Raw genomic sequence first — 144,179 nt, forward strand, 5'->3', positions numbered from 1 at the left:
CCAGATGAATTATTCTGTGGATCATTCCTAAAGGGTCTCTATCTCTAGCGTGTGCTGAATAATAAATTTGTAAAATGTAAGTTGTTAATTTGAGTTGTTATCAGGGAACATCTAAATTGGAGATGGCTACTTACATTTACATGAGCATTTACATAATAGAGGAATTTTAAAGGTTGTAGATATTTCTAGGCTAAAGAAATAATTTATTAATACAGGCATATCTTAGAGATATTGTGGGTTCAGTTCTAGACCACCACAATAAAGCAAATATCCCCATAAAATGTGTTGCACATTTTTAAATTCCAGGTACATATAAAAGTTATGTGTATACTATACTGTAGTCTATTAAGTGTGCAATAGCATATATAAATAAAAATGCGTATACTTTAATTAAAAAGTACTTTATTGATAAAAAAAAAGCTGAGCCTTTAGTGAGTCATAATCTTTTCACTGGTGGAGGGTTTTGCCTCGATGTTGATGGCCGCTGACTGATCAGGGTGGTGGTTGCTGAAGGCTGGGGTGGCTGTGACAACTTTTTGAAATTAGACAATGATGAAGTTTGCCACATCAATTGATTCTTCTTTTCACTAAAACATTTAGAGGGTATTGTAGGGTTAGTAATTAGCCTACAATATTGTTTTGTCTCAGGGAATAGGGAGGCCCCAGGAAATGGAGAGATGGGTGAATGGCCCATCAGTGGAGCAGTCAAATAATACACATTTTGCGATTAATTTCACTGTCTTATATGGGTGCTGTTCGTGGTGCAAAAATTACAATAATAACATCAAAGATCACTGATCACAGATCACCATAACAAATAAAATAATAATAAAAAAGTTTGAAATATTTCAATAATTACCAACATGTGACACAGACAGAAAGTGAGCAAGTGTTGGAAAAATTGGTGCTGATGGGCTGGCAGGACACAGGGTTACCACAAACCTTCAGTGGTAAAAATGCAATATCCGTGAAGAACAATAAAACAAAGCACAATGAAATGAGGTATTTTTAAGGTATCTGCACAAGAAAGACAATTGGAGAGGAAGTGAATTGAGGGGCTGGTGGTGCTATTCTGGTGCAAGTTTAGGTCAATCTTTCCTGGAAATGATATGTTTCTGAGTGTATCATAGTTACTAGAATATGTTCACAATGTAACATTTGACTCCTAGGTTCCAGGAGTAACATAAAAGAATACAGAAAAAAGGCTATGATCTTTAAATCAACATGCTCTCAAGAATGTTTATTGGTTTATGGCACCTTATATGCTATGGAAGTTAGTCCAGTGTAGGAGGGACTCAGCAAGAAAAAAATGTCCAGAGATATGTTTAAAACTACCAAGTTATAAAAACTTGCCCAAGTTTTTCCCAATTCTATTACTTTTCCATCACCTTATATAAGTGCAATGTTTATGAGTACTTAGGATATTTAGCCTTGTGCTTTACAGGAAAAGATAACCTACGCTTTAAATATCACATGGGTGGTTCTTATCAGGGGAAGATTCTGAGATGTTGGGAATAAAATAATTATTTGACAAATAAAAGAAACAAGAGAAAGAAACTACTCAAAGTGAAATAAAGCAAGTAAAATAAACACATCTTGGGGCTGCCGGTGAGCTCAGTTGGTTAGAGCACGGTGCTCTTAACAACAAGGTGGCTGGTTCGATCCCCACATGGGCCACTGTGAGCTGCACCCTCCACAACTAGATTGAAACAACTATTTGACTTGGCGCTGATGGGTCTGGAAAAACACACTTAAATAAATAAAAGTTAAAAAATATATATTATAAAACAAAAACAAACAAAAAACCCAAATGCATCTTTATTTACAGGGATCGTATCTAGAGAAGTTAAAAGAAATTGGGTGGTAAACTTTTCAGGCGGCACACATATCTGACTTTATTTAACATTTTAAACCTCTCAGAGATTACAAATATTATATATCAAAAGAACTATTGCTCAAATTACCGTTAAGAACTTGATTCTTCTCAGTTTGTGAAATGGTATACGACCTTTTATTGCATTTTAATTATGTATGGCTTAATCATAGAAAGCTAATGATTTATAATACTTATTCTCTACCAGATAATGTTTGAAGTATTTTAGGTATATGAACTTTATTAACATTAAAAACAATCTTAGGAAGACAGAATTCAAACCCAGGCAGGATAGCTTGAGTCTGGACAGCTAATGAGCATTCCTTCTGCCTTACTAGCAGTGGTATGTATAGGTCTTACCAGTCCAAGTGAATTATAAACACTTTGACCACTGATTAGCATAATGGGGCTTGATTTTAAGACACTAATATCTATGCAGTTTCTCACCAACTAAATATTTTGCTTCAAAATTCTTAAGGATGACTTGGCTTTATGCAATAATAAGGTTGGGCTGGGGCAAATGAAGAACACAAAGGTTTTAACAGTCTTCAGAGAAGTACTGGTCCTGCTCTGATTTCCTGTTTCTTCCTCATTTAGCATTTTTATTTGTTTTTTCTGTAGATCCTCCTCCTACTTTCCAAATTCATTGGGAGAAATATTTTCACTCAATGTAAAAATTGGAAGTTTATGTTTAATCATTCAATTAATGGTTAATTGTTAGTTTTACATATATATGAAATGGACACCTTCAAAGGGGCTCCAGGAATTGTACTGAATTTGCCTGTCAACTGTGAGGGAGATCGATTAACATCACAATCAGAGACTTGAGTGTACTCAGAAAATATGAGGGATTTTTACCAAAGCTTTTTAAATAAAATATAATAGCTAGCTAATTTTTAAAGTTTACCCTGCCGTGTGAATGAATGATGTGGGCACACTTAAAGAATAAAGTATTAAATGAAGAAATTTGGAGAGATTTTTGTAAAGTCAACCACTATATTTTCAAGGTCTCTTTTCAGTTTTCCATGAAGCATTCTGATTGAAATAATTTTCTTCAATATTTTATGTACCCAACATTAACAGCAAATAATAGTTAACACTTGGAAACACGCTTCCCCAGAAAATATTTGGAAGAATCATGTGCAGTGTCTAGGCAAGGTGGCCACACACTAACACACCTACACGTTTGTCTGGCTACTGCATTGAGAATTCCATCAAACATTTTATTCCACATCGCTGATGTGTCACTGGTTTTCTCTGAGGTTGTAGGACACCATGAGACATTAGTCAAAAGGAACTTGATCTCCAGCCCAGCTCTTTACTTGCCCTGATGCTTCAACCCTCTCTGCTGCCACTTATGTGGGAATGAGATTTGGATTGAAGAAACATTTGCCAGGGAAAGTTACTAATTTATGCCCAGAGAGGGGGAAAATGCTGGCAATTGCACTTCACGAGCCACTGAAAATCAGAAGAAATATTTGTATAAATAGCCATATTAATCTAGAACCAAGGTGTCTGTTTGCCACTCCAGCTTTAGATGGGCACCTTTGTGGCCCTGCCAGGAACAATCGCCTATATCAACTCTGTTCTCTCCTCTTGAGGGGTCTGGCTGCCATTGAGCATTTTTATATCCCTGCTAGCTCACTAGTACCTGGAACTCACAAAGGCCATGTGTAGCGGCCCATTTGCCCTGGAGTTGTGTACTATGGGAACCTTTCTGTGTTCTACCATGTTCTTTACAAAAGGAGAATGCCTCACCCCTTTTTTATGTTGCACTCTGTTAAACAGGTACATGCTAGTGTGCTTTTCTGATCCAAAATCTCCCAGTCACTTATGAAAAAGATATTTTATGTTTTTCTTTCTTGCAGCATTCCTTCTAAAAGGAAGTAGGATAAACTTATGCCCAAGAGGTTTTATTGCATGAGTCCTGAGATACTTTTTATTTTTTCATCATAATATATTCTTTCTTAGAAGATTTCCAGTCCTTTTAGTGTCAAATCGATATAGTTGAGATTATCCACAAATGCAGTCACTGTTTCTGAGGTTGCTGTCTCAAATGATTTATCAATGCTTTGCAGTTTACAATAATCATCCACTGTTGCTTTACTCCAAATGATGTAACTTACGTGTGTGCAACTTTAGTGTGCTGTAATTGGGAATGATAGCAGACATTCTCTGATTTTGCCGGTGGATTAACTGTTGTAATTTGTATGGAGACGGTGCTAGGTAACTTTTTAACATTGGAGATATTGTAACAGTGTTTTCTAAGAGTTCATATAAAGAAAAGAAGACCAGAACAATTACAACATCAACTCCAGTATAGCTGAGACTCCACTGAAAAAGAAGGCCAAAAAACCTGTTATTTTAATGACAGATGGAAGGACATATATAACTGGGTTAGGCAGATAAAAACAGAACATTTGTGATTGGGCAAGTTGCCCATGGGAAGGGTGAAAGCACACGTGGAGACTGAATCTCACAAGTCCTGGATGAGACAGGAAAATACATCTAAATAAATAAAAAATGTTTTGTCTCCCCCAAAGACACCAATACTCAGTTGAAAATAGAGGCTCCTGAACTAACTTGGGAATACCCCAGGATTGAACATGCATGATTCTATCGTTCCCTTCGTTACTCTATGAAACTTAGTGAAATTACATTTTCTGGTTAGGAAGTTGCAACTAAAATGCTCTGTGGGAGAAAAAAAGGGGGAAATTTTGATCATAGTTATGTTAGTCCCTTACACGATAAAGTTAATTCTGTCAGATTCTTACTAGCTAGTTTCCTTAATGTTGGGAATCTCATGACCATGTTTTCACATGCACATGAGGGCATATGTATTGTGTGCCAAATTGAAAATATTTTCTCTCTTAAAGGGTTAAACCCATTCACATTTATTTTTAGGATTGATTGGTTTAGTTTCAGGTGCAACATAATTTATAATTATGTGTCTTTTGTTACATTTTCCATGTTTCTTTATAAAATGTGCATTCTCTGTCCTTTTATTAAAAAATGGATATTTAACAAAGTTGAATAGTTTATTCTAGGGGCAACCATGGTACTTATATCTCCTTTGATGACTTTGGTTTCCTGTTGTTTTGTTTTTTAATTTAAACTTTTACTCTCTGCTTTGTTCTCCTCCTTCTCCTCCTCCTCCTCCTCCTTTATTAACTATCAGTTGCATATACCACAATGAATTTTTTGTGTTTTTCTCTTTTCCTCTCCTTTCTTCCCCCATTTTTTAGTTGTATTATTTCTGTTACACAAATATATAACATGAAGGTAGTCAAAAGGTACAAACTTCCAGTTGTAAAAGAAGTCCTGGGTGACTATAAATAATACTGTATTGTATATTTGAATGTTGCTAAAGGAATAAATCATAAAAGTTCTCATAAGAATGAAAAATACTTATAACTGTGTGGTGATGGTTGTTTCCTAGACTTATTGTGGTGGTCATTTTTGCAATATATACATACACCCAATCATTATGTTGCACACTGGCAACTAATATAATGTTACATGTCAATTATATATCATTAAAATGCATATATAACATTTATACAGTAATCTTCCCCTCATCTCTACCTTTATGGGTATATTTGTACATAAAAAAAAAATGCTTGCTATCTAGAAAATTTCAGTCATAATTTGGTTGGAGGAAGCTCATACTTACATTTTTTAAAAATCCATTTTGGTGTTTTAGTTTTTGCTTGGCTTTTCATATTTTCAAATGGTTGTTTCAATATTTTTAATTCTGTTAGGTGTGTAGATTTATAGATTTCTTTGGGTTGATGATGTGAGTTTGTGTGTGTGTGTGAGTGCGTGTGCGTGCAGAGGGGATTCCTCAGTTAAGTTATATGCAAATTTTTTACTGATTTTCTGCAATAGCTCTCTGTGGACTGTACTTTTCTTGTATTCATTTTGAATGATATCCCAGTATTTTACAAGGTTCTTATTTTAATGGCACTATTTACTGTTAGGTTAGCAAAGAACTGGTAATTTAGCAGTATTTGTTTGTTTTTATATTTGTGGTAGATAAGAGGTTGAGTGTCTTGTCTTGCAGAACCCTACATTTTTTTCACTTTTTTTCCCCTCTTTCATCACCTAATTGCCAGAGCGCACTTCTCCCTCCATCCCTTTTTTTGTTCCTTCTCTTCCGCAGAAGTTTGGAATACTGTTTTATTTTTAACTATGCTCCCCACCCCCACAAGTCTTGAACAAGACAGGGAAATACATCTAAATAAATCAAAACTATTTTGTCCTCCCCAAAAGCCACCAATACTTAGTTGAAAATAGTGGTCACTGAATTAGCTTGGGAATACCCTACTAATGAATGTGCATTATCCTATTGTTCCCTGGATTATTCCATGAAACTCAGTAAAGTTACATTTGCTGATTAAGAAGCTTACCCCATTAAATAATTTACCCCTTTAAGTTGGACGCCTGAAATGGAGTTTATCTCTAAATCCTGCACCTGTCTCTTTATGGTGTTTGCCTCCTTAAGAGCATGTACTTTGAAATTCCTTCCCTGCAGTTTGTTGTGTGATCTGCTTTTTCCTTTTTCCCTCTAGTATCTTTAAATTTAGTGTAGATTTCATCTTTCATGTGGATGCTTCAACTTACCCTCAGGCTCCTTAACTAGTGTTTCTCCTCTGTATGTCTTGTGATTTTTTTTCTGCCTTTGCTTGCCGCAGAGCTCTGAGGGGCATGGGGATGGGTGGGAACATACAGTACTGATAGTCCCATGGCTTTTCTCTTTTTATTTACATCAATTTTTCATTCTCTGTCTTCAAGTATTGTTGAGGGTGTGATTTCTCATAGATTCATAAGTGACAGTGCCATTAATCCTGAGCTCTGGGAAGAGATTCAGGGTGATTTTTCCTTTTCTTACTAAAGAGTCTCTATTGACTGTAGCTACCCCAAAACTGTTTTTTTAAATCTGTGTTTATAATTTCCTGGGCAATGCAAATCCCTTATAACTTTCGTAAGCACCTATGCGTGTGTTTCCAGCCAATTCAATTTTGCTTTTTGGTCCCCTTGTCCCTCCCTCCACCCAGTGGCAGCCCTAAAGATGTGGGTGTGAGAATTACTGTCTTACTCTGGTTTCGTGAGCCTTCATTCACTTTACGCAAGGGAGAACTTTCATAGGTCTTCGTTGCTCAAAGCCATTTAAAATTTAATCTCTTTTGCTGTGTCTGAAGATATTTAGCTTTTCCAAGTTCTTCGAATCTTGAATTTGTTTAATTTATTTATTTTTAAAATTTTTGTTTGCTGAACGATCCGTTCTTTTTTGTGTAGCTCATCTCTTTCTATACATCGTTAGACTCAGCCAGTATCAGCAAGTGCACACCAGTGCTGGGATTTAAAAATCCCTTTTGCTAGGTTTCTGAACTCACTGGCCATGTAATGGGCCTCCTATATCATGGCAACAATAGTTTTGCTAAATGTTTTGTGGCTGCATAACATGGATCACCACGTTTCTGTTCTTCTTTATTTCCTTATAACTCTATAAGCCGCGGTTCAGCAAATTACTGCCTGTGGGCCAAATCTGGCCTTTGACCTGTTTTTAGTAAAAAAAAAAAAAGATGTGGTATTGAAACAAAGCCATAGTTTTTCATTTTGTACTATCTGTGGCTGAGTATATGATTGTTGAATAGTTTCAACAGAGACCATCTAGTTCTCAAAGCCTAAAATATTTATAAACTGGTCCTTGGCAGAACAAGTTTACGGACTGTTGCCACATATGTTAACTGTGTTTTTGTTATAGAAGAAAATAAAATCATCTCAAATTACAGATGAATAACATTTCACAGTACAGATTTCTGGATTATTTGGAGTGAGCAAAGCATTCTACTCTGATAAACTGAAATTTCGTAGGTTTGATATCATGAAAGTAAATTTTTACTAAGGTGAAGTCCACTGTTATTTCAATTCCTGGGCAGTTCTTCCTCAAATGGTGACTTTGGAATACAAACTTTCTTAATCATGTGACTGACATTTTGGAGCTTTTCACTGTTGGTCACACAGAAGAGAAGAAAGGGAAGAGGACATAATGGATAATTACTCGTCTTGGCATGGAAAATTCACCCTCTACTCTCTCTCATATTTTATTGGACAGCATAGTCACTTGACTAATCTTATTGCAAGAGAGGCTAGGAAATGAGTTCACAGATATATTCCATAATGATTCTCTAGATTTCTTTAATACACAGATGTCCAGGACAACTCTTTTACCTCTCCGCTTTTAGTTTTCAATTTGTTTATGACCACAGAGGAGTCCCCATACTTATGCTGAGATGAGCCTTGCTTTTGAATATTTATTTGTATGGTGGTTTTAACATAGGTTCATAAATTCCCTTTCTTTTAAGTGGTAGAGCTTAATTCCCATCTACATGTTTGCTAGCTGTTGTGTATTATTCTATCTCCACTATTTGGACACTGCCTGACATGTAACAGATGTTTCTTGTTGAATAGAAAACAGCAGACTTTTGCATAATTTATTGGAAAAGCATACTGGCGCAAGAATAAATTGATAAATACTGTATTCAAAGTGAGTTTCAAATAGTTGCTGATGCAAAACTAAGAAAATTCTGCAAATAGTGATAGATGACCAGAAACAAAGAAAATATAAAAATTTAAAATGTAAGGAAATTTAAAATGTAAGGAAAATTGTCATGAAGAGAAGAAGATTAGATGAACCTGGACAAACAGGCATCCAGAAGCAAGAGAAAAATGTATGGTTCCTTATTAATGCTGAATAAAGAATTTCACCAGACTCCTAGAGAGAAACTAAATATTGACATCAGAGCACATTCATAATTTGTTGCATATATTAAAAATTTAATTTAATTGTCTTCTTTATAAAACTCCAAGTAGAAAACATAAGCGTTTTTTATGTTATTTTGCGTTAAGCATAAAGCAACATTTGTAATGTGGGTGAGGTGGTGTGTAATTGAGATCAGAGCTATTTTATATAAAGTGCTCAGGAAAGGCTTCTCTAATAAAAGTACTTTCAAGTTGAGTTCAACAGGAAGTGAGGGACTGAGTCTTGTGGATACCAGAAAAAGTATGTTCCAGGCAGAGGGAAGAACAAGTGTGAAGGTCTTGAGATAGGAGCATGTTTGTCATGTGTGAGGAATAGCAAGGCATCCAAAGTAATGGATGGAGTAACCATAATAAATTAGGTCAGAAGGATAGCAACGGTTATTCCTTGTTATTATGGTAAAAAAATCTGTTTAATTCTCAGTGAGATACAAAATTTTAAAAAAATGCAGTGTTTTCAGCAAAGCAGGGAAAATATTTAGCTTGTATTTTAAAAACACATTTGGGCAGTTCTGTGAAGGCTATAAGAAGTCTTTAGAATGTTGTTGCAATAGTCCATGTAATGGATGACAATTTCTTCTACTAAGGAGGTAGTAATGCAGCAGGAAAGTGGTTGTCAGATTCTTATGTGTTATCTTATAATTAAAATGTGCATGATGATATTGCATCTTTATCTAAAACACAGAGTTCATAGGTAATCCTAAACAGTAAATACATGTGGAAGGAATGAATACATAAATGAATGACTTAAAGAATGAATAGGTGAAATGCCACATATTTTATTCTTGTTGCAACCATTAATATTATTGCTATGTTCTAAGCCAGCTCCAAGTAAAATAAATTTATCTGCATTTCTCAATTCTGCATTGTTTTTCCAACCCTGTTCAGTGTTTTCTGCATAAAGGTCACAATGCACTTGTAAGGAAGTAAGCTGCATAAGCCTTACTGAATTTTACATAAACAATTCTTCATTACTTCACTAGATCTGGTAAGCAAAGTCAAGTGCTCTATCTCATGTGAGACTATTGCAAGAACACTGTAATATGAATCACAGAAGAGGTTTCCCTTTCTGCATTGGCTCATAGAAAACTCTTGGAGAATCCCTTGAAATCATTCTAGAAACAAGACAGAGTATAAATCAATAAGTAAAAACTTAATAATTATGACCACTCACTTAAAAGACTAACTTTTATGCAATGAGAGTAAACCCTATTTAAACACAATTATGTTTCACTATTGTAGCCAGCTCCAATCCTGGGAAAAGTTTTCTTTTTGTATCTGTTAAAGGTATTAATTTACATAATTCTCATTACTGCTGATGGTGCTGAGTATTGTACACAGGTTATAATTTGCACTGATTCAATATCCTTTTAAATGTTTTAAAAACAATTATTTAAAACCACTATGAGGTCAAAACATATGTAAAATTTTAGGTGCAAAATAGTAGAATACTAGCAATTTTATATATTTCAACCTAATGTTTCTCTCTGTTCTGGTGATAGAATCATGTATTGTGGTTCCATGTATACTGAAATTTGAGACATGTTTCAAGGAGAGAGCAATTTTAAGGCGTAACTGTTTTATGGTCTTGCCTGTCTTTCATTCTACCCTTCAGGGACCATATTTCATGGAGCTCAGTTAGAGTTGCAATAATCCTGAGACTTTAATTAATCTATAGCCAGGCAGAGAAAAACTGAGGAATTAGCATTATATTAATTATATCTCCTTAATTTTTATTGACTTGCATGTACACTGGGATTAATTTTCTGTTGGGCAGGACTGACATTGTCTTGATTTATGATGTAGCAGTGCTCTTGGTAAGGAAAATGTTAAGTTAAGGTATCCATATTAAACTATTGTAACAGTAAAAAAAATATTCTCAACCAAAATCGAAACACTTATTGCATAAAACAATTTATTATTTTTTCCTGGAACATTTTGTTGTAGTGTTTAGCAAGATCATTTTTGTCTAGAGCTAATCATGGTATTCTTTCAAATTTTGTTAGTTGAAAGTTCCTTAGATTATGTACATTTCTATTTGGTAAGTAGACTCCATAAGTCATAAAATAAACAGAAAACAAAACAAATGCCAAATATGTAACAACTGCTAAAGTGTAATGAGAAAACTGTTATAAAAAAAACAAAAACAAAGAACTGTTATAGACATCAGAGAGTATGGATTTATGTTCTATGTTTTACGTTTTACATAACTTTTTATGATTGGTCTCTGTTTAACATTTCACATAATAGAAATTATTTATTTCACAAAGTATTAACAGAGATTATGAAATATCATGATAGATTTTTTCTTTTTGATTTTCAAAGTGAAAGATCAAGTAGAATATTTAAATAAACAAATGTTCAACTGTATTTAAGACATTTTGCTTGATGTTGTGGGGGGTGGAAAGAAATATCTGCCCTCAAAGAAATTATAATAAAATTTGAAAGACAGGACCAAAGTACAGAAGTAAAAACATAAAAAAAAAATAAAGTATTTTTTTTAGGATTAGAGAGCATATCATATACAAGTTGTAGCAGTTAATGAAATTGTTTTTCCAAATTATAACATCATTAAAACTCAGCAATGGTGGGAGTTTACTTTAGGTATGTGGTTAGATGTGACAGGGAAGTTATAAATCATGACAAAGGATTATATTTGCCACACATTTGTCACTTCCCAGTCCTAAAGATTTGAATTCGAAGGCTTGACAAAGCATGGGGACAATTTTAGAAAAAGCTATGCATGGTTTTAAGAAAAGCACCCGCTATATTCATATTAGTATTTTTACAGTGCCTGCAGAATCTAATAAAATTGGGCTTATCTTGTTATCTATACTTCTATCACAGACAGGAAAGAATATGGCAGGGGAATGATTTGAAGATTTTCCACATACTTATCAATCTTGAAAATTGAGGTATAAAAACATCTAAATTTATGTTGGTCTTTTGTTCATTAGTGCCAACTAAATCTGCATTTAATTTAAATGATAATTGGTCTACTCTTCATCAGCATTAATTTTAAATTTTACTTTCATAGCTAATTCTCATGGTTAAGGTTTCCTGTTTGTTTCTTCATCAGCAGCACACTGATCTATTAAATGTTTTTCCTTCCTTCTCTGATGAATAGGATGTAAACCTGAAACTTTTAATTATAGTTTGTCTTTATTTTGCTATGATTTCATGCCAAATATAGATGTAAATATATAAAAAAAAATCTCTTGAAGCAGATGCCTAATATAGACTGGGTTGGTACATGAGACACTTTCAATCAGATTATAATAGTTTCTACTAACACAGACCTCTGCAAAAGCTAAAAACATTATACGAATTTGATGGCAGTGGAATTTAAACAGTAAAGCCTGTGCAATTGATTCCCACTGCCCCAGAATAAGAAAGGTCATGATTAGAATGCTATACAGATTCAATCAGCTAGAGGAGGTCCCTTTGTCTCCAATCTAAGTACCCTCCTACTGGTGGCTAAGAAAGGTCATTTCAAGTTTTACCACTCAAGTCTTGCCTCAACAAGTAGTATTATATTTAAGCACTCTTTCATGAGATTCCCACAGAAATTAATGTGTAAAATGTATATATGAGTACACACTTCTTTGGAAAGTTTAAGCTTATGAGACATTGAAAGACAATACAATATAATAATGGTACTTTTCCAAAAAGTCTTTGCACATTTCTGTCCCTTTTGCTAGACTCCTTGACTAAAATTTCCAATACATCTTTGTGACTAAATTATACATGTGATGAATTGCTATAAGCAGATGCTCCCTTTGAGACTTGAAAGTCCAAAATGAAAATAGTGTGTGCCGCGCATGAAGGAGTATTATACCTCTGTAGCAGACATCCTGGAATCTCTTCAGTGATTTTAAAAATGTCCAGCAACAGGTAGTAGAAGTAGAATTCTGTTGAATTATGAATAGTCAGAAGGATGTGTATTTAAGACAAGTTTGCTAGTTACTTGTCATATTAGAGTCTTAGCCAGGTTTCCTAGTCTTCATTCTCACTTCTCCATACATTCTCTGAAAGTAAGTGGACCAATGAACTTCATCATGGCAGAATTATTGCCAGCCAGCACAACATCACTTCTCTCATGATATGGACCGGAAAAAAAAAAAAATCACTAAATCGATTATGAACACTCACTATTGTACCTCATAAAGGCTAGTTATGCAAAATATAACTATGTTTTATAATATGTTTTTTATTTTATATATTTAAAAATAGTTTACTAAAAGATTTCTAGAAAAAAACGGTGTAAAACAGATTAAAAAAATACTTAATCTCAGAAATAATCCAAAAATGTAGGAGTGATTTCACTATGGCTTCTTAGTGAAGTAGTTTCAGCAAATATAAATTAGTTAAGAGAACCGTACCATATGGATCATGGAGCTCTGTAACTTAGATTGAAGATAGGGGCAGGGTGATGAAAGGGACATAAAGACAATTTTAAGAAAACAATGAAAAATAGGAAATAAAATCTCAGAAAATCATACTAGCACCCCTAAATTTGAAAGTTTGAGGGCTAGAGATATAGAAGAACAGTGTGAAACATGGGCTTCGCAGATGTAGCCTATTTCACTGTTGTGAAGTAGAAAGTTCAAAGACTGTAATAAAAATAACTACGAGGCCATAACTAATACTCTGTGACCTGGCTCCCCAGTGTGCATTGGGGGGTCAGGGACAGGGCAAGTCACAGGAAAATGGAGAGCCCACTACTAGGAAACACTTTTAGTTTATAGTTTTACAGTCAGAATGTTCTCTATCTGTAGTGGAAAAAAAAAGTGCAGAAAAACCAACATGTTTGAATATTTATGATCAGTGCCCTTTAAAAATGGAAATGTTATGTCAATATATGAGAGAATATTATAGAAAAATACTGATTTAATAGGAAAAAATTATAGGAAAGTCTAGAAATATCTATGCTATATACGTGCTGAATAGATAACACAAAACCAGATAGGGAAATACGGCATTTTGAGAAATGGGTTTAAGGAACAAAAATAAATATATAAAGAAACAATAGTCCTTTCCCACAAATGCCTAAAGTTTCTGCTGCTTCTCTAAATATATCAAGAGGCTAAGTGGCTGAACGGAACTGTCACCAAGACACACATGAATTTGTCTGCGGAGTAGCCTAGGGCCTATGTTTTATCTAGAGTAGAATGGATTTCTAAATTTTGTTACTATTATTCCAACTCACCACCTACTTCCCTGTGAATCTAGATGAGATCAATAAAAAGAGAATAATCACAGAAGATTAATTTTTTTCTGAGAGAAATGGAGACTTGGGAGAATACAACTGTGGATTTGCCTTGCATTAGGAAACTGATATGAATTTTGAGTGCACACAATTACTCAACCAACTAAAACATCTCCAGCCAAGAGGAGTGAGCCCTTGTATCGTAGTTATAATTAAAAATTAATAAACAAGGTATTTTACTTCTGGGAAGATGAAAGAGATGTTCTCTTCCTTATTATTCTAACTAATTACAACTAAAAACCCTGGACATTATATGTAAAACAAACACAAAAGGACTGAAAGGTGGAAAGAAGTCAGACAAGCCAGGAATGTCAGAGTCCAAGAAACAACATGGTTAGAACATGGATCAGTGGAGGCCTAGCTGGAGCCAAGCCTCCCACCAACCACAGAGACAGATTGCAATTGCACTCCTAGGGATGGCTCTCCTGGGTATTTATCCCAGTGAAATAAAAACTTATGTTGACACAAAAACATGTGCACAATTGTTTATAGCCACTCTGTGATAGCCTAAAAACTGGAAACAATCCTAATGTCCTTCAGTGGTAGAGTGGTTAAACAAATTACGGTATATCTATTCTTACCATGAAATACTAAAAAATAAAAAGGAACAAACTAATGATAAATGAAACAATCTGGATAAATCTCTAGAGAATTATGCTGAGGTGGGTGGGTGGGAGAATCCTAAAAGGTTATAGACAGTATGGCTTCATTTATATAATGTTCTTGAAATGACAAAATCAGAAATCTAAAACGTTTTAATGGTTGCCAGGGGTTAAGAAGGGGCTGAGGGTGGAAGGGAAGTGTCTGTGGCTATAAAAGACAACATAAGAGCTCTTTGTGGTGATGGAAGTGCTCTGTATTTTGACTATCAATGTCAATATCCTGGTTGTGATTATTTAACACATATGTCTAAAGATGAGTGAGGTCTAAAGATGAGAAGAGGGACCTTACAGTTCAGGAAAGAACCTGAGATTTAACAATTAAAATCAGAGAGATACTCTGACAGTAAGAATCTAAGATACATTAAGTAATTAAGTTGAATCACAACTTAATTGCTGTCCTGGCAAGTGGATCCTCAAATTATGGGAATAGAATATTAATGGGAAAAATATATACAGCTGAAGTAAACATTAGTGGCATGCCATATGAAGTCTGTTTTTTTTTGTGTGTGTGTTTTTTCTCCCATCTCAAAGTGTGGTCCTTAGTCCAGCAGCATTGGCATTTTCAGGGATGCTCTTGGGAATGAGGAAATTCAGAACTCTCCTGAAATCTGATGATTTATGTATCCAGAGTCTGAGAAACACTGGTCTAATTATTAATAATTCAGCTTTAGGGTTAGATCTGGGGGGTTCATGTTCTAGACCCAAATGATGTCAAGAAAAAGAAGAATGTGATTATGAGTAAAGCACTGAGAGCTTGATTGTTTGAAAGGGCTTCTTTCTGTTCCTTCTGTTCAATTTAATGTAAGTAATACATATCATGTAATTGTGCATCCACATTTTCTACTATTCTACTGTTCAATATCACTTTAGATGATGGGTTCTCCCAGCAGGGAAACTAGAATAAACTTCCAGCATCTATCAGGCTGTCAGTACACAGCATTGTCACAGAATTATCCATATTAGAATATACTCTGAATTTTTTGAACATCAAAAAAAGGACAGATATCATGAATATTTCAGCAAAAAACAACAAAAAAATAATTTTATTTAAAAGAGGATAAATAAGACTATCTTCAGTCTTCTCGAAAGAAACAATTGGTTAGGGAGGTTATAAAAGTTAGAGCAGGAACTAGATGATCAACTTGCATACCATATACATATTTTGCTCCTGCCCCAATGTGTTACAGACGCTATGTTTCCTTCTGATGATTAGGGTAAATTACTCCTGCCCAAATGGTGATACCTTATCTTGACTTCTTGTCTTATATGAGATCAAAGTGATCCGGCATCAAGCAAAGCTAAAAATTTAATGTAATTTAGTGATTTTCCTTCTGGGAATAAGAGACACAATTTTTTTCAAGGGAGTCATAGGGAATGATTATAAGCAGGACAGTCCCACTTCCACACTTTGATTGTCAGAATCATGTGTTCTATCTATTGAGAGTACCATATAGGTAGAATAATAGTTTTTGATTTGAATTATAGATTAGATCCTAGTGGATGGTGAATCAAGATGGATAGCGAAGATCATAGGCAATATATCTAACTTAAATATAGCATCAAGCCAGCAGCTTATGGTGATACAATATGTACCATTGTATCCCTTGATCTGTGGCACTTCTTTTCCTTTAAATTGCATGCCATATATTTCATTTATGCAGCATGCCAAGTTTCTGGACAAAAGACTCTGTATATCCTGGGACAGAGGTACTGTGCTCTATATTCAGGAATGTTGAACCCACACCCAGAATATTAATTGAGTCAAGAAGAATCACTGCTCCTTCCACCAGAGAAGAGGTCCCATGTAATAAACGACCATCCTCAAAGGATGGTACCCCGTTATGGGGGCTTTGTGCTTGGCAAGTTTAGCTGTTATCATTAGCAGTAGTTAGATCAGCCATGGCAGATAGGAGCCTACACTGTCCCTTATTTGCTACATCTAAGGTTTTTACAATATAATTAAAAAACTCAAGGAATTGACATTGATATAAGGTGTCTGTGTAGTTTATTTATATAACTTGATTACATGTGTAGATCCCTGAAACCACCACTGCCATCAAAATACAGAATTATTCTATTATCACAATAATATTCCTCATGCTGCCTCTTTATAGTCAGATACACCATTCCTAACCCTTGTGAGCACTAATATGTTCTCCATCTCTATACTTTCATCATTTAAAAAATATTTTATAAATAGAACCATATAGTATGTAACCTTTTGATTCTTTTTATATAATAAGATATAACAAATAAGAGATGCTGGGTGAAGGTAACATGGAACGTTTCTGTACTGTCTTTGCAATTTCCTGTTACTCTAAATTGTTTCAAAATACAGATATAATAAAATATGCATATTAAAGTTTTGATAGTAAGAATACATTTTATTTTTGAAAAAATGAATAAGCTTACTCTCTGAAGATTTTTCATTGTCATTTTAACTAAGTAAGTTTCTTGTCAGGCATATTTGGAAAGAGAGATCAAATAGAAGTTTTTGAAACTAAACTATAATAAAAGAATAAACGGAAAGGAGGTCAAGATTTTTTTCTTAATTGATTTCCAAAAACCGGTAGATAAGAATGGTCAACTAAAAAATAGAATGGGGCTATAAAACAAACAAACAAACAAAATGTTTAAAATGCTCCACCCTTGGTCCTAAGGAACAAAAAATAAATATGTACTAATGCGTATAGGCTCTTTGTGGATTTTTCTATTTTGTATGAAAGATATATACAGTCTATATTGGTAAAATACAGTCAATAAGTACAACATATAACATTTAAGTTACAGAAAACCCATATTTATTCAAAAACTGAATGATGACCTTCCAAATAATTCTGTTCAATCATTTTATAAATATGTTAATGATATCAATTTAATTAGGTGTGATCTCCCTTGGTGGATTTTTTTAAAGCCAGAAAGTCAAAGGACTGGGAAACCAGGCTCTACTGTTGTAAAATAAACAAACAAACAAACACAAAGATGCTCTGCTATGTATGTAAATAATTTATTTTTACATTTGCTTTGTTTGAATTTTCAGAAGTTTTTCCAGAGTTTATTTGTTTGGATGTTTGTTTAAGTCCTTGTATGTTTTGTGCAAACAGTGGCAAATGGCCAAGCAGTGTTGATCCTTAGAGAAAAGTTGTAGAGACATGAATAGTAGCAGCAGGTGTATAGATGCCCTGTTGCCTATTACAATATGAGGCAGTATCTAGAAATTCGGTTGGGCTTTGAGGCAGGATTCCTAATATTTGAATTCTGGTTCTTTTAATTTGCATCATAATGAAAACCTCAATCTATTACTTTAAAACAGAATTTCTAGTACTTTTTTTCTGCCATCTAATGGATCAACTTATATATCTTCTTAGGTACCATTCATTATTTTTATGTCATTTGCTGTCAGTTTTACTTCCTATCTATTTATTCATTTAGATAACAACAGCAACAAAAATCTGACATGATGCTCATTTTTAAAATTTTGAAATTAAAAAAATAAATCACTTTTTCTATAGACATGTGATACTGTTAGTGAAGACAGAAAGAATAGGGCTATGGAGAAAGAGGGTGGAGGAAAGAAAGGAGAATGTGAGGGAAGATAATGGAAGGAGGAGATGAGATCATTTTAAGAAAAGGTGCAGCTACCAGACTGGCCAGAACTAAATTTTGGTGACTCAGGATGCCATCTTGCCCCTGAAGGTGAACTTTAGCTAACTGTAATAATGGATTATAACACTATTAGCATTGCAGGCAGGGAAAAATATACACCCCCTGTGTCATAACAGTTTCGACAAGGGTCAAATACAAACAAGGGACAGGAACGAATGGTCAGTGAGGATCTGCCTGGGAATGCCTATATTGCCACCCCTAAGACTTGAATATTTCATGCCCTCATTCTAATAAAATCGTAAGCCTTTTTCATCTTCTGGGCAGTTGTCCTTCTCTGGGCCTGCCTGGTCTCACACCATTTTGAGAGTGTACTATTTCCTTCCCCTGCCCCCCCAATAAATCCACTGCTTTCTTGAATTCTTTCCTGTGACAATATCAAGAACCTGTTTTTTGGCAACAATACAGCTTCACGTATTATTAACCGATAGAAAAAAATAAACATGTAAAATGTTTGGACATTTAGGTCAATTTTATACTCAAATTGAAATAATATTTACTGAGCAAATAACAAAGAGATTGACACTGTATTAAGCACTCCACCCTTATTACTAGCATCTGATTTCACATATGAAGAAACTGAGACAGAGAGGAGAAATAATTTCTAAATATGTTATACATAAGACAAACAGAAGCTTAGCCTTTTTCCATTTTCTTAATTCCTGAAATGTATTTGATTGCATGTTTAAGTAAACTTCTAATTTCTGTACTATACACGACACAATTATACTGTCGCAATGAGACTGATTTGTGATGGCAGTTTATGGAAATCAGACTAATTACTTTATATTTAAACCACCGGATGGAGAGAATTGGAAAAGGAAATATACATTTTTGTTTTCTGACATGTGATTTAGTTACAAAAGGCATCTGATAGAAAAATATCTATATTTATCTATATCTCTACATCTCTATCTGAATATCGATGTGAATATGTATGGGGTCTAGAATTAGTTATGTACCTATTTTCGAATAAACTTATAAATTACTCTTATTTAGGATTGGTCAATTAAAGAATCATCAGGAGTTATCCTCTTTCAGCTCTTAGACTACATAACAGTTGCTTTAATATCACATTCAAAGACACCCTTCAGGTCTTCTTGCATTTCATTTCCTCTCTCACTGTCTTCTACCTCCACCCTCCCTTACCCTCTGGTAACCACTAAATTGTTGTCTGTGTTTATGAGGTTTTTTTCGTTTGTTTGTTTGTTTGTCTTGTTCATTTGTTGCTTTCAGTTTTATATTCCACATATGAGTGAAATGATAAAACTGAATATTCTCAACTTTCTGTCTGATTTATTTCGCTTAACATGATAATCTCAAGATCCATCCATTTGTTGCAAATGGCAGTATTTCATCTTAAGGCTGAGTAATATTCCATTGTGTGTGTGAGATATATATATATATATATATATATATATATATATATATATATATATATACACACACACACACACACACACACACACACACACACACACATATATTTCATCTTCTTTATCCAATCATCTATTGAAGGACACTTTGGTTGTTTCCATGTCTTGGCTGTGAATAATGCTGCAATGAACATAGGGGTACATTTGTCTTTATGGATAAAGATTTTCAGATTTTTTGGGTAGAAACCCAGAAGAGGGATTGCTGAGAGGGTGGTGAACACACAATGCAATATATAGATTACATATTATAGATTTGTACATTTGAAACATTTAATTTTACTAACCAATTTCACCCCAATAAATTTAATAAAAAATTTAAAAAATACCATACGAAAAAGGAATTAAAGGAGAAAATGATAACTAAAGGAGAAAATGAAAATTATAAAGAGAGATTATCATACCTCTTTAAATAAATGCTAGAACAATAAGTTAAAAAAACCAAGGATATAGGAACTTTGATAAAGATATATAAACTTAGCATAATTGATGTATAGAACAGGCTCTCATCTCCACCCTATCCTGCCAAATTGCAAACCATTCATTCTTTTCAAGTGTATATGGCATATTTATGCAACATGCTGTACCAAAAAGGATTCTCAAAGAATTATACAGATTATACAGATAATCATACAGATTTTATCTCTAGTCACTTTGAAATTAAGATAGAAATAAGAAATAAAAGATAACTAAAATATCTCTATATTTGGAAATTAAACAATATACTTCTATGTAATCAATGTGTGAAAGAAATTTAAAAGGCAAAAGTAGCAAATACAATCTTGAAGGAGAAGAACAAAATGGAAGGCCTTATTCTAATGAATATCGGGAATTATCGTACCACAGTATTTAAACAATGTGCTTTTAGTACAGGGATATACAAGACCAATATAGAGTGTCCTGGTAGGCCTCCATAAATAGGGACACTGGATTTATGTCTAAAAGGGGCATAGTGGATAAATAGGAAAAGAGCGGTTAAAAAATTGTGGAGTATCAACTGGATATCTATATGGGACAAAAATGAAACTTGACTCCCTTTCCCTATACTCAAAAATCAAGTTCAGGTAAGCTATGAACATGAAAGATAAAACAGCAGTCTTTAGAACATAAGAAAGGAGAATAAATTTATGAACTTTGTGCAAGGAAATATTTTTTAAAACTGATTTAAAAAGATCTAACTATAAAGAAAAAGTTGAAAAATTAAAATTAAGGGCAAGGGGCAAGAAAACAGTCCTTTTTTTTTTTTTTTTTCCTAAAGACATAAAATATCCAGAAGAATACAGGAAAAAGAAAAAAAAAAAGGATAAAAATGGTTGCTTCTTAGGAGTATTACTGTAGTTTTAACTTATATCATCTATGCTCATAATACTTATGAATGCTTTACCTGCTTAATTACACTATTTTTAAATTTAAGAATGAATTTCCAAAGTACTCTAGCTCCTCCTATACTACATTGCTTCTGGGATGACTTAATAAAAGTTTTCTATGAGAAAGTATATATTTATACTTGACCATTTTTTCTCATGAGTTCTTAACGTATGCTCATTAAAATATAAATGAAAAACAAAGTCTCAGAATATATATTATGGATAATTTCAACCATAATTCTGTAGGAAAAAATAAAATTAAATATATCACAAATTAATGATTACATTTTTATTATAGACATTTATACTTTTGATGCTTTTATTATATAAAGCAAACCTGGGTTTAATTTTATATTTTATAAAATGAAGTCCTTAGTTTCTACAAAGATAAAGAAAATAAAACTGTATTTGACTTATTTTCAGAACTTTTATTCTGTCATATGCAAGTTAGGTCCTGTGGACAGAATATTTAGCTTTCTGTACTTGTATGTAGATTAGTTTAACAGGTAAACAAAATGAGTAAACTATGGTTGAATTTTAAATTGTTATTTGCATATTTTGTCTAATAGATCACATATAATCAAGATAATCTAACAATTAGGTGGAGTTTGTCTTTAAGGGTTTGATTTGGTAGAATAAATACATTCATAGATTTTGTATTTTCTGGCATTTTTTGGTCATTGCTGCTTAAGCAGTGGTATTTTCAGTGATAGTGTTTAGGAAGACCCAATAAATTTAAGACCTGTAATAAAGTGAAAACAATGCTCTTTTCCTGAACATTTAGGATTTTGCTATATGCTGTCATAAAAATTTCTATCATTAAGGCAGTATTTTTTTATCACTTTGGTATTAGCACAGTATATATGTATAAATATGTATAAATATACACCAAACTCTCTCTCTCTCTCTCTCTCTCTCTCTCTCTCTCTCTCTCTCTCTCTCTCTCTCTCTCTCTCTCTCTCGTTAATCGTAATATATATTACAAAAGCCTGAAGGAAAGGCTGCCTGCCACTTGGGTTCAGAGCTGTCATTCATCTATTCAATCTTCAGAAGTGTCTTGGCTTTCTTTGTTCCGCAAGAGGCTTACTGGAACCATAGCACACTCTGTCAAACTACAGGCAAATCCTTTATCAGTACATCCTTTTGAAACCATCATTGAACTGCATGGACCTAAGGAGTGATAAGCATTAATAATATCCTGTTCCTTTTATCCCTCTGCCTTTCAGCTTTATTGGCAGATTCTTTATCTAAACTTAGCTTTTACAGTCCAGACAAATGCAATTCTCCATCCCTTCAAAAGTGGTGCTTAACCTAGCTTGTATAGATGTGTAAGATTTTTTTCTACCTATTTATTTTCTAAAATAATCAATACTTTCTTTTTAAATACCTTGGGCTTCACTTGGAAAGTTTCAGTATCATGGATCACAACACATCTGAAATGAAACACATCATAAAAAAATGGCTGTTTTACCCTTATCCCTCCATAAATTGCTGAATGAGTTTCTAAGGTGTCCATTCTAATTCACTGTTACATGTGTCTGTTTTGTGTAAAGATACACAGACACACTCATTTATAGGCTTAGTAATGTCAAGTACAAAGTGAATTGCCTTAATTGTCTGTGAATGATAGTTAATGATTGAAACAGATGAGAAATGTGTCTTGAGTCTTTGGTTTTCACATGAGAATTTCAAAATTTTAACTGCATTGTCATCAGTATTTTTACATTTTCTATATCTTGAAAAATATGTACACTTTTTCAAAACTACAATATGCAAACCATTTTATATAATTAAAAACAAGTGAGGTATATCATTTTATTTTGCATATACATGAAACAATAAAGGCTTGGTTTGACAAGAGTGTGGGATTTTTTTTGGTTTTCATTTTTTAGTTTAAATTGTTAAGATGTACAAATAATACTAGAAACACTTTATAAACGTATTTCCCCATTCCTATCAGATATTTTTTATGTCAAAAATGAAAGAATTATACATAATTATGAAACTAGATGAATTAATTATATTACCATTATGTCACAGCAATAAGTCATAACCACAAGACTATCTAAGAAATCTATCATTCCCAAATTCTTATTTATAGCTTTCCTTGAAATCTGGCTAAGGATTAGACATGAGACATTAAACATTTCTATTTTTGATAATCTATAACAGGTATTTACATTAAAAACAAAACAAAAATTGCCAGTGATGTACAGACTTTTAAAAACATAGCTAATTTTATCTGTCCTGTATCTTTATTTGCTTCCTTTAGCATATACATGCTTAGAAAGATGCTTCTTTTGAAACTATCTTTGTCTAAGATTGTGTGTATACAAGTTTTGCAAAAGCATGGATAGACTGTTAAGAGATAAATAACCCTGACAGAGTGAATAGTTCTTTTCTGAACTCTTTCTTCTACTTGTTCTGGATTCCCACAATTGATCATGTAAAACAACATTTTCACCAACATCCTTGATAGCTTTGTATTTCTTTCCTTCAGCCATACCTTCTAAGCAAAACTCCAACAAAGCAATGCTTAATATTAAGCTATTTTGCTTCTAAAAAAGTGTAAGACTACACTTTCTTTTTTATTGAGGTATAATTATCATATTAAATTAGTTTCAGGTATACAACATAATAATTCGATACTTGTATATATTGTGAAATTATCACCACAACAATTCTAGTTAACATCCAACAGTACACTTTCTAAAGGTATCAGTCAGCTTTATAAACACAAACCACTATCAATTCATGGCCTACACCTTCATGAATATGATTAGCTCTTTCCAATCATTTTCTTGACCTTTTTTTAGGTATGTGTGTGTTACCTGCCATTGAGGGGGCTCCGGCTTCTGGTGGCTCTATGAATGACTGATAACCACAATGTCCTGTTTTCAACAGCCCTGCTCAGATCCTGTAGACTTATGCTGATGGCTTCCTTACGGAGTCAATCCACTTCACACTTGGTCTTCCTCTTTTCCCGCTGTGCTCCCTTTTACCACGATTTTCAGTATACTCTTTCCACCTTCTTGTTTTCTCTTGGTAGACAATGTGCTTCCTTGTTGGTCATTCAACAATCCTAATCTAGGTTTGAATTTCCCTTTTATTTCTTCAGTCTTCTAGTAGAAATTTCTCGTTTTCTCCGTTTCTCTTTACATTGACTATTATAATACTTCTCTTTATCTCTACATGATAGTTGTTGAAAAACTGCATTCAGTATTCTGACCCTGCTTTTATCACCTTTTACCTTGGCCTCTCACCTGTCATTCATAATTTTTAGTGTTCTGTCATCCATCTCTGTTTTTCTTCCCTTTTTACTTCTGGCATTGTTTGTTTGTTTGCATTCTTTCCTAATAATATTTCTAGGTTAGTCCACAGTTCTTCTGGTTCTCAGTTAAGCTTAATAGTGAAAATCTGATTTTTATGTGGACTTCAAATCCATCAGGGATGTTGTCTATATAATATTTTGGCACTCTGCAATGCAATTTTTAGTGCTCTTCAGCTTTACTCTAATGTTTGACATTAACATTTCATGGTCCATATCACAATCTACTCCTGGTCTTGTTTTAGTACAGCTTCTCCATCTTCTGTATCCAATTACATAGTCTACTTGATTTCTACATTAGCCGTCTAGTGATGTTCATGTATACATTCATCTGTTTGGTTGTTTGAAGTATGTGTTTGTGAAGGACACGTTTTTTCCTTCACAGAAATCCACAAGCCATTCTCCTGCTTCATCTCTGACCCCTAGTACAAATGTTCTTGTAACATTTGATTGTGCTTTATTTCCGACTTTTGCATTCCAATCACCTGTAATTATCATCATGTCTTGTTTTGGTGCATGATCAATGTCTTCTTGAATACTTGTATTAAAGCTTTCAATTTTATCATCTTCAGCCTCTGTTCTTGGAGCATAGACTTGAATGATGGTTATGTTAATAGGTTTTTCTAGAAGTCTGATTGATATTATTCAGTCTGACTGTTATCAGAGAGCAGGCCCTTCTCGGTGCGGTATCCAGGTTCTTGGGGCCTCGAGCAAAGAATTGAATGAGACACAGTAATACAGTGGTGAAAGAGCAATTTATTAGAACTGAAAATATACTCCAAAGAGATAGAAACAGGCCGGAGCAGAAGGGAATGGCTCAAAGGCCTCGACTAATGAGGCCTTGGTAGTTTTTATCCCTTTTTTCTACAATGGGTCATTCTTTTCTAATTGTGGGGCTATTTGATTGACACCCATGATTGACAAGAGGCTATTACCTCATCTTTTTAGACTGCACACGTTCCTTCCCAGAATTCAGTCTGTTATAATGATATTAATGAACCTCTGGGCATATGTATGATATTACATATACTGATGGTATAATGAGGCTGAGATGAAGGTCGTTGTAGTCTTTAGTGCACATGTTTGAGTGACCGGTCTAATCTAGTTAGGTATTTTGTATCTTTTAGCTTTCTTCTAATGGCTAATGGTTAAGATAAACAAGGGAAAGTTTGGATGAGAGGGGAGGTCTTTTGGGCAGTTATTTCCTGTAGGCTATATTGGACGTGCAGGAATGTTACCTGACATACCCAGGCATATTGGAGACCCAATTCCTGTCTCTAACGGCCTGCCCTATGTCCCCCTTGAGAGACATGATCCCCATAAATCTCTATGCAAAGCTTAGGGACAGGAGGTCTCTTCTTCTGTATCTGCTTCCTGCTGAATGTGGCCACTGTCCTCACCTATTGGGGATTCACAGGACTCTCGCCCTATCTGATCTTAGATGCGGGGAAGGGGTCTTGAGATCTGCCTGGAGGACCATGTTGACCTCTGCGTTCGGAATGTAATGGAAGTCTTGGTGGGGCATCACTTGTATCCCCATGGCCCCTAGATGAAGAGAGACAGATTTTAGTTAATAGAGTTAAACGTGTTGGCCCAAGAAGCAGGACTCAGAGCCATTGACATAAGTTGACTGTGTGATGGAAAATCTGTTCAGCTGCATGGAACCTGTGGCCTTTCTTCTGGTTTAACCAGTCATTTAATTATTATTCACCCAGTAGCTAGGCCTGCAAAGAATGCTGGGTCACAATGACTATAACCAACAAGCACAAATCACAAGCTTTAGGGTAATTATCCAAAGCAGGGGGTAGGAGATTTCTAAGATTCAAGCTAAAAACAATCTATTGTTTAAAATTAGAAAACTGATTTGAAAAATCAGGGGCTAGGGAGCTAAGAAACTAGGGAAAACTAGGGACTTAACGTTTTTATAGTGAGAGGTCCTTTCATTTGGCCTGTATCATGAGCTTGCATAGTAACTGCCTGTGCTATATAGTGCCTCAATATTAAAGCTACTCCATTTCTTCTGAGTTTATCATTTCCAGAGTAAAATACTTTGTAGTTGCCTCACTGGAAATGTCCCACTCCAGTTCATTTTAGTTCACTAACACCTAGTACTGCAATGTCTAGACATTCCAATTCTTGCTTTACATTTTCTAGTTTACCTTGGATCAGGCTTCTCACATTCCATGTTCCGACTGTATGTGTTGTGCAGCATCATACTTCCCTTTCACTTTTGTACACATCAGCTGCCACAATTCCTTCCAGCTTTGTTCTAATTAGCAACGATGCATTTATCCATATTCTCTGCTATTTCTATAACTGTTTGAGTGCTTTCTGACCTGGGAGTCTCAACTTTCAGCATAATCTCATACTTCCTTTGGGACCATCTCATTACAGGGTTTTCAAGGTAAGCCAAAAAAAAAAAAAAAAAAAAAAAAAAGGAGAGAGAGAGAGAATGCAGCAGTGGTTTACCATTGCCTTCTGCTGCGCAGTGTGTGGGTCCAAACTACATGTGCTCTGATCTGTGGTGTTGCAATCACAGCCATGCCTATGAAATGTAAGTGCTCCTGTAGGTACTTTTACACTTATCTATAGATCATACTGCTTCTTTCTCTGTCTACAAAGCTTTACTCCTTTCATCAAAGTCACCATTCGCCCTCACTCTCAGCAAATTTTCTTGCTTCCTAGTTTACTGAGAAAATTGAGAAAACCCATCATTCCTCTGAGCTTCCAGCCCTCCGGCAAATATATATGTAACCTTATCTGTCTTAGTTTCCTTTTTTTTCTAGTCTGGATGAGGGAGCATCCTTTATCCTGACCAAGGACAAATACTGCAATTAAGCTTTCAACCAAATTCCTTCCTAGCAGTCTTTCTCTTTTTCACCTTCACCGGGCCTCTTAGTTTCTTCTATATTAAAATATTCTCCCTTTAGCCTTTGTGCTGGTTTCTCTTGTCATGCAATCTCTCTTGCCCTCATTCAATTTGAACTTCTCAAAATGTAGTGTGTACTTATTGTCTGCTTCCTTACTTTCCATTTATGTACAGCCCACTAAAATCTGACTTTTGACCTCAGCACTTTACTATAAGTGCTCTTGATTAGGCCTCTTCTTGTTTTCCTTCCTAGTTTACTGACCTCTCTGGGAGTATTTAACAGAGTTAATTACTCTCAATGGACACTTTCTAGCTCCTTATTTTAATTAAAAATATATTTATATTTAAATTTTAATGATGTAATTTTCACTCATTTCAGGTGTATAGCTTGATGAATTTTAATAATTATAAATCCTTAACCATCACCGCAATGAAGATATAGATTCATTCCATCACCCTTGAAAGTTCAGTCTCCTTTGCATTCCATGCACTTTACAGATCCTGGTCCCAGACATCTACTGAGAGCTCTTCTGTCACTATAGTTTTGCCCTTTCTATAATTTCATATAAATGGGATCAAACGCTATGAAATATTTTGCATTGACTTCTTTTACTTAGTGTAATGTTTTTTGAGATTCACTATGCTGTGGATATATTAGTAATTCATTGCTGAGTAGAATTGTACAGTATGAATAGCAAATTTTGTTTATCCATTCAGCATTTTGTTGTTTCTAGTTTATTGATTATTGTGAATAATGCTGCTATAAATATTCTCCTACAAGTTTGTGTGAACATATGTTTTCATTTATCTTCGGTAAATATTTAGAAGTGAGATTGCTGGATCATATGGTGTACATATTTGAGGGTTCCATTTGCTCTGCATCAGGATTTCTCAACAGCATCACTACTGACATTTTGGGCAGAATAATTCTTTGTTCTGGGGAATTTCCTATTCATTTTAGATGTTTAATTGAATCCATTGCCTCTACCTGTACTCTATGCTAGTAGCATAACTCCCCCACCCCCCAATTCCGATAACCAAAACTATCTCCAGATATTGCCAAGTGTTCCCTGGGGACAAAACTCACCTCCAGTTGAGAACCCCTGCTCTACATTCTTACTAACAGTTGAAGTTATCAGCCGTTTAACTTCTAAAATATTTTACTGTGTATGTAGTAGTATCTCATTATGATGTTAATTTTTATTTCCCTAATGATTTATGTGGCAATAAACAAACACCACCCAAATGAGGAGAAGCAAAGCTTATTTATTGAGGGATTTCTATAGCAAGGGAGTAAGGTACCATTACTTGCATTTGGCAGAGATTCAAGAGCAGGGAATCTCTTTTTATTTCTCTAAGAATCTTTTGAAGAGCAGATGATTTTAATTTTAATGTAGTCCAATATTTAAATGTAAAAGGTTTGAGTGTAAAAGCTTTATAGTGAAAAAGAGGGAGGGTTTCAATTTCCTGATTGTTGCCGTGGGGAAGCTGAAGATGGGCTATTTAGCTGGGCATCTATACAATTGGCTAGGAGGGCATATCTGGCTTTCATTGGTTGGTCCTCAGTTGGAAATAGAGGCAAAACTTAGGGAAGCTGACAGTTATTGATTAAATCCTGACCCTTTTGGGCTGATTGCTACAGAAATTGTGGTTTGACTTCCTGGACCAGTTGCTGCAGATAGTGGGTCAGAGTTCTATTTCTATATCTGGTTTGGTGGCTATCTGTTAGTATACCCAGTCTCTCAGTAGTGATAGTAAACATTTTTTAATGTGATTTATTGGCTATTCATATGTCACTTTTATTGGTAAAATAACTAAAACAATTTGCCTATGCTTTTTAAGGAGGTTATTTGTCCTCTTTATCATTGAGTTGCAAGAGTTGATTAGATATTCTAGAAAAAAAGTTATTTATAAAACATGTATTTTGTAAATATTTTCTCTTGAGCTTGCCTTTTCATTTCTTTAAGAATCTTTTGAAGAGCAGATGATTTTAATTTTAATGTAGTCCAATATTTACATTTTTAAAAATTTTACATTTTATGTATTTTACATCTTGTATTTTAGAAACATTTGCCTAACAAATGTCACAAAATATTCTAATATTTATTTTAAAATTTAATAGCATTTACTCTTATGTTTAGGTCAATAATCCATTAAAATTAACTTTTATATATGGTGTGATATAAGAATCAAAGTTCATTTTTTCTCTACATATGTTATAGCATTATTTGTTGTAAAGGCTATTATTAAAATCAATTGAAAATGTGTGAGTTTATTTCTGAGCTTTCCAAACTATCTTCATCTATCTTTATATCAACACCACTCTGTCTTGATTACTGTAGCTGAATAGCACTTCTTGAAATCTGGTAGTTTAAATCTTTCACATTTGTTCTTTTTTTTCTTCCATGTTGTTCTAGCTATTATTCATCCTTTGCATTTCAATTTTAATTTTAGAATAAGTTTATCAATTTATTTTTTAAAAACCTAGGATTTTGATTGGGATTGTATAGAACGAAGATCAATTTAGGGTGGTTATTAGTTTAAGTCTTGAGAAAGAGAGGCCAAAAGAGGATTAAACATACAAGGAATTTATTAGGAGATGAGCTTATAAGAGAAATGGGGAGGGTGCCAGGAGAGGTTGGGAGAGCCATCAAATCATGATGCAAGTATGATGCCAAAGGAAGTAGAAGAGAAGGAAGAAAGAAAATGTGAATGGAAGCATCTTAGACTTTTGTGTGGTTTTAAGGAAAATTTGTAAGGCATTTGTGAGGTTGTTGAGTCTAAGTAACTCATAAGAACGTTCTGGATCTACCCAGGATAGTCTGGCCTTAGTTTCTCTACTGTGCTTAGTCATTAACTGTGAATAATCCACAGGAGGCATGGCATGGGTACAAATACAGTGATGGATCTTAGAGCACACACTATGGCCCTAGATCAATGATGATCTGTAAAGTTGGATCCTCATGGCTACCCCAGAAAGAACTGCCATCCTAACAATGTAGAGTCTTTCAATCTATAAACATAGTGTATCACTGTATTAGATTTAAATTCTCCCCCATGATCTTTTGTAGTTTTCAGTTTATAAGTTTTGTGTAATTTTTATTACATTTATTTACTAATATATTGTGAATGTAATTCTAATTGTTTATTGTTAACACATTTGATTTTTGCAACAATTAGTACATTTAACTTTTGATACAATTGATTTTTACATTTTCTCTCATATCTTACAACCTTGCTGAAATTATTATTTTCTTATTTTTATAGATTCTATAGACTTCTACCTATAGGATTATGTTACATGCCAACAAAGCTATTCTTAATTCTCACTTTCAAATTCTTATACTTTTAAACTTTTTTTTTTGTATTATTGAATTGACTAGCATTTCCAGTACAATAGGTAGATTATTGAGCAGGTTAACACTATGAACACTGTGGTTACATTCTGCTGGGAACACTGGAGCCAGTATACAGTCTATGTCAGAATTATCTTAATTGAGAGGCAAGGATCTAGTGTATTTTATGCAGTGATTGTCCATTACTGATTGAGAGCTATTTCTGGGACTTGAACTGTTTGCCCCCTGCAGCTAGAAAAACAAAGTGCTCAGACAGACAGAAATATAGATATTCACTTTAAGCTGTTTTGGTGTTAAAAGATGAATGTTCTTAACTGTGTAGATGGGATGTCCACCGAACTTGCTGCACTCAGACTCAAATATAGGCCACTGCTTTTATAAAGGCTCCAAATTACCTCATTCAATATAGAGGAGAATTCCCAAGGCTATTTAAGATGAGAATTCCATAATAATATGGTTCCTGCTCACTGACTATGATCTCTAAGTGATGAATGCTCTTTTACTGACATCTGGAGAAATGCATGGTGGAGGGGAACACCAGCATCCTTGAAGAGTGTGCCTGTTGCTCATCTCTGTAGTCAGAGTACACTAAGGAAGATTTTGCAGCTTCAATGTCTTGCTGGCTTCCATGGTAAAGAAAGGAAACTCATGGTTGTGGAAGCCTAGAACTGCATTTAACTATTAAAGGCAGAGTGTGTTCCTATTACCATCAAGGCCAGAGTGATAATCAGAAAGGTCTGACCCTCAGGTAAACTGGTGGCTGATAAATGAGCATAGAATTCTGAGACTTAAATATATTTAAATCTTAATTTGATAGACAGAATCTTGACATAAGCTACCAAATAAATGGAAGGAAGGGAAGGGAAAGGGAAAGGGAAAGGGAAAGGGAAAGGGAAAGGGAAAGGGAAAGGAAAGGAAAGGGAGACAGCCATGGCTTCTCATCCAATTTCCAGATTTAATACCATTCATGAACCCTTGCATGAACAGGAAGGTGAGTGCTCTTGACAAAGTTTATCCCAAGTAAGTAATAGCAATATTCTTCCTAGGATTTCCAAATTAACCCTTTGGCCATTTATCATTACTGTTTATAAGGGAAGAGGGAAAACATAGAGCCCGAGAGTTAGAAGCTTTGAGGAAAGAATAATTTCTAGAGCTACAGAAAATACCCATAGATCACTATTCATACTGATGGTCATAGTCATGTGATTAATAAAAACTCATCCAAATCTGCTCACGGCAGGCCCTTCACATATCAGCTATTTTTCCAGTTTCTGACTAAAGATTGGGAAGAGATGAACTCAGAACTTTTGGCAGAATCTCTGTCTTGAATCCCTGAGCCTCTTATAGTAGGATGGGTCACGAGGAAGACCTTAGAGTTCATTTCTCCTACCAAAAGAGGAAACCAAAGATCTAAGGAGCACAAGTGGAAAAGGACCCATAGTAGTAATTTTGAAGTCCAAGGGATGGTGTGGTACCACCAACAGCATGCTAGCTAGAATGATCCTGTGATAACGTTGGGCTATGTTCTCAACTTTAATTTTTTTTAAATGTATTCAATTTTTAATGAGACAGGTCCTCCAAATTCCCATGGCTTCGTGAGGGCACCAATATTATTCCAATTTATTAATTTTCTTCTTAAATTGCAACCAAGAATTCAGACTTGAACGCATCCTATTAATCACTGATTACTAATAATTCTTGTATCTAAGTAGGTCTCAACTGTGGTCCTACTCCTTCTAGATATCTAGAATCACTTTCACTGTTTAGGATTTTATGGTCTTTCTGTTGGACTACTGCAATAGACTCCTAAATGACCTTTCTGCAATTAACCTGTTCCTCCAAAATTGATCTTCAACACTATTTCAGTGATCTACCAGAAAAGCAAAAATAATAATACATTTTCATTTTAAAATTCCTCAATGAATTCGTGTTTTCCAAAACGTGTTTTAAAGAACTTAGCCCTAACAAACTGAGCGTGCTTTATAGTCTATCCCTTTTTAATACCAATGTCATATAATTATGTATTACAGTCCTGAAGAAAAGAAACCCATTTAATAAAAAGAATCTTAAAGCTTACTTGCTTGAAGATTCTTTTCATGCAATATCTATTCCATGGAACTAGTATAGACATAAATTTTTAGAAATGTTGACTTGCATACTAAAGATTATGCTTCTTCATCAGAAATTCAACAGCTTCCATGCCATGATACCTGTCTTTATTTCCAGCTTTATTTTATTCCATTTCACAGTGTTTACTAAGTCACAGGGAATTTATCCTACATTAAAATATACATCCATTCATTTTGAATGTAAATGAAAGAAATATATACATTCTTTCATTTAACATGAATAATTTATTGGCAATCCTGGTGGGAGAGACATAATTATAAATTTAGAGACATGGATTTGAAACTTAACTGGATTAAACAACAAGCAAATTTATTATTTCACTAACAAGAATTTCTGGGACTTCATAAATCATTACTTAAATTACTTAAGTTGCTTAGTGGCTTCACCAAAACACTGATTCTTTCTAGTTTTCACTCTACTAGTCCAAGGATGTTTGCATGATCATTGGCCCTTATCTCTTCATAGATGAAAAAAAAAAGATGCTATAATTACAGACATCACACCAAGACAATGTTCAAAACGAGACAAGATCACCTCTTTGTGAATGCCACTCTTAAGGGTGAGGAAGTCTTCTGTGGTCTTAGAGGACAAACCTCATTGGCAAGAATTGGAAAATGTTGCTTCCTTCAAACTGAATTTCCATATACTCCACACCCAGTTTCCCCTGCTGTTAAGCTCTTACACAAGTGACATATGCTTGGCACAAATAATGAACTAGTATCGATACATTATCATTAGTTTATATCCAATGTGCTGGTTTGGAGGCATACTGGTCAGATAATTTGTAAAATTTCCCTCAACTGAAAATCTTCTGATGTTTTAATCATCCTTAGACTAGGATTTTATGGGGTTTTGGAAGGAATAATTTAGAGGTGAAATATAGTTCTCGTCACATTATATGAAAAATACATGTTATCAACACAACTTATCACTATGGATGTTTAGCTGGGTCATGCGGTTGAGGTAGTGTTTGTCCGGTTACTACAATGTAAAATACACTTTTTCCCCTTTCCACACTGTACTGCTTGAAGAAAGGTCACGATGTGCAGTCCAGTTTTAAGGATTGGGGAATTAGAACCTTTGAGGGAACTATAATATATCTATATACATTAACTGGAATTCTCCTGCTCAGAATATTCATTTATATTACCTAACTATATATCATCTAGCTGTGTATCTATTTACCTTCAGTATAGACTAAGGAATATTTATTTTATTTTGCTGCTAAATTTTCATCTTTGACCATTGACAGCTATATCAGTTGGCTCCTATGTCCCTTTGTCGTACAAGGTCACACAATTAAGTTCGCAAACCCATCCTAGAAAAAGTACTACGTACCTCATTGCAGAATATCACTATGGTCATCTTTAAAGTACTCCCCTTGGGAAGCTATGCACCAACGCCAGTGCATAGTCCACCCTTCATAGCAGTTTCAGAACTCTTTTTTCTGCAATGGCCATCAGAGCCATTAGGTTGGTGCAAAAGTAATTGCGGTTTAAAAGGTTAAAAATAAATGCAAAACCCACAATAAATTTTGCACCAACCTAATCATATCTCATTATGGATTTTGTTTGCATTTCTATGATGATTAGTGATGTCGAAGACCTGTACATGTACCTGTAGGCCACCAGTATGCCTTTCCTGTTGTCATATTACACTTGATGTCCTGAATGTCATCAAAATGCCTTCCTTTCAATATTTCCTTTATCTTCAGGTAAACAGCTGCCCCTGCAAGCCAGCTGTAGAGCTGTGTGCCTCAGCAGCCCTGGGTGCCCCTGCTGGGATCAGCTGCAAAAAGCTCTGGGCAGGGTGGGTTGGGACAGGCTGCTGGTGTGCCTGCGTCTTTGTTCTTCTCTGAGCAATGGCCACTGATAGACCACAGCTGCCTCACCCCTGGATCTCCTCCCTCGTCACGGGAATTAACTGCAGCATGTGTCTGCCGCTCAGGAACTCTCTCCAATTCTCAGGGCTGTCGATATTCTGTTTTTCAATTCTACACTGCTACAGTTTCTCCTGGGGCCCACTGCCATCACTGGGAGGCTGCAGAGGAAATGAGCTCTGGGAGGGTGGGGGGAGGCAGCCAGGTTCCATGGCTTTGTTTTCTGCCTGGCAGTGAGGGCTTAGGCCACAGCTGTCACTTCTGTATTTGGTCCTTACTCGAGATCCTGTTTTTATTTTGCAGAAGCATACCCAGAAGTGTGTTTGATGGATCATAGGGTAGTATTGTTTTTAATTTTTTGAGAAAACTCCATACTGGTTTACATGTTGGCAGTACCAATTTACATTCCCAAAACAGTGGGCAACGGTTCCGTGTCCTTGAAAGCCTCACCAACACGTGTCTGTCCTTTTGATAATAGCCATTCTAATAGGTGTGAAGTATTAGGTTGGTGCAAAAGTAATTGCGATTTAAAAGGTTAAAAATATGTGCAAAACTGCAATAACTTTTGCACCAACCTAATAGCTCATTATGGTTTTCGTTTGCATTTCTCTGATGATTAATGATGTCAAGCACCTGTGCATCTACCTGTAGGCCACCTGTATGCCTTTACACGCCACAGAAAGCCAACAACTCTTTGTTATTGCAAGTTCATCCTAAGTTCAACAAAACCGATTATCGTATTCCAGGGCATTATTTTGCATACAGGTATCACTGTTGATTTCTAGAGTTACACTTTTAACTCATAAGCATAAATGAATTAAAAACATTTATGTAGATACGGAGTTAGTACTACCCACATATAATGCACACCCTTATTTTTCCCTCACAAATTTGGGCAAAAGAAGTGTGCATGCTACATGGCAAAATACAGTATATAAAATCATATAATCTGCAAACAGAGACACTTATTTCTTTCTTTCCAATTTGGATGGCTTTGATTTTCTTTCTTTCTGTTCTTTTTAATTTCTTGCCTAATTGCTCTGGTAAGACTTTCAGTACTATGTTGTATAGGAGTGGAGAGTAGGCACTCTGGTCTTGTTCCTGATCTTAGAAAGTTTTCAATCTTACACTACACTGAGTGTTTGCTGTGAATTTTGTGTATATGGCCTTTGTTATGTTGAGGTATATTCCTTCTGTACCCAATTTGTTCAGTGTTTTTATTACGAAAGTATGTTGAATATTGCCAAATGCTTTTTCTGAATCTATTGACACGGTCATATATTTACCCTTCATTTTATTAATGTGGGTATTACATTTAGCAATTTGCATACGTTTGACCATCCTTGCATGCCAGGGAAAATTCCCTCTTGATCACAAAGTGTATGATCCTTTTAATGTACTGTTGAATTCAGTTTGCTAGAATTTTGTTGAGACTTTTAAAATCTCTGTTCATCTATGCGATATTTGATCCATAATTTTCTTTTCTTATAGTATCCCAATCTGGCTCTGGTATCAGGGTAATGCTGGCTTCATAAAATTAGTTTGGGAGTGTTCTGCCCTCTTCTATTTTTAGAAAGAATTTAAGAATAATTGACATTAATTCATTTTTAGATGTTTGATAGAATTCACCAGTAAAACCAACTGGTGCTGAGGTTCTCTATATTGGGAAGTTTTTGATTCATGTTTTAATCCCCTCACTCATTTTATTGATCAGTTCAGATTTTCCATTTCTTCATGATTCAATCTTGGTAAATTATATGTGTCTAGGAATTTATTGATTTCTCTTTAGATTATCCAATTTGTTGGCCTATAATTGTTCATAGGAGCATCTAGTCCTTGTACTTCTGTGTTATTAGTTATAATGTCTCCTCTTTCATTTCTGATTTGTCTCTTCTCTTTTTTTCTTAGTCTAGCTAAGGGTTTGTTAACTTTTTTTTTTATCTTTTAAAGAACAGCTTTTGTTATCATTGATCTTTTCTGTTGTCTTTTTAGTTGCTATTTATTTGAGCTCTAACCTTTGTCATATTCTTCCTTCTGTTATCTTTGGACTTCGGTTGTTCATTTTCTAGTTCCTTGAGGTGTAAATTTAGGTTATTTGAGATCTTTTGTTTCTCTTAATGTAGGCATTAACTTTCCTCTTAGAACTGCTTTTGTTGCAGCACATATGTTTTTATATGTCTGCATTTTCATTTGTTTCAAAATACATTTTGAATTCTTTTTATTTCTTCTTTGATCCATTAGTTGTTCGGGGGCATATTGTTTAATTTCCACACATTTGTGAATCTTTCTGTTTTCTTCCTTTGATTTTGAGACAGGTTAGTTAGTATGACATTAGACAGTTAGAAATTCCTTGGTAGACTAAGCAAAAATGGAACAAAAACAGAACACAGGGCAACCGTACCAGGACAAATATATCATCAATCACACTCAGGGACAAATGGGTTTGTTTCAGTGGTCTCCCCCCAGGCTGATCAGTAGAGAGAGTCTGGGAAACATTGTATCCATAGGCACCCACATCCCAACATCCCCCTCCCAGATAAAACGGTATATAAGCGCCAGCTTTTTGCCTTAGTTAGCTGGGCATCCCAGCTTCCGGTACCCCCTCCCGCTCGGGAGCTGCAGCTCTTTGCTTGCTATAATAAACTATCTTCCTTGTGCAACTTTGTGCCTCTCCCTGGTCAGTGTATCCATTCTTTGGCTCCACAAGACTATGAACCCCGGCACTCACTAAGCAACAATCTTACATCAATTTCTACTTTCCCCCCACTATGGTCAGAAAAAGTACTTCATATGATTTCAGTCTTCCTACATTATCCAAGATTTGGTTTGTGACTTATGATATACACTGAAAGATGTTCTGTGCGTGCTTGAGAAGAATGTGTATGCTGTTGCTGTTGAGGGGAATTTGATGTATATGTCTGTTAGTCATATTTGGTGTAGGTTATAGTTTATGTCCAGTGTTTCCTTACTAATTTTCCATCGGGATGATATATCCATTATTGATATCAGGGAATTCAAGTCCCTTATGATTATCCCATTCTTATGTTTCTCCCTTCTGATGCATTATATTACTATTTGCTTACTATAGTATTTATGTGCTCCAATATTGGGTGAACATTTAGGATTGTGTAATCCTATTTTGAATGTATCCCTTAATTTGCAAAATGGCCTTCTTTGTCTCCTGTTATGATTTTTGACTTAGTCTATTTTTCCTCCTATAAATATAGCTATTCCTGCTCTCTTGTGGTGTCCATTTGTATGGAATATCTTTCTTCTTGTGATTTCCATTTGCGTGGAATATCTTTCTCCTTATATTAAGTTTTAGCCTGTGTGTCTCCTTAAAGCTAAATCACTATGGTAGGCAGAATATACTTGCGTCTTTATTTCTTCTTTTTTAATCCATATAAGCACTCTGTCTTTGGATTGGAGAATATAGTCCTTTTACATTTAAAGTAATTATTGATAGGTAAAGACTTACTAATGCCATCTTATTGTTTTCTGGTTGGAGCCCTGCCAAGGAAGTTGCCTTGGGCCATGGGATGTGCCTGGGGCCCTGGAGCAACCTAGGGCCATACAGGTCAATTGGTGCTCTAGCAGGCTGGCTCTGGGGTCTGCTGTGAAGTTTGGCATTCACTTTACCTTCTTTTTCCAATGGAAAGGGTGTCTGTATCTCTGCGATGGGCTGCCTAGAATTGAGGAAAGATTGATTGGGGAAAGATGAATCCACTGTTCCCACCATACTCTCTGTATTGTTTTGTTTTGTTTTTCTGTGCGTCACCCAGGTGTTGTAATTCCTCACCTGGATCTTTGTTTCTTGTGAAGGCATTTTTGTGTGCAGGATAGTTGTTCAAATTGATGTTTTCGGCGCGGGGCCGGGGGGGCGGGGGTTGAGCAAAAGAAATTGCTATGCCACCATTTGCTTATTCATTTTAAGTTTAATATAAATGTACTTATTTCGTAGCTAACTAGTTATCTTTTATGTGTTATTAGACTATACTAAACAAGTTTCACTTAAACGTTTTTGTATATTTTTGTATGAATGAGTCATTTAGTGACTACTACTCACAATTGAGTCACTACCCCTTGCATTGAATTTTTAAGTTTATTTTGAGCGAATTTTTTTACTTATGTTTTTTGCCATTTTGATTTACATTTCAGAGAAATTCTGAGGAGTATCTAAAATGGATAATTTAAAACCGTAGTGATATTCAGCAATGAGGTATGTAGCACTTTTTCTAGGATGAATTTGCGAACTTAATTGGTCAACCTCATACATCATCTATATATTGCATTGTGTAGGAAGACATTTTTCGGTTTCTTACAAAACTAAACACATTGTTACCATATGCTCCATCAATCATCCTCTTAGGTTTTCAACTCCTTTTGATAAATACCAATATCCCCATAAAAACCTGTGCAGAAATATTTTTAGCAGCTTTGTTTATATTTGCCAAAACTTGAAATCACCCACGATGTCTTTCAGTAGGTGAATGAATAAATGAAATGTGATACATCCAGATAATAGAATTCTATTTAGTGCAAAAAAAATAAGTACTATAAAGACATGGAGGAAACTTAAATACAGATTATTATGTGAGAGAAGCCAATCTGAAAAGGCTATATCATGAATGGTTCTAGGTATGTGACATCGTGGAAAAGAAAAATCTTTGGAAATAGTAGAAGTGTTTGCCTGGGATTAGTAGGGAGGGAGGGGTGAATAGGTCAAGCAGAAGAGAATTTTTAAGGCAGTGAAACCCCTTTATATGGTGTGATAATGGTGAATACATGTCATTACAAATTTTTAAAAATTTACAATAGCATGAATGAATTCTAATATAAACTACAGACCTTGGATATAATGATGTGTCAATATCGGTTCATCAATTATACCAAAGCACTTTGGTGCGAGGTCTTGATATGCTTTGCACAAGTGGAGGTTTGAGTATATAGGTAATCTCTGTACCTTCAGCTCAATTTTCCTGTGAATCCAAAAGTGCTCTAAAAATTAAAGTTGTTAGAAAAAAAAACAAACAATAAATCAGAGCACCTGAAAGGATGGATTTGTCACTTACATTGAGAAAATTGAACAGGTTTGGTATGGAACTCTAGCATTCTACTTAGTATCAGGGCATTTGAGGACGGAGCAAACTATTGTCACTGAAATAAAGTTGCCAAAATAGACAACTTTAATAATTGCCAAGTTACAACTGAAAGTCCCTAACAGGGTAAATAACCAAGTACATTTACATGACAAACATTACAGAATTGTTTCTTTGTATTATGTTTTCATAAATTATATTATAACATAATGACAGACAAAATTTCATAAGCAATCATATTTAAAAACAGATAATATAATCATCTATAATTATTCCTAATATGTGTTAGCATTGAAATGGATAAATGTTATCGAACTGAGTGAAATAATGTAACTTAATGTAATATAGACTTAATCATTAGTTTCTTTTACTATTTATCAAAATGTTCAGAAAACACACACACGCACCAGATCTGACAATTATATTTGCGAACTCATCCTAGAAAAAGTGCTACATACCTCATTTCTGAATATCACTATGGTCACCTTTGAAGTACTTCCCTTGGGAAGATATGCACCAATGCCAGTGCCTAGTCCACCCTTCAAAGCAATTTTAGGACTCTTTTTTCTGGAATGGCCATAAGGGCTATTGTTGTATTACCCTTGATGTCCTGAATGTCATCAAAATGTTTTCCTTTTAATATTTCCTTTATCTTCGTGTAAAGAAAGAAGTCACTTGTGGCCAGGTCAGGTGAGTAGGTAGGGTGTTCCAATAGTTGTTTGTTTAATGGCTAAAAACTCCCTCATGTGAATTGGTGCATTGTCGTGGTGCAAGAGCGCCTTCGGGACCATTTTTGCACACACCCTTCTCATGCCAAGATTCTCAATTAAGATTTTCCTGACTGTTCCTCTATTAATGTTCACTTAGTCTTCTATGCTTCTTACAGTCAGTCGATGATTTTGACAAACAACTTGAAGAAGTTTTGCATTGTTTTTATCAGTTCTGCTCATTACTGGCCGCCCTGACCTCTCATCATCCATGATGCATTCTCTCCCCTTAGAAAAACATTTAACCCAGTTGTAGAGTGCCGTTATCTTCATGGCACTATCCCTATGAACTTGGACTAACACGTCCCTGATTTCACTGACACTCTTGCCAAGTTTAACAAGAAATGTCATTTGTCCGTTTCTCTAACTCAAGCTCAGACATTCTTGTAACGGCAGACAAAAATAGGCCACAACAATAATGAACACTATTCAGCAAGACACCGCCACACATCGACAGGAACACAGCTGTGAAGCACTGATATACCAGGTTATGAAACCTTACTGAGCTGTTTGTACAGTGCTGCCAATGTAAGTGAATGATGGCAAGTTCACAAACTTAATTATCAGACCTCAGATAGTCCAAGAAAACAGACCCCTGTGTAATTGGAACATCTATGAATTCCCACTATCATGCAAAAAAATTTAAATCTGGTAATTTATGTTACACAATTCAAACTCTGCATTGAGTTGGTTTTGTGCATTGAGTCCCCTCCATTGACCTCTGCATGGCAGAATGTGAATATGAGTGGGAATAGTATTTTTATTTCCTGTCTTTAAAAAAATGTAGTTCTACTCTAGTAGTATGCATTATTCTGATTTTGAAAAGAGATTAACCTCACAGTTCTGGAGCTGTTAGTCCATTGGGTGATAACTGGATTTCTTGTAAAAAGCACCATAAAGTTTTATAAGATGTGATCACAAACACGTAATGTAACAATTGAGACTCAGGCTTAAACACAGATTTGATGATTTTAAGAACTACGTCAATATACCGTGGGTGCCAAAAAAATGGTGCTCAATATACACCGATAACAGAAGATGAATACTCATACAAGTCATATTTCACGTCTGTAGTTACAAGAGGTGCTCAAAGTAGTTGCCATAAGCATAATTTTAATACAGGTTTTACCTTTCTTAAAATGTGTATACATTTTTTTGGCATCCACTGTATACTACTTTTAAAAGAAAATGCTTAGGAGTCATTGAAAAATATTTTTTTTAATTGAGCTACATAAACACACTTATTATATTATTATATTTGTTTGCATTAGAAATATATTCTTGTAGTTACATTTCTTATTCATTGGAAATCCTGAAGAACAAAGTATTGTATGTATATAGCAATCTCTCTAAAGAGCCAATGCATATTCAATTCATTCATATGAACATCTCTCATGGACTCCACTTATGTGAGTTACATTTTGGTTTAAGTACTATTTACCAATTGCCATTTGGGAAATTATAATTTCAAATTATAGTAATTGAATATTTGAAAACTAATTACTAATGGTGGGTTTAAGTAGCTGACTTTAAGCAACACATATTGGTGCCAATTCTTAGTACTTGGATCCAAATTACTGGGGTTACTATATTTGATCAGATGGTTTAAATAATAATCCATTTTAGACACTCCTCAGAATTTCTCTAAAATGTAAATCAAAATGGCAAAAAACATAAGTAAAAAAATTCGCCCAAAATAAACTTAAAAATTCAATGCAAGGGGTAGTGACTCAATTGTGAGTAGTAGTCACTAAATAACTCATTCATATAAAAATATACAAAAACGTTTAAGTGAAACTTGTTTAGTATGGTCTAATAACACATAAAAGATAACTAGTTAGTTATGAAATAAGTACATTTATATTAAACTTAAAATGAATAAGCAAATGGTGGCATAGCAATTTCTTTTGCTCAACCCCCGCCCCCCCGGCCCCGCGCCGAAAACATCAATTTGAACAACTATCCTGCACACAAAAATGCCTTCACAAGAAACAAAGATCCAGGTGAGGAATTACAACACCTGGGTGACGCACAGAAAAACAAAACAAACAAAACAATACAGAGAGTATGGTGGGAACAGTGGATTCATCTTTCCCCAATCAACCTTTCCTCAATTCTAGGCAGCCCATCGCAGAGATACAGACACCCTTTCCATTGGAAAAAGAAGGTAAAGTGAATGCCAAACTTCACAGCAGACCCCAGAGCCAGCCTGCTAGAGCACCAATTGACCTGTATGGCCCTAGGTTGCTCCAGGGGCCCAGGCACATCCCATGGCCCAAGGCAACTTCCTTGGCAGGGCTCCAACCAGAAAACAATAAGATGGCATTAGTAAGTCTTTACCTATCAATAATTACTTTAAATGTAAAAGGACTATATTCTCCAATCCAAAGACAGAGTGCTTAAATGGATTAAAAAAAGAAGAAATAAAGACGCAAGTATATTCTGCCTACCATAGTGATTTAGCTTTAAGGAGAAACACAGGCTAAAACTTAATATAAGGAGAAAGATATTCCATGCAAATGGAAACCACAAGAAGAAAGATATTCCATACAAATGGACACCACAAGAGAGCAGGAATAGCTATATTTATAGGAGGAAAAATAGACTAAGTCAAAAATCATAACAGGAGACAAAGAAGGCCATTTTGCAAATTAAGGGATACATTCAAAATAGGATTTCACAATCCTAAATGTTCACCCAATATTGGAGCACATAAATACTATAGTAAGCAAATAGTAATATAATGCATCAGAAGGGAGAAACATAAGAATGGGATAATCATAAGGGACTTGAATTCCCTGATATCAATAATGGATATATCATCCCGATGGAAAATTAGTAAGGAAACACTGGACATGAACTATAACCTACACCAAATATGACTAGCAGACATCTACATCAAATTCCCCTCAACAGCATCAGCATACACATTCTTCTCAAGCACGCACAGAACATCTTTCAGTGTATATCATAAGTCACAAAACAAATCTTGGATAATGTACGAAGATTGAAATCATATGAAGTATTTTTTCTGACCATAGTGTGGGGGGGGGGAAGTAGAAATTGATGTAAGATTGTTGCTTAGTGAGTGCCGGGGTTCAGAGTCTTGTGGAGCCAAAGAATGGATACACTGACCAGGGAGAGGCACAAAGTTGCACAAGGAAGATAGTTTATTATAGCAAGCAAAGAGCTGCAGCTCCCGAGCGGGAGGGGGTACCGGAAGCTGGGATGCCCAGCTAACTAAGGCAAAAAGCTGGCGCTTATATACCGTTTTATCTGGGAGGGGGATGTTGGGATGTGGGTGCCTATGGATACAATGTTTCCCAGACTCTCTCTACTGATCAGCCTGGGGGGAGACCACTGAAACAAACCCATTTGTCCCTGAGTGTGATTGATGATATATTTGTCCTGGTACGGTTGCCCTGTGTTCTGTTTTTGTTCCATTTTTGCTTAGTCTACCAAGGAATTTCTAACTGTCTAATGTCATACTAACTAACCTGTCTCAAAATCAAAGGAAGAAAACAGAAAGATTCACAAATGTGTGGAAATTAAACAATATGCCCCCGAACAACTAATGGATCAAAGAAGAAATAAAAAGAATTCAAAATGTATTTTGAAACAAATGAAAATGCAGACATATAAAAACATATGTGCTGCAACAAAAGCAGTTCTAAGAGGAAAGTTAATGCCTACATTAAGAGAAACAAAAGATCTCAAATAACCTAAATTTACACCTCAAGGAACTAGAAAATGAACAACCGAAGTCCAAAGATAACAGAAGGAAGAATATGACAAAGGTTAGAGCTCAAATAAATAGCAACTAAAAAGACAACAGAAAAGATCAATGATAACAAAAGCTGTTCTTTAAAAGATAAAAAAAAAAGTTAACAAACCCTTAGCTAGACTAAGAAAAAAAGAGAAGAGACAAATCAGAAATGAAAGAGGAGACATTATAACTAATAACACAGAAGTACAAGGACTAGATGCTCCTATGAACAATTATAGGCCAACAAATTGGATAATCTAAAGAGAAATCAATAAATTCCTAGACACATATAATTTACCAAGACTGAATCATGAAGAAATGGAAAATCTGAACTGATCAATAAAATGAGTAAGGGGATTAAAACAGGAATCAAAAACTTTCCAATATAGAGAACCCCAGCACCAGCTGGTTTTACTGGTGAATTCTATCAAACATCTAAAAATGAATTAATGTCAATTATTCTTAAATTCTTCCTAAAAATAGAAGAGGGCAGAACACTCCCAAACTAATTTTATGAAGCCAGCATTACCCTGATACCAGAGCCAGATTGGGATACTACAAGAAAAGAAAATTATGGATCAAATATCGCATAGATGAACAGAGATTTTAAAACTCTCAACAAAATACTAGCAAACTGAATTCAACAGTACATTAAAAGGATCATACACTGTGATCAAGAGGGAATTTTCCCTGGCATGCAAGGATGGTCAAACGTATGCAAATTGCTAAATGTAATACTCACATTAATAAAATAAAGGGTAAATATATGACCGTGTCAATAGATTCAGAAAAAGCATTTGGCAATATTCAACATACTTTCGTAATAAAAACACTGAACAAATTGGGTACAGAAGGAATATACCTCAACATAACAAAGGCCATATACACAAAATTCACAGCAAACACTCAGTGTAGTGTAAGATTGAAAACTTTCTAAGATCAGGAACAAGACCAGAGTGCCTACTCTCCACTCCTATACAACATAGTACTGAAAGTCTTACCAGAGCAATTAGGCAAGAAATTAAAAAGAACAGAAAGAAAGAAAATCAAAGCCATCCAAATTGGAAAGAAAGAAATAAGTGTCTCTGTTTGCAGATTATATGATTTTATATACTGTATTTTGCCATGTAGCATGCACACTTCTTTTGCCCAAATTTGTGAGCGAAAAATAAGGGTGTGCATTATATGTGGGTAGTACTAACTCTGTATCTACATAAACGTGTTTAATTCATTTATGCTTATGAGTTAATAGTGTAACTCTAGAAATCAACAATGATACCTGTATGCAAAATAATGCCCTGGAATACGATAATCGGTTTTGTTGAATTTAGGATGAACTTGCAATAACAAAGAGTTGTTGGCTTTCTGTGGCGTGTAAAGGCATACAGGTGGCCTACAGGTAGATGCACAGGTGCTTGACATCATTAATCATCAGAGAAATGCAAACGAAAACCATAATGAGCTATTAGGTTGGTGCAAAAGTTATTGCAGTTTTGCACATATTTTTAACCTTTTAAATCGCAATTACTTTTGCACCAACCTAATACTTCACACCTATTAGAATGGCTATTATCAAAAGGACAGAAACGTGTTGGTGAGGCTTTCAAGGACATGGAACCGTTGCCCACTGTTTTGGGAATGTAAATTGGTACTGCCAACATGTAAACCAGTATGGAGTTTTCTCAAAAAATTAAAAACAATACTACCCTATGATCCATCAAACACACTTCTGGGTATGCTTCTGCAAAATAAAAACAGGATCTCGAGTAAGAACAAATACAGAAGTGACAGCTGTGGCCTAAGCCCTCACTGCCAGGCAGAAAACAAAGCCATGGAACCTGGCTGCCTCCCCCCACCCTCCCAGAGTTCATTTCCTCTGCAGCCTCCCAGTGATAGCAGTGGGCCCCAGGAGAAACTGTAGCAGTGTAGAATTGAAAAACAGAATATCGACAGCCCTGAGAACTGGAGAGAGTTCCTGAGCGGCAGACACATGCTGCAGTTAATTCCCGTGACGAGGGAGGAGATCCAGGGGTGAGGCAGCTGTGGTCTATCAGTGGTCATTGCTCAGAGAACAACAAATACGCAGGCACACCAGCAGCCTGTCCCAACCCACCCTGCCCAGAGCTTTTTGCAGCTGATCCCAGCAGGGGCACCTAGGGCTGCTGAGGCACACAGCTCTACTTCTGGCTGCTGGGGTAGCACTGGGATTGCAGGGGCTCAGAACCCCATCCCCACAGCATCCTCCCACAGGGTGGTACCCTGAGAGTGAGGCAACCTGGTCACAGAGGATATTCCTACCTTATCAGGAAATCTTCCACCATGAGAAGCTGGAACAGGGCAAGATAAAATAAAATGCCTCAGCACTATCCACTGGAAAATGAAAGAAAGACCTCTTCATATCAACCTACTGCAGAATTAATAACTGTAGATGCTCAGGATGAGAAATAATCCACTAATTACCATGAATAACCAGGGTAACAAGGCACTACAGGGAAAAAAAAAAAAAAAAGAAAAGAAAAAGCTCCAGAAAATAAATTTAAAGGCATGGAAATATGTGACTTAAATCACAGAGAATTCAAGATTGCAGTTCTGAAAAAACTCAATGAGATGCAAGAAAACTTAGATAGGAAGTTTAATGAACTCAGAAATGAAATCCATGAATGAAATGAATACCTTACCAAAGAGATTGAAATTTTTATAGAGAACCAAATAGAAATTCTGGAGATGAAGAACTCTATAAAAGAAATGAAGAATGAATCAGCCAGCTTAGGAAATAGAGTTGACCAGATGGAGGAAAGAATTAGCGATATCAAAGATAGAAATCTGGAAATGACACAGATGGAAGAAGAGAGTCTTGAGAGTTAAAATAAATGACAAAACTCTACAAGAATTATCTGACTGCATCAGAATTGCAATAAAAGAATAGTGGTTATACCATAAGAAGGACACAGCCTATTAAAATAAATAGTCCCAAACTTATGGAAAGAATTAGATCCTTGAATTGAGAAAGCAAACACAACATCCAATTATCCCCTTACAGTAGAAAATCTTCCTTCTGGTTTATTTCACCTCAGTCATGTCCTAATTCATAGGAATCAATGAGAATGAATGCATCCAACTTTTAAAATAAATTACCAGTTATTTTATTTGAGCATATTGCTGATTTGAACAAAACTGTGGTTCTTTACTAAAGAAAACTAAGGTAATTAGTTACATCCCTAGAAACCATTCTTCTCTTTAATTCTTAAAATATTTTGGATATTTTAATTTTTATCAAAAGAGACTTTGGAATTTTATGATAGCAAATAATTTTACTTTCCTCAATAAACTATTTTCTGCATTTGTTCACTTATATCAAAGGACTATAAAAATAACTGAGTAACTCTTGTGACTAAACAAATATTTCTGTGATTAAACAAATATTTCTGAAATATGTAAGTTTTAATCGACTATATAAATATTTTCTCTTCTGTGTCAAATAATTTTATAAGAAAAAATTTAGCAAAGTAGTGTCATTGCTAATGTACCTTATTCTATATTCTCTTTGACGATACTTAGCTGAGCGCAAAGCAGTGTAATTATATTCCAAAACTGAAATACAGTGCACTCATTTTTCTTAAAATTACCCTGGAATTACTCATTTAAGAAGCCCATAATTGCTTCGTCAATGTAATATTAGATATGCTGAATAATTTAATTTGAATACATTTATGGATGATACCACTTAGGGAAACTATTGAGTGTATATATACAAGTCATTCAAAATGTTACCAGTAAATTTTAGGCATGAAATGTTTTAGAAAATTTTAATATTTATCACAACTATATTTACACTATGATTTTTAATATAACAAATATTTAAGTGGCTAGATCTCTGGAACAGAAAATAATTGTGATTTATTCCTAGGTCCTTGACTCAATCTATTTTACAAGGATGTTAGCGATAAAATGATAAAAGATATGTAATGATAGTTGATACTTTGTAGTAAAGATAATTTCTATAAAAGTTTGGTATAGTTTTTCTTTGCAATTTTTCTCATTCATAAAGTGATATAAATTATTGCTGTATAAATATTAAGAAAATAAACTTTCCATGTTCATACAACATTCTCTTGAACATTGGTTGCAAAATATTTGAACATTTTTTTATCAACTACCATACATTTGATAATCATGATTTTTACTGAAATACTTATTTTTATTATTTGCGCATATCTTCATTTCTACATTGCTCTTTTTTCCCTCCTAAAATGTTTAAGTGCTCTAGTAGTATATTCAGTAGTATATTTAGGTACTTAAATGGGTGTCTCCATTCATATTATTTTTCTATCATATTGTTAGCTTTAACTATTATGTTTACTTTTCTCAAAAAGTAATAATGCCCTTAGAGAGAATTTAGCAAATGGAGAAAAGCATGGAGAGCAGATTCATGTTTTTAATACTTCTCTGAGTTATCACCCTTAACATGTTAATGTTTTCATTTCCCCTTGCTTATAAATATATATGTACATATAACTAAAATTTTACTGAACACTCATTATTTTCCTAAATTTTTTTCGGAAACATCACAAGTTCTATAAGAGTTCCATGATATCCTATTACTAAATTTTTATTCACCCATTTATTCATTAAACAACTTTGAGTGCCTACAAAATATCAAGAAATATATTCATGACAACTTGGAGTACTGAAGAGAATAGGTCAGACTCTGATACTCATGCAGCTTATTCCAGTGGCAGGAGAGAGGTAATATTAAATATATCAATCTGATAATTTCAAATAGTGGTAACAGCAATAAAGATAAGGAAGATCAATAATATGATAGTAACTGAAATGCAATGGCTCTGTGATAGTAATGTTATCATGTTCAAAGAACAAGAATATCAATTTGGCTGGAACTTAATCAGGTTTGATGCAATGCATTTAGTTGGGGCATTACTTTGAATTTGCAAGTTTTTGCTTCTGGTTTTAAAATTTTGACTCTCAAGTGGAAATAGGGCTCATCAGCTAAGATGATCTTTGCATGTTTGAATACATAAAATAGAAATTCAGACACATGGTATTAACTTAGTCCTTATTACTGGATATGTAGTTTATTACCAATTTTACATTAAATAATACTGAATTTCCTTAGACTTAAATCATTATCTGAGTTTCTGCTTTCTTAAGGTAGAGTTCTATGATGAGAATTACTAGATCAAAGTTTATAAACTTTTGACTATCCTGACACTTACCTTCAAATTGCTCTTTGTGTTCACTTACATTTCCATAGCAATGTGAAAAGAGCTCAACTCACTGACCTGGAACCATTTTATTTTTAGTATGCTGTCTTGTTAAGTAGGTAACATAAAATTGGACCAGAATTTATTATTTCATGGTCATTAAATCTACAACAATCTAAAGACACCATTAACGATATGGATATAAACATGTATATTTCCAAGTGAAGCATAACATAAACATATGCTTATTAAATATTTGCTGAGTGGATGAAACATTATTTTAAAAGGGAACATGACAGAAGAAGAAATTTATGGATAAAACACCTCTTATTTTTCTCTAATCCTTGAATCAAGTATAAACCATTCAGAAATCCTGAAAGAAATAACTCTCAGGTATTTTAATTGCACAGGCCTGTGAATATTCATTCCTATTGAAAATTAAGGGAGAAATGAATTCCTCTTCATCCACATCACAATTAATTATATGCAAATTGCTTTAAAGTAATATTGGATCTTATAGTCTGATAGGGTACTGAGCATTATTCATAAATTTGAAAAGATCACATTCTGTAATTTTGAGACACCCTTTTAACCTTGACTAACTCAAAAATTACAAAGAACTGAGCAGGTTGTATGTGCTCAGAAGTATGCCCGGAGCAAAGGAAAACATGTATAGAATGCTTTTGGTTGCTTTGTATAAAAGTATTTCAGAAAAAGGATTTAGAATTACAATGAGCACATCATTTATGTTTGTAATGAGAAAGGGCATTTTCCAATTGAGTTAGGTGGAAAAGGAAAGTTTCTAACACTGAAAGTTCTTTCAAAATTAAAATATCAACATTCAAGTACGTGGACACAAGTAAATTGACAATAACATCGTTTCTTTTCAATAATTAATAGAAAAAGTACATAATAGGTGTCAGATTGGGAATTATCCATCACTTCTTTTCTTTTAAATATCAGGAGCAGAGGAAAATAAAATAACTGACATTTAAAAAAAATCTGAATTAACAATCTGTTTTTCACTCTTTGTACTTTAAAGGTCTATAAGCCATCAACAAAATAACATATCCACTTGTCATTACCTGTTGTGTTGGTACACAAATGAAGAGATACGTTCTTTAAAAAAATGGTCTTTCTTGGATGATGGGCCAGATTTGAGAAGTATGGAGAGTTGGTAGCAGAAAGACAGTTATAGATTAGTTTCTTACCTAGTTGTACTGAATGTTGTTTATTGTGGCATATTTTACTATGGAATTCAGACAGGAGGATAAACTCTTCTACCTCTTTCCAACAGGTGATCAATCTACTTTTTTCTCTCTTCAGATATCTATATAGTTTTGGATATTTTGCCATATCCCATTTATTATAACCATGTACCTCTTTCACCTTTGTAGTGAATCTGCTAAGTTCCAAGATGCTCACTAGAATAAAAAATAAAATAAGAAGACTAAGCCAACAGAGGACAAATGTACCACATTCAACATGTGGCATATCTGAGGCTGGATCTGGAAGCACCTGGACTTGGGTCCTGAGAGTCACATTAAAGACTTCATATCTCTGGAACACTAGTGATTAAATAAACACTGTGAGATTATGCCTTAATTAGGGAAATAATAAGGGATTCAATAAATAGATTAATGGATAAAGTTGCATTAAAATAAGTAATAATTAAGAAAGAAGATTAGGTTTCCAAATGGAGTGAGGGTTATTTAGAGGAACATCTTTAGAAAGGAATATTTGAAACGAAGAACAGATTTTTGAGCTCGTGGTAATAGTGAAAAACCTCCATTTCAAAATGTTATTATTCAGCTTCTGTGATTAAAATGCATCAGTAAAACATCTGTATACCTATTGTGTTTTTACTTTCAGATTTTAAAAATGTACATGAGAAAAAATATACAAACAAAATGACTAGTTTCAAAGTGCTACATTCCAAAACGAACCACAGTAAGTTTCACTGAAAAATTCTACCAAACATTCAAAAGCAGATGATTCTAATACCACTTAAATTGCTACAAATTTTAAAAAAAGAAAAAAAAAATCTTCAGAGCATTTTTGTGAATGAAGATATTGATGTTATACCCAATCAGAATTGCATAAAAAAGAAAAGTACAGACCAGTATCACTTAATCATGAGTAAAATATTATTAGAAGAATCTAGAAGCACACTAAAACAATATATAGTGGTCAAGTAGAATTTGTTCCAGAAATTCAGTGTAGTATAACCATTAATATAATTCAGATAACAGAAATAAAAACTTTTAAAGAGTCTACTATTTGTTAAACAAATACTTGACTTTTATCAAGTCTACTATTTGATAAAATCTACATACCTCAACTGCAAATATATGATATATTTGGAAAGAATAGAGCAATTCCCATTAAAATAAGGAAAAGATCCAGTACCATATAATTTAGGATTCAATTATCGTTATTGGAAACAGTAAGAAAAATTCTTTTGAGGAATAAGAATTGGAAAATAATAAAACACTTTTAAATTTTCTGATTATATGATAGTGTGTCTGAAAAATTTAAGAGAAATTAAAAAATAAATTATGAACAGTGAAAACCAATACAAACATTTAAATAAGCTACCAAGTTCTTAAAACTTAGAAAATTCAAAATACTGCATCTAATCAAACAATAATCGCAAAGAATATCTTGTGTAAAAATGGTAAAAGATAATACCAGGATTTAAATGGGTAAAACCTAAAGAGGGAAAACAAAAATAGTACTTCAGAAAAACACAAAAGTAGTTTTGAGAAGTTGGAAAGAAACTCCATTTTCTTGACTATAACAATCAAACATCATAAAGACAGTACCCACAGCTTAGAAATTTAATATGGTCCTAATAAAATCACCAGTAGACTTTCACTGGATGTAAAAAGGTTCATTACAAAAGTAATACGGAAAAAATAACAAACATGACTAGACAAAGAAACCCTGAAAAAGAACATCAACCAGGCAGAGAACAATTGGCTCTATTAGATGTTAAAGTAAAAAGCCTCTCTCATATAAACAATGTGCTATTTGTACATGAATAGTCAGAAAGACCAGTGGCATCAAAGAATAAAATTGGACCCAAGTACATATAGAAGTATAGTAAAATATATGACAAATTAAAAATAGGTTTTGGTTAATATTTTGAAGATAATTCAATAGTCATTTTTTTTTTAAAAAAAAAAGCTAAAATTAAACCTGTATGTCATAACTTTCACTAGGATAAAATCCAAATGGATCAGAGATATAAATATTTAAAAAGAAATCACAGAATATCAAAAGAAAACATTTATTATAATGTTGAAGTTGGAAAGCCTGTGTAATAATGTCTCAAAATTCAGAAGCAATAAAAGATGAAACACACACACCAATACACCACCCAAAGTAAAACCAGAAGTTATGTAAAGCTTTTTATCATAAAGTTTAATTTCTGTTATCCTTCCTCACTTATCTGTACATCTATCTATCTATCTATCTATCTATCTATCTATCTATCTATCTAGCTATCTAGCTATCTAGCTATCTAGCTATCTAGCTATCTAGCTATCTAGCTATCTAGCTATCTAGCTATCTAGCTATCTAGCTATCTATCATGTATCATCTAATCTATTTTAATTCTTTTAAAAAAGCAAACTCTGATAAAAAGATAGAAAATAATGAAAATACAGCTAACAAAAATATAGGGTAAATTGTCCTTAAATTTAGGAAAAATACTCACACTCACTCATAATAAAAGAAATTCAAATTAAAACCCACATATAAAAAATTTCTCACTTTTTAGACCAACTAAAATCTAAACAAAGAAACAAAAAGAGGACAACACACTACTAGCTTTGCACACTTGTTGGTGGAAAAAGCCATTGTCAAAGTTTACTGGTACGCAAACAAAATCATACAAAATTTATTGGGGTAACTGACAACAATGCAAAACACTAGATAGATTTTTCTCTTCAATTTAGCAAATCCACTTCTAAGAATCCAACATAAATACAGTCCTTGGCAAATAAGGGGAGATACCACTGTTATCCATTGTAGCACTGGTTAAAGTAAAAATTTAAAACAAGGGAAATGCCCAAATTAAGGGATTGTTTAAATAAAATAAATATAGATTGTGGGACATTTTATAAGATACCTGGCTTGGTATCAACTAGTACTCAATGTTATGAAAGTAAAGAATTTGGGTGCTCTTCTAGATTAACTGAAAAGACCTAATGACAAAATTAAAGGATTCATTTTTAAAAGGAATGATTAATGGGATATGTTCTTATTTTCATGGCATAGTTCTGCAATACTTAGATGTAAACTCTCATGTCTTCAGGTCATTTTGAAATTGTATTTATACATATGTATACACACATATAAATAGATACATAAATGCCCACATACATGTATACATCTCTCTCTCTCTCTCTCTCTCTCTCTCTCTCTCTCTCTCTCTCTCTCTCTCTCTCTGTAGGTAGAGAGAGGGGGGAAACAAATGCAACAAAATATTAATTACTGTTTATCTCAGTAGGGCTTGTGGTGTTCATTGTATTATTCATTCATGTTGCGTGTCTTATTGGATATTTGTATAGAAAATGGTTTAAAACGATAAAACAAAGTATACTCAGGTCTATTTCTTGAATAGACTATGTGTTGCTCAAACATGTTATATAATTCAACATAACTCAGTTTGCCCTATTAATTTTATGTGCAAAATCTCAATAGGAAGTGCTATTCAATTTGAAAAGCTAAATAATTGCTTGCACAATAAATTATGGTGCTTGAATAAATGAAAAAATTGCTTAAGGAATGCTTATATTAGAAACAATCTCCATTTTGATATAGTTCCTTTGAGATATTTATTTACTCTGAATTTAATTTGAACATCTTAAACTGGGAAAACCTGTGATACGGATAATAAATTTCCTCTAGAATAATGATTACTTTTCCTCTAGGACTACCTGGTGAATTAAGGCTTGAGAAATAGTTCTACTAGATACATTTCCGGGCAAAAAGATAATGATATTCATATTTTAAATGTACATTTAATATCTCTCCTATTCAGATATTGTAGTTTTAATATTTTCAAGTTCCCAGAACATGATTATTTGTTGATTAGAAACAAAAAAGTGAGGAGAGAATAGGGATCAGTGGGATTGGAAATGTTAAATATAAGTCTGTTAGCAATAGTGACGTTCTGAGAGGAAGAAAGTAGAAAATATAAAATGATAAATACAATAACTAAATAGGCATTAGTCTACAGTCATATAATATAGAGGTAAGTAGTCCCATGGATGTAAAAGTCCTCCAAGAAAAATACCTTTACTTTAAAAGTATTAACCAGAAATATAATGAATGCGGAAATTATACACTCTGAATTACAAACATTAGCATAGAACACTGGGAGAGGGGAGGAAACCAATATGTTCTAGAAATCATTTAAAAACTGGTATTTGGCTCAAGGAGCAGTCTGTGAATGAAATTACAATTAAATAGAATAAATCTAAGAAAATAAAAGAACACAGAGGTGTCTAAATTAATTTCTCTAATACCTTTAAATATCTTGTCATTATATTAAGGGCCTGGCATCAAATAACTCTTTCTTTTCAGATTATTTCCTTGATTGCTTACATTACGAGGAACTATGCCCAAATGCCTTCATGGTGACACAGATTGATAGCATCTGGAAGTTAGAAAGTATCTAGATGTTCACTTATTCCACCCACTGTCAAAATCATCTATTTCCTTAAACAAAACAAAACAAAACAAAAAACCACTTCAAAAAGGTGATTATGACACACATATTTCTAATGTTTAATATTCACATCATGAAAATTCATTTTTATTTCCAATTAAATTTCTCATTCTGCTGCTTGTCTCCTAGGCTTACTATTTTAAAACTAGTGTTTTCTACACTTCCTTTTATAGTCTCCCTCATTCTTCCCTTACAGAAAATTAATTAAAAACAAAAAAAACATTGACAACTAAAATTGCTGGGTAAATTATTGGTAGACATGTCCGGAAAAACATCAGAGAAAAAAAGACAAACAGCTAATGCATATTGGAAATATTTTTCTTTAAAATCATGAAAGAAACACTAATTAAAATATCAATATTCATGCATTTTTGGTAATCAAAGCAGAAAAAAATTTAAGGAAAGCATGCGACATTGACAAAATACAGTGATGTAGGCCTTTCTATAACCAGGTGGAAAAGGAAAATTAATGCAACATTTTTGAAGGGTGATACGTATAATGCCCACATTCACTGACTTGGTAATTCTAGTTCTAGGAGATTTGTCTAGGGAATATGAATTAAGGATAATATCTAAATTTTTTATAATTTGAAGTTTAATCCAGGGTGATATATGAGTGTAAGATTTGGAAATCAAAAAAAATTCAGAAATAAGCCATTGGATATATTTTGACATATTCTAAGATAGAAAATTATTTAGTCAATATATAAGCATTAGAAGCATTTTCAATGAAAGAGCAAATGAAGACAGCTAAGAAAAGTGATTCCATATTCATGGAAAAATACTGGGGGATATTAAAAAAAATGAATGTAATTATATCTGGATAATGGGATCCAGGTTAATGTTAGATTTTCTTATTTATGCTTTAACATATTTTTTATTATTTTCTACATAAAAATACCTCTGTGGCTTTTAAAAGCACTAATTAAAGACATAAAGAAATCATGTGTTTAAACATAGGCAGAACATTCCATCAACAGCAGCGGAATTCCCACTCTCCTCCAGTACAGGAACATTCTCCAGGTTAGAACATATGGTAGGTTATAAAAAGTCTTGCCAAATTTAAGAAGACTGAAATCATACCAAGTATATTTTCTAACCACAACAGGATGAAACTGGAAATCAATAATGGGAGAAAGTTTGAAAATTTCACAAATATATGGAAATTAAGCAATACACTACTGAATAATCATTGGATCAAAGAATAAATCAAGACATATTGAGACAAATAAAAATTAAAACAAACAAACAAATGTAAAAACATATGGAATGCAGCAAAAGCAGTTCTAACAGGAAAGTTAAACTCCTATATAAAAATAAAGAGAGAGAGAAATAAATCACCTAACATTATACCTGAAGGAACTAGAAAAATAATAACAAAGTCAGTTAGCAGAAGGAAAGACATGACAAAGATTAGAAGCAGGTCAGAAAAACAATAGAAAAGATCAACAAACCAAAAGCTGAATTTTGAAAAGATAAACTAAATTGCAAATATTTAGCTATACTAAGAAAAAAAGGACTCAAATAAATAAAATCAGAAATGAAAATAGACATTACAACTGATACCACAGAAGTACAAAGGATCATACAAGACTACTATGACTAATCATAGGCCAACCAATTATGTAAGCTAGGAGAAATAGGTAAGTTCCTAGAAACATACAACCAACCAAGACTGAATCATGAAGAAAATTCCAATGACAGTTTCCACAGAAATAGGAAAAAAATCCTAAAATTGCTATGAAACCACAAAAGACCCTGCATACCCAAAGCAATCCTGAGAACAAAACTGGAAGCATCACACTTCTTGATTTCAAACTATAATATAGAACTATAATAATCAAAACAGTATGACACTGGCATAAAAATAGACCAGTGGAACAGCAATGAAAGCCCAGAAACAAACTCTCACATATATAATTCACTAATATTTGACAAGTGAGCAAGTGTACTCAATGGGAAAAGGAAAGTCTCTTTAACAAATTTTGTAAACCTGGATAACTATATGCAGAACAATCCATTTGTACCCCTATCTTACACCACTGCAAAAATTAACTCCAAATGGATTAAAGACTTAAGCCTAAGGCCTGAAACTATGAAACTCCAAGAATAAAACATAGGGAAGATGCTCCTTGACACTGGCAATAACTTTTTCGATATAACATCAAAAGCACAACCCAACTAAAACAAAAATTAATAAGTGTGACTACATCTAATTAAAAAGGTTCTACCAGCAAAAGAAACAACCAAATGAAAAGAGAACCTACAGAAACTATCAAACATTCTGCCCAGCTTTTCAGATGCTTCTCTGGATTCATCAAATGCTCTATAGCAGTGGTTCTCAACTGGACACAATTTTGCTGCACCCCCTCCTGGTGTGAGAGACATTTTGCAATGTCTGGAGACATTCTGGATTGTCACAGCTGTCATCGTGCTACTTGCATTTAGTGGGTAGAGACTAAGGACGCTGCTAAACATCTTATAATACGCAGGCGACTTCCCCTCAAAAATTACATGATACAAAATACCTTTAGTGCTATGGTTCATAAGGGACTAACCTTTTCAGAGGAAATGCAGCATTGTGTATAATACGTGTATATTTGGACATTTCTTTTCTGTAGGATCATAACCCTTTCAACCTTTCTTATTTCAATATTTACAAGAACACTTCTTTTTTTTACTTGAAATTTTGTACAGATTTTCAAGTATTTTCGGGGAAGAGTTATTTTAAATCAAGCTAATTTGCCATGGCTGGAAGAAGAAAAAATCACAAATTCAGTTTAGTGTTCTGTATTTCTCCACAATTTTTTTGCAAAATGGGAGTAGAAAATCATGGAATGGACAATAGGTTAATCCACAGTTAGGCTTATTAGAGAGTAAGGAATAATTTATGTAAGAAAGTGTCTATGATGCTAGAGGGTGTAGTGCTGATCAAGCTGACTTTGTACAGTAAGGAAAATCATTTATTATAATCAAAACGACAGTCCTCGGTTTTAGTAAAAAAGTGAGGCTTGAGACCTGAGATAACTTTGAAGGTGAAATAAGGTTTTATGTTTCCACATTTTAGGTTTAGATGCAAATTCACAATGTTATTTTACAGCACAGATTTGTTTTTAATGACAACAGTGTCTAGCTTACAAAGTAGAACTTATCTCTCAGTAATGGTGGATACTAATTTAAAGCCTATGAGGGAGGTTTTAAGTGCTAAGACACAAGAAATGCAATTTATTTTTTATTGGTACTCAAATTTAAATTTAGTAATTTTGCGTTCTTTTCAAAAGAACACCATTAGCAATTAGTTGCTCAGGGATACTAACATGATAATTTAGTTTATCTGTATCTCACATGGATTCACCACTCCAAGAAAGGTTAAAGGGTTAGTGCCAATTCCACTTCTCCCACGATGGCTCTTCCTATTTAAGGACAGAATACTGAGACTTGAAAGCCCAGGAATAAAAAAGACCCTCAAGTGTTGGGGTGCATAAGAATTCAGTCTAAAAAATGGATTAAGGGATATAAATGGTAAGTATCAGACATAGCTGATGTATTCTGAGATCCACTGATGAGACATAAAGATAAAAATATGATCACTACAGATATGAACATATCTAATACACAGATCTTTAAGAAAAGCTTTAAGAAAGCAATGCATAGTGAAAAAAATACATTAAATAAGCCAACATTATCTATGAAAAAGTTTATTCAAAATTGCAGTTTGAATCAAATGGAAAACTCTTTTATAAACATTTGCCATCTACTTAATTTTGGGGGGTAAATAAGGAAAAAATTATTATAGCTACCACTTGTCTTAGTGTTAATATTAATAAATAGGTAGGGTACAATTCTTCCTTTTAATGTTCTCTCATATTAAGTAAAGATGACAAATTTGAGAGCAAAGATAAAACTTTCTAAAACCTAAAAAAACACTGTTTTTTTGGTGGTACAAAATAGCAAAGCTTGAATTGCTTTTTCTTTAAATCACTTTAGAAAGTTAATAGGGAAGCTGACATTATAAGTATGGATGGGTATATTATTTATGCATCAACATTGAGGGAAGTCATTCAAATCAATCTGACCAAAACAGGAAATTCTTACCAACTGGTGATCCAAAATCTGCCTCTAGGTCAACTTACAGTTCTATGTCATTTATCACACTGTTTAATTACTTATTACTCAGTATGGCAGTATAATTTGCTTTTTTCCCCCTGATAGTGTCTTTTTAACAATGTAGTGTCTTATATAATTAATTGACTAATTATATAAAATTAGGTATATTGACATAATAGACTGCTATTCAACATTAAATACAATGTTTATGCAAGACATTTAATGATATGAGTTAATATTCAGGACATGTTTTTTAAGTGAAAAATGTTAAACACCAAATAGAAATCGCTGAGATTTATAGTGCATATTTTATTGTACTGAGTATTTTCATTACATATGAGGTGTGACAATTAAGTTTGCAAACTTATCCTAGAAAAAGTGCTACATATCTCGTTGCTGAATATGACTATGGTCACCTTCGAAGTACCCCACCTTGGGAAGCTAAGTTATGTACCTATGCCAGCGCCTAGCCCACCCTTCAAACTAATTTTGGAACTCTTTTTCTGGAATGGCCATCAGAGCTGTCATCATATTACCCTTGATATCTTGAATGTTATCAAAATGACTTCCGTCAATATTTCCTTTATCTTCAGGTAAAGAAAGTAGTCACTGGGGGCCAGATCAGGTAAGTAGGGAGGGTGTTCCAATACAGTTATTGTTGACTGGCTAAAAACTCCCTCATAGTGTTCTGTGAACTGGTGGTGCATTGTCGTGATGCAAGACCCAAGAACTGGTGGCAAAAAGTTCAGGTCGTTTTCGCCTAACTTTTTCACGCAGCCTTTTCAGCACTTCCAAATAGCAAACTTGGTTAACTGTTTTCCAGTTGGTACAAATTCATAATGAATAATCCCTCTGATATCAAAAAAGGTTAGCACCATCATTTTGACTCTTGATTTGAACTGACAAAACTTGTTTATTCATGGAGAAATGGCTGACTTCCACTGTGCCCTGTGATGCTTTGTTTCAAGGTCATATTGGTGCACCCATGTTTCATCACCAGTGATAATACGGCCAAAAACATCATCTTGCCTCTCCAAAAGATCTTTGACTTTCCTTTTCTTTTGTTCATCAGTGAGCTCCTCTGGGACCATTTTTGCACACACCTTTCTCATGCCAAGATTTTCAATTAAGATTTTCCTCTTTCTCTATTGATGTTTACTTGCTCTGCTATGTTTCTCACAGTCAGCCGATGATATGATGCACAATTCGATGAATTTTTGCAGTGTTTTTGCCAATTCTGCTCATTACTGGCTGCCCTGACCTCTCTTCATCAGTGACGTGTTCTCTCCCCTCAGAAAAACGTTTACTCCATTTGTACACTGCCATTTTCTTCATGGTATTACCCCCATAAATTTGGACAAACATGTTCCTGATTTCACTTCCACTCTTGCCAAGTTTAACAAAAAATTTAATGTTTGTTTGTTGCTCTAATTCAAGCTCAAATATTCTTGTAATGACACACAAAAATATGCAACAACAATAATGAGGGCCACTCAGCAAGACACTGCCACATGTCAACATGAACACAGCTTGAGACACTGATATACCAAGGTTATGAAACCTTACTGAGCTGTTGTACAGTGCTACCGTGTGAGTGCATGATGGCAAGTTCGTAAACTTAGTTGTCAGAACTCATACATTGATTTATTAAATGTTCATCTATAAATTTCTCTACCAACATTTTTATAGGGATTATTTCCAAAGTAATAGTGCAGGTGACTTTTAATTTCTGGCCTGTGATTTCCTTTTTAAAATGTTTCTACTAGATTAGAGTTGTCTTTAACATTAAGAGACTTGACTGGGGTTGGGTGAGGAGTATAATTAATGTACCTTTTATTAGCAATTCTAGTTAAAATATATTCAGAAGGGAGTTTAAAACAAAGGCTAACATGAATTGCTTAACTTCTCTCTTTCACTTCTACTCATATACGTCTCTCCTATTTATGTAGATGTCCAAATGTAAGGAATAAGCTATGAGTCGAACTTCTGCTGTTATTGATGAACTAAGGTGAGAGTAAAAACAAAAGACCCGCCCCCAATCTAGGGTAACACTCCGTATCAAAACTGCTGTCACTAAAAGTAGCCTCTCATTCTTTTTTTCAGCCTTTCCTTCAGTGATTGAGTGATGGCTGTAGCTCAACTCCTGTAAATGTATTTTTCTCATACCCTTGCAGTTAATTTTATCCAAAGAGAGCAATGTTCTCTATATTAAGCAAACAAATCAACGTAAAAGATAGGGATACCAAGCTATTTTCTATATTTATCTGAAAACAATTCAAATATTATGATCATTTGCTCAATTAAGTAAGGTACCAAAGGGGATGAGAAACCTCAATAAGAACAAGAAACGTATTGAGCCAGGCGTAGTGTTCAGTGCTGTGCTACAAAGCTGACCGCAGTGGTTTGTGCTTCCTGAAGCTCATGCATCTGACAGTTTTTTGTTTGCATAATGTCCAGCCTGGTACAAATAGATGTGAGGTGGTTGTCCTCCCTCTTATCGATGAAGCCTCCACTGCCCTTGCTCTGTTTCAGGTCTGCCTGTCCTGTCCTCATTCTGAACACTCACTGGCTCTGCACGCCTTGCTTTCATAACAAATACCAATGACAACCACAACTATCAGAAGAAAGTGGACTGTCGGAATTCTGTTCTTTGTACAGCTGCAAGTGTGACAACGGGTGTTTCTGGTGTACACTGCTACCAATGATTGAGCGCATTTTCAACATTCAATTTTGAAGGTAAAGGATCCAAAAACTTCTTAGTGGGGCGTAGCAGTTTTAAAATGTCAGGTTTCTTTAAGCTACCCATGACGGTTGGCTATCTGGTATGTAGAGATAGAGCCCAGACGCATATACCTACGTTAAACACACATAACTGCCTGACTTCATGGAAATGAAGCATAATGAAATGCTTGCCTAATCTTTTATTACTATTTCTTTTGTGTGAGTATTTCAATAGGAGTAGACAGTATACCAGCAGTTATATATTTTCCATTTGAATACCGGTGTGCTAAATTTAAAACCTTTTTATTTAGCAAGAGAGATTTCTTGGCCTAATTTGTTCAGCAAGGATATTTCCCACTTGATTTCCCTATCTGAATAGGAAGAGCCCATTGTTGAGGGAAATGGATGTTAATTAATCATTCTACCCAGCTTTTTATTATGTAGCTCAATTTTATTTGAAAAGCATAATTGGGGTTGAGGTAGGGGGAAGAGAGAACATTGAAAACAAAGCTTATTCTTCATGACAATATTGAAAACTTATGTGAACTTTCTGAAGGTTTTAGCGTGTTTTCTACTGGTAACATTTTATGGTTGATTAAAGCTGTCAGAACAACACTCAATTAAATGCAGTCATTTAGCAAAATCGAGAAGTATGAGTATGTGCAGTGAGACAGCACTCAGCACTGCTATAGAAGGCGAGAGTGCTAATTATTTTAGTCCTCACTGAAGTTTGGCAATGCGTTCTATGTTTATGTGTCAATATTCAATGAATATATGCAGTTGCTTGTGTTAGGAAGTATTTGGTGGAGGCTTCCACGGCTTGTGGGTTGAATTCTCCCAACAGTATTTGTCCAATCAAGGCAAGAGGTAATTCTATCAATTTGGTTTTAATAATGTAAATATCATATTAGAGCCTTATTGTAACTTTTAACTGGCAGACAAAGAATCCAGGATAAAGGGGGAATTCATTCTTTCTACTAATTCCTAAATTACAAAAATTCCAATAATTTAATATAAATAATGATAAATACTTCCTGTCAAATCAATTCCACTGAAGTTCCCGCATCATTCTAAACTTATTTATAACTATTAGTAAACACACACACATATTTCTTTTCTTGAAAACCGTGGGTCTCCATTGTTTTCCATGGCATCTTATTCAAGGTTGTGTCTGCACTGAAATCCTCACAAATCAATTCAAATACTTAAAGGGCTGTCATATAGTAGGTATTGTTCTTATAATGGATGGAACCTAGTACTTGAATTAGCACACTGCAATGTAGCAGGTGCTCCATATATGTTTGTTTAAAATTAGGGAAAGTATGTTAATGCTACAGAACAATGGAATTTATATCTATTATGCAAGGAAATAGGACTATCTAAAAATAAAATAGATTGCCCCTAGGGAACAGAGTGTCTCTTGGAAATTTTCAGTCAATTACAGCTCAATGCCTTTATGAAATATCAAATAGATTACTGATGATTTCCAAAGTCTCCTCCATTACTGAGAAGTTCTAAACACACACATTAAATAATTATTTATAAAATTATCTAAATTTACCACATCAATTTACTTGTTTTCCCTAGCATTCTTAAAGGTCAATCAGAATATATTTCCTACCCCCCATCCTCTCTCTCTTACTTATCTTTTTCTTTAACAGTGTCTGTAAACGTCTGTGCCTCCTTGACAAAATTCCACAGGATGTTTAGACATATGCTTGCCATATATTTTAAGGATTTAATGATATTGTCAAGTCACAATAGTCAAACTTTTAAAATGGCTGTTTTTCATTATAATTTCAAGCTTAGATACACAGAATACAAATTAGTGTCTAAAATTTGAATAACTGGCAAGTGACTTTTTTCAAATTTTTGGTTCACTTTGTACCTCTAGAACCTGCTGTCATGCTCTGGTCTCAATGCTGGCCATATCACATAAGACTTCACATATCTGTCTCCCAGAGACTATCTCCTGAACCTGTGGTCTGATGGCTCTCTGCAGTAGATCTTGCAACTATAATTAATGGCTAATTGTAACATTATGAATAAATAAAAACCTGTTCATGTCAAATAATAAATGAATAAGTGATAGAAATTAAAACACCACCATTTTACCATCCCCACTCTAATAATAGATTTAGGAAAGGATTTTCAAAAAAACCTTGTGGGAAATGCAAGATTTGCACAGTGCTAAAGTATACCACAGACAGATTACTTATGTTTTGCCCAGGGAAAATTTTGTCTTTACAATGAAGAAAGCTGGCAGTGATTATCTTAATCATCGTAGCATCACTTAAAGAGCGACACCTGACATTACTCTCCATGTGATACAATAATACGCAATAATACACAAAAGCATCTAAAATTATTCTTATCCCAAAATGTTTAATCTAACGAAACCTCTAAAAATATATTTATGATTAAGGAAATACAGGGGGTAAAGGAATAGTTAAAGCATTCCATGAGAAAACAATTAGCCAAATCCAGAGTGTGGAGCATTGTTAAAAATGCTTTTCAAAAAGGCGTTGTCAGAATAAGCTCCTATCAGAAGCCCTTTCCTCAGATATAAACAATAAAATCTGGATAAAATACCAAAATTAACAACGTGAATCTAGATACTGAACAAAGACATGCAGATTTTGGAGGGAAGGCAAAACTTGAAAAATGGACCAGCTTGTGGTGTAATACCCATTTGTATAGATTGGAACTGAGGGTAAACTGTGATTTATGATGGTGTTGGATAGCAGAAGTTATGTATGAAGTTCCACTGTGCTTCAGCACAACAAATTGGAGAAGACTTTATGGTGCTCACAGCCACCACCAAGTAGGGGGATTAGGAATCTTGGAAATGAGAAGACCAAAGAAGGGAGCCCTGTGTTCTATGTTTAATGAGTGCCAAAGTCTCTTCCTGCCTTCTGAACCATGTACATGATTCATATGGTTTTTTTTGAATGTTTATAGCAGCTTTAGTCGCAGTAGCCCCAAACAAGAAATAACCTAAATTCCCATCAACAGGAAAATGAACTAAAAAAAATGATGCATTCATTCAATAAAATATTACTCAGCAATTAAAAAGTAATAAACTACTGATACATGCACCATCATGGATAAACCTCAAAATCATTATTTTTCGGAAAATCAAGTATGAAATATACTTATTGTATAATTCCATTTATATGGAATTCTAGAGAATTCAAACTTATCTATAGTGACAAAAAGCAGACCAGTGGTTGTCTGGATCTGGGTGCAGAGGGAGGGATAGAATGCTGAATAATGAGGGAAATATTTTGACGATGATGGAAATATTCTGTATTTTGATTATGGCTTTATTTCCACATATTTATTTGTCCTAACACAATGATTTGTATACTTAAAATAGATGCAGTTTATTATACTTTGATTTAAAAATAAAAGTAAATATAATTAGCTTAACTTAAAAAATACAGAGGCACATTTAATTCTGGTCTAAGCAATGTTTCGTTATGCTTCACAAAACCTGAATTAATATAAGACCCTGATTTTTTTTCCCCCAGTTAACACAAGTTAGGCATTTAACTCATTGTTGACTATAAGAGTGAAGGAATAGGTATAGTTATTTTGTTTTCTTAACCAAGTGGGTTGAAGTCAGCTCTCTCTTTCTTTCTCTGTGTATGTGTCCTAAACTATGGAGAAGGAGACTCTTTAAACACTCCTGCTTTTAAATCACTTATAGTATTAAAATGTTTCAGTACTCTTAGGAGGAATACCTGATAAGCAATATATGTTTTGTTTAAGTCTGTAAATTCTGTTGTTTTAAAACTTTTTTGACAAGTCACAAATTTTATTTTTATTAAAAGAAGTCATTGTCATGGAAACATAATTTACTGGGGAAAAGAACTGTTCTATGTTAAAATAGACTAAATGGGCATAAAAACAAATATAAACATTGATACAAATGTTTTCTTAAAACATATGGGGGAAATTTGAACATACATTGTATGTTAGCTGATTTTCTTAAGGCTGATAATTATACTGTGGTTATGGAAAAAAAAAGACCTAATTCTTAAAAATTGCGAGCTGAAGTACTATAGGTAGATATCACCTTATTATAATTTATTTTCAAATAGTTCCAGTGGGAGATGGAGATAAATATTCAAACATTTTGACTATAATTAAATTTTTTAATGGTATGTTTGCTCTTTTTTAAACTTCTATATATTTGGATATTTTCTTAACAAAATATTGAAAAATACAGAAATTATCTTCTTTACTATGCAAACAAATGAAAGATCATTAACTAAAGAAACAGACTCACCAAGTTAAAATTGACTCAGTTAAGACTGACTTTTCACTGACTAAGTAAATTAATTTTTCTAGAACCAATAATTATTTTGTAACTAGAATTAGTTATAGTGAGGCATGAAAAAACAAACAAACAAAATGGTTGAAATATTATGATTCAACATGAATACAGTATGATTTTACTGCTAAAATCATCAACCAGAATATTTTTATGTGTATACAAGTTCAAAGTTTTGAAAAATATAAACAGAAACAAAGAAAATTATATTTATTACCTTCTCACAATTTTATTCAGCTATAAACGTGGATAATCCATAGATGACTATAAATCTATCATAAGGATATATTGAGAATTTTATTTCCAAATCACTGACTTTTTAAAAAGGGAAGATTAGGAACAAGTCTGACAAACATGAACCCCAAAATCTCTAAAAAAAAATATTGTCACATAACATCATAATTGCTTGGTTGTGTCTAACAAGTCTTCTAAAGATAATGGTTTGAAAATAAAATTGTTGTAAGAATATTTTCTAAATATATTTCTTAAATGGCCACAACAAATCTCTCCCATACTCCATTCCTACCATCAAGAAGTGAGGTCTATGTTTCCTCCTGAATCTGAGCAAGATTGTGAGCACTGTAGACACAATGCTATATGCCCTTTCAGACTAGGTCAGAAGAGTTGATACAGCTTCTCTCTGGCTATCTTGGAACTTTTGCTCTTTGAAATTTGTCACCATTTTATAAAGAAGCCCAAGGAAAATCCTGCTTGGAAAGGAACAGCACACTTGACCCACTGATCTCACTGAATTCCTAGCTGAGAGCCAGCACCAACTTGGCAGCTATGTCAGTGAGTCATCTTAAGTGTAAATCCTATCATCATGGCAGCATGAGAAGATCTCCTGGTCTATCCCCTTAAAGTTACAACAAGTTGGACAACTATAATTCAATAAAGAATTCATTGCACAACACAAAACCGTCTGAGAGACCACACATTGAAACATCTGAATGTGGGCATATGGGAGCAACCAGGGGAGGCAGGACAGAGGGAAGAACAAAGACAGGAGCTGAAAGTGTAGTCTGGCACTCACTGAGGCCCCAGCAGATGTGGTAGTAGAAGGGGGTCGGAATGCAACCCTGACTGGGTAGGCTGGATGGCAGAAGCACCAATCTGGCCTAAGTGGCCAGTACACATTGAGACTGAACCAACGGTCAGGAGCAGAGAAGAGGTGCAAAGGGGGTGGTGGAGCACACACCATCACCAGGAAAATAAAACTACAGATGTGGAAATCTGCACTATCCCCCATCCTTCCATTGCCCACTCAGCAATACAGACCTCACTTGGCAGAACATGAAAGCAGTAGAAGCAACATTACAGTCCAAGTGGTCTGTATTCATTGCAGTTAAATCCAGTGTGTGTGTGTGGGGGGGGGGGGGGGGGGGTGAAGCCGTAGATGTCTGAAGCAGCTTTCCTGTCCATCTGACCCCAACTCATCCCAACCCATGGTGGTGGAACCTAGTAAAGACAGCTGTGACATGTCAGACAGTATGGCTGGCAGCAACTGGTTGCAGGAGTGCAGCACCTGAAACACACAGGCCAGATGCCCCATTGCCCATCATACCCCACTACAGAGGAAGTGCTCTGAGACCAAGGTGACTTGGACATAAAAAGGATGCCCACTTCCTAGGTGAATATGGGGCATTTTCCATGGCTGAGGCAACACTGACCCAAAGAGATCCCAGAAGTCCCAGTAATGCAAGTGAGAGAAAACAAAAACTTGCATCACAGCATCATCTACTGGAAAGCAAAAGAAAGACCTCTACTTAACCTCCTGAACAGTTAAAAGAAACGAGTACTTAAAAGAAAAAAAAATAATAAAAAGAAAAAAAGAAAGATTTTATTCCCTTAAATGCCCAGGCAGAGAAATAATCCATCAAGTACCAAGAATACCCAAGGTAACAAGGTAGCTCAGAGAGAAAATGAAAAAGCTCCAGAAAATAAACTTTAAAACATGGAAGACTGTGATTTAAATCACAGAGAATTCCGGATTGCAGTTCCAAAAATACTCAGATACAAGTAAACTCAGAAATGCAGTTCAGTGAGCTCAGGAATAAAATCAGTGAACAAAAGGAGTACTTTATCACAGAGATTGAAGCTACTAAAACAAACAAACAAGAATTATGGAGCTGGAGAACTCACTAAATGAGGTGAAGAATGAATTAGAGAGCTTAGAAAACAGAGAAGACAAGTTGGGGGAAAAATAGTGATATTGAAGCTAGAAATCTAGAAATTACTGAGGTGAAAGAAGCGAGAGAATTGAGAGAAAAAAAATCCTGAGAAAACTACAAAAATTATTGAATTTCATTAAAAAGAACACTGTAAGAATAAAGGGTATACCAGAAGGAGAAGAGAGGGGAAAAAGAAACATAGAGCTATTCAAGGGATAATCCACGAAACTTCCCACACGTATGGAAAGAGCTGGACCCCTGAACCCAAGAAGCAAACAGAACACTCAATCATCAAAATGCAAAAGACCTTCTCCAAGGCACATTATATTAAAGCTGTCAAAAGTTAATGACAAAGAAATAATTCTCAAAGAAGTCAGGGAAAAGAAGACAATAAACTATAAAGGAAACACCATTAGATTATCATCATATTTTTAAGCAGAAACCCTACAAGCTAGGAAAGAGTGGAATCACATATTCAAAATATGGAAAGAGAGAAATCACCAGCCAAAAATAATATATCCAGCTGTTATTCTTTAGATATGGAGAAATAAAGGTTTTTCCAACAAAAATACAATTATAGGAGGGGACATAAATACCAGATTGACAGCTGTGAATAGATCATCCAAACAGAAAGTCAGTAAGAAAATATTGGCTTTAAATGATACAGTAAGCCAAATGCGATAATCAATATTTACAGAGCTTTACATTCCCAAATGACAGAATGTACAGTTTTTTAAAGTACACATGGAACATTCTCAAGGATAGACCATATGTTGGGGCACAAAACTAGTCTCAATTAGTTTAAGAAGATTGTAATCATGCCAAGAATGTTTTCTGATCACCGTGATATGAAACTACAAAAAGAAATCTGGAAAAAACACAAATATGTGGAGATTAAACAAAATGCTACTGAAGAGCTATTGGTTCAACAAGAAAAAAAAAGAGATAAAAAATATACATAGAAACAAATGAAATTGACAATACGACATCAAATTTGGGGGGATACAGCAAAAACCATACTAAAAATGAAGTTTGTTGCATTACAGACCTACTTCAAAAATCAAGAAATGTCTCAAATAAACCATCTTACATTTCAACTTAAAGAACTAGAAAAAGAACAAATGAAGCTCAAAGTTAGTAGGAGCAAGGACATAATAAAAATTAGAGCAGAATCAAATGAAGTAGTGAACAGAAAACATTATTGAAACTAAGACCTGGTTCTTTGAAAAGTTAAATAAAATTAACAAATCACTGACTAAACTAAGGAAAAAAACACACAGAAAAGACTCAGACAAAATCAGAAATGACAGAAGAGAAGTTACAATGGACACCACAGAAATACAAAAGTTTGTACAAGAATACAAACTTTGAAAGGCTATATGCCACCAAATTCAATAACCCGGAAGAAATGGACAAATTCTTAAAATACATAACCTTTATAAACTGAATCATGAAGAATTCGAAAAACTATTTGGTTGGTACAAAAGTGATTGTGGTTTTTGCAGTTATTTTTAACAATTACTTTTGCACCAACCTAATAAATAGAACTATCAACAGGAAAGAAATTGAAACAGTCATCACAAACCTCCCAAAAGACAAAAGTCTGGGATAAAATGGCTTCACTAGTGAATTCTACCAAACATTCAAAGAAGATTTAATACCTATCTTAAACTCTTCCAAAAACCTGGAAAAGAAGCATTATTTCCTAACTCATTGAGGCCAACATTACCCTGATACCAAAACTTGGCGAGGTCAACACACAAAAAATAAAATTTTAGATCAATTTCTCTGAGGAATAGAGATGCAATAATCACAAATGAAATGCTAGCAAATCAAATACAGCAATACAATAAAAAGATAATACATTATGATCAAGTGGGGCTCCTGCCAGGGATGCAAGTATAGTTTAGCATATGCAAATCAATGTGATTCACCACATTAACAAAATAATGAATAAACATCATTTAATTATATGAGTAGATGGCAGAAAAGGCATTTGACAAGATACAACATCCATTTATGATTAACCCACTCAATAAAATGGGTATAGAAGAAAAGTACCTCAGCATAATCAAGTCCACATATGACAAACCTGCAGCTAATATCATACTAACAGGTGAAAATAACTAGCTGGTTTTCCTCTAAGATAAGGAATAAGACAAGGATGCCCAGTCTCACCACTGTTATTTAACATAGTACTGGAAGTCCTAGCCAGAGCAATCAGGCAAGAGAAAATACATAAATAAACAAAAGGCGTCCAAATTGGGAATGAAGAAGTAAAATTGTGACTTTTTGCAGATATGATTCTATATGTACAAAACCTTAAAGACTCCACCAAAAGACTATTAGAAACAATAAAAAAATCAGTAAAGTTGCAGGATATAAAATCAATGTACAAAAATCTATTGTGTTCTTATATATTAATAATAAAATATCAGAAAAAGAAATGAAGAAAACAATTCCACTTACAATATCAACAACAAAAATAAAATAACTAGAAATAAACTTAACACAAGAAGTGAAAGGGCCTATACACAAAAATCTACAAGACATTTTTGAAAGAAATTGAAGAAGAGACCAAGAAATGGAAAGATATTCCACATTCATGGATAGGAAGAATTAACATAGTTAAAATGGCCATATTACCTTAAACAGTATACAGATTTAATGCAATCCCCATCAAAATACCAATGACATTTTTCAAAGAAATAAAACAAAAAAGCATTAAATTTGTATGGAGCCACAAAAAACCCCGAAGAGCCAAAGCAATTTTTAGAAAAAAGAACAAAGCTGGAGGTATCATACTCCCGGATTTCAAATTATACTACAAAGCTACAATAATCAAAGCAGTATGGTGTTGGCAGAAAAACAGAAATACTGACCAATATAACAGAACTGAGAGCCCAGAAATAAACCCATACATATATGGGCAACTAATTTTTGACAAAGGAGCCAAAAAACACAGTGAAGAAAAAAAAGCCTCTTCTGTAAATGATGCTGGGAGAATTGGAAAACCAAATGCAAAAGAATGAAACTGGACTGCTGTCTGTTACCATACACCAAAATTAACTCAAAATGGATTAAAGACTTACGTATAAGACCTGAAACAATAAACTACAAAGAAGAAAGCACAGGTACTATAGCTGTCAACCTTGGTCTCAGAGAGGATTTTGTGAACTTGACCCCAAAGGCAAGGGAAATAAAAGCAAAAATGAATGTATTGGACTGCATTAAGCTAAAAAGCTTCTGCACAGCAAAAGTATCCATCAACAAAACAAAAAGAAACCTGACTGAATGGGAGAAGATATTTGCAAACAATATATCTGATAAGGGGCTAATATCCAAAATATAGAAAGAACTCGTACAACTTAATAACAACAACAACAAATCTGTTAAAAAAATGGACAGGGGACCTGTACAGACACTTTTAACAGAAGACATACAACTGGCCAACAGGTATATGAAAAAAATGCTTAACTTCACTAGTTATTGGAGAAATGCATATCAAAACCACAATGAGATAGAACCTCAGACTTGTTAGAATGGCTGTTATCAATAAGACAAGAAATAAAAAGTGTTGGAGAGGAGAAAAAGGAACCCTTATATACTGCTCGTGGGATGTAAATTGATACAGCCACTGTGGAAAACAGTATGGAGGTTCCTCAAAAAATTATGAATAGAATTTCTGTATAACCCAGCAATACCTCTTTTGGGTATCTACCTCCAAAATTTGAAAACATACATCTGTAAAGATATATGTATCCCTGTGTTCATTGCAGCATTATTCATGGAGGCCAAGACATGGAAATAACCAAAGTGTCCTTCGATAGATGATTGGATAAAGAAGATGTGGTATATATATAATGGAATACTACCGAGCCATAAGAAAGAATGAAATATTGCCATTTGCAACAACAAGGATGGAACTTGAGATTGTCATGCTATGAGAAATAGGTCAGATGGAAAAGAATATATGATTTCACTCATTTGTTGCATATAAAACAGAAAGCAACAAACAAAACAACGCGAAGTCATAGACACAGAAAACAGTATGGTTGTTACCAGAGGGGATGTGAGGAAGGAGAATGAAGCAGCTAAAGAAAGTCAAATACGTGATAATGGAAGGAGACTAGACTTGGTTAGGTGAGTACACAATGCAATATACAGAGGGTGCCAAAAAAATGTATACACATTTTAAGAAAAGAAAAAAACTGTATTAAAATTGTAATACTCAATATATACCAATAACAAAAGATGAATACAAGTCATGTGTATAAATTTTTTTGGCACTCCCAGTATAGATGATGTGTTATAGAATTGTACACTGGAAACTTATATAATGTTATTGACCTATATCACCCCAATAAATTTAATTTAAAAAGTATAAATCCTCCAATTCCCATGTGAGCCACCTCACCTGATCCTGCTAAGCAGAGACAATCTATCACATCACAACCTGACCAAATTGCAGACTAGTGAGAAAAATAAATGAATATTGTTTTAAGTTTCTAAGTTTTCAGGTTTGTAATGCAACGATAGATACTGGTCTTATTGTCAACAAAGAATTTAATCAAATATTAATTAGAACAAAAAGTATCTTCACAAACACCACTGTTCTTATAGATACATCTTATTATGGAATGCCATGAATAATGCCATTTTCTCTTCTTGGAAGATGGCATCAGATCTGGCAATTTCTATTACTCATGATATGCACATTTATATATGTAGGGTAATTTGTGTTATAAAGAGCCTTCTATGAAAGGTTCATGAAATCCTGTACTTGCAAACTATGAAACAGTCATTTGCTCATAAGTGGTCAAAGGGGGAACATTCTGTGACTCTGAGAGAGACTATTTAGAAGTTTAAATTAGGTAAAGTGTAGGAAAGCTCTTCCTGACTCCAAGGAGTTATCCACATAGAATTGTCTACTAAAATTATTGGTATATTGCTCTATCAATCCTAATTTTTATTCTGCCCTTTTAAAAGTCTGGGTTAAAAGAATTGGTTTGAAGAGTCTAAATCAATTAGGTCCAAACTGGAGCAGTCTTGGGTTGTTTACAAGCAAGTGCAAAGGTTTTGCTTCTTTATTTTAGGGGAAATTACCCGTTTTAAACCTTTATATGCTACCTTGGCTATATACTGAAAATAAAAAGCTTGGGGTTCAAAGGGCACTCTGAATTCTGCTGTGCTCAATTTAATCCAGCCTTCAGAATTCCAAACAACTTTATTGTGTCTTAAAAAACATGTACAATTATGGGATAATATTTTTATGTATTTCAGTAACACTCTCTTTCATTGTATTTCATTTCCCAAAACAACTATAAAAGAGCTAGCTTCATAGTAAAACACTGGCTTCTAAAAATGCATCTTATGTTATAGAAAATACACATAATTCATAAATTTTCCAAATGGAAAGGAAAAAAAAAGAACATCATTAAGTTGCATGAGAAGATAATGAATACTATAAATATTTAAATATTTTTGAAGATACTTGATTGCTACCCTAGCTAGGTGATTTTTTGTTCCCACTGGGAAATTGCAGGATGTTTTGTTACTTATTTAGCATATTTCAGGAATATTGGATACTGTATATACGACTATTTTAATAGATAGTTTCACTCTTTTTTCTGCGTTGATGTTTACACAGCAGAATTATCAGAAACGGGCATGCTTCAGATGACAATGAATATTTACAAAGCAATAAAATATGCAACTCTGCAGTTTACTCTACATTTTTCAAATGCGTATCTGAAAGGCATTTGTTATTTGATGACCTGAATTTCGTAAGATATAAGTAAGCTGAAACTGACAATCTGATAAATTTGGCAGGAGCTGAACAATCCATTTACTCATTCATTCATTCACTCTTTCATATACTCATTAATTCAGGCATAACATAGTTTATTCTATCTTCTCTGTGCCAGGCAGTAAATGAGGTACAGAGGCTATAGAAGGTGCCTGTGATTACACTTTGCCTCAAGGAGCTTGCGATATTGAGGGGAAGACAGATGTGACTACTTTAGGAGGTGTTAGGCCATTTGTTTGTGTGGGCCTGGCTGCAATCAAGCGTCAGCAGGTATTCTCTTCATTAATCGACTGGCTTTCCTGTCCCCAAAATATGTTGGTCTCAGCCCAGGGAGGGTTCTTATCTCATAAGTTTATAATTATCTCTTTACACGATCATGATGTTTTCAATTTTTATAAAACACAATTCTGTGGCTTTAGATGTTAAGGTACCTGATCTTTGTTATTAGCCATACATGTTTGTATAACAGCTTTGACTTACTCTTAATGAGATTTTTCTTAAACTAGTAAATCCCTTTAACTGTTTTCCCCTTACTCCTGTCTATTATATCTGTCTATCCATTTATCTATCTACAAAATGCATATATACACTTATTTTCCTCATATTTAAATATTTTAAGTGCATGTAACTTTTTGTGGGAGTAGAAGATCCTGTGTTTAACCTCAGCCATAACAAGATAATTTATACTTTGTATTCACTTCACAGGGAATCTTTTAAAATCTTGAGATATATTTATTTTAATCTTGTACATTGCCTTTGGCCCTAAACATAATCTTCTTGGGAAAGTTAATAGTATTACATGTAAAACATACAGACTATTAATTGGTAATGTTTTAGTTGCATGTGGAAATGAACTCACCCATAATGGCTAAAGCTAAAGGATATTTATTGACTCACATAACTGGAAAAAATCCAGGGATGGGATTGGTTTCAAATGAAGTTTGATTCAAGGTCTAAATGATGTTATCTCTCTTTTCTTTTTTGTGCTAAAGTGGAGGTGAGGAGTGGAACTTGGTGATTATTTTATATTAATGAAGGCTTACTCCTGGAGCTAAGTGGACTTGTCCCTTCCCAAACTATAAGGATTGCGAGTGGGAGACAGGTCGTTCTCTTTTATCAGGAAAAGTGTGATTGTTAGATACTGGTAGGAAAAATGACACCTCATAATTTTGTACCAATTTGGCAGCTTTCTCCACTTGTTTTTCTCATATGTCAGTGGAATAACAGGCCAAATTAATAGAACAATAAATTCAACCCTATGTGGGGAGCCATGGTTAAAGCTAATTGCAAGCCTTAATGGCTCTGCTAATGCATAACCGGTTTGTGCTCCTGAGGCATTGTCTTTGCCTGCACCTGGAGGGTGCTTACGAACTGCTAAGGTATGAAGTGGGAACAACCAGTTTCAAGACATAGTGATGCTAATCAGGATAATTGATGGATTCTGTCATGGGACAATCGTTTTGGGGAGTTTCAGTGATTAAGTAAGTTTCTGTGAAAAAGTTAAAAAATCAACTGTTAATGATGTAATGCATTTTTGTGATTGTGAGCTTATACGTACTCAAAAGGTATAAATTCAGCAGAGAAAATAAACCTGGTGCTTCAGGACCACTGAAGACCGGCCGCATTAGCATATGTGTGAGTGCCTTTTTTCATTCCCACTCCCCTTGTCAGGAACTGTTCGACTCGTGGCGGCTGGCTCGCCACAACCCTAACTATGGATGAATGCAACTACTAAAATAGTCATCTTTTTGTTGTGTTTCTAGAAACATTCAATCCATATACAAATAAATCCATGGGTGGAAATCATGATTTTTAAAATGCATTGTCTGTTACGTTGGTCAAGCCTTCAGGTCACTTCGCAAGATGGACTAGTATTGAAGGGAGTAAAAATAATTAATTTAAGAATAGATACCAAATATAATGTTTTCACTGGTTTAAATCCTAGAATAAACATTTAGGATCTTTTCATGATATTCTTTAGAGGGAGGTAAACAGAGTGTCTCACCTATGCATGAAAATCTCTTACAGGTCAATTATCCTCCCACATATATCTGAGTCAATTGATGCCTTTTCTGTCCGAGAAAAATGCCAAAAGGCAAAAAAAAACGTAGTCTTTTCCTTCTATCTTGTCTCGTTACAAAAGTTAAAGAATACTTGCTTAAGGTAAAAGTTGTTAGTTAGGTCATTTTTCTATTATAGAAAAGTAGATCCTATGACTTTCTTTTGCAATAAGTATTAGAATTGCATTCTAAGGTCCTTTGAGAGCAATGATCGCTAATGTTTTCTGAATTTGCCAAGCTCCAGGAAATCTTATGGGTACTGAAAAATATTAGAGAGTTTTCCAATCCTAGAGATATAACTGTGTCAGATAGTATGTAATCATAAAATTCATAAAGTTCCAAAAGTAATTTAACCTCCATCAAATTGTTTTGGGACTTTCACTTACTTACTTATTAAGCACCTAGAGAAACTGGTTCTCTGTTAGGTACTTGAGGTAGAGAGGTCTATGTTTTCATGGAGCTTATGAGCTATGGAAAGACAATAGTAAACAGGTCATTTTAGAGAAAAAAATGCTATGTAGAAAGTAAAATATGGTGATGTTACAGGGAGTAACTGGGTAGGAAATACTAATTTATAGTAGGTGTTCATGAAATGCTTCTCCTAGCAGGTGACATCTGAGTTGGGATTTGAATAATGAAAAGTAGCCAACCATGTATAATCTGAGAATTAAATATCCCAGGATATATTTCACTGTAAATAAATATCACGCCCAGGAACATGGCCATATAAAGACACAGTTTAGACTTCCACTCAGTCATTAACACTGTACACGAAGAAAATTTTTTCTACTTCTAACAGGCTGTTTTAAATAATGTTAGTATAATAAAATGACTTAAATGAACACCAGTGTGGGAAAGCTGATGATGTTTATGGTCAAAAGTAGAGGATCAGTTCCTTAGCTATTTTTGTGATACACATTTATTATTGCAAACTCTGATCCAGGTTTCTAATAAGGTTAAGCTGATATGTCTCGATCAGTCTCGCCCAGTTTCTAAACAGCAAATTCTCTCTCAAATGCCTATACCACTTTAACAGCTTTCTCTATTTCAGATATTCTGAAAAACTTTAGCTGTTTTAATAACTTTCAGGGACCTTGAGATATATAATCTAGACTGGTTTAAAACAAATGCATTTCCCCTTTAATTTACTCTGTCAGTATTAATTTCACTAAGCCTGACTCTACATATAATGGAAGAGATGACTTGGCTGATAAATTTAAGAGCAAACAAGGATGTCAGCATATTCCAATAGCAAAGTCCAGATAATTCTCATCAATCCACTCAAAATGAATTTTTGGAACATTAAGAGATATGCTGGCATTTGCCTTTGTGGTAATATGTCTGGGCAATCAGTGATTTGATTACTCTTTCTTAATATGCTAAAATCCTCCAAAAACCCAAAATATTGAAGTGGAAAAAGTCAGGGAAGTAGCATACTTCAAACATCAATTAGATGCAGTCATATACAAACAGGGAAAATATTTTTGGAAACATTTTCTCTTGAAAATTGTTGTATAGAAAGTATCAAGAAAAGGTTTTATATTAAACCATAAAGCTAATAATACATGTAAGTTAGGAAATGATGTAACTGCCTCTGATATGACAATTTTATTTTATTATATAGTCACAGGATGTGGAGTACAGCATAAGGAATAGTCAGTGGAATGGTAAAAGCTATATACGATGTCAGAGGGGGGGTAGTAGATTAGGAGAGGGGGGTTATCACTTTGCGAGCGGTATAAATGTCTATTAAATTATTTTGTACACCTGAAACTAATAATAAATAAATAAGTAAACAAATAAATAAATAAATAAATATAAAAATAATTTTTAAAAATGATACGACAATTTTAATTCTTTTCATTTCATTCAGTTCTCAAAATATCCTGATTAGCCTCATTTTACAGAGGAAACTAAGATTCAAAAGCTACATAAAGTTATTGTGGTTGGTTGACTAATCTTTGGGCAGATCCAAATATAATCAAGTCCTAACTCATGTAGGAATTGTAAAAGACAAGGAAACAAACTGTCCTTTGGAAACTCTAGAGGAGTGCAGTCCTGCTGACACCTTGATTTGGGCCCAATGACACTGATTTCAGACTTCAGATCTTAAGAGACTGTGTGTTCTTCTAAGCCACATTTGTGGTCATTTGTTGGAGCAGCCATAGGAAACTAATACAGTCATAATATTAAATATGTTGAATCTCAGATTAGAACCAGTCTGTCCCCCTCATTTTCTTTCCAGTATACCACCTTGTTGCTTTCTAGAAGAGACTTTATAGTAGCAAATTTACAGCAATTGACTGGGTAAATTCTTCATTTGAATCTATAATTTCATGAGAATTTGTAGATCTGACAAATGCATCAACTTTAAAATATTGGCTCCTTTCCCTAATTACTTATACATAATATTTTTGAAAAATGGAACCCAAGCCTTGACAAATTATTGGCACTAACTATCTCTCAGATAGATTTTCTTTAGGAGAAATTTAGAAAACACAGATCCTTTAATTTGTTAGGTAGTCATAATTTCCCAATTATTCGATTTCTCTTAAATAAATTGTGGTCTAACATTTTGTATATGAAATAAGCTTAGTGGCATAATGATTCTACCAATAATCATTGCTCTGTTTTATTTTGGAATAGATGAGAAGTTGTGAAACATGGTATCTTTTGTTACTACTTTGGAAAATATTAGAAAGATAGGAAGAGTGGGAGTTCAAAGGCAAATTTGAAGGAATAAAGGACATATCACTAATATATTGAATTAGGTGATTTATCAAGTCATCGATTGCTGTTTGGGAACTGAGTCAAAAGTTGGAAGATCTATTTTAGGGGTAATGACCTTGTTTCTGGGAGAGGGAGTGACAAAACAACACAGAACATCTCACGTAGGAAAAGATATACTTATTGGTCAGATTCCAAAAAAGCAAGAGTAAAATAGGATTCCGAGCTGAAGAGCAATGATAAGATTTGGTGTATGGATGGGGTGGACAGATAAGGATGGGAGCATAGAATAAAAGGCATGAGGATGGGGATGGAGAATTTGAAACTGAGCGCTTTTTAAGAGCAAAGACTGTATTTTATTAAAAAAAAAAAAAAAAAAAAAAAAAAAAAAAAAAAAAAATCAGTGCTTGCAATAATTTCAAAGCAAAATTTTAAGTTGAAAAGCCAGAACTGAAACAGCATTATGTTTGCATGAGCAGCAATGATAAGGCTGAGCACAAAGTGGCTAAGTTCCTTCTTTTTCAGGTCAATTTTGTTTTGGTTCCAGAAACTGAGGTTAAGCTGAGCCTGAGGTGATACTCAAGAGTATTCTTATAATGTGAAACACAAGTTGCAATCCCAAAGGTTAGGAATGTGGCTGGTTCAGAAGTGCTTGTTTCACTGAACCAAGAAATGGTAAAGGAATTGAAAATCTATTGAATACACGGAGAATTTAGTTTTATAAGCTAAACTATACCTCTCAACATAAAACTCAAAGTTTTAACACTTCTTCAAAACTTGTAAAGAAAGGACTTGATATGGTTTTTAACAACTGTCAGAAAGTCTGTGTATAGGAATATACCAAACAAAGGAAAGTGACCTGAGGTAAGGTTGAAAAGATAGGCAAGGGACAAATCATTTAGGGCTCCAAGGGCCATGGGAAAGAGTCTGGCAATTTGTTATCTTTGAGGACCTGGAACATTGCAGGCAAATAAATAAAGAAATAAATAAACAAATAAATAAATAAATAAAAGTTAAAAAATATAATAGTAATTTTTGTCAATAGGGTTTTGTGTTCAACAATTATGGTTTTTAATCCATACCCTAAATATCACTTTTAATGGCTAATGTAGGATTGCCAGATAAATACAGGGCACACTTAATTTGAATTTCATATAAACAATGATGCCCCCTTGCAATAATTGGGATGTGCTCATATAAAAATGTGTTATTTACCTGAAATTTAAACAGAGCAATCTAAATTTGTATTTGCTAAATCTGGCAATCTTAGGCCTATGAGCTTCTCTGCATCTTTTGTCCTGTGTCCTAAGAGGAAATGTGATGGTATCCAAATGCTGTGAATTCTGGGTTGTGCCACTGCTGTAATTGGAAGACAGACATTGCTTTGGAGTACGGAGAACATTTGAACAGAAAGTGCTTAGGTGAGAAAAGATAAATACAATTTTGTTATTTTTAATGTACAAAATCATTTTCATATAGCAAAAATGGAACAGATTAATGCACACACAGTGTAATTACTGAGTGGTGTCAAGCATCCATTTTATTTTTTCCTTTGATATTTGAATGTATGGTTCTAGAGGAACTCATGATTTAGTGCAGTATTCACATTTGCAGATGACAGCTGGGGAATATTTAGCTATATTAAACCATCTATATTGTAGGTCCATTTGTAACCTGAATGGAGCATGATACTGATTATTTATGTTGATCACTAGATGTTCAATGAAAACTAGAACTTGAAATACTTTGAATTATCAAAATTTATTTGGTAAGACTGAGTTTTAATTTCACAAAAATGTGAACATATAATTTTAATAAAATACGAGGTAAGACAATTAAGTTTGCGAACTCATTCTAGAAAAGTGCGACGTTCCTCCTTGCCGAATATCACTACAGTCACCTTCAAAGTACTCTCCTTGGGAAGCTATGCACCCATGCCAGCACCTAGTCTACCCTTCAAAGCAATTTTGGAACTCTTTTTCTGGAATGGCCATCAGAGCTGTCATCATATTACCCTTGATGTCCTGAACGTCATCAAAATGTCTTCCTTTCAACATGTCCTTTATATTCAAGTAAAGAAAGAAGACATTGGGGGCCAGATCAGGTGATAAGGGAGGGTGTTCCAACACAGTTATTTGTTTACTGGCCAAAAACTCCCTCACAGACAGTGCCATGTGAGCTGGTGCATTGTTGTGATGCAAGAGCCATGAATTGGTGAAAAGTTCAGGTCATATAATTTTTTCATGCAGCCTTTTCAGCACTTCCAAATAGTAAACTTGGTCAACTGTTTGTCCAGTTGGTACAAATTCATAATGAATAATCCCTCTGATATCAAAAAGGTAAGCAACATTGCTGTAACAAGTTCGCAAACTTAATTATCAGACCTCATATATTTACTGTATTTTGTTCTCATGTTTGCCAAGCATAATACTTAGTATCATTCCAGATGCATAGGGAAAAAGTTAATTCATTAGACCAAATAGATGCCTTAAAGATTTAGGGCTTAATTCTCTCCTGTGACCCTAGCTGAGATAGGTAAAAGGATATAGATTTTTATTTAATGAAAAGAATAGTGCATTAATCCTATAGCAGCTTGTTAGAACATAAATCATAAATGGGCTTCAACAATCACTAAAATACTTTTTGAGATACCTCGTGTTTGAACAAAGCAGCTAAGGAATGTACTACACTATTAATTCTCTAGATTCTTTGGCAAAATCGTATAAACATATATATATATAATTTAACTTATTATATAAAATACATAGAAAAGTATAACCAAAATTATAAATTTGGATTGTTATTTTACTTCCTATAGAAATGTCTTCACTCATTCACAATGTATATTTTGCCACCATTATTTAGTTCTTCCTGAATCCATGCCTTTGCAAAAGGACTTTGGAGTTTCTCACATTAAGAAGAGTCTATTTTCAAATATATGGTGATGGAGGGAGAATTGACTCTGGGTTGTGAACATACAATGTGATATATAGATGATGTATTACAGAATTGTACAATTGAAACCTATGTAAATTTACTAACTATTGTCGACCCAACAACTTTTAATTAAAAAAAGAAAAAGAAGAGTCTATTTTCTTAACTTTTAAAGAAGGGCCGGCATTGTGATTTGATTTAGTTAATACAGTATAGCAAATGGGATAATTAATCAACAAAAATGAAAGCTCATTCTTGTATATATGTCCTATAACTATAATCCAATTGTGAGAATTTAGTGGAGTTTTTTTTTTAAGGAAGAACCAGAATTCAGAAGTTTTTATCTTTAAATGATAAGCATTTTTATAGGGAGTGGTTATTTTTCCTATTTCTTCATCACCTACTACTACTTTGTATCATGCTTCAAGAAAATGCATTTAGAGTTAAATTATCTTAGCCTGCTTTACCATTAAAAAATATTTTATTGAAACTTCTTTTCCATATAAATTTTCCATTAGAGCTTTTCAAAAAATTCTCAAGCCAGCAATTGAACTACATGTACTAAACCTGATAAACCTGAGAAACTGAACCTCTTGATCTGTTATGGTATCTCAAGATGTATTGGCTAAAGCCATTACTAAGTAAGAAGATTATTTTTTTCAATGATGGAGTTTAAAAAAAAAATCATTTAGGCACTTTCAGTTTACATCCTGACAACTTTCGAGTTTTAAAACAAAAGTTTATTTTTTGTGCTTTGTGGAACCTCCACACTGCCTTCCATAGCAGCTGCACCAATCTGCATTCCCACCAACAGGGTATGAGGGTTCCTTTTTCTCCACAGACTCTCAAATACTTGTTACTATTTGTCTTGTTGATGATAGCCATTCTAACAGGGGTGAGGTGATACCTTATTATGGTTTTTATTTGCGTTTCTCTGCTGATTAGTGATGTTGAACATTTTTTCATATGTCTATTTGCCATTTGTATGTCTTCTTTGGAGAAATGTCTCTTCAGGTCCTCTGCCCATTTTTCAATTGGGTTGTTTTTTTGTTGTTGAGTTGCATGAGTTCCGTGTATATTTTTGATATTAGCCCCTTATCGGAGGCACTGTTTGCAAAAATCTTCTCCCATTCAGTTGGTTGCCTCTTTATTTTGTTGGTCTCTTTTGCTGTGCAGAAACTTTTAAGTTTCATATAGTCCCATTCGTTTATTTTAGCTTTTACTTCCATTGCCTTTGGAGTCAAATTCATAAAATGCTCTTTGAACCCAAGGTCCATAAGTTTAGTACCTATGTTTTCTTCTGTGCAGTTTATTGTGTCAGGTCTTATGCTTAATCCCAATGGCATTTTTTAAAGAAATAGAACAAAAAATCATCAGATTTGTTTGGAACCACAGAAGACCTGGAATAACCAAAGTAATCTTAAAAAAAAAAAAAGAACAATGCTGGAGGTATCACACTCCCTGACTTTAGCTTGTACTACAGGGCAACACTAATAAAACAGCATGGTATTGGCAGAAAAACAGCATGTAGACCAATGGAATAGAATTGAGAACTCAGAAATAAAACCACATAAATATGGACAGATAATTTTTTCAAAGAAGCTGAAAACATACAATGGAGAAAAGACAGCCTCTTCAACAAATGGCGCTGGGAGAATTGGAAAGCTACGTGCAAAAGAATGAAACTGGACTGCTATTTGTCACCATGTACCAAAATTAATTCAAAATGGATCAAAGACTTAAGCATAAGACCTGAAACAATAAACTGCATAGAAGAAAACATGTGTCTTGAAACCTTGCTATAATTGCTTATTTGTGTCAGGAGTGATTGACACACACACACACACACACACACTGGGATCTTCCATATAGACAATCATGCCACCTAAACACAGATAGTTTTATTTCTTCTTTCTCAATCTGTACACTTTTTATTTATTTTCTTATTATGTAGGACTTCCAATACAATGTTGAATAGGAGTGGTGAAGTGGATATTCATACCTTGTTCCAGTACTTGCCTTGTAATATCTGGTTTTGGTACTAGAACAAAACTAGCCTCTGGTTTTGGTACTAGAACAAAACTAGAATAAGTTAGGTAGTATTTTTCTCTGTGTCTATTTTCTGGAAGAGATGACAGAAAATGTTTGGTAAAATTCATTGTTGAATCCATCTAAGCCTGGAGCTTTCCTTTTGTGTAGGTCATTAATTATTACATCAATTTTGTTAACAGATATAGGTCTATTGAGATTGTCTGTTTCTTGTGTGAGTTTTGGTTAATTGTATCATTCCCTAGAGAAATGTGAAGCCCCGGATATCTATAGCTACAACATTAAACTAAGCTCAACTCCTAGACAGATCAACATAAATCCCCACATTGATGGCCTGATTACGTCAGTTTCTTTTACCCAATACAACATGTCTGACTTTCAACAACAACAAAATATTTAAAAGAAAACAAAAGGGAAGAGAAAACAAAATCTAAAACAAAACCCACATATAAGAACCCAACTCAGATATAGCAGAGATGTTGTAATTATCAGAAAAGGAATTTAAAGCAACTATGATAAAGTTAAGGTCTCTAATAGAAAAAAAAAAAAAAAGAATGAATAATATAAGCAGAGAAATGGAAGTTCTAAGATAGAATCAAAAGGAAATGCAAAAATAAAAAAAAATAATGTAACAATGTCAAAGAACAACACCTTTAATTGGTTTGTCAGTAGAAACTACCAAGAGAATAGACAGTGAGCTTGCAGATAGGTCAATAAAAACTTCCAAATCTGAAATTTAAAAAAAAATTAAAAAATGGGAAAAAATCCAGGCTGAAAAAAATTATACAGGCCAGAAACTTAAATCTCCCTAAATAAAGAAATACCATAGTAACACTAATCAAATGAATACTGTAGTAGATGTAATAATTTTAGATGAATTTGACTTCAGGGCAAGGAAAATTATCAGGAATACACAGGACACTATGCAATGATGTATACATCTCTCAAACTTATGGATTTTTTTAAATTCTTTAACACAATTCCATTATTACACTTCCCTAAGACATTTAGCAATAATTTACTTACCTTTAATATTATTTCATATTCACAGTTCCTCAGCTATCTCAAAATGTCTGTTAAAGAACAGTTTGTTCAAATTAGTACTCAAGTTATGTCCACTGATTTTGTTGTTATATTTCTGGGATTTCTGTTAATCTAGAATGATCTCTTCTTTCCAAATCCTTCTTTTCCTTGGTTCATGCTCTTGCTACATTACAAAAATCTGGTCAGTTGTCAAATGGTATGAATTGCATTCTTAATTTGTCTGTCTCCTTTTTTTTTGATGCCGTTTAGATTGTTGGAGGAAGATATTTTCCTTAAAAATTGTAAGTATTATTTAGATGTTTACTTAGGTTCAGTTTCATCTTTGGGAATAATGCTTCTAAGATGTACAAAATATCTGTCTTTCTTGCTTTTAATAATAAGATTGATCACAGATTCTGGAGGCAACATCCTAATTTCTCTTCTATAAATTTCTCCATTAATCTTTCATCTGTTTACTCCTTTGTCTGAAACAGTTATTTTATTACAATGTGCAAAATGGCAATGTTCTAATTCTGGAGTTTCCATCTCATTTATTAGATAAATTATTGCCTTAAAAAAAACCCTTTTCATCATTAGCTAGAACTATTGGGTTATGCTAAAATACAGTTAACATGAGACCAGAAGGGGAAGATATTAAATTTTCTTTAATTGCCAATTTCAGAGTGAGGAAGTGGTGCTCTGGATACATAGGTGGTGATCAATAAAGTTTTTGGTTTGTGTATTTATTGTTCTTGTTCTTGTTTGAGTATATCTTACCTTTAAGTATCTTTATTAACTAAGTTTTAAAATATACATATTCCATGTATATCAATCAATAGCACCTAATTTTACTTTTGTTGCATGAATTTTCTCATCTTTGTTCATTGAAATTTTTTATTTTATTTTAGTCTCAAAGTCCTTTCAATGTAACACTATCAGACTTTTATTGTTCCTTTGTTTTCTTATAGAAACATCATAGACGTATTTTGAACACATCTTATTCCAGTTGTGGAATCAGCCAATAATTCAAGATGTATTAATAGTTGTAATGGATAGTAATAGATGTAATAATAGTTGCTATAGCATTTCAGAGTTCACAGTTCTGAGGATAGAGGTATCTATTCCTATTGGGCAATTATTATTTCTAGGCATTTTTAGTGAACAGAGGTAGGATGGATGGGTGGGTGGATAGACAGATAGATAAATGTATAGCATTTTTTCCAGACATAAACTCATAAACAGATCACAGTCTTTACAGCTTAATGTATTAACATAACTAAAAAGCAACTTTGTTAAAATTATAAAAGAGTATATTTTGCAGGCTTCAAAGAAGAAAAAGGGAAGAAAAACATTATAAAGATGGCAACTTTTGAGGTGATCTTGTATTTGTTGGGAAGGAAATCTTAGCTAGTGGATTTCAAACTTGCCAGTGTCAGTGACAAAACTAAATCCCAAGTAGAGATGGCTATAGGCAATTTTAGGCAATAGGCTGTGAGGATTCTAGAACCTGTAGCAAAATTATGCTATAACCTATTGCCATTAACATTTGATTTAAAGAGATCCTTTTGTTCTGAGTCAATATCATTTTTAGTGACCTTATGATTCGGATATATTCAGATTACAAAACAGACTGCTTCTGGCACTTATTTCTTACAGTTTTTTATTGCTAATAAAAAATGATGCCCTTTTACTTAGCTTCTCTGTAGTTTGACTGAGAGAAAGAATATGTTGATCATGCCACTATGAGTATTCCCAATCCCTTTGACATTTATTCTTTAAGTTTAAAATTAATGATTTGGCATTCTGTATCTAACTTGGTCTGAAGTGTATTTTAGTTAGCATTAATCATTTTCTCAGCCATGGTCAGCCCTGAGCCTTTGCCATAAATAGCACATCTTCAAAGAAAAGACTAGATAATAGCAAGCACTAATAATAGCTACACTACAAAGAGAAAAAGGACTAGTTAATAGCATTGCTTTAAAGAAAAAAAAGAAAAGAAAAAGTCTTTCTTCCCTCAGATCAGAGCTTCCTAAACTTTCAAGAAGTGTGAAATCAGACAGAGCAGATTGAAACATAGTCAGAAAAGACCAGCTTCAGATAAAATATTTCTTCAAAATCTGCTGTTTTATAATAAAAAATTCACAGTATAAATTCTACTTAGTAAGATGTTTATTTGATATGCTTTTTTTCATAATAATAATGGCTTCCATTTATTGATTGCATAGTATATGCCAGACGCTGTGTAAGTTCTTTACACAAACACGTGTATGTTCTCATAAAATTCAGTTTAAGGAAGTGATACTCCAAGAAGTTCAGTAATGGACACCTCTAAATTACAAGGTCAAGATGTGAACCCACGCCTATCTGACTGAATATTACCTTAAACATTACCCTTCAGAATACTGTGTCAAGCTTATACTATAGTTTTTCATATTCTCTAGATCATTGTCATTAAAAAAGTATACAAATACCTCATTTTTAGAGAACTGCCTTAAACATTTAAATTACTGATGCTTCTGCACCATCCAGAGATATTTGGTCAGTTGACTCAGTGTGGTCCCAAAGAATTGATATTTTTCACAAAAAAGCCTACTGATTGTAATGCGGGTGGGGGAGGGCAAGGATTCACTTTCAGAAACCAAATGTTTACGAGGTTTTCATCCATATACTTCTGTATCAATTCAGCTCCCTACCTTGGCTTTTCTTTGGAAGGAAAAAGTCAAGCTGCTGTATCCTAAGACACATCCTACCTTTTCCAGGAGGTGGCTGAGGTGCTAAGGAAGGAAGAGAATGAATGACAGCAAGGCAGTGCACTGGATAGCCTACTTACTCCTCTGGTGAGACAAATGGCAAGTGGCTGGTTGCAAATTTATTTTAAAACTTTGCCTGTCTTGCAAAGCACAAGTGCCTTCTGCTTACCATGTAAAAGTGGGGGGAAAAAAAAGTATTTTTCATGAAATTATAGTGACTCTCTGTGTTAGGAAGGTAATGTTGGTGTTTAGAGGAGAGATGGGAAGTTAGAGATACACCACTTAGTAAAGTAAATAATTTTTTCTCCAATTTCTTTGGCTAAATGCTATTGATCATTTCTTTAAAAATGGATTTTAAAAAAGGTATCTTTGTGTTCCCGTGTGCATATGGATTCGGCATCTAGGTTGACCCTGAAAAACACCTAGACTCTATAAAAGGTTGGACAGTTAAGTTCACAAACTCATCCTAGAAAAAGTGCTACATACGTCATTGCTGAATATCACTACAGTCACCTTCTAAATACTCCTGTTGAGAAGCTATGCACTGATGCCAGTGCCTAGTCCACCCTTCAAAGCAATTTTGGAACTCTTTTTCTGGAATGGCCATCAGAGCTATCATATTACCCTTGATGTCCTGAATGTCATCAAAATGTCTTCAACATTTCCTTTATCTTCAAGTAAAGAAAGAAGACATTGGGGGCCAGATCAGGTGATAAGGGAGGGTGTTCCAATAGTTATTTGTTTACTGACCAAAAACTCCCTCACAGACAGTGCCATGTGAGCTGGTGCATTGTCGTGATGCAAGAGCCATAAATTGTTGGTGAAAAGTTCAGGTCACCTAACTTTTTCATGCAGCCTTTTCAGCACTTCCAAATAGTAAACTTGGTTAACTGTCCAGTTGGTACAAATTCATAATGAATAATCCCTCTGATATAAAAAAAGATTAACAACATTGTTGCAAAAAGTTTCGAACTTAATTGTCAGAACTTACGTATTAATCAGACACTTTTCACTATAATACACTTAATTTTAAAGCGACTTCCCTTTCAATAGACAAGTGGGAAACCAGTTTAGAAAACTATGCGTGATATGACAATATTTAAGCAGTCAAAAAAAAAAGTCAACCTCTATTCAGAAAATTTAAAAAATATCTTCATAAATCTAGTTAAAACCTCTGTAACTGTAATTCTTTTGACCACTGAGCTGTAGCAGCTTTTGTGAAAATATGTTCCTCTGAGAGCCCAAAATGGAAATTGAGTTGTCACAATGAAATTTACTTTAAAAATTTCTTACCTGCAACATTTATAGAACACTTATATTTTGAAGAGTTAAATGGAGAAAAACTAATATATGTGTTATGATCACCAACCACAGGGATGGCCAGATTTTAATGTAACTTTTCTTTTCTTTCTTCCTGAGTGAATTAAAAGAGCTCTGAGGATCGTGTTGTTCCTCGGGGTGTAAAATAATACTTGGACTTGAAGTTTGAGACCCTGAGCAAGAAGAACCCATGGGTCATTTGAATTCTTTTGTAGACGCTCTGAGTTCTATACATGAATGCAGAGACACCATAATAGATGGCTGTATAACAGTGTAAAACCTCATTGGCTCCAGTGTTAAGGAATGGTCTTCTGCAGTGACATAAGGTGACAGAAAGAATCAAATGTTATGGAGCTTGGTAAGACATGCTCTCTAGAGGTAAAGCTAGATTTCTCTCGTTTTAGATTATTTGGGAATAGGAGAGATACTGGCTATAATGCTAACTGGGCAAATGGATCTTGTTAACTTATCAATTAATAATATTGCATTGGGAAATCAAGTATATGGAGAAGTTCATATGCTTTGCAGTTTTAACACTAGCAAGCTGGCTATAAAGACGCGAGTAGAAAAAGAAAAGTTTGATCTTCACCAGTATAGCTTTGTTAATCCTGCCCTGGAATGCAACAGAGATGACACTATTAAAAGAATTACCTGTAAGAAGTTGCTGTAGCCATACACCTTGGTCCAATATTGGTTCCAGCCTTCAACGAGTTCCACATTCAACGAGTTATTTAACCTCTCTGTGCCCCAATTTCTTTATCTGTAAAACAAGGATGATAAAATTATTTACTTCACAGGGTTTTTACAAGATTACATGAGTTATTGCATAAAAAGTGTTTTGAATAATTCCTGGCACATAGAATATGCCATTCTTGAAATATATTGTTTAGATTATTGGCTTATTATCATTTTACTGATGAGTGTCCACTAGGACATGTATATATTAACACATCTGAAAATATTAATTTATCATATAAGTAAATGATCTCTTGAGTAAAGTTGATAGATGGAGCACATAAAAATATGGAACATAGAGTTAAATTTGAATTCAGATAAATAATGAATTTTTTTGTTTAAGTATAAGTATGACCCAAGTATTTCATGTATACCTATTCATTATTCTAACACTTTTTCAACCCCTCAGTAAGTATTGATTCTTTCTCCTGTAGTTTCTGTAAATGTCTCCGATTATTTCTCACTGACCTGGCTTGGGAATGCTCTTTTAATTGAGACAGAAACTATGATTATAGACATGAAGTTTTTTTTTTGTTTTGTTTTGTCTTTTTGTGTTTTTTTTTGCCACAAGGAGTCACGGTGTGGTTAATGTCACCTAGAAGTCATAGAATCAAGCCAGGTCGACAAGAAACAATGGTATATCTTTGCTAAAACTACTAAAAACAGAAACAATCGTTCCTCTGGTTGTTGAAAAGGGTTAGAATGTAACCCAGAAGCTGCCAAAAGAGAGACTAAGCAATAAACAGTAAACAAAAATAATATACAAGAAAGTAGAGCAAGAGACAAGAGAGAGAAAGATAAGATTAGGTGCACAAAAGTGTTCTGAGTCCTTGGAGGAAACTGACCTGAGTTTGACATACTGATTTGATACTTTCTATTATATTTAGCTAACACCAATTTGCATTAGATTCTTCATTCTTACAGTTGAAAGATTTCTAGCTAATACAGAAAATAATGGTCAACTACAAGGCTTGGGGACCAGAAAATAATCCAAGCAGGAGCTTGAGAATATGAAAATTAGTCTTGATAAGGGTCCTAGCACATGATTAGTGTTCAATAAATAACGGTCATTATTAATAGCATAATTATTACTTAGTAAATTTCTAAAGAATGAAATGTAACTAATTTGGTACATGAGATCAAGTTGCAAACATACAGACATTCTATAAAAGGGCATTTAAACCAACTTATGTTATTTGTTTTTCTTTAAGTTCACACACTTTTATTTTCTCAAAGAATCATTATAAATACTCTACAACAGCACATAGCCTTTAAACATATTTTGACAAGTTGAATTAGACAAGTGGAGATTTTCGTTCCCTAGAAATGCACTTACTTTAAAGAATAAATGCATAAAAATTGCTGGGGCAATTTGAGTTTCAGTTTTGTCAAATTTTTAATGTTTGCAAAATTCTTCAAGGCATCGAATGACCTAGAACACAGATTTCCCCCCAACCCCCATCATTTTCTTGGTGCCACAAGAGTACTGGAATATAGTCACAGAATCATTCTGTAATCCTTTCTTATGTCTCTAATGCTTTTTTAATAATGCAAGGAAAGGCTTGTTTGATGGTTGATAGCATTCTGTTCAACAGCACAACTACTATGACCTTATGCAATAAGAAATGATGGGGCTTTGCCTAGATCTTCATGATTTACAAATTAATATCTGCATTTCTGAAGCCAGATGACCATAGATCTGAAACTCTGCTGCTTAATATTTGAATAATCTTAACCTACAACTCAGTTCTCTTATCTTACCTCATAATATAGCACTTGCTTCATTTGGTTGTTGTAAGCATTAAACAAATTAACATGTGTATTTAGAAGAGTCTGTGACACATAGGAAGTGGTATGTTAATTGTTCACTATTATTACTATTGTCCTTTGATTCTAATCTGCAATCTGAAGGAGTTAGCATGTTTTCTTATCTATTACTATGCCCCACTCCTGTAACTGGTAAAATCAGGTTTAGAGAGAACGAAGTGACAAGCCAAGATCACACAGCTTTTGAGTGGGATATCTGAGTCTCAGAGTTTACAGATTGTAGATTGTGTGAAGAATAAGAATTCTTTTTATTTATTTATTTTTTTTTGTGGAGATGCCAAACTATTTTTTTTCAGCATTTTCAGACTCCATAGTCAGTATTCATAGGAACATAATATGATATGAAATACTTGGTTTTAAATTCAGGAAATTCAGGAAATCCACCTGCATAAATCAATTTTCTGTTCTTTATAATTAGTCAAACCACATCTTTTTAATTGTGCGTCTTTTCTTGGTGCTGCCAAGTTAAGGAGATTTTCTAAAAGAAATTCTTAGTTTATCTAAGTTTCAATTTTGATATGTAAGATGCTATTTTTGTTGTTTCTTTTTTTTTTTTTTTTTTTTTGGTTTCTTCCAGTTTTGTTTTGTTTTGTGGTGGTGGTTGTTGTGTGGTAGTTCTATTTCCTATTAATTATTATTCATACTGACTTAGATAGAAGTTTTCTCTGTAGGTTGGCAGACTGGCAGGCAGTAATTAGAGACCTGACTGTATTAAAAACTACCTATATCAAAATATGATTCACTGTACTTTTCAGGTAAGGGTTTCTCTTTGGTCTCTGGTGAGGTAGAAATTACCATATAATCTCCAAACTTCTACAACTTATATATGGAATTTGCAAGCATGAGGATATACAAGCATTTGATGCCTATGTTTAGAACATTTATAACCAGGTTGCGAATTCTAAGGCAGCATTTATGCAGTGGAAAGTAAAGATATAACAGACATTGAACAAAGGAACTGCAGAGGTGATTTTTTTTTTCACCCTAATGCTTTATTTGATCAGTAAGAGAAGCAAATATCTTTAGCCCTATGCAACAAACCCTAGTTAAAAAGGAAGACATTAAAGTACATGATCTGATTATTTTCTACAATACCCAATCATACTGTGATTAATACAGAGATTAATATGTGCCCTTGAACTTTTTAATAACTGTTCAGTAAATAATTGCTATTTACTATTTGCTCTTTCTTTTTCTTTCTAGTAGATAATTGCAGTGCTCTATCGTATTGTAGACACAATAAATTCCCACTGACGCATTAACAAAGTTTTTAAAAAATCACTAGAAGTGTTTCTGAAGGAACAGATTATGAAACGGACAAGGGCAGTTCTCATGGAAATAATAGATATTAATGAAAAACTCCCAGAAGCTCAAAGTGAAGCTGCCAGGAAAAAGAGATTGAATCTATTGTTAGAGGTAAACAGAAAGAATTGACTGACAATGTGAGCAGAGGTCTTGAACAAGGTGATTTTTAAAAGCCAAGAGTATTTTAACGAAGATACTTTTCAAATGTAGAGGAAAAGATCAAGTTAAAGATTACCCTCTAATTGTTACTAATGTTAAAGTTTTAAAAATAAAGGTCTTAGATATTAAAAAAAAAAAAGAAGTCCACCGATTTCTATTTTAAAACATGCTTTATATTTACCTGGCTTCAGAGGCACAGTGACATAAAATTCTATCTGGATTTTATGGGCAGGATCCAAATGTGATTCCAAATGGATTTATAGAGATTAAACTAAGCAACATCAGAGATAATCTAAGTGTAAACAGAGTGACAGAGCTTTATCATGCAAAAGTTGCCCCAAAAGACCTTAATGTCCTTCTTACCCAGTTTAGGCTCCACCATCTTCACTCTGCAGAAAATGCACTTAACTACCCTGCCCACTGTTCCCCCTTTTGTTAGCTACTTGAGCAAAACCTCAGCCATTGTGAATCTCAACTACTGCATATGACTGAAGGAAATCACAACTAAGAAGATTTACTTTACTTAAAATTCATGATTACTAATTTTAAGTGGAAACTTAATGCTTTCTTTCAATCCTACAAGACATCCTCACATTTTTAGCTGTCTCACTCACCTAAAGAAAGTTGATAGGCAGCTAGGTAGATAGGTAGGTAGGTAGGTAGGTAGGTAGGTAGGTAAGTAGGTAGATATAGATATGCAAAGAGCTATATCTGCTGTGATCCTATTTGAAGCCAAAGCCAACACTTGTGCATTAGATGCCATCTTCTCTCTCCTTTTATTTATTTATTTATTTATTTAAAGTGGTGAAAGAGAAGTTTATTAGAAGAGATAGTACATTCCAAAGAAAGTCTCTCTCCTCCTTAAAGACATAGCTTCAGCAATTGTGCCATCTTTCCTGAATATAAATGTAACCTTCTAAACCCACTGGATCTGTCTGTCCCTTGAGAATATAAAGCTGTATCATTTTCCTTAACAAAAACAACTAGTACCTTTTGATCCTTCATTCTTCTCCAGTTAACACTCAACTTCCCTCTTCAACAAAATTGCTGAAAGATTTTTGTGCATACTTAGTAGTTTTCAATTTCTCTCCTCAAAGTTTCTCTTAAATTGGTTCAAGCAGGATTTCCTTCCTGTGCTATTAGAAATTTTCACTTGCCATGATGGCAGTGAAAGAGCACCAAGAGCACTTGTAGAAGTGGTATGCTTCTAAAACTCATACTCAATTGTCCATCCTCATCTTAGTTTTCATTTTCAGACCTTTTATTTTGAAGTTGCTTTAGAGTTACTTAGAAGTTGCAAAAAGAGTATCAAGTGTTCTCCTGTACCCTTAAACCAGATTTCCCAATGATATTATCTACACAGACATAGTACAATTATCAAAGCAGGGAAATTCACATTGGAACACTATTAACTAAACCACAGATACTATTTGTGTTTCATCAGTTTTTATGTGCACTCAAAATATTTTTGTGCATAAAGCTATGAGATTTTATCATATGTAACCACAACAATAAAGATATAGAAATGTTTCACCACACCAAAGAAACAACATCACTCTATCTCTTTGTAGTCAGAATCATTCATTGACTTGCCTTCTTGACCTGTCTACTCAGCATCTCTTGGGAGTCCAATAGATGACTCAAATTGATACATAAAAACAAACAAACACACACAAAAAACCCGATCTTTCGCCCCAAACTTATTCTAGCTCTTCCTTCTACATAATATGAAATAACAACTATATCCTTTAAGTTGCTCAGGTCAAAAACTTTGCAATCATCATTGATTCCTCTCATTCTCACATACCCCATATTCACTCCATCAAGTAATTCTGTTGGTTTTATCTTCAATTTATACCTATAATCTGACTTTTCTTACTACCTCCAATGCCAGTGCTCAGGTCCAAGACAACATTTTGGTTTAGATTATTATCTAATATAAATAATTGCTCAATTATATTGCTGATAAATCTTGTTCTTCTTATTGGTCTCTGCACAACTTAGCAACCAGTGTGAATCCTTTATAACATAAGTTAAATAATATCATCCCTTAATTCAAAGTCCCTAAAGCCTTCCTAGAACACTGTTAGTAAATTCAAAAGTCCTTCCAATTGCCTGCCTGGCCTTGCATGATTTGTCCCCCATTGACTTCCCTATCTTCATATTTACTACCTTCCCTTACTCCTATCCAGGTATACTGGGGTCCTTGATTATCATTAAAAAAAAAAAAAAATCAAACATGCACCTATATTTGGGCTATAGTACCTTATGTTCAAGTTGTCTGTCGTACTTTTGACCCAAATTATGGCTCATTCTCTTATTTTTCCTTATTTTTAAACTTTGTTTTTAATTGCACATATAGTAAAATTCACTCTTTATAGTAAAACAAATCTATAGATTTCTTTTAACTTCTTTATGTCTCTGAGTACATGTCACTTACTTAATAAGTCAAGTCTTCCTGACCACCAAGTGTGAAACAAACCTGTCCATAATGTACACACTACTCATCCCTTTTATCATTATTATTTTCTTGTGGCACTTAAAGCCATCTGACATGTTATTCATTTATATATTATTCTTTTAAAGCTCTTTCTTTAGAATGTAAACATCATATTTTCAGACTTTTTTTTGTTTTGTTCCTCTTTTCTGTTTATTTCTTCCAACATCTAGAGCAATGTTTTTCATACTGTAAATTTCCAATGCGTAAATAAAATATGTACCTAAATCTCGATGATACATTTCCTGGCCTCTACCTGTATTCTTTCCAAACAAATTGTTCCTATGTTCATCTTAAAAATAAATTAAATTGATGCCATAGACATTATGGAAAATCTATCCAGCACTGCTGTGCTCAAAACACTACTCCTTTGTTCCACAAAATATTGGTTCTTGATTTTGTACTTAACCTATATTTTCTTTATGTGTGGAACTCTTTTAATTTTTTTCTGCCTAACAAGTTTTTAGACTTACTGAATGTTAAGACCATGCCTTGAAACTCTTTTATAATAGTATCCTGTGTGGACATGCTAAGTACAATAAGCTATTAGTAAAGATTTATTATATCTATTGATTGACAGTATTAATTTTCTCTTTATTTGCAAATAAAACATAGACATTTGAATTTTTGGAAATTGGAAGTCTCATAGAAAATGTTCTATTTTAATCTACTTGATACTTAGCAACTTATACGTATATCTTATTCACATTTGTAGGACCAGGCCCAGTATCTGCCACATTACTAGGAGCTTAGTAAATGATTTCTAAATAAATAAAATCATCAAAGTCTCATTACTCTCACTCAGTCTCATGTACAAACGTACAATCAGTAGGATTTAGATCTGAATAGACAGGTATGAGAGCATTTTCTGATAGGACAGCTTGCTTATATTCACTGTCCCTTCTTTATCTCCTTTTACAATATTTTTTTTATTTCAGCTAAGAAGCATTTGCCGACAGGAGCATTTGGTCTCTGCCGCATCAACCAGTCCACACTGAGACTGATATGTTAGTATCATTTTCACTTCTAAGACACAGCGATGTAGTTTCCTTTTCCCTCCTAAACAAATACTTGGTTTTCATATCCTTTGCCTTTAATCATCACTGCCTTTGCCTGGAGCAGTTTGATTTTAATATTCCATTTTGAATAAAAATACCAATTGGGAGAATCTTAGTTTGCTTTTGGGTTAAAAATCAGTTGAGATTTTAACTTAGTTCTTTTCCTTTAGGCAAAAGAAATGTTTTCAAAGACACCATATTCTGACAAACATTGCATCTGAGAAAGTTAACAAGCCAAAGAGAAAGAGAACACTTTTAGATTTGTCGTGGTTTTTCATTCAGAGGTCTAAGAAAGCAGAGGCCTGGGCTGTGGTCCGAAACAGTGACATGTAAACTGAAAAGTTTTATTTATTAAATAGAGATGAAGGCAAGCTGTCAGTTTTTAAAGGTTCGATTTGGTCTTTGATTCTGCTGAGAAGATGATTTCATGTCTCTTAGGTAGCCTGAAAACAACACTTTCTTACAATGATGGATGTTGTTTCCTTTGGCACAATGGTTCAGTATGGCATGAATAAATCATATTTGTCCTGGAAATCCATGTTATTCCTGCATAATTGATATTATATTTGGTGTTCCCGTTTAGTTGCTGACCAAGTGTCATGCCCTGTTCATTTGATTCCTTGAACTTTTTCAACCTCTTGATATAATTTTCCTAGACAAATCTATTTCTCCTGAAGGCTTGAGTTTTAGCATAGCCTTACTGGGTGAAGATATATGACTGTTAAAATGAAATTTGCCTCAATAAAATATCATGAAACTGGGCCAAAAGTCTACCTCAAAGTCACTCTGTAGGCATACAGCGAATAAAGGCAGACAAAGGTTAAGATTCCTAGAATTGACGCCATTGCTAAAGCTCAAGCAAGACAGCGGCATTTTTTAATTTTTTATTTGTAACCTTGGAAAAGAGATAATACTAAAACTGAAGACTTTCATGAGTTGAAAGAAATAGACACTAAAGATGGAGGATGTAGTTATCTTCTTATAAAACAAGTACATGGCAAAGATCACCTATGTGTTGATAAATCCAACATTTGAATAATGAGTCTTTCACAGTAATGAATCTTATTTAACTCCTCACAAATGACCAATTAGTAGGTGATTAGGAGGGATATATTCTTCTAGTTTTCATTCTTATAACATTTTATAATAACGCATGAGATTTTATATGCTAATTTAGCGCTCAAAAGATATTTTCCTCCCAGATACTTAGTCTGAAAGCAAATACTATCACTAAGTAAGTGGTAGATAGCTGCTCAAATTTTTCATACTTCAAATTTTAATGCAAGGTATTTTATAAATCACTATTTTTTTCTCCCTAAGGAGGAGTAGGAAATATGGCGTTTCCTAAATTTTCTGCAATATTTTTAGCTGTAGGACACTTAGTATCACTAATTTATTGTAATTGTAAAATATATATGGTTTTTCATTTTAAAAATTCAGTTATTTATTCATGAAGATGAGAATCACTTTTTTAAATTAATTGAAGGATAGAAGATATACAGAAAAGTGAACAAATCACCAACAAGACAATCAAGTTTTACAAAGTGAACACTTCCATTTACCAGCCTGCACATCTAGAAATAAAACATTACCAGTTTCCTAGAAAGTGTCACTATGTCTTCCCAAAAGTAACAGTGACTGACTTCTAGTTATGCCTGATTTTCAACTTTAAATATATTCACTCATAACATTTCCTCAACATTATTTTTGTGACGTTTACTCATTCTATTGCATGTAGCAGCATTCTGTCATTATTAAACTCACTAGAACATAGTAGTCCATTCTATAAATAGAATTATTTATATTTGGTGTTACATATATTTATATATTGGTATTATTTATATCAAAATAGAATCATTCATTCTATAATTAATGAACATTTCTTATTTCTGGTGTTTCTATATTAACAGTGCAGAAATAAACATTTTATGCATTGATTTTGGTTAAAAAATGTGCACACTGAGTTGGGTCAATGACCAAGAATAAAATTGCTGGCCATAATGTATGTATTTCTTTGGCTCTAGTAAAAATTGCATAACAATTTATCAGTTTTCTAAAATGGATACACCAATGTACATTTTTACCAGCACTTTATGAGAAATTCTGTTGTTCCATCTCCTTGCCAATACTTGATATTGTTCATTTTTAAAATCAGGCACTTTGATTGTGTTTAGTGGTATCCCAACAAAGTTTTAATAAGTATATAGCCAATAACTAATGAAATTGAGCAGCTATTCAAATATTTGCTGGCTTTATAGATGAACTAATTAGTAAAATCTTGTTCAATAGTTTTGCAATTCTTGTCTCAAATTTTTATTAATTTGTAGTTTATGATGTGGCTACTACTCTTTGTCAAATATAATATGTTGTCCATTAGTTCTCTGACTGTGTGTCTTGACTTATCGTTTCCTGGATGAAATATTTTAATATGCAGAACTTCTTTATTTTAATCTAGTCTTAATCTACTTTATCAACTTAAGAGACTAAGCATTTATTTCTGCAGCAAAAAATATTCTCTGATATTTTCATCTTTAAGATTTCTTGTTGATGTCTTCAGAATATATCCAGAATTATTTTCATGAGTTAAGGTTTAATTATTTTTCATACAGATATTTAATTGTCCTAGCACCATTTATTGAAAAAGATGATTCTTTCCTAAATGAAGGGCTGTGTCACATTTGTCATAAAGGCAGTACTTGTATATATATGGGTATGTTTTCAGATTGTTCTTCCATTGTTCTATTTTTCTATCCTTGCAATAAAGTTATATTCACTTCATTCAGTAAGTAATATATGGTAGCATAACTTCTCCATGGCATTTATTCCTCTAACAGTTTTTCTTTGTTCTTTTGCTTCACCTCTCAACTCTTTTTAAGTAAATGTATGAATAAAATTGTTAGTTTCACAGATGTCATCAAAATGGCGGCGTGAGGTAAGTCTCTGGAAATCACCCCTGGAATTTACAACAAACTGAAAAACTATAACTCCACAAAGGGCTCCTTGCACAGCAGACAGGCAAGACGAAGAGGCCCACTACTGAAATCATCTAAAGGTGGGCGAATCGTGCCAGCGGGGGAGGACGGAAGGGAGAAGTGCACGGAGACGGAGCCGCGCAGGCTCAGGACACAGACCCAGCTCAGTGCTCCGAGCTCGCTGCTTCCCGGAACTACCGCAGCTGCGGGAGAGGGAAGAACTCGGACTGCTAGGCCTCCGCTTATGGCCCACAGGACTGAGGGGGCAGCATATAACGAGGCTGAACCCAACGCTCATGGCAGAGACCTCGGAGCAAAGACTGAGGGAAGAAGGCTGAAAATGGTGGTTTAAGCCCTCACTGCTGAGCAGAGAATGGAAGCCTTAGGCACTGAGACTAGCCACCCACTCCCTACCCTCCCAGAGCTCGCCCCGCCCCCACGTGCCCGGTGCTAGAAACGGAACAGTAGCAGTGTCAGATCAAAAGAATAGAATATTTGCAGTTCTGAGAACTGTGGTCCACAGGCACAGATTTACAGCCCAACTGGTTCCGGCAGGGGGGAGGGAGCTGTGGAAGCAGGACCGGCTGTGGTGGTGGTCACCGCCATTGCTCTGGGCCAATTCTCACAACTCACCTGGCCCCTGTCCCCACCTAACTGGGTGGATGGATCCCTGCTGTAGTAAACAGAACTGCTGAAACACACGGGCTCTGAATCTGGTGCAGGAAGAGCTTTGGAACTTCAAAAGCTTTCCACATCCCCACAGAGACGAGGTGCCCTATTACCCAGGCAAACTGTTAACAGGAGAAGCCTGCCTTCCAGGGATTCCCCTCGTTGTGTGAGAAGCAGCAATAGTGCAGAGAAAACATACCACTACAGTGTGAGAGAAAAAACAAGGCTGCAGCTGGAGAGAAAATAAAACATTCTATAAACACGTACTGGAAAACAAAAGAAAGACCTCTTCCTATCAACCTGTTGCAGAAGCCACTCCTGTAGATGTCTAGGAAGAGAAATAATAAATCAGTAATTGCTGTGAATAACCAAGGCAACAAAAAAGCTAAGAAAGAAAGTGAAAAGTCTCCAGAAAATGAACTTAAAGATATGGAAATATGTGACTTAAATGACAGAGAATTCAAGATTGCAGTTCTGAAAAAACTCAACAAGATGCAAGAAAACACAGAAAGGCAGCTTAATGAACTCAGAAACACAATCAAAGAACAGCATGAACATTTTACCAAAGAGATTGAAATTTTAAAAAAGAACCAAATAGAATTTCTGGAGATTAAGAACGCAATAGAAAAAATTAAGAATGAAATAGCCAGCTTAGGTAGTAGAGTTGTGGTATATATATACAATGGAATACTATTCGGCAGTAAGAAAAGATGAAATAGGACCATTTGTGACAACATGGATGGATGTTGAGATTATAATGCTAAGCGAAATAAGTCAGACAGAAAAAGCAGAGAACTGAATGATTTCACTGATATGTGGTGTATAAACCAAAAACAAGAACAAGACAAACAAATGAGAAACAAAAACTCATAGACACAGACAATGGTTTAGTGGTTACCAGAGGGTAAGGGGGGAGGGTGGTGGTAGATGAGGGTAAAGGGGATCAAACATATGGTGATGGAGGGAGAACTGACTCTGGGTGGTGAACACATAATGGGATTTATAGATGATGTAATACAGAATTGTACACCTGAAATCTATGTAACTTTACTAACAATTGTCACCCCAATAAACTTTAAATAAAAAAAAAAAGATGTTAGTTTCCATTAGACATAAACTGCTGGAATTTTGAGTGCAATTACATTGTATTTATGGATCAAATTCAGTTGGATACATATCTATACCATATTGAGTCTTCTACTCTGACTCACTGAAGAAATTATATTTTCTTTGATTTAAGTTTATGCTATCCTGAATATAGGATATTTTTGTATACTACATTTTTGGGCTTTGGCTGGTTTGTATTATAGAATGATTCCCCGGTGGGCAGATAGAATTGAATAATTCAGATCTTGATTGCAATTTTGGGGAGGCTGAGTCTAACTCTGGTTCACCGCAGCTCCTAGAGTATAGCCCTCCAAAAATTTCACTGGAGTTCCTCCTTTAGTACTGGACCTGAACTCCTTCGGTCTTCTCAGCACTGCAACCTTCCCATATCCTGCCCTGTGCAGTTTGTGAAGTGTTTCAGGCTCAAATTCCTGCACCTCTATTCTGTTCCAAATTAGGCTGGATTTGCAGCCCCCAACTTTTTTTTTCTAAAACCCTATGATATTGCCAAAAGTTCTGCTGGTTTTCTTACCTCTGCCTAGGCCCTTTGTCAAGAATCTCAGATGCTCACCCTCATAAAGTATGAAAAAGAAATATTTGTTTTTTAATAATTACCCAGATGTTCCACAACAGGTGTCAAAAATATCCGTATCTCCCAAAAATGGGACATTATTGTATGGAAAAATTTCATGTGCAATTTTGTGTCTTTCTAGTTTTACTCTTCTGTTCCATTTTTCTGTGTGCCTATTAATGTGTCAATATCAAACCTTTTAATGATAGATGATGTATAGCTGGTTCTAATATCTGTATTACTAGAACTCTGTCAGCCGCCCCTATACCTACCATACACATACTTCTTTGTCAGTCATTCCTTGTTATTTTGATTTTTGTTATTCTAAGTAAATGTTATAATCCATTTGTCTAACTCTGGAAAAGTATTTTTACTGGGTCTACATTAAATTTTTTGAATTAATATATAACAACTTAATGATGATAAGACTCTATATCCAAAAACCTGGTATAATTTTCCATTTTTTTCATATCTATTTCTAAATCTCTAAGGATTCTAGATTTTCCTCATTTAAGACTTAGATATTTTTTGTTGATTTCATGCCTATGTTTTCTTTTTGCTGTCATATGTATATATCTTACCTGACGTTTATTTATTTATATGAAAGCTATAGATTTTTTGAGTGTTAATTTTGTGATCGGCTATTTTACTTAATTCTCTTTATGTTTTTATTATTTTTTCATTGAAGCTCTTTGATTTCCCAGATATAGACTTATTTGAACTGAGTTTGTATTATGTTAAAGAAATATCCAACAATTCGTATTACACTTAGTGTTTTTGACATGAACAGATTTTTTCAATTGCCTTTTCTTTATCAATAGAGCTGATCATATGATCAGTCTCCTTGATTGTAATTATATAAAATATTTTATTAAAAAATTTCCTAATAGTGAATTACCCTTGCTCTCCTGGAAATAATCAACTTGGTCATGGTATACTTTTAATATACTGCAGATTTTTTTTTTTTTATGACTACTCATAAATAAGTTTGGTTTGCAAATTCTGTTTTTGCTGAAATTTTTATGAGGGTTTGATATCTATGTTGCATTATAGTCAAACAAAATTTATACACTTTTTTAATGCTCTATACTGATTTATGTAGTTTGAATTATCTGTCCTTTAAAAATTTGGTTTAGCTCCCCTGGGAAGTTCTCCTGGAAAACTCCCTGGTGTCATTCTGTGAGATTCTTTCTAACTAATTTTTTCTTAGGCATTGGTCTTTTTGAACTTTCTGTCTCTTAATAGAATAGCTTTTGTTGAGGAGTATTTTACAAAAAGTACTTTGCACATGTTAACTTATTTAGGAAAAAGTTTTAAAAGTTTCTATTATCTATTTCATGTATGTTTTCACATTTATCTTCATAAAATTGTGCAAATTATAAATTGGTACATTTTATTAAAAACATTTTAATTGTACGCATGAAATGAGTGAATTATGTGATATGTAAAACATCCCTCAATAAAGTTACACAAATGTTGTGAAAAGCAGATTTTATGAGTTTTTTAAAAAAATCGTCTTCTCTTTTGATAGCTGTTTCTATTTTTTTCAATTATGATAATTAGCTATTGGTCTGTCTATTCTGCTGATTTATTTTTTTAAAAATTCTATTTTTTATTATGGTTGCTATATATTTTGTTTTTATCTTTATTTTTTTCTTCTGATTTCTTTTGGTGTATATTATTTTTGTATTTCTATCTTTTTAATATATGCACATAATTCCCTTATTTTTTGAAATTTTTATTGGTATATATATATATATATATATATATATATATATATATATATATATATATTTCATATTATAAAATTTTCTTGGAAGAATGCTTTATCTATAGCCCAAGATTTTCATTGCATGTGGTTTAATTGCCATCCTTTTCAAGAAATAAAAAAAGTTCTCTTTAACAGTCAAATATATTAACAGAATTGTTTATATTTTCAGGTAAAACAATTTTCCTTTTCAAAAAAGCAGTGGAAGCCATCTTATATTCACTCTAGCTACATCTGAATGTAATCTACTATGAGTCCATTAATCAGTTTGCTTATAAGATCATGCTTGCAATTATCTATGAATATTGGATCATGAAAATAACAAAACATAAAATATGGCCACACTCTAGGAAAAAAATGGCATAGCAAGGGCAAATCTGTGTGTTTGTGTTTTGGTAGAATATACTAAACATTTCAAAAAGGTTAATTAATTTTGTACTTAGGATAGGAGAATTAACAGGCCTGACAAAAAATGTTGTTGAAGAAGGTTTTATAAGATCACATGTACCATATTTCCCTAAAAATAAGACTGGGTTATATTAAGTTTTGCTCCAAAAGATGCATTAGGGCTTATGTTCAGGGGATGTCATCCTGAAAAATCATACTAGGGCTTATTTTCCAGTTAGGTCTTATTTTTAGGAAATATGGTAAGACTTATGAAAGATCACCATATCCCATGTCATTAATTGTTAATCAGATATTTTTAGTGTAAACTGAAAATTATTATAAAATATTTGTTCTTCAGCATTATGTTTATGATAGAATGCTATTTTCACATGTGCCTCACTGCTAAATTTGGGGATGGGAGGCATATTCTAGTTGACTGACATTGAACTTTGCCAGAAGGAAACCAAGCATTAATAGGCAAGCTCAATACCAAGATTGAATAATACTACATAGCAAATGTGTGTTAGTAAATAATTTCATCTCAAATATATTAACACACAAATACAAAGGAATCTGTAATATAATCTATGTAAAAATGATTATAGGATGTCATTGACAGTAAAAAATAATATCAAGAGTGAATAGAGTGTGAAAGTTATGTCAGTGCAGAAAAAAAAAAAAAATACAAGTGACCAATAACACGGGATGCTGAATCTCATTAATAGTTTGGAAACAATACTCTGATTATTTTCATAATATCAGGGTTTCTGAAAAATCAGGGTTTTTTCTATAAAAATTACAGGCAACCTGTGCTAAAGTATAATTGAATGACAAAACATACTTTGGAAATTAGTGAATGCTCCAGAAAGGGTTACACTTTCTTACATTCCAAATGATAAAAATTTAATAACCTGGATGAAATGGACCAATTCCTTGAAAGACACAATTTACTAAAGTCACAGCAGAAATTAATCATCTAAGAGGAGATCTACTCAAGAAATTGAATCAATGATTAATAACCTTCCAAAACAGAAAGCACCAGGCCCAGATGGATTTAATAGAGAATTCTACCACACACTTAAGGAAGAAATCATATTAACATCTCTATAATGTCTTCCAGAAAACAGAAGCAGAGGAAATAATTCCTAACTCATCCAATAAAGCCAGCATTATTCAAATATTAAAACCAAAGACATTTCAGGAAAGGAAAATTACAAGCAATGAATATCTCTCATGAACAAAGATGCAAAAATCCTCAACAAAATATTAGTAAATCGAGGCAAACTGTATAAAAAATAATTATATACAATGACCATGTGGGATTTATGTGAGGTATGAAAGATGATTCAGCATATGAAAACCAATCAACATAATCCATGACATCAACAGCCCAAAGAAACAATACGATCATAAATAGGTACTGAAAAAGTAACTGAAAAAATCCAACCCCCTTCATTATAAAAAAGTCTCAGCAAACTAAGAATAGAGGGTAACTTCCTCAACCTGATAAAGAATATTTACCAAAAAACTTACAGCTAATATCATGCTTAATGGTGAGAAACTAGACACTTTCCTACTAAGATCAGGAACAAGTCAAGTAGGTCTCCTCCTACTACTTCTATTCAATATCTTACTGGAAATCCTCATTAGTTCAATAAGTCAATAAAAAAATAAAATAAAAAGTATACAGATTGAAAAGGAAGAAATAAAACTGTCATTGTCCAGAGATTATATGATTGTCTATGTACAAAATTTCAAATCATCAACAAAGTAACTCCTTGAACAAACAAGCCATTGTATCAATGTTGTATGACACAAAATGTATATACAAAAGTCAAATGCCTTCTTATATACTAGCAATGAACAATTAGAATTTAAGATTTAAAACATAAAGGATAATAAAAACCTAGGGCCCTCTCCTCATTCTCCACTTCTTTCCAGAACACAGGTCATTCATTCTCTCTCCCTGCCCCCCAACATAGGGGAGGATAGACAGATATGCCAGTAGCTTCTATATATGAGGTGTGACAATTAAGTATGTGAACTTATCCTAAATAAAGTGCTACACACCTCATTGATGAATCACTATGGTCACCTTCTAAGCACTCCCCTTGGGAAGCTATGCACCAACATCAGTGCCTAGTCCACCCTTCAAAGCAGTTTTGGAGCTCTTTTTGTGGAATGGCCATCAGAGCTGTCATTGTATTACCCTTGATGTCCTGAGTGTTATCAAAATGCCTTCCTTTCAATATTTCCTTTATCTTTAGGTAAAGAAAGAAGACATTGGGGGGCAAGATCAGGTAAGTAGGGAGTGTGCTCCAATACAGTTATTTGTTTACTGGCTAAAAATTCCCTCACAGACAGTGCTGTGTGAGATGGTTCATTGTCTTGATGCCAGAGCCATGAATCGTTGATGAAAAGTTCAGGTCGTTTTTGTTTTTTTCACTTAGCCTTTGCAGGACTTGCAAATAGTAAACTTGGTTAACTGTTTGTCAAATCGGTACAAATTCATAATGAATAATCCCTCTGATATCAAAAATGGTTAGCAACATTGTTGCAACAAATTCGTGAACTTAATTGTCAGACTTCATAAATTTGGAATTTCAAAATTTCAAGGCTCCTCTCATGCAATCCCTAAACATACAGGGAGACCTGGCCCACATCACATTGTCCTGTGAAGAACTGGAATGCAGGGAACCAAAACAAAATTCTCTGTTAATAAATAAAAGGTCTTCTCCCTAGTTCAGCTTATCTTAACTTGCAAATAAGGTCACATATTACACTCTTCAAAATTTTCACTTCAATATTTTGGCCAAGTAGAATATACTTGCAGTAATATAACCCCACTGAAGAAGAGATGAAAGTCCTGCGTGCCAATGGGAATAAATAGCAGACATTTAGACAAACTGCTCACAATCCTGCTTAGTCTAAAATGAAAGGATTAGACCAAATGAAAATGGTAAAATATCCTAAATTCATCTGGTTTCATCCTCTTCTTTTATAGATAAGTAAATTAGAGCTCAAAGATGTAAGTTATCTACACAATTTAGGAAAAACATTAAAGTGTAATGAATACTCCCTGCCTTCCAAGCACTGACTATAATCTTCTGCAGATCTGAAACAATTTTCTGCAGAATCAAGGCAGACATTGAACTCACACCTTCTCACCCTTAGTTCGGATTGTTTCCCTCCATATAAAATTGCCTCTTCTTCAGACTCTGGATTAAAATCTTGCATTTATTACAAACAATTTCTGCTACCTTATGTTCTCAGTTGTAATCAAAATAACGCATTATCCATTATTTTAAGAGGCTGGTTTTGTAATGTGTATCTTGGTGTTGATAAAGAGGGCTGCAGAGAGTAATGACCTTGGCAATCATTTTGAGGTGGCAGCTGACCCCTGCAGGCCCCTTCTCTGTCTATCCTTAGCTCTTTGTATTTGGAGTTTTGCTTATATGCTTTTTTTGCTTTTCGTTTTTCTTTCATTACCCTCTGCAAAGTATTTTTTCTCAATTATTTTTTGTGAGTAAACTAACTCAACTTCTCTTTTAAAGGATGTTTTCTACTCAAAAACAAAGTAATCTGAAACAAAATACTGTTAACCATCATCTTTTTGTCTTACCTCATTCCCACAGCCTTTCTTAAGAATTCATGTCATTTCAGGTAGGCCGTTCCCTAACTTCCTATCCCATCACTCTACCTAGAGCAGCAGCTCTGAAAGGTATGCAAAATCTTTCAGGGACACAAAAGTAATGATCCCTAAAAGTATTGAGTGCTTCTTAGGTGACAGGTATTAACTTATTTAATCCTCAGAACAGTGCTGTGATGTACCTAATCATTTTCTTCATATCTACAGATGAGGAAACTGAGGCCAGCAGAAGTTAGGTAAATAGCTTAAGATAAAAACATAGAGCAAGTAAAGGATCTGGGATTCCAATTCAGTCAATCGCCTTCAAGTGTCTGAATTGTTGACATCTACACCATAAGACCTCTTTCAGTAGGAGGGAGTGGAATAGCTATTGTAACAGTGGGAAACAGTGCTCTAGTTCCTTCTCCCCTTTCTATATGCTCATGGAAACATTTACAATTTCTAAGTTCAACTCCAACATGCATTGGTTATATCATAGTTTGTTTAAGATCACAAATTTTGGAGTCAAACCTGGAGACTTACTACCCACCTTATTATCATGTTAACCTTGGTCAACTCTCCATGCCTCACTCCTTTATCTCTCAAGTGGAAGTGATAATACTGTTACAATGTTGCTGTAAGATTAAGTGAGATAATCAAGGCAAAAGTCTAGGAACAGCATCTATCTGTTCCATATGAAATTCTGAGTTCAAATGTGTCTGTATGGATGTAAATGTCACAAGTGGTTTTGGAATGGGACTTTTCTGCTTTGTAAATCTGGATATGTTTACTTTGGGAATTGAATTGCATGCTACAAGATTTTAAAATGAATACTTTTCATTTGCTTTGAGACTGGCCCTTTCTTTGGCCTGAGAGAAGTCACTTTCATAGGCCTTTTTTATTTATGTAAATTGTTTTTATTCATATATTTTATTCATATAAATTTTACGTATGCCTATTTTTCTTGGGCAAGCCCTGGATTGAGAGAAGTAACTCAAATGCAGATAATTCAGACTGTGATGTTAATGGAGGAAAAAAAAATATTTTTCCTCTCCTCATTTTAGTTTCTCTGGCTAGCAACCTCAAAATTAGACTGGTAAAAGATTAACTAACAAGGAGAAAACAGAGAAAAGTTTCCTAACATGTACACTGTACATACTCACGGGAGTACTTAGGGACAAGTAACTCAAAGCAGTGATTAGAACATTGGCATATGTATATAGCATCTTAACAAAAAACAATACATTTTTAGAAAAGTGAGATAAAAAAGAAATGGAACTTTGAGCTTATAGGGGCAGCAAATTATGGGAAAGCAAATATATGAGGGAATAAATGTGTGGTAGATAAGGGCTAGTTTTAGCAAGGTTTGTTATATATTAATAAATTCCTCTGGTGCAGTGTCTGGGCAGATACGGGTCTAAAGTTGTTCCTCGGGATTAAGGTTTGTCTTTCTGGTAAAGAGAGGAGAAGACATATTTTGAAATTGATGTCCTGCTTTTCGGCAAATAGGGAGAGGGCAGAGAGCTTTTCTTGTATCTGTCTTTTCCCCATTGCCGTCAACTCAAAATAATCTTTGTGCCAAAGTGTTGTATTTTGGGATGGCATATTCTGCTACCCTTCACTAGGAATCCTATTTAGTAATACAGATTGGGATCGTTAGTGGAATGTACTTTTCTTGTCAAGAGTAAAATGAGTATTCAGGATTATAATTGGAATGGGTTCGGTCTTTTCCAATAAATTCCACACAGTTGGAAGCATAGCATGAACTAAAAATACTAAGGCTAGTTATTTCTCACAAGGGATCAGCAGTAGAAAATGGAAGCCTTAGAGAAGGAGGCACAAAGGAGCCTCATTTCCTTATCTCACACTGGAGACAAATCTGTGAGAAAGAACTGAATGCAGCTAGTGACAGTGCAGTCTGGATTGATCTTCACTGCATTTTATAGAATTGAACACACCAGATTTGGTGTATGTCCTGTCAGCTGCTGAGATAGGCAGAGAAGGCTGCGTGGCCAGGAACAGGGTTCTCCTCACCTCTCAAGTCCTAATAAATACCACAGCCCACTCAGTCCGGCACTGGCGATTCAGGGAGGAGAGTATCATTTGCCTCAGGACACAAGGGGAATATCAGTAGTAATTGCAAGTGGAGGACAGTGATGGCCGGTTGTTTGGTTACCTTACTGAGGTCCGCTGGCAACAAAGACAATGCAGTGGCAGAAAAATCATATACTCGTTTCAGATTAATTCTCAATAAATTCTATTTGCTTGAAGTAGCACCGCAAAAGACCCAGAAGGAGAGAAACAGGGCAAATATAAAATAAATCCTATTTCTGTTTTATTTCCTTGAGTACAATATAGATGACAGTAAATTATATTGCTGTAGCCTGAATCATTCTAATGTATCATCAGGTTTGAAAAGGTCAATCTGTAATATTCCACATTTTCCATAGGAAAACTATATTGATATAACACTTGAAAGAACACAGAAGATCTTGAATTTAAACAACATAGTATATTGTAATAAACTAAAATTAAAGGAATTTTTCAGGGATAGCAGAATGCTTAAACTTTGTTTAGAAATCTGTGATTAGTTTACTCAACTGGAAGAGGTTATAAGAATATTAAAATGGATGTTAAATAGTTAAGATGATGTGTTAGAAGGAAAAAGAAAACATTTAATTCATCTAGTTTTGCTGTTTATTTTGGTAGTGACAGAATGAAACCTTAGGGCATTACAAGGATAGAAAAGATCACTTTGATAAGTAGTTTTCAACCTTTTTTTTTTTTTTTTTTAATTTGAATCACATGAAAGTTCAAACATAAAATACCTAAAAGCAAAGCTGCTCTTATCTTTCCCTTGTCCCCCTAAAAGCACATCCATCATTAGAGGTTTTTCCAGGAACGCTGCAAGAATCCTTGTGGGTTTGCAACCTAAGATTTGGTGAAGGGCTTCATTTTAGACATGGAATGAATGGTGAGGCTACTTAGTGGAAGAGCAGGCATGAAAATGGTGCTGTTCCCCCAGGCTCTGCTTATTAGCCACAGCTTTTATCTACTGTGGGTATATTATTTCACTGTGAGTATCCTGGCTGTATCAAGGTAAGAGAACTCATGAAAAATCAGGGGGAAGAATTTTCAGACTGAGAAAATGAGAGTGAACACAAAAGGGAAAAACTATAACAGTTAGTCAGCTTGGTTCTTAATGGGATTTCTCTTCTGGTGTATCCAGAATTTCTGCTTATCTAATTCTGTTCTATTGTTGTTGATGTTTTAGTGCACTTAAAATGTTTTCATTTTGCTGTCATGCTTTATGTATTCCTGAGCTAAATATAGAAAACAAGGTTAATATATTTTATTTTACTCTTAGAAAAATCAAAGCTATATCTAAATTGACTTTTGACCCTTTACTTATTGCCCTACTGCATCTAACTGTCATTCTTATTGTTTTTTCCCTATTATATTTCTAGATGTTTTATCTGCTTAAGTCTCGTGATTTTTCAATTTATTCATTTGGGTCTTTCTTTGTTTTGATTCTTAAAAGCGATAAAGTTCTAGTCCATTCTCTCCTGCTATAATCTGTCTCATACTCTATTCTTCCATCTGTAAACTACCATTATAAACGTGTTAGAATGTCTATGTCTTTCTCTCTCCTCCCTGGTTCCTATCTGTTTCCCTTTCTGTGCCTTATGCACCCATACAATTAAGTTGGCAAACTTATCCTAGAAAAAGTGCTTCGTACCTCATTGCTGAATATCACTATGGTCACCTTTGAAGTACTCCCCTTGGGAAGCTATGCACCGATGTCAGTGCCTAGTCCACTCTTCAAAGAAATTTTGGAACTCTTTTTCTGGAATGGCCATCAGAGCTGTCATTAATTTAACTTTGATGTCCTGAATGTCATTAAATGTCTTACTTTCAATGTTTCCTTTATGTTTGGGTAAAGAAAGAAGTCATTGGGGGCCTGATCAGGTGAGTAGGGAGGGTGTTCCGATACAGTTATTTGTTTGCTGGCTGAAAACTCCCTTACAGACAGTGCCTGTGAGCTGGTGCATTGTCATGATGCAAGAGCCATGAATTGTTGGCAAAAAGTTCAGGTCCTCTAACTTTTTCACATAGCCTTTTCAGCTCTTCCACATAGTAAACTTACTTAACTGTTTGTCCAGTTGGTACAAATTCATAATGAATAATCCCTTTAATATTAAAAAAGGTTGGGGCCGGCCCGGTGGCTCAGGCAGTTAGAGCTCTGTGCTCCTAACTCCGAAGGCTGCTGGTTCGATTCCCACATGGGCCAGTGGACTCTCAACCACAAGGTTGCCAGTTCAATTCCTCGACTCCCACAAGGGATGGTGGGCAGCGCACCCTGCAACTAAAATTGAACACGGCACCTTGGGCTGAGCTGCCGCAGAGCTCCCGGATGGCTCAGTTGGTTGGAGCACATCCTCTTAACCACAAGGTTGCCGGTTCGACTCCCGCAAGGGATGGTGGGCTGTGCCCCCTGCAACTAGCAACGGCAACTGGACCTGGAGCTGAGCTGTGCCCTCCACAACCAGGACTGAAAGAACAACAACTTGAAGCTGAACAGAACCCTCCACAACTAAGATTGTCCTGTTCCCCTTCCCCAATAAAATCTTAAAAAAAAAAAAAAAGATAATATTAAAAAAAACCCAAATATTAAAAAAGGTTAGCAACATTGTTGCAACAAGTTCACAAACTTAATTGTCAGACCTCTTATTTATTCATGTGAGTTGTTTTAAATATTTTTATGCTATTTATATTTTAAAAATCACTGTCTCTATTTTTCATTTCTAAATATATGTTTTGTTCTTTTATATAATATTTTAAAGTTTTGTTCTCCTATGGAATTCTGATCCCTTGTCATGTTTGGTCCAAGATTAGGATTTCAAGTTTTTACAGGAGGATTCAGGGGCTTTCAGTCAAGATGGTAGAGTAAGTTAACTCTGTGCTCACCTCCTCCCATGACCACACCAAAATTACACCTAAATTATACAACAACCATCATAGAGAACCACCTGAAAACTAGTTGAACAGAAGTCCTATAACTAAAGATATGACGAAGAAGCCACATGGACACTGGCAGGAGGGACAGAGACTCAGTATGGGCAGGTCCCATACCTACAGTGTGGCAAATAAAACTTGGGAGGAATAGCTCTGCTGTAGAGATTTCCCCTGAGGAGCAAGCAGTCTTAGCCCCACATTTAGCTCTCCAACTCATGGCATAAGTGCTGGGGGGGGGAGTCCCCATAATATCTGGCTGTGAAAACTAGTGGAGATGGCATCTGAAAAAGACAAAGGGCTGCCAGAGACCAAGGTGGTCCTCTTAAAGGGTACACACAGAAATGCACTGTGCACAAATGCACTCAATCTAATCTCCAGCATAGGGACAGCAGCTCCTGTGTCAGGTACACATGAGGGGAAACTAAATTGACTAACTTCAGGGCTAGGGCTGGAGGGACAGGGGTCAGTGCAACTCCCTCCAGAGGTTGGTTTGGCAGGTGCCATTGCTCCTTTGTTGAACTCTCCTCCCACCCAGCCAGGCCAGTGTAGATGGGTGCCAAATCTGAGCTCTCCACTAGTCAGGCTAACAATATTTGCCCAATCCTGGTGATTCCCTTAGACCATAACCCACCCAACTCATCTGCCTACCCTGAGCTTCTTCCAGGGTGTCTTGAAGCTCTTGCTAAGCAGTTCCAAGCCCAGCACAAATGGTGACTGGTCTCATCTTGCATTGTAAACACCATCAGGTGGCTCTAAGCCTGGCATAAGTGGAGGCTGGTCATGGTTTAGAACATAGCTTCAACTAAGCGGCCACAATCTCAGAACAACTGGCAGCTGGCCTCAGCTCACATCATTGTCCCACCAAAGGGTTCCAACCTGGCACAAGTGGCAGCAAGCCTCGGCTTGCAGTGTAGCCTCTCCCAAGGACATCCAAGCCCACTACAAGTGGTAGCTAACTGTAGATTACTTTGTAGCTACTGCCAAGTGGCTCCAAGTCTGGCACAAGTGGTGGATGACCTTGGCCTGAACCAGAGTGCCTCTCAAGAGGCTCCAGAACCAACACACATGGTGGCTAGTCTCATACCACATCAGAGTACCACCCAGCCAGCTCCACAGATGGCATAAAGGTGTGAGAATGAGAGGAGAGAGAACAAGGAATTGAAAAACTATTATTTCTTATTATTTGAAGAAATAATAACTGAGAACTTCTCTAATCTGGTGAAGGAAATAGACACAGAAGTCCAGGAAGTGTGGAGAGTTCCCAAAAAGGTGAACACAAAGAGGTCCACACCAAGACACGTGATGATTTAAATGCCAAAGGTTAAAGATAAAGAGAGAATCTTAAAAGTAGCAAGAGAAAAGCTATTGGTTATGTACAAAAATGCTTCCATAAGACTGTGAGTTGATTCCCCAATTGAAACTTTGCAGACCAGAAGAGATTGCCATGAGATACTCAAAGTGATGACAGGGAAAGATCTACAATCAAGATTACTCTACCCAGCAAGGCCATCATTGAGAATTGAAGGAGATAGAGACTATCCCAGACAACAACAACAACAACAACAAACAAACAAAAAACAAACAACAACAACAACAAAAAACCCTAAGGAAGTTCACCACTACCAACCAGTATTACGAGAAATGTTAAAGGGATGGGAGGAGGAGGAGGGGAAAGAGGAGGAGGGGGAAGAAGAAGGAGGAGAAGGAGAAGGAGAAGGAGAAGAAGGAGACGAGGAGGAGGAGGAAAGGGAGGGGGAGGGGGAGGGGGAGAAAAAGGATGAGGAAGATGGGGAGGAGGAGGAGAAGAAGAAAGATCAAAAACATATATAAGAATACATAGGGAAAAAGTTCTCACTGACAAAGGTAAACACTTAGCAAAAACAGTATGTCAACCAACAAACACAGGTTACAACACAAAAGCAGGAAGATCATGTGTAATTACAACAAGAAATTAAGGGGTTACACAGAAACACGTAGTAAAAATAATGACAAGTATAAATATGGAGGGGTGAGTGAAAATTGTGGTAATTTTAGAATGTATTCAAACATATGTGATCAGCAACTTAAAATAGACTGCTATAAACATACCTTGGTATATAGAAAGCACGTGGTAACCATAAACCAAAAATTTGTGAGACATATATACAAATAAAGAGAGAGAAATCCAAACTTAACACTATAGAAAGTCATCAACATACAAGAGAAGAGAACAAGTGAATAAGAAAAGAACAGAGAAGAACTACAAAAACAATCAGGAAACAATAAAATGGCAATAAGTACATATTTATTAATAATTATTTTAAATGTAAATGGACTAAACGATCCAATCAAAAGACATAGGTTGGCTTAAAAAACAAGACACATACACATGCTACCTACAAGAGACCCACTTCATATCAAAAGACACACACATAGACTGAAAGTAAAAGGATGGAAAAAGGTATTACATGCAAATGAAAATGACAAAAAAAAGCTGGGTTAGCAATATACTAGGCAAAATAGACTTTAAATAAAGGCTATAACAAAAGACAAAGAAGGACATTCCATAATGGTAAAAGGATCAATATAATAAGAGGATATGACTCTTATAAACATCTACTCACTCAGTGTAAGAGTACCTAAGTATATGAAGCAAATATTGACAGACATAAGATAGAGAGTGACAGTAAGGCAATAATAGTAGGGGACTTTAACATCCCATTCACATCCATGGATAAATCATCCAGAGAGAAAATCAACAGGGAAAAATGGCCTTAAAGGACACGTTAAATCTGATGGAGTTAATTGATACTTTTAGAACACTTTACCCCAAAGCAACAGAATACACTTTCTTTTTGAGTGTACATGGAACATTTTTTCAGGATAGACCACATATTACGTCACAAAACAAGTCTCAGTAAATTTAGAAAGATTAAAATCATATCAAGCATCTTTTACAATCACAATGGTATGAAACTAGAAATCAATTACAAAGAAAACTGAAAAACACACAAATACATGAAGGCTAAGTAGCATGCCACTAAACAGTGAATGGGTTAACAATGAGATCAAGAAAAAAATTAAAAGACACCTTGAGACAAATGAAAATTAAAACACAATGAACCAAAAGCTATCAGAAACAGCCAAAGTACTTATAAGAGGGAAATTTATAGCAATACAGGCCTACCTTAAAAAACAAGAATGATCTCAACTAAGCAATTTTATCTTACACCTAAAAGAACTAGAAAAAGAACAAACACCAAAGTGACTAGAAGAAAGGAAACAATAAAGATTGGAGCAGAAATAAGTCAAATATAGTCTAATAATACAATAGACAGGATGAATGAAACCCAGATCTGGTTCTTTGAAAATACAAATAAAATTGATAAACCTTTAGTGAGATTCATCAAGAAAAAAAAGAGGACCCAAATAAATAAAGCCAGAAATGAAAGAGAAGTGAAAACTGATATCACAGAAATATGAAGGATGATAACAAAATACTAGGAACAATATGCCAACAAAATGGACAACATAGAAGAAATTGATAAATTCCTAGTATAATTGTCCAAGACTGAATTGGGTAGAAACAGAAAAATCTCAATAGACTGATAAGTACTCATGAAATCAAATCAATAATCAAAAAATCCCCCCATAAAACAAAGCCTTGGACCAGATGGCTTCACAGGCAAATTTTATAAAATATTTAAAGAAGAATGAATATCTATCCTTTTCAAAGTATTTCAAAAAATTGAAGAGAAGAGGAGGCACTCACACTCATTTTACAAGGCCACCATTACCCTGATATTAAAACTAGACAGATACAAAAAAAGAAAATTGTAGGCAAATATTCTTGATGAATATAAATGCAAAAATCCTCAACAAAATATTAGTAAACTGTGTTCACCAACACATTAAAAAGCTAGTACATCACGAACAAATGGGATTTATTCCTGTTATGGAAGGTTGGTTCAACATTCACAAATCAATTAATGTGATACACCACATAAAGAAAATGTAGGATAAAAATTATATGATGATATCAATAGATGTAGAAAAAGGATTTGATAACACCCAACATCTATTTATAGTAAAACTCTCAGCAAAGTGGGTATGATGGAGCATAACTCAACATAATAAAGGTATATATGATAAACACACTGCTAACATCATACTCAATGGTGAAAAGCTGAAAGCTTTATCTTTAAGATCTGCAACAAGACAACTTTCACCACTTTATTCAACATGCTATTGGAAGTCCCAGCCATAGCAATCAGATGAGTAAACAAAAGCCATCCATATCGGAAAGGTAGAAGTAAATCTGTCATTTTTTGCAGATGACATGATACTATATAGAGAGAACCCCAAAGATTCCACTTAAGGGTGAAGTCCAAGGGAGTTATGTGTACTTGGAGGTATTCAAAAATTAATGCAGATTCAGTTCTTGTACCAGTACTGAGCCTAAAGTCACTCTGTAAAATGCCCAGAAAACTCTGTGACAAGCCACTACTTGCCTCGGGCTCACAGATCTCAAGAGCTGCCCAAGAAAGGCTGCAGTGCAAATTGGGGCTGACTGTCTACCACTGAAAGTTTTCCAGGCTGACCTTGGGAATCCACTGCTGTAGAAACCTCCTGCAGCTGGTGGGGCAGTGGGGCTGGCCATCCAGGAGCTGAGGGTGTCCTGGGTTAAGCCACACTAGCTGGGCGGGGTTCAAGGGAGTCACCAAGGTGGTGCATGTGCATGGATTGGATTTTACCCGATCAATGCAGTTTCAGATTTGGCCCTGTGGTTGTGGATTCAACAAAGGAAAGATGACAGATGACGCCCTCCTGTAAGCAACACATGAGGCGGGCTATAATGGCGGCTGTCCCTCTAGCCTTCTCCCTATAGCCATAAAACTCAGTCTTTTCCGGTATGTTTCTGGTACCTCTCAAGTTGCTGCCCCGCTGTCAGAGCCCAGGGTGAGTGTTTGCAAATAAGTGAATCTGTGTGCATGCCCTTTAAGAGGACATCTGGGTTTCCAGCTTCCTTCCATCTCCCAGGACAGATGAACAGAATCCTCACTGATTTTCACTGGCAGATGTTGTAGGGATTCCTCTTCCCAGCACAGGACCCTTAGGCTGGGAGTCCAGTGTGGGGCTGGGAACCCTCAGTCTTCAGGATGGACCTCCCGGTGCTCAACCACTATTTGTTGGTTTGGGGTCAGCTGGTTTTGCATCTCTGCCTCTCCTATCAGTCTCAGCGGTGGCTTCTAGATGCCCTAGGATCTCCTGGTCTGCAAAAACCTGGAGGGGAACCATGGGGTTCCAACCAAGGAGTTTATTCCACTTACAGTGCCAGCTGTGGGGAAGTAATAAACTTTCCTCTATCCTCAGGTTTCACCGGCTGGTCCTTTCCTCCCATGGCTGTCCCGTGGTGGCACTTCCTGGATGGTTCTTCCTGTATTTTTTATTTTTTTTAATTAAACATGTAATGAATTTTTGGTCATAGTTTATCAATAGTTTTTATAAATTTTTGCCTGGAGAGCAATCTGTACTAGATCCATATGAAGGTTTTCGGGAAACTTTATATCAATTTTAACATACCTCATTATTTTATTCCTCATAATGATCCTAGGAATATAGGTTAATAGAAGAAAATCTGAGGCTTAGGCATTTCAATGACTTAAACATAATAAGTTAGTGTTTTAACTATAATTCAAATCTAGGTCAATGGCCTCCCTTAGCTTTGCACTTAACCCATTAATCTGCATACTAACAGCTTTAAGAAACAGGGTGTTCTAACATCTCACAGATTTTTTTTCTAAAAGAGAAAAGGACCTCAATTATTTGACCTACACTTGACAGTTGAGTCTGAATATATTGTATGCTTTTAGCAATTTAAGTATCTTGTGAAATCTGTTCAAATTATGGGGTTGGAGAGAAAGGATTTTCTCTAAAGAAAAAGAAGAAAGAAGAATGTCACATTAGATATTGGCAGGGAATCAAACTATGTCTTTTCCTCTGCTTAAAAATTATAATATTTTAGATTCTAGGGAATTCTAGGGAAAGCTGATGGAGAGCTTCCTCTAATGAAAATTCTTTATTTTAAGTTTAATTTAATTTGTGATGTGCTAAAATCAGACTATTTGAAGTTACCCATTGGTAGTCCTTGATGCTGATTGTGCTCTATTTATTAATCTGGAATTACATAAGCTTCCTTTGGGATTTGTTCTCTTCTTGATTCAGTTGGCTGTCTCAGCACTACTTTTGTCATTTATATTAAAAAATGAATCCAAAGTGTCAGTTGCTCAATAAATGAGATTAAGTAGGTACGAGTCAATGGTTAATTATCATATTTTATTACATCTTATACCAAAAAATATATATTCAAATTATCTTCTTCAAATATTGACATTGCTTCTATAATGGTTCTTTTATTCTGTATATTTTTTCAGAGTTTCTCAAAATCACATAAATTTCAGAAACTCCCACTGAAGTTACATAGACCTAAACATTTGTGTCTCTACTGTACACTGATTACTACTTATATGAATTGAAGTTCCAAGACAGATTGAATCTTACTCTTACTTTCTCACCTATTCCCAATTAATTTAGACCTTAACACCTGTTCATTTTATAAACAGAATGCCTTAACCAAGAGAAACTCCTGTCCCTAAAAGTTAAGTATTTTCCAATTCTCTTACAATGGTGGCTCGAGTTGTGCAGTATACCGCCTGCATGATTATCAGCAAGGCTTATATTTTTGATAGAAAGACACTGAAGGACACAGGAAATACAACTTTTCCTTTGTGACAAAAGTTTTGGAAACATATGGAGATGGTACACAAAACAGGAATTTTTCCAGAGGTCAACTTCTAGGTCCTCAGAATATCTTACCTAAGGTACGTGAGCTGTAACTGGTATGTGAAATCCAAGTGATTCCACTTATGCCTGGTGAGGATTTGGCCAGATTTTGAAAGTCTGCCTTTACTATTTTCTACTCCAGTGTTCTGCCATCCGTCCCCAATAACTCCTACCTGACTCTCTGTCCTAACAACTCTGGTGACTTAAATATGTGTCTATTTCACAAGATGCTGGGCATAAGACAATCCAAGCCAATTGTTGAATATTCTTTTTAAGACTGAATGAAGTGAAGTCAATCAACCAAAAGCACTGCTCAGTGGGTCCTGGCTTTGAAACTTCCTGAGGGCTATTCCTGTACCATCAAATCAGGTGTAAAAACTTGAATTAATAAATTCCATTGGCAAGCCTGACCACCATGCTATTTGCCAACATAATCCTGACTACATTTTTAGACATTAGTCTGAATCTTGATTAGCCTAACCAATAACTGTAACACCATAATTCTTGCCAGTGCTTATGTGCAGATAAGAGCCATAGGAAATTGAAAATTAAATCTGAATTCGTAATGAAATTATTGAACCATTAAATTAATTGGTGCTAGATCTTCCTATTTTAATATACTTAATTTGAAATAATGTCATTCTGTTAATTCAGAAACTTTACATTAAATCATCTGCTATTTGCACCTAACTATATTTAACTGATATATGAGTATTTTCCCAATATTGGCCATTAGTTATCCTCTTCTTAAATATATTTTGGGGAGTATTGTTATAATTTACTAATTGTAAATTTCTAGAGGTATGCTTTATTTGTATCTGTAGTTAGATGATATTCAAATTGTTAAAGCTCTTGGTATTTTCTAAACAAGTGCCCTCCAGGAAGGTTTATTAATTTATATTCCCAGCAGCATTCTATAATCACCAACACTGAAATGATGATGATGATTTTTACTACACTACTACGACTTTTTAATCTTGGTCATGAGTTAGGTTCCAGGTCCCCTAAAAGAAAGCTTTTGCTTCTTGATTTCAACAATTCAAAGACCTATAACAAATTGTTTTTTCCTGAACATATTGGATCTGAAAACACGGTTGACAAAATTATTTCTAAAATTAAAATCAAATAGAAGGCTTAAAATTTTAACTAAATATTGCAGAATGTAGGCAGAAAAGAGACAATGTCAACAAAAATGAAAGGGCTGATCAAGAATCTAATGCAATATATTACATATAATAAAATTCCTGCAAATGTGCATTGTCATGAAATTTCAGAAGGATTGGAATAAATCAAAGAATGTAAAAGTAGAGAGAGGAAGAGACAGACATAGTCATTTATACATAAACAATACTCAAAATAAGCAATATCAATTACTTCAGCAATCTATAAAAAAATGATTCAACATAGAATTTTGTAAGCTGCCAAACTATTAATTATATAGCTAGTAAAATAAAGACATTTTCAAACACAAAAAGACTCAAGAAATGTATATACCTCTATCACATCCTTTTTTAGGAAGTTGCTTTAAGTTGTGCTCCAGCAAATTCAAAAGGTAAACCAGGAAGTAATAAGGCGTGGTGTCCAAGAGATATGGTTTTTAGGAAACAGTGGCTCCAACGTAAGAAATGAAGAAAGAGACATTTCAATGTGGGCATATTATTTTGAGACATGATGGTGACTACCAAGAGGGAAAATATCAAACAAGTTTGTCTAACATAATTACAAATTAACTTTGTAGGTAGTTTATGGGGACCACTGAGCATAGAGTGAGGGGTGGCTCTTTTTAAAATTAATCTCCAAGCACTATTTAGTTTCTGTTTACTAGGTGCATACATTACTTTTATATGAATTAAATAAATAAAAAATTCAGGAATATACATTGATTTTGTAATAATGTACTTGAACAATTTTAGTTTTTACAACCATTTTATCCCGTGACATTTATTAGTAAATTGTGTTTATAATGATAAAAATAAGACATTTTTATCACAATGTCGGCCATGTCTGTATCCTAAATCATAAACTTATGTATGTGTCCATATACACAACACTCACTGTCTTGTCAATAAATATAGTAGGACCTCAAAAGGTTTGTGGAATGAATGAATACATCTTCTCATTTATTGACAACTCTGTGGATTCTTACCCTAATGAATCCCAATATTCCTGAACTTCTTGGTTAGAGAATAACCCGTTTGTCAAAATTTCATGAGAACATATCATGATATGAGAAAAGGCTTTCATGGTGGAGCCTTACTATGACCCCAGGAAACTATACTCTTGAGTTTCAGATAAGAATTTAGTTGACTAAGGCTCAGACAACTACTCTCTACTTCTTCCCAAACTCTTCCTCTTTTATTTGACTTGCTTCTTCATCACTCTTTGGAATAGCAGATAAAAATCAGAAATTTTCTCATCATAATGAGGCAGAGATGGTGGCTGCACCCATACTGTGATTTAAATTATGATAGAAAGTTTTGCCTGATTTTAAATGTCTGGCCGCAACTGGTTCTATCCAAGTTTATATTTAGAGAGAACAATGGTATTAAAGTGACATCTATTTTAGGAAGGCATAGAGCTACTTTAGTCACTTCTCATTATTCCCAATGCAAATATTGGTTATTTAGGTTAGGTTAGGCAGAACTCAGTTAGGCAGAGCTAATTTGATCTGGGATATATAAAAGAGGAGTTATCAGTAGTTGTTTTGTTGCCTAAAAAAAGAGGTTAAGAGGGTGTCCAATCAAGGCTTATGGTGGTGAGGCAGAGATGGGGCCAGGGAGTGCAGAAGTTTTCAGATATGTCTACCTTAAAAAAAAAAAAAAAATCGTTTGACAAGAAAAGAGAAGAGAGAAGCAAAAGTACAAGTAATGCTTAACTTTAAATTTCCCCAGGGTCCTAGCATTTGCCCAGGGACCTGAAGTGGAAAATTAAAAAAAAAATACACAAAGGGAACAGCAATAACTGGAATTCCCTAGAAACATTAGGAGAATAGTACTCCAAGCGTTGATTTTAGAAGGGATGTACTAATTTGAGTTAATAATAATAATAATAATAATAATGAGGATTCTTGGTTTATTGGTGCAGAGTTTCTATAAAAGGGAGGTAACTAAAACATCAAATTACAAGACCTCTCCACATGTGAATAGACAACTTAAAGAGTCACCTCGCTTTGATAAAATAAGCTCTGTGGGAAATCAGATTGCAAGGGTATTACATGCTGCAATGGGGATAGTTAGAGAGCTTCTTATCATTTAACCAGAAAATTATACTAAATGAAATGTTAAAAATAAACCTGCGAGTGGGAGAAAAGCACTCAATGTCATTTTGCTCATTAAAAGAACATGCTCCTCCACAAAATAAACATTTTCTACCAAAAAACTAATATTTAATCAGCAGAATAAGTCATTTTAGCATTTTGCCACAGTTAACTGTGGTGTCTTTTCTTCTATTTACGTGCTTCTGTACTTAATATTAAACAATCTTCCATTTTTTTGCTAAAGGTATTGTTTTTGCCTTTTTATTTAATCATAGTGGAATATGATTTCAGAGTGAAAAAAAATTCATTTTGTTCTCCATATAATCATTCTCTTGCTCTGTTTAATGATACTGCATTGTGCATTTTTACAAAGCAAACCTCAATGATGCAGTTTGTGTTCTAACGGATCTAATAAGTAACTTAGAATTTTTTTTATAGATGAATTTAGCAACGTTTCACCAGATGTGTACATAGTATCAATAAAAATGCTCTTTTTACCTCCCTGAGTTTGGCAGTACTGCACACTCATATATCCAAAGGCATATTTTATCATTTGTAGTGAATTAATGTTACACAACATGATGGGTGATAGAGAAAAATGGCTGGAGTAAAACAAGTCAATAACCACTGACTATTAGCACCATGTTAAAAATATGATATGAGTCATCCTATCGTATAAAAGCCATAAAGATCTTTGCAGTCCAGAAAAATCTTTGAAAAGTTGCTGTTATTCCTTTTTATTCTTTACTATATACCAAGGGACAATGGGAGTCATATGAAATTATTTAGAATGATTGGCAAACATATTCAGAGAAGGAAAATGCAGTTCTTTATAGTTTTTTGACCAATCTAATCATTATTAAAATCCCAAAGAATGAAATGAGTACCTTCGGGGATTAACTGCACTATATAATTTTCCAAGAACTTAAGGAACAAAAAATCATCCTTACATAGCAGTCACCAATAGAAAAATTATAAAAAAATTGGAGAAAGTAATCCAGAGATCATTAAATACAATTTTATATCCTGCCACCATGCTGCCTTACTCAGCAGGGGACATGTGATACTCCACTAAGTGCAAAACCACCCTGATAGATCTTTCTTCCGTGGTCACCTCTCCATTCTCATAGCATCCAATGGCTATATGCCAATGTAAAGCCCCTCGCTTATAATTTAACAAGTATTTGGGTGTTACAAAAATAACTGAAGAGGATACTATATTAAATATTCACTTTCTTTGTTAAAAATAACACACTTTGATTCATTCAATTATATGCCATGTAATTCAGAGTTACAGTTTTTAAGCTTTTTTTCATATTTAGCCTAAATATACTTTTAAATCACTTGGCCATTGTTAGTTTCTTGTGGCATCACTGAGACGGACTGATATTTATGGCCCACGTGAGTGATCAGTGATATTTTAGTATCTTTAATTTTAAGATTTAAAATGAGGTATACTGACGAAAATCCCAAGGTTTTATCTTCATTTCCTATTTGATTGCAACTGCAATGTTTTCACTTATCACTATACCTTAAAAGTATTCTGTAAAATTTAGCCAGAAGCAAATTTGGAGTTTATTAAATTGCATAAAAATCCATTTAGTAACTACTATGTGCCAGGCACTTTTCTCACTCTGGGATTCGTGGAAAGAAAGACAGGCAGAACTTGCAGGCAGACCTTTCTTATATTTTTGCCTTTTCGATCCATATATTTGGTTTTCTCTTTAGCTCACTGGCATTTCCTTCCCTATTTGTCTAGTGATAGCCAGTCCTTTGTCCAGTTTCCTTTTTCTCTTTCTAAAAATCCTAATATTATCATATTAGGTATTTGGAATCTTTTTTCCACATTTCATATTTTCCTTTATGTTTTTTTCTATCATCTTATTTTTGATTGATACTTTGAAATATTATTTCTACTTGATTTTCTGGGACGTTTTATCTTATAATTTATGGACTTGTATTAGTTTTTCTGGAAAAACAACATTTTCCTATACCATAATTTGTGTTGGTGTGATAATGATATGCCTCCTTTTACACAAGAAAGACAAAGACTTTGCCCCTGAGTGCGGGCTGGGCAGTAGAGGCACGTGGAGGGAGCTCTCTGCTCAACCAGTTCCCAGAGCTCCTCCAGACAAGCCACAGAAGTAGGACCCCACCCAGGCAAGTGGTTCTCCTTCAGCATCCAGTGGGCCAGGAATTGCAGACATGCTTACACTTGGCCCACTCAACCTCCCTTGAATAACACTCTTTGTGCTCTCAGAGGGCCTCTGGAAGAAAGCCCAGCACCAGCTCTCTACTGGGATGTGCACAGAGCTCCAGGCCTGCCCAGTTCCCTGAGATGCTCGGCTCAGAAGAGGTGACAGAGGAATATATGTGCAACTGGATGAATATATGTTCAACAGCTGACCTTCCTACAACCTCTCTGGTAGAAACCAGAGTAGCGTTGTTTAAAAAGTAGATCTGATTAGAGATTTTCCCTGTTTAAAACATGTCAGTAAAATCACATTACTCTTAAAACTATTAAAATCGACTTTTGGTTACTATCAAGGTACTAATTATTTCTAAGCCATCCCTACGGCCACTTCCGTCTCAGACAATGACGCTGAATAGACCACTTTTAGGTCTCCATACCACATTCCTTGTCACCTCAGAGCCTACTTTTCTGGTTTCTCCTCTGTCTAGAATCATTTTTCTCCTCCTTTTCCTTTCACCTAGCTATTCATTACTCATCATTTCCTTTCTTCCTCCTTTCCTTCAACTTGGACTTATTGAGTCCCTGTTATGTGCTAAGTGCTAGTTACACTCTGATGACGAAAAATGATACGGTCTTTGTCTTTGTGGAGCTTTCATTTCGCCAGGAGTGACAGGCCAAAAACCAAAATGATATACATATGTAAAATCCAAACTACCATAAATTCCATGAAGAGAGAGAGAAGATATATTTGCCCAAGAATACATGGTTAATTGAGTGAAGGCCATCAGATATGAATTGATGTCAGACTTTTTCCACAAACTCTGGTCTCAACCACAGTATTACTTTCTATATCATAATTAAAATTATATTAGTTTTGTTACTTTCCATATCATCCTTTTATTTTTAATGTCCACTACTTAGGATATATCTTGAACTGTGCATCATTATCAGTCAGAAAAATATAGCAAATAGCAATATCAGGGTAGACAGAAAGTCAATTGCACTATTCACAATTTTTCACACCTCTCTCTATTTACTCGGCCTGCCAAGTACTGCCCGCTAACAGTGTCCTGTGTTTCTCCACTTCATCGATACTGGGTACATACGTCAGTAAGTGGTTTGTTATGTAGCATTGCTTGTGATAATAGTTGACAAATACAATAGATATTGCAAAGTACTTTCCAAATTTCTAGAAAACCTATTAGTGCATTTTAATCTTCAGTGTTCAGTCTCCAATTTACCCCTGAAGTTTATTTAAATATATTTATTGAGGAGCCATTACTTCAGAAACACTTATTTTGTGATGTATTAGAAAAGAAATATAAATTACTTGTTTAAAATAATTACGGATCCATATTTTTGTACATCAGCAATCTAATTGGAAACACTTCCTCCATATCCTTACTGATTAACAATAGAAGCAAATATATTGATTAAAAGAGATGCATATATTTCTACTTGTGCTAACATTAGTGCTTATTTTTTGAGAAGTAGAAAAATGGAGTTTATATCTATGCATTTAGAAAAAAAATACCTGCTTTTTTGCCCTATTTGAAACATACTGTTTTTCATATTAAGACTCGACCATACTCTAACTCTAATGGATATGGGATTTGGGACTCAGAGTTTTATTGACGGTTTGTCAGTAAGGGCCGAAAGCTAAAAAAAAAAAAAAAAAAGTCCCCAGTTCAAGAAAATTGTCATCGAGTTTGTAGTAAGAAACCTTAGTGGATGGTTAACATCAAATGTAAAAGTCAAAACAGGTCAAAGATGGTTTGAGCTGATTTTGATATATAACTCCCATGGAATACAACCCACTTATTTCTTTTTTTTAATCTTGAAAAACACATACAAGCACACTGGCCCCATTTCTCCTTAGGTGTCACTCTTTATTTAACAGAAAATATTGTCATAGTAATTGTCTACACTTTTTATCTTCAGTTCTCCTCCTCCTAATCACTTGAAGATATTCCAATAAGACTTTACACCAAATCTACCTCTATCGAAATCACTTACAATCTCTACATTGCTAAATTCAATTAGCAGTCCTCATCCTCATTTTTCATCATCCTTTACTTATCAGCATTATTTTAACCATTAATCACTCACATTTTTTAAAATTAATATAAAATTGATATATAACATTATTTCATTTTTAGATGTAACCACTTTCTAAAAATAGTTCTTAAATTGTATTCCAGAGCACTTCACTCTACTGGTAGTTTCCTTCTGTATCAATGGTTACTCCTTTAGCTTCCCAATATTGCAACATTGTAGATCCTCTGGACACAATCTTTGGATTTTTTCCTTATTTAAATCCACACCAAGATAATCATGGCTTTAAGAATTATCTAAATGTCAATGAACTATAAAAGTATTGCACAGCCTGAACTTCTCCCCTAAATCTTTGAATTCCAGATCTGTACAATACAACCTACTCAAGATCTCTACCTAAGTATTCAAAAGGTATCGCAAAGTTAAAATTTTCAAAACAGACTTGTTTGATCACCCAAAGCCTAATTCTCTTGAAATCTTCGTCTTGATTACAGCCACACCATTCTTTAGCTGATAAGGCTAAAAACCTTGTTGTCATCCTTGAGTCTTCTTTTATAACCAATGTTCAATTTGGCAGCAAATCCTGTCAGCTCTACTTTCAAAATATATATAAAATTCAACTAACAGGCGATGACTTCCCCACAGTGACGTGATTCAAGCCAACATTACTTTTAGTGTGAATAACTGTGATGACCTCCTAATTTGTTCCCTGCTTCTGATCCTGACCAATTATCTAATCTCCACATAGCACCAGGGGAAACAATAACTCACATCTATATACACATCTATATTGACATCAATATATAGGTATATATAGACGTATCTTTTAAGATGCCGATCATATAATGCTGCTCCTGTGCTTCAGAACTCACCAGTGGCTTCCCATACCCCTCAGAGAGAAAGCAAGAAACATCACAGAGGCCTACAATGTCTTACAAGATCTATCTTTCTCCTCCAACCACATAACTCTCTGACCACATGTCCTGTTATTATCCCTCTTATTCATTCTGTTTTAGCCCCACTGGATATTTGCTTTTCAAACACACTGGGCAATGTACACTTATGGGTTTTATAGCCACAGGTGTGTGCGTTTTGTTTATTTTGCCCATTAACCTCTTCTACAAATAATACCTGCATTAAGGAGTTAATCTTTGTTCTCCAGAAACTTCCTTAGTGAGACCTTTCCTACTGATCTTATTTAAAATCGAGCTCCATTATTCTCTTCAGCAATTCCTTTCCCTATTTCCTGTTTTGTTTTCATATAAAATACTTACTGATATCTAACATTCTGTCTTTTCCATCATTTATGTTTTTGGCCCTTCTCCACACATTATAATGTAAAATTCATGAGAGTTGTGTATTTGGCTTTTAATTTCTCTGTTATATCTCAGAGCACTTAATGAATGAATCAATAAATGAGTGAATTTCATGAGCCCTGTCTTGCTAAAAATCATTGATGAATAAACTAGCCATTTAGTTAAAACTGTCAGAGCAGATTCCAACATGAAACAGGAGTAAGGATGTAGGTTTCCCAACCTTTAGACATCCTTACACCTTAATGTTTTATGACTTTGTGGAAATAGTGCACTTATTAGGTAAGAGAAACAAATTATAGAAGTGCTTACTTTTTCCCTCTTCTCCTCTATGTTGTGATAGTATAAGAGATTCAGTTGATATTACAGAAAAATAGCTCTGCCTCATCAGAGCAGAGTGCAATGGACCATCAGAGCAGAGTGCAATGGGCACAATAAAGTATTAAGTTTGTTTTCCTAAAGATTGAGTGATAACTATCTAATAGGATGCATACTGCATAGGCCTATAACAGCCTTTTAAAAACATGATAGCTGGTAACCACACTGATTAATTTCATATATTAAATGTAAAGTGTGATGACAGGATAGTTTGGTCTTTCAGGTGGTATTTGGGAAGAGAATAATACCTCATATCACTGAGTGGCACTGTTGAAATTTTATTCCTGTCAAAACTCTACCCCCATACATTTCACTAAACACTATGTAGATATATAATGTTAGCAGTTTCAATGCAGTTTTCATCTGCTGTGCATAGAGAAAGATTTGAAACAGAAGTATGCAGTCTATGGGCACTAGTGAATAAAAGAAGCAAAGAGAGCTTGTGTGTGTGGGTGTGTGTGTGTGAAAGGGAAGGGAACTAGAAAAGAGTAGTAGAGAAGTATACTTCTCAATAATTTTTAGTCAAAAATGTATGGTATATGAAATTGACTTGATTATCTGTGGAGAGATTTTACATTTCCAGATTCTCAAATTCTTTTAATTTTTAAAATAGCACTACTACAATATGGCTTTATGAAAAGATTGGAAAACACACACACACACACACACACACCTGATTTCCTGTTACGTTATGAAGGCTAAGGAAGCAGATAAAACCTGAGTAGATGAATTTCACAAAAATGGGAATTTACAAATGTGAAAAATAAAGCAGTTTACTTCCATGTACTGCTAAATCACTCATATAACCATTATAAAGGGAAGTTGGCTGGTGCACAGATAGCCAGATCTGTATTATGTGATAAATCTTATTCCTGCCTTTATACCACAAAATATTTAACTCCATAACATTAGTAAACAGATAGCTATTAAATATCAATGGAAAAAAGCTGATCTGGAATTCAAATGGTCATGAACAAGGAAAATGTATAATCATTGGAATTCCTTGCTTTTTCATAGAAAACATCACATATCTAGCAACAGAAATGTTGAATTAGGGACTGCAGTGTGATTCGTAGATAATAGAGTAGGATGTCCAGATGGTGAAGTACTTGGCACAAGGTAAACAAAAACCGAGGCCAAGAGACTTTGTACTCCCAGACAGACTTGAGGGGATAAAGCAGTGAGGGGTCATCCACATATGATCATTTACAGCACAGCAGACAATAGCACAACCAAAATATGATTAAAAATGAATATGTCCAGCAGAAAAAATACCACTGTGGCTCAGAAAAGAAATAAGGTGACAGAGTGGTTATAAAGATCAGTATGTTCCATACATGGCACTAACACAACCTCCAATTGAACTTAGGCTACAGGGATGCTGGTATTATTGAGAAAAATAAATGTTTGGTCTTTTTCTTCCTTCCTTCTTTCCTTCCTTCCTTCCTTCCTTCCTTCCTTCCTTCCTTCCTTCCTTCCTTCCTTCCTTTTCTTTTTGTCTTATTCTTGAATGCTGTCATTCTTGACAATATCTGAACCTAGAAAAATAGTTCTTTTGGTGAAACTTTAATCACTCATGTGATAGCTACTTTCCACTTAAAACAATTTTATAAAAAATATTGAACCTCATGAAATGCATTTTAAAAGTGCTCTGAGAATATGTGGAGTTATCCACAGGGTGTGTAGTGAACTTTTTATGTATAGATTATAAAATGGAGTCCCTAATCTTGTTTATTAGTCCAAAAAGAATTTCGACAACTGTTTAATCATGATATGTGGATTATTATATTTGTGATAGACTCAAAGCCCTTTCTTGTTCAGTCTTTTTTCTTCTGTTTTGCATTAAAGAGTGAATCTCTAAACATGTGCACTTCTTTGTATTTCAATTATACTTCAATAAGCTGTTAAATAAATAAATAAATAAATAAATAAATAAATAAATAAAAAGAAAGAGAAAGAAATTACAACCCTCTCCCAATACAAAACACAAATACCAAAAAAGAGTGAATGTCTAGTTTTCAGAGTGCATGGTGTGGCAAACTTAGAAAAAACTCATCTCATAAACTTCACCTATATTTCTTTGGCTACCACTTTAAAATCATATAAAAAAGTCTACAGACTCATATTCTGGTTGTAATTACAGATTTAATTTGTGCATTTTTAACTTGCTTTACTATGTGATGGGTGCTGTACCAAGAATGATGAATAAGAGTTAACTTTCCAGCTCTCAGAGCTTTCAATCTATTAAGGAATAAAGGAAAGTGAATTTATAACACTTAAGTGTTCTGGATGGAGAAGTCAAGAGGAGACGGCAGATCAAAAAGGAATGAGAAACAAGTTAAGCTGGCATAGGGACAGACAGACAGGGAGGGAGGCTTCCAGAAAGTAGTGTTTTATTGATGGTGGCATAAAGCATAACAATGAATGGGAAAGTCTCTTGGATAAAGGTCACAACATGTAAAATAGCCCAGAGGCTAATCGAGAATTTAAAGATTTCAAATAAGTCGAGTTTCAGATTTTGGGGGTTTGTTTGTTTTTGCCATAGAATAGTGAGAGCTGAAACACAGAAAGAGAGCAGACATGTAGCCATTTTATCAATACATTGCATTTCTCAAATGCTCTATGTTTTCAAAGATCCATTGAATAGGTCATCTCTTTTGATCCTCTTTAACACTGCTCAGAGAGGTGGTGAAGTTAAAATTGCACTCTTTCACTGTCTGGGAACTGAGGCTGATATGATCTCTCAAGATCATAAGGATGCTAGTGTCAAAATGGGAATTAAAAATCTATTGACTCTGAGTCAAGTTACTGTGCCATGTTGCCTTCTCTCTACTTGACTTACAGAGAAAGATAAACAACTGATCCTGATGAATTTAAATTCTCTCTTTGCCAATGAAATACAGTGGTACCCCTTTGTCTACAGGGTTATGTTCCAAGACCCCCAGTGGACCCCTAAAACCAGAAACTGTGCCACACACACACACACACACACACACACACACACACACACTATGTGTTTTCCTACGCATACATACCTATGATAAAGTTTAATTTATAAATTAGGCACAGTAAGAGATTAACAATAACTACTAATAAAAATAGAACAAGTATTAAAAATATACTGTAATAAAAGTTACATGAATGTGGTCTCTCTCTCACAATATCTTATTGTACTTTACCCACTCATCTTCTTGTGATGAGGTGAGATGATACAATGCCTACATGATGTCATGAAGTGATATAGGTATTGTGATGTAGGGTTAAGACACTGTCAGGGTTACTTAAACCCAAGCACGGCGATACCCCAACAGTCAATCTAATAACTCAGATGGCTACTAAGTGACTAATGGGTTGGTAGCATACACTATGGATAAGAGGCAAAAAGAGCTGATTCATGTCCTGGGACAAATGGAGAGGAAAGGCAGAGACTGCACCACACTACTCAGAAAGGTACACAATTGAAAACTTTTGAATTGTTTCTTTCTGGAATTTTCCATTTAATATTTCTGAATTTCAGTTGATTATGTGTTAACTGAAACCATGGAAAATGAAACTGGATAAGGCGGAACTACTATACTAACAAAATCAATTGCAATTTAATGAAATTTTAAAAAATGAAGCAAATATAGTAAAGTTTCTCTTGAGGAGCTGTTATATTCTGTGCTATTGGAAGTTAAGTGTGTTAAATGACATTTTTTAATTGTATTGTAAGATAGTATGCAAGGCAAACTTATGGTCAGTCCTTTAATTGGGAACAATCATTTCTGAGCATAACCTATAATTTGCATTTCACCTGTAATTGTAGGAAATAAATGTTGTATACAATTAAGGTGGCAGAATAATTTCATTTTACATACTAACATTGTGCAGATGAAAAAAAAAGATGTCAATTAAAGCCACACTGAGAAAATTGATGACAAATTGTAAAAAAAAAAAAAGAAGTAGTTTACATGGGAGGTAGAGAGTAATTTCAATTTAAAGATGATGCCAGATTTTGGAGATGGGATAAAAAGTTGGAGTTCCAGTAAGATGCTATTAGTTTTTCTCTCATTATAATCATGATATCACATTGTAATTGTAGCATAAGATATCTCTTCATTATCAACAGATAATTTAAGTAAAAAAAAGTCTACAATTTAAAATAAACATGCACACCAATATTCAAAAAATAACATTTGAATATTTTTGAAGATACTAGTTGTATCTCAAATAAAAAAGAAAGCCTCAATAATAACATTAAAAAATACAATGAAAAAAATAGGCAACAAATTTAAATAGAGCCACCAAAGATATTTCAATGTCTAATAAGCATACAAAAATATACTCAACATCATTAATCATTAGAGAAGTTAAAATCACAAAGAAATGCCATTTCATACCCACTGTTATGGCAAAAAAACAAAGCCAAACAAAAAACAAAACAAAACAGATAATAACACATGTTGAGGATTGGATAAATAGAAACTCTCATACTAGACTGATAGGAAGTTAAAATTGCTAGTCAACTTGGAAAGCAGTTTGGCAGTATCTTAAAAGTTAAACATAAATTTACCATACGACCCAGTATCTAGATACCTACCCAAGAGAAATAAAGAGATATGTCAACACAAGAGACTTGGACACAGCATAATTTTTAGAAACATTATTCATAATAGCCAAAATTGGTAAAAACCTGAAGGTCCATCACTAATGAAGAAATAGACAAAAGTTTTACATCTATACAATAGAATACTAGTCAACAGTAAAAAGGAATAAACTGTTGATAAATAGTACAACATAGACAAAAACTCAAAAACACACTCAAAGTACTGGTCAAAATGGTGGAGGAGGTAAATGCCATGCTTGCCTCCTTTCATGACCACATCAAAATTACAACTACAGAACTACCATCATTGAGAATTCTCTGAAGTCTAGCTGAACAGAAACCTTACAACTAAGGACATACAGAAGAAGCTATGTTGAGACTGGTGGGAGTAGAAGATACTCGGAATGGGCTGGTCCCACACCCATATGTTGAGGTTAAAAATTGGGAGGGATATCTCCACTGCAAAGGTCCCCCTGAGGAGAGAGGAGTCCCAGCCCTACACACCAATCTCCCCAGCCTAAGGCCCTAGTGCCAGGAAGAGAAGTCCTCATAACTCTTGACTGTGCAAAACAGTGGATACTGTAGCTGAGTGAGACAGAGGGCTGCTGGAGTGCCAAGTGTTCCTCTTAAAGGGCCTACACACAGACTTAGTTACTGATGGACCCACTTGATCTGAGCTCCAGCATTGGGGCAGCAACTCGAAAGGCATCAGGTACATATGGGGAATAGCTGAGTTGTCTGGCTCCAGGGTGAGGGCTGGAGGGGCAGCTTTCTCTGAGACAGCAGTACTAGTAGAGGCCCTTGTTGAGCCCTGTCCTCACCCAGTGCGCAGACACAGGTGGGCACCCTGAGTCTCCATCAACCTGGCTAACACTGTTTGCTCTGTCCTGGTGAATCCCTGAGACACCAACCTACCCAACTTGTGGAGCACCCAAGCTGCTTCCAACATTTTTTCCATACAAATAGCCTGTCTTTTTGTTTGTTTGTTTGTTTGTTTTTTGTGTGTTTTTTTGAAGTTTATGGGCTATTTATTTTTTTATTTTTAATTTTTTTTAATTTTATTAAATTTATTGGGGTGACAATTGTTAGTAAAATTACATAGATTTCAGGTGTACAATTCTGTATTACATCATCTATAAATCCCATTGTGTGTTCATCACCCAGAGTCAATAGCCTGTCTTGGTTCATGCTACAGACTTTCCTAAAATCTCTCAAAGGTTCACAAACCTCAAACAAGCAGCATCAATATTTGGCATGCCCCATACCTCTTGCTAAGCAGCGCCAAGCCCAGCACTACCAATAGCTAGACTTGGTTCACAGCTTAGTTTCTCCCAGGCACCTCCAAGCCCTGCACAAATGACAACCATTAGCAAATCATTTTGTAGCTCATATCAAGTGGCCCCAGGCAGGGCACATGCAGTCGCTGACCTTGGCCTGCAACAGAGCCCCTTCCAAGAGGCCTCAGAAACAATATACCTTGTGGCCAGCTTCAGACCACACCAAAATACCAACTAATAGCCTCCATAAAAAGACACACACAAAGGGCAAACAGACAGGGACCAGAGCCTTACTAATGCAAATCCTCCTCTGCAGAGTCAGCCCCTGCACAACAGCTGGTGAGTCCTTATAACCAATCAGCCCAAGGGTCAACCTTTCCCACATATGTGCAAATAGCAATCAAGGAGCATACAAACGACAGAAGAGCACATGCAACCCACACAGGGGACACAGCTGGAGCACCCAGCCCAGGTGACCACGGAGACTGCACCACTGGGCCCCACAGGACACCAACTACATAAAATCTCTCTACCAAGAACGGGAGTCATACCAGCTCTACCTGATAAATAGAAACAAACATAGAGAGACAGCCAACATGGGGAGACAAAGAAATATGTCACAAATGAAAGAACAGAACAGAACTCCAGAAAAAGAACAACAAAATGGAGGCAAGTAGTCTACCAGATGCAAAGTTCAAAACACTGGTTATAAAAATGCTCAATGATCTCAGTGAGAACTTCAAAAAGAGATAGGAAACATAAAAATGAAGCTAGAATACATAAAAAATGAACCAGTCAGAAATGAAGACTACAATAACTGAAATGAGGAATACATTAGAGGGAATCAACAGTAGATTAGATGAAGCAGAGGATTGAATCAGTGATTTGGAAGATGAGGTAGCAGAAAACACCCAATCAGAACAGAAAAAAAAAAAATCCAAACAAAAAAGGATTGTTTAAGGTGCCTCTCGGACAAGATCAAGTGTGCCAACATTCACATCATAGTGATGCCAGAAGGAGAAGGAAGAGACAGGAAGAAATTGAAAACCTATTTGAAGAATAACAGAAAACTTTCCTAACCTGATGAAAAAGATTAGACATACAAGCTCAGGAAGTACAGAGAGTCCCAATCAAGATGAACCCAAACATGCCCATACTAAGACACATAATAATTAAAATTCCGATGTTTAAAGACAAAGAGATAATCTGAAAAAAGCAGCAAGAGAAAAGCAGTTAGTTACACAAGGGAGCTCTCAGAAGACTGTCAGCTGATTTCTCAACATAAACTTTTCAGGCCAGAAGGGATTGGCACAAAATATTCAAAGTGATGAAGAGCAAGTAACTACAACCAAGATTACCCTACTCAGTGAGGCTATCATTTAAAATTGAAGGAGAGATAAAGAGCTTCCCAGACAAGAAAAAGCTAAAGAAATTCATTACCACCAAACCAGTATTATAAGAAATGTTACAGGGGCTTCTTAAGGAGAATAAGAAAAAAAGATAAAAAATATGAACAAAAAATGGTAATAACTGCATATCTGCAACAATTACTTTCAATGCAAATGGATTAAATTATCCAATCAAAAGACATAGTGTGGCTGAATGGGTAAGAAAATAAAAGACCCTTACATGTGCTGCCTACAAGGTACTCACTTCAGATCAAGACACACACCAACTGAAAGTAAAAGGATGGAAAAAAAGAAATATTTCATGACAATGGAAACAAACAAAAAAGCTGGGGTAGTGATACTTATACCAGACAAAATAGACTTTAAAACAAAGGTTATGACAGGAATCAAAGAAAGACCCAGTAATCCCACTTCTGACTATTCAGCTGAAGAAACCCAAAACACTACTTTGGAGGGACATGTGCAGCCATGTGTTCATTGCAGCATTATTCACAATAGCCAAGATATGGAGGCAACCTGGGTGTCCATCACTGGATGAATGTACATCCACTGGATGAATGTTTCATCCATCACTGGATGAAAGTACATATATGCAATGGAATATTACTCAGCCATAAAAAAGAATAAAATCTTGCCACCTGCGACAATATGGATGGACCCAAAGAGTATTGTACTGAGTGGAGTGAGTTAGAGATAAACAAATGCCATATGATTTCACTCACACATGGAATCTACAGAACAAAATAAATGAACAATCAAAACAGAAGCAAGCTCACAGATACAGAGAACATTTTGATGGTTGTTTGATGAGGGGTTGGGTGGATAGGTGAAGGTGGAGAGGGGATTAAGAAGTATTAGGTTGGTGCAAAAGTCATGTGGTCTAAAAGGTTAAAAATAATTGCAAAAACCACAATTAGTTTTGCACCAACCTAATACAAATTGGTAGTTACAAAATAGTCATGGGGATGTAGAGTGCAGCATGGAGAATATAGTCAGTATTATTGCAACAACTATCTATGATGTAGATGAGTACTGGATTTATCAGGGTGATCACTTCATAAATTATATAAATATTAATCACTGTGTTGTACACCTGAAACTAACATAATATTTACATCAACTGTAATGAAAAAAAAGTATATATATTTTAAGAGTAGTTATATTTTTATATATTAGGTTGGTGCAAAAGTAATTGTAGTTTAAAAGGTTTAAAATTGGAAAAACTGAAATTACTTTTGCACCAACTTAATATAATATCATAACTTGGAATACAAAGCTTAGAATTTTATTCAGACTCCATTAATATACATGAACAAACCATGTAAACTTATTGTACAATACTTCATTTTTGTCTATAAAATGGGGGGGAAATACATTCTTACTTCACTTACAGGGACATTGTGGGAATCAAAAAGGAGTCTCTAGGGAGCATTTCTGAAAAGAAAATGTTTTACAAATAATACGTTTGAAAGGGATTCGTAGATCTTGAATGAAGGACATGGCAGAGAAGAATCACCCCATCTGGATTAAAAGGACAGAGATGGAAAATATGATTTTTCTATAAAATCTTAGAAATTAACTTCTGGGCTACATGAGGTTTCTGTTTAGAACTTTTGGAAACTAAAATTTCATCCCTGTGCCTCAGAATCTAGAGAATTATGAGAATAACAGAACTCACCCAACTATCTTTTGCATATATTTTGCATTTCATGACTTTGATGGTATTATATATCACCATTTTATCAGGGTTTAAGTGGTTACAGGTTGTTAAGGCTAACCTGTGACTCCATTTACATATAAATTTTGCATTGATAAAGACATTTAATTGTTTGTTAAAGACATTTTCATGATTTAGTCAATGAACAAAAATTGAAAGTATTTATTAAAATGGCATATATTTTAGGTCTGAAAAACTAAAATTCACGAATTCATTAGTCCTTCATTTACAAAGGCAACTTAATGAATGTAGCAGCCCTAATCACCATAAAAGTGATTGTGATTATTCCTAAAACAAGGCTTTAATATGTGACAATATTCTGGATGTAATTGAAATAGCTTATAACAAGAGTTATGAGCATTTCTGCCACCATAACCGAGACCTTTACTGTCGGAGAGCAGTCACCGCTCTAATATTCTCACTAACACAATTTCTGTTTATCGTTTGTTTTCCTTCCCACACCACTATAAATTTAATTTCACTATTAATTTCTTCCTGTATTTTGCTTCCCTCCTCTTATTTACCATCGGAAAACTCTACCTCTCTAATACTTTATTCAATATTTGCACCACTATTCCATTAAGCTGCTCACCTTACTATTATCTTCATAGTCATTACTGAGCTTTTCCAATGATCCTCAAAGGTAACAGTACACTTTGAAGATACATTTTCTTGTATTGTTAAATATTTCTGTAAATAATAATTCAACTTCTTTGTTTTAACGGAAATTTTACTTTCTCTTTAAGCTCTCTTCTCCAGAGAGTTCTGTATTCTGAAGTTACCAATTCATTAGAACTCAATAGACTTCCTGCTAATTGAAAGCCAGGCTTATGCCAACACCAACCAGCTCTAACCTTTGGAAAATCCTCATCATACCTTAACACCAGCCTCTTTACAGGTGGTATCAGCCACAGACATTCAAAATTCAATCCATTTCCTTGATCAGCAAGCTCATAGCGTCTATGATCATCTCCCACGTTGCCAAAATTCTTTACAACTTCAATGACAGCAGCTTGGTCCTTCTGCTACCTGAGATCAGACTTTTTCAAGCACTTTTACATATTTCAAGACCATTTTATAGTCCTTAATTCATCTTCCCTTAGAGCTGAACTACGTTTTTCATCATGTTTGTACATGATCCTTCTTGATGAACTCACACTTGGCCTGCAACAAAATTACATATTTATTGACTCTATCCTTTATTTTAGTGTGATTTCCAATTGTGATGTTGTGATTTCTAAGAAGACATATATATATTTGGTCTTGGACCTGGTCCAGATACAGAGCTCCTAAAACCCTTGGAATTTTTCTGTGATAAGAACAACAAAGGTTCCTTTTGTTATGTTAGTGAGGTGACTTTTGGAAAGTCCTTAGGTAATCTAAGGATGTGGGAGTGGTTGCCAGAGGAACCAACCTACCCTGTTTCCCCGAAAATAAGACCTAGCCGGACCCTCCGCTCTAATGTGTCTTTTGGAGCAAAAATTAATGTAAGAACTGGTTAGTAAGAACTGGTTAGCTCTTACATTAATTTTTGCTCCAAAAGACGCATTAGAGCGGAGGGTCCGGCTAGGTCTTATTTTCGGGGAAACAGGGTAGTGATTAGAGGGTAGAACTTCCAGTTTCCCCTCTCCCAACCTCCAAGGAGGGGGAAGGGAACTGGAGGTTAAATTAAACACCAATGGCTAATAATTTAATCAATCATGACTATGTAATGAAACCTCCATAAAAACCCAAAAGGATACTGTTCAAAGCTGCTAGGTTGGTGAACAGGTAGAGATTTGGGGAGAGTGGCACACTGGGAAAGGTTATGGAAGTTCCATGTCCCTTCCCCATATTTTGCCTTGTGTATCTCTTTCATCTGGCTGTTTCTGAATGATATTTTAAAATAATAAACCAGTAATCTAGTAAGTAAAATGTTTCCTTGGCTTCTGTGAGCCACTCTAGCAAATAAATGAACCCAAGGAGGAGGTCGTGGGAATGTCTGATTTATAGCCAGTCTGTCAGAAACACAGAAAACCACTTGGGTTTATATAGTGTCTGAAGTTGAGGGATGGAGGTGTGGGTACTCTTGTAAGACTGGACCCTTAACCAGTGGAACTGATGCTATCTCCGGTAGATAGTGTCAGAATTAAGTTGAGTTGTAGGACACCCAGTTAGGGTCCAGATAATTGCTTGTTGGTTTGGGGACCCACCTTCCCCTACTTTAGAACTAGTACTAGAATTTATTTACTCATCCTATTTACCCTTCCATTTCTCATTTAGTTTGGCCACTACATTAATTGATTGACTACTTGGTTGATTTAGTTAATTATCATTAATTGACTGTTGATGAGAGATACTGTACTAGATCATTAGGATTTGAGGAATTTAGGACAGAAACAAAGGTTGATAAACATGACATCATTTAGGGTTTCAATTCAGTAAGTAAGCTTTAGACAATAAGAGTTTAATTAGCTGAATATCCAGCATGTTGCAAAACAAACAAACAAACATATAAAAATGCAGCAATGCCAGGAGGTGGCTCAAGAGGTGAACATGAGGCCCCTTTCCTGAATCCGAGAAAAAAATGTGCGTGGAGGTTAGAATAAAATATCCAGTAGTATCAGTGTGGAAATAGAGATGTTACATGGTTTAAAGACAGGTTGAAACAGATTAAAAGAATTTCATGATTGGAGACAAATAATTAGCACCGTGGCATCCAGACACAGATGCCAAAATATAGACACCCGAAGACGGCTAGGAAGTCACATCTCAGTGATCACGAGCATGGCACCTGGACTGTACAGGCCACCGCACAGCACAGATGGGAGGGGAGCTAAAAAACACGGAGATTCAGTGCTTTATTTCCTGTCCCTCTCAGAAGATTGAAGGACTTGTTATACCATAAGGTCATTTTGATGAAAATCAGAACAAGATGAGGGCAATTAAAAGACAAAATATTTATGTGAAAGTGAATAAATCATTGAAAATAGATTTTTATATTTGTGGAAACTGACACTATTCATTGGCAAGTTAAACTGTATTTTATTTCTCCCTTTAAAACCTAGCAAGTTGAGAAGTTGTGAGTAAATCTGGATCTTTCGTAGAAAACAAAAAATGCTAAATTTCCTGTGCATGTACAGTGGTCCCCTCTTATCCACGATTGCACTTCTGCAGTGTCAGTTACCTGCAGTAAATGGCGGTCCAAAAATACATGGAAAATTCCAGAAATAAACAATTCATAAGCTTTAAATTGAATGCAGTTCTGAGTAGTGCAATGAAATCTGGCACCATTGCACTCTGTCCTGTCCAGGACATGAATCATCCCTTTGTCCAGTGTATGCACACTGCTATTCTACCTGCCTACCATCAGTCACTTAGTAGCTGCCTTAGTTACCAGACCGACGTGTGGTATTAAAGTGCTTGTGTTCAAACAATCCTTATTTTACTTAATAATGGCCACAAAGTGCAGTAGAGATGCTGGTGATTCAGCTATGCCAAAGAAAAGCTGGTAAGTGCATTCTTTAAATGAAAAGGTATGTGTGTATAGGGAAAACAAACAAATGAAATACAAAACCAAAATAACAGTATATGTAGGATTCGGTACTATCCACAGTTTTAAGCATCCACTGGGGGTCTTGAGCATATCACCGATGGATCAGGGGTGATTAGAGTATAAGCAGCATGATGAGTAAATTTGTGACTATTGTATATCTTTTCTTTAATACATAATATCTCTGTATTATGTTGACAGTAGGAAAATGTGAGTATGAAATACGCATTTTATAATACATACTAGTTAGCTAATCAAATGTGCATTGTCTTTCTAAGTCATCAGCCACCTGACACTATTCTCTCAATGGCTGACATGTTTTTAAGAGTCACAGTTCATTTGGAATTAGCTATGAAGGCATTTCATAATACAAGGATTGTAGTTACATTTTTCTGTGGCCATAACTTACATTTTTCATGTCATCTCCTTCAGCATATCTATCTACATTACTGCTGCCATGCATATTTTTAGCTTGAAGGGAGAATTACTGATATCCCATCTGTCAAATAATACTCAAGAAAAACAAAAAGCTTTGTTGAGAAGGTTGGGGTTTGCAATGATGATGATAAAATTTATCAGAACCATCAGCAGCAGCAGATACAACACTGTCCAGCCGTGAATTAATCTTTGCCAGGAATAGTTCAAAACCATTTATGTATAACTTCACTATATATACTAATGATAGAAATAATTAATACTGTGTCTCATATGAAGAAACTACAAATGGACAGAATAATCTGTCCCACGTTAACAGATTATAAATGAACTTCAAAGTTAACTCAGGCTGACTTCAGTGTTTGATTTTGAGAATTTAATTTTTAAATTTGCTCTTGGAATATCAGCAGGTGCCTGAGTTTGATTAATGCACTCTAGTAAAATGCTAGAAAGTTTGGGAGGCTGATGAAAATGAAATATCATTGTTTTTGTTGGATAATCTTCTGCAAAAAATTTAAACACAGAACTGCCTTCATTTTTCAAAGATATTTTGAATGTTCCAGAAGGAAATGCTATGGCTTTGTACCTTGAGGACTTCTAGCTTGAAGTTGAAATGACATAAAATGTTTTATAATGAGTTTCTTAAAAACCAAATCAAAACATCACAACAGCTGGCATTCATATCCTAAAGAACAGGAAAGAAAACATTTTAAATATAGCAAAACAAAGTCATTTGGGTTTTATAAAGAATATAGAAAGAAGTGATTCAGAGAGCCATTCTGTGTGTTTTATTGATATTACAATTATGTCTGATATTCGCCTCTGTTTTTGACACTGTAAGTAGGAGTGTCAAGAAACTTATTATAACTAAGAAAATGCAAATTGATTATGTTCACAAGTGCCATATGAAGAGAATTGGTTTGATGAGTTATGAAAATAATTTTACAAATATGTTTTTTAAAAACAGCAGGACTTTAAATAAAAAGCAAAGTTCCCTGTCTTGTGCCCATTGTATTTAAAAACTGAATGCTTATATTACCAATTTTGGTTCATTGATGTTTCTCTAGTATGATAAAGGTTCATTTCTTAAACGTCCTCAATACCCTGCCCCATCTTCCAAATTTAATTATGTCACTATTTTTGTTAAGTCAGGACACAATCCTTACTTTGATATGACAATGTAAATTTCTTTGCCAATTCAGAAAGTATGCTATGACTGTTTATTTCCTGTATAGTCTTTTTCCCCTTTCTCTCTCTCTCTCTCTCTCTCTCTCTCTCTCTCTCTCTCTCTCTCTCTGTCTCTCCCTCCATTGCATGAATCAAACTGTCCTAAAAACTCCAAAAAATATGAAATCTCTGTGTATCCTTTTTTTTTTCATTTATCAAACAGCTACCTTGTTTTTGGAAATTGTAGTCCTCTTTTTTCAATCTGGTCTGATGGTCATCTTCAGGTCTGCTATTCAAAGGGACTCATACTCTGATGTCATTTCCTTTGTGACCTTCTCTTTCATGGTTTATTTCCATATACTACTAAGCATGCAAGTAACCTCCTAAACAACAAAGTGAGGAAGTAGGTTTTCTGATTCGTTGCAAGTTTGAAAATATTTTTATTCTGGCTCAAACTTAATTGCAAATATTGACTACTGAATGACTGGGTAAAAATAGTCTGTCAAAATTTAACAAATACCTCTTCATTGTCATCTAATATCTAGTGTTGCTGATTAGACTACCAATCCTAATTTAATTCTCATTTCTTTTCAGGTAACTATTTCCTCAGCCTCTTATATCTCCTTACTCCCTTTCCTCTTGACAATAAACAAACAAACTTCTAAATTTATCTTTAGCTTTCTGCAATTTCACGATTGTTTAATCACAGTATCTAGATTTATATTTTCATGGGCTTTGGGATACTTGTTCTATATGAAGACATGTTTCTTCATTTTATCCTTTCTAGAAGCCCTATTACATATATGTCCGACACCTTAGATTGATTTTCTATGTCCTTTATCATCTTCCCCCACATATTCTTCTGTCATTCATTTCTACTTTCTTAGAATATTGTCCATTTGCCTTTTTTACTAATTTATTTTTAACAATCAGACTTTCATTTTTATTCACATTCCAAAACACCTCTGTCTGTCTCTCATTTATTTTGAATCACACTTTAGTTGTGTATAATAAGCCCTTTCAAATTCCTCTGAAGATATTCATTTGAGAAAAAATGTTATTTGTTTTATATATCTTGTTTTTTC

At 34.5% G+C, this 144,179-nt stretch overlaps 1 pseudogene; it reads left to right on the plus strand.

Annotated features, from left to right (window-relative positions):
* The first annotated feature begins 93,125 nt into the window (after positions 1 to 93,125).
* On the plus strand, positions 93,126 to 93,364 carry LOC141573046 (iron-sulfur cluster co-chaperone protein HscB pseudogene; annotated as a pseudogene).
* The last annotated feature ends 50,815 nt before the right edge of the window (positions 93,365 to 144,179 follow it).

Source organism: Rhinolophus sinicus, chromosome 4 (genome assembly GCF_057876585.1).
Source record: "Rhinolophus sinicus isolate RSI-liver-muscle chromosome 4, RSI-T2T, whole genome shotgun sequence".
Classification (NCBI taxonomy): domain Eukaryota; kingdom Metazoa; phylum Chordata; class Mammalia; order Chiroptera; family Rhinolophidae; genus Rhinolophus; species Rhinolophus sinicus.